Below are 144,179 nucleotides of genomic sequence, written 5' to 3'. Positions count from 1 at the left end.
ATTGACATGCTTACCCTAAATGTCATGAAGGAAAGGTCTAGTTTGGCACCAAAAGTGGCATCACAACATAACAGGATCTTTTGTGGTTGTTTATTGAGTTTATGAGCATATGTAATTGTTTACTGTGTTAATTTATGAGGTTCAGTTGCTCTGCATCTTTGCAATTATAATATTTCACATAATGGGATTCAGGATTCATTGTTAGAAGAATTGTCATTTTCTGGACCTTATGTGTCAATAATATTAAGCCACAGCTGTTATGGGGAAAGTAGCCTTTGGCAGGTAGCCACTTGTGTGACCTTTTGCCATCAACATTTGGTATGATGATTCTAACACTGCTCAAAAACTAAATTGTATTTATATTCCTAACTCTCAGCTAACCCATCTAGACAATTGACAACTATGTGTTTTGCATATTCCCACAACAACTGTTCTACATCTCCAATTCTTTTTTGTTTTTTTCATTGTGGTGACAACATTGTACACACAGTTTTGGATATGTTGGGATTTTTTTTGGAACTGCATCCTCTCACACGTTTTATTTAAAGTTGTTCACCAAAATGAGTTGTCTTCTTTCCACAAAGGTTTTATTTTTATTTTAGTGTCTGTATATTTTCAGTTCTGCTTGTAGGTTTTAGTTTCATGTAGACAACACCCAACTTTAACATATAGGCCATGCCACATTAACCTAACTGTTGTATTAGAAAGAAAACATATTTAAATATGGTTGCTTATCGCTCCTTATAATAATAAATGTATTGTACAGATGGAAACAACGGTCTTATCTCTGTTTATTCATATTCCTCATTTGTTGTATATCCTTTAGCTGACTTTACAATACATAATGTGAACACAATCAAAACCATGAAAATGATATCTGTACCCTTTTTTTTCTAACATGTTTTATTGAGCACCAACCATACAAAGTGTACACAATGTGAAGACACATGAAAATATGAAACAGTGCTCACATTAACCCCCCCCCCCCAAATTAACCATCTCCATCCCCTACATGGAATCCCACACCCTGATGCCACCTGTTCCTAGGTGACAGACACAATACAAAAGTATAATACAATACAAATGTAAATGATAAGAAAAACAGGACCAGACAAAAGCGGGAACCAAAAACCAAACATAAAATACAAAAAGAAAAAGAGAAAAAAAATGAAATCTTGGTGAAACAAAAATTGGTGGTTAATTACTCCGTAAATCCAAAGGACTTTAATATCTCACTCATCAGGCATAATGTCTAGAATCAAACATGACAGTTACCGAGGTTGGATTTGTTCCAGGAACTACCATCGATCACCACTAGATGTCACTGCAGATCCGGATATTAGTTGGAGGGGAAGAGAGAAGTGAGTTTAAATACCCATAGATTTACGGGGACTCCAAAAACAACCCAAAGATGAAAGTAGATGAAACTTTGCAGAGGAAACTTCATTTTGGGTGTATTTCTAATTAATATATCACAAAAAAAAAGTTTGTAAGTAGCTAGTGTGGAGGAGTCTATAAGACTAGCAGAACAGTGCAGCCCACTGGGTGACTTTGAGACAATAATAGAACTTTTTGCAATCCATCCCTTGTCAATTATACATTTGGATTTACAGAATAAATGTTGCAAATGACTAATCGCCACAGGAGAATATGTGTTGTCATTAAAAATGCATTTCAAATGATACATGTACATTCAAAATATTGATTATGAATTGTCTCATTAGTAGTAGTAATAGTCATAAACTAAGGCACTGTCAAATGAGATTATATTGTATATTTTGACTCCGGTGGAGTGGTCTGTGGACTCTGGTGGACTGGTCAAGGCCATAAGTAAGGAGGCAGAGGCGGGACATACAGCAAACCCGAAATATTGACATTTATAACATGAAGAATAAATAACATGTACATGGCATCGCACTCTGCAGCAAGGTCTGCAGCCATACCCTCACTGCCACCTGCATTGCCAGGCACAAAACCAGCCTTTTACAGCCCCGACCCACCCTAAGGTGCTATCTACAACATGGGTCTTCTCAGACCTGTTTTACATGGAATACTGAAACAATATAAACACCTATAAATGATGTATTTATAACATAGCAACTAAATATACTGTATCTCTAACCAGTAGTGGAATGTAACTAATTTACTCAAGTACTCTACATTGTGCTATTGTACTTTTATTCCACTACATTGTGTAGGCAAATTTATTACTTTTTACTCAGGACATGTATTTTAAAGATTAAGGTACTATGACTTTGCAAAATTTAAATTATAATATAAAATCATAAGCTAGCCAGTGTGTGTATAAAATCTTTAAAATAAACCCCACCTTTATCAAGTCCATTGAAGCTATGAACACATTAATACATGAATACTTATAATACAATAATACAAACTATATATGGTGCTTATTTGTGCCATTCTGCAAGAGGAGTACTTTTACTTTTTGTACTAAAAGTATATTTTGATGATAATACTTTTTGATGTTTACCTATTGGTACAATGTTGAATGCAGGACGGTGACTTGCAATTTAGTATTCCTGCACTGTAGTATTGCTACTTAAGTTAATCACCTGAGTACTTCCCCCCCCCCCCCCCCCCCCGGAACGACAAATATGTGTTGGTTTCACCGGGGACCCTTTTGTTCGCGCACCGACTTCAAGGGCGCTCAGGTAAGTGATGTGAAAGCTGCATTTAAGAGATGTTTGCTGTTAATTCATAATATGGTATTTGATATATTGATTGATCCACGGAAAGATGTACAATATATAATGCAGGTGGTGCCCCCGACCCAGTATCTAGATAAAACAACATGCATTTAAGTTGCCTGCAAGCATTAACCTAATCCATAGAGGTTTTTGAACGCAACACCTGCTTAATTTATTCAATTTCGGTGCCAAATGTGTAAAAACGCCCTCCTTTGGGTCCTACAAAGATGTAATACTACTGCAAAAAAAAAAGTGTTGGAACCATAATGAAGCTCATCAACAACATAAAAGGGACTGGGATCCCGTTGTAAAGCATTCAGACTTAATGTATTAAGTATTTTTAAGTACAAAATAAATACACATGATTTACTATTGAGTCAATTTGTATTTAAATAATTATTTAACTAAAGGATTTTACGTCCCAGAACAATTCCTGATCCATTGCCATTGTTTCCCATGATTATACCCGTACAATTCAAAGAACAATCAAGAAAACGAATAGTTTGGTTATTGGTGTACTGTTTGTTAAATATTACATGAATTACTTATATAAGTGAAAACACATTGGTCATAGCTGAAGTGACTTAAAATAATTCATTTATTTACGGAACAATATATAACTTCACATCCAATGTACATTTCAATCAACATATCGCACAGAAATAAACCATTTATCCCTTGTTTTAGTTTTAATGTTTGTCGGAGTGAAAGCTGTGCGTTAACAGAACATTCTGTGTCTCAGGAAGGACAGTGACATTAATTTTGAGGTAGATTCAGTAAATTCAATAAATTTCAACAAGAAACATCAACAACAGCCGGTAAAGTGTACAGTCAAGACTCCATTTGTTTTTGTTTTTTGTACCATATCCAACCACAAATACTTGGTTAATAATACTGTTAATATTCTGTCTGCCTAATTCAGAGGGAAAAATCGGTGACAAAAAAAGAATAAAAGCTTCCCCTCAAAAATGTGTTTCCTCTGGACTCGGCTCCCACCAGGACATCAATTATTTTTCGAGATTTATTTTCATTTCATTCCGTTTCATACGAGATCACATTTCAGCCAATTCGTTTATTGGTGAATTCATAATTGCCTTGTAGTTAAAATAAGTTTGTGTGATTTAACAATGGTCAGTTTTCTAATTTGTTGTCAGTTGACATTTTACCAACCATCAACACTGTTATAATGAGCATTGGAAAACAAATGAAAGTAAATCGGGTTTATATAGGAGTCTATTTGATAGTTTGAATGTTTCGTGGCATCACGTAGCAAAAAAAGTAAAGTAGCTTAGTCCATGCCAGAATATTTTTTTTTGTTATAATTTGGCAAAGTATTAAAAGAGAATTTACCTATAACTGCTTTCTGATTGCACAAAAATATCGATATTAAAATGGTGTACTCTGCCATGCAGCTAGTGTGACTAATTTGTCATAAATTACCAAACATTTCGGGCAGATCAAACCCAGCTGAGCCAAAATAAGTGTAAAAAATGTTTGGTTTTTTTGTTTATTTATTTTGCTCTGCAATGCTGTTTCTAAACAGCACCACTCAAGACACCAGATAAAAACACATTTTTCGGGGAGACAAACGTGTTTTGACATCGTGGCAACATCTGGTCTACAGTACGAACATCAAAAAACTGAAGTACCACAAATATCAAACACCTACAGTCAGAATTGTCTGAAACCACACCGGGAGAGAAACGATCAACAACGTGTCCATGGTGTTCTCCTCCTCACCTTGTTAGCATGTTGTCCTTTAATTCTCTCATTTTGTGCTTCATTGCACTTGCACAGCGGTGTCTTAGGTTCAGTCAGGCAGTGGTTTTTTTAATCTGATTTGAATCCAGAGTCTCGGGGTGTTTTAGGGGGGGGGGGTGGGGGGGTCGTGGAGGAGGGAGGTCACTGGTTGAGCTCCAGAGCCCAGACCTGCTGCGGCCACCCGGTCCGGCCCTTCGCCTTCTTCTCGGCTCCTAATGCCTCCTGCAGCCCGTCAGTCTGTACCAGCAACAATACAAAATTAAAAAACACATTAATATTACCATCAGAGAAGAAGGCTAAAAAAACAAAAACAAGGAGTAACTTCTCGTAGTAACTTCAGATTAAGTGAACTTTTGCCTTAAAAAATACATTAAATATTGCGTATTTCTCTACCCCAGATTTGGTCCTATTTATAATATAAGTTTACACTGCTTAGAAAGTTTAATTACAATGAAAAGCCTTTTATTATACATGCTGTTTTTCGTCACAATGTATGCTTCAGTGACGCAGTTAGGGGTCATGATATTACAGGCTAATTATTTAGGTTAAACTATCATTAACTTTTAAATAATTCTACAAATATGTAGCACTGTATAATAGCACGTTATGTAATCTGTATGCATGTTTTAAATATATACAAACAAAGCTGCTGTATATTAAAGCAGACAAAAACACGTTTTATGGTGTTCATAGCTGCAGATAGTTAGAAATGTAGTATAATATTTTTACTGCGACAATGCAGTCAAAACAACTTTGAGTTTCTTTTATGATCACTCGAGCATTATATTAGTGCAGCATAATCGAAAAAGAAATACCACTAAAGGCGGCGCTGCCAATCTATTTGCCAAAATATAATTTAAAAATAATTTTGATTGTAGTTTTTTTTATTTATTATTATTTAGATGAAAATCAGACTGGAAAAGCAAACGCATAGTCACTTTTTATTTTGTCAAACTCTGTGGTAGCTGTCGTCTATTAGATCAGAGTCATCGTTCAATTTCTACGTAAAATATTATCTTTTCTATTTTAAACAAGTGTTTTTTACATTGAGTCAGAAACCTAAACAGTTTTGGGTGGATATTCTTATTTGTATTGCCATGCCACATACTATCGTAACTTACCTGCTCCCTTTTCCTCTTAATATCACGGTTTTCAAATTTCTTAATTTCGGCCTTAAAGCCCTCCGTTTCCCCGGTGTCTTTGGCCAGGACATCCATCAGGTAGGCGATGTAACTGGTGGCCAGTCGTAAAGTTTTAATTTTCGACAATTTTGTGTCCGCCGGAACGTTTGGGATGCACTCCCTGAGCTCGGAGAAAGCTGTGTTGATGCTCTCCGTCCGCCGGCGCTCCTTCTTCGGCCCCGACGTTCTCCTCTTCCCCATCCCGGCCTGGAGCCCCTCCAGCCTTGCGTCGTGCGTCGTTCCCGGCGCTCCGTGCTCCGCGGCCGGGTAAGGGGTCTGTATCTGGAAGTCCGGGGGCATCTCGCCGTGGTTCACCACCCAGCTCTGGAAGTACGGTGCATCCTGGTGACACCGCTGGACAAACGGGAAGGGCTCGTGCATCAGGTGGTGGTGATGCTGGTAGCCCCCGATGAGATTCATGTTGAGCGGGTTAACGAAAGTGGTCTTTGCCGTGTTTTCCCTCGCCCTCGGTCTGTCTCCGGTGCTGCCCCAAAACGGTCTCTGCTCGGCAGCCAACAGAACTCATTCAATATCTATATATGTATTCCCTTGAATGCATTAGCCAACCGCACACTAACTTTACATGGTCGTCATTCTGAAAGTGATTTCAACGAAAGAGGCCGTAAAAAAAGTGTATAATTCCAGAGAACAAATCTCGGCGATGTGTTGGGCTCCGCTGCTTCGTCTTTCATGAAGAGGCTGCTCTGATTTGCTTCAAGAAATTTGACCCCGGTGAAGGTGTGAGGCCCCAGGTTTATATGATTTGGATGTCAGCGTGGTAAGGAGGCAGCCAATAGAGGAGAGCGCCGAGGAGGGGAGGAGAGTCCAGAGACGTTCGCAATAACATGTTCCATGGTGCCATAATCTCACAGCAATACACAGGGAGCAAATATATGATAGTTGGATTTCGTTGCTGGGTACATATACACAAACATTTAAAGTGGTGTATCTACTTAAAGTTTAGTAAATGTTTTTGTTTTTGTTTTTGCCAATGCAATTGCTTGAAGAAATGTTACGCCCATATGTACGCACCCTCTATTTGGCTTATGATGTTTATTAGGTGTGAGTTTGGAAAGCCATTCATTTATGTTATTGTATGTATTTTGTTATTGGGTTATCATTATGGTAAATTCACATTAGTCAACACAGTATGGATTAAAAATATATATAATAATTCAACTCTATTTCCGTTTGATTCTGAATTTGCGCACACAACTGTCCTTGGCTTTTTCCTGAAAATTGCTATTATAGCCTATTGCATTCACGAATTTGATAACTTCGATTTAGTTCCCCTTTTTTAGGAACAAAACCTTTCGATGTATGAATACAATATTTTGGGATAAGAACTTAATTGGAGAATGGAGAAATAAAGGGAGGCAAATTATTGTTTATATGAAAACACATGGCAATCTACAATTAAATCTACGTCCCACTTCAATACTACTTCATCCCATACATTTTTCTTCAATCTCGCGGAGTCTGATTCCTAAAAATACATGTTTTTCTCGGATTTCCATATTTTTCTAAAACGCGTAATGATGGTTTTTGCGTTGAATGGCCACATTCAGATAGTATTATCAGTCCCTAATAACACACGCTATGTCTGAGCTTTCTGGGAAGTGTAAATTAACAATTTGATGGATTATTTGGTACTTTTAGGACAGACACGCTCCACCGGCCTGTTGTCAGCATACCTCAGCAGTGTAAGGAAAATCGGCTTTATCTCTGCATTAATTCCCCGCAGCTCCTTACACACTAAACATATCATCTTGTCTCCATCGCCAAAAAACATTATCCCATTACATTGCATGACCTTGACGCTATTTAGAAACCATTTACGGCAGCGTCTTATCTAAATACAGCCATAAATCAGGAGGTGTCACCGGCTGCAGGGCTGCATGTATTCCATAAAAGCTCTCCTGGCCTGCCCACTGTTTACATCACGGCTTTTTGCGGCATATTTCACCGTCCACCATCTCATAATAAATAGTCATCAGTCACAACTTTATGTCTCTTATTTTACACGCATGTACAGAATTTTCCAAGGAAACATTCAGATCATATTCATAAACGCACATACAATGCTTCATATTCGAACCATGTTGTTATTAATACTGAATATATACATCTATAATATTCTTGAAGCTGAGTGTAGTGTTAATATAGTGATTCTTGTTTTGTTATTCAATATTACCAACATTTTTCTACCAATAAAATCTGTTGCAATTCTCGTTTTCGTTTCTTGTTATGAAACAGTGAACTTTAAGTCTTCATATTTTGTTTAACTTTACTCTTTAAAAACATATATAAATCAACTGTACTTCTCTGCAGTAATTAATGTCTTTTGCAGATTCAGATTGAAAAGTCGAAACATCATAAACTCATAACTCATAAAATGAATTAGTTTCAATTACCCAAAGGGGTAACACCACGTGCAGCAACACTAAAATGCTGCTTTCAATTTAATGCATCATTAATTTAACACTCTGAAGGGAGCCCTTCCTAATGAGCATTTTACTTCAGAGACATCTAAAAGCACTATTGGAGCATTTTGTAATGGCATTATAATAACTTTTAATAATAGCTTTTATTAGTAGTTCTAAGTTTATTTTCTAAATAATGTGCTTCAATGCAGAAACTGGAACACAAGAAACGATTTGGATGATTCAAAGAAAAACATCCTAAAGAGTTGAAAAACACAAAGCACAGACCATCGAAAAGACATTAATTTTAAAGTTGCCTTAAATTATTCATAATCAGAAATATTTTTATTTGACCCACAGTTGGGAAATTTGCAATGAAAACTTAGAGACGTAGTATTTTTGTGCCACTTGTGTCATCCTGTAATATTCCATATTATGTTTATACCCTGGTGCCTAAAACCTGTGTAACCCAATAGCTGAATAAAAGACATTTTGACATTTTAATATCCCTAATACAGTTGTGCAATATTGTTATAATGCAAACACTTTTGAACATTATTGCAACTTTTAACTTTTGTTTTATTTAGCAAGGGAGGACATTCATTGTAATTAGGTGAATGCAAGCTGTTGCTGCTTATGAGCGGTATGAGGACACATCCTCCTCTCCGTCCTGTTTGCCACTCACATGTACCTCCGCTGTCAGCGTGAAAAACACCATGCAGCCTCCTGAAAGAAAACCTGACACTGTTGATTAAGACGTCCACTACACAGAGATGAAATACAATACTGGTCATACTCCCATCCCCCTCTTACTCATTCTCTCTCTGCATCACTTTCTCCTCCATTTCTTATTCTACCTCTTTCCATTCTGTCTCTCAATGCCTCACTTTCCTACAAGCCTTAAACCAGAACCTTTCCTCTATTTGATCTCCTTCTTCTATTTTTTCTCTTCACTTGCTATCACTGGAGGTGCTGAAAGACCTGGGCAGCAGTAATGGTCTCTTCATATTTAGCTTTCAACCCCAATAGGATCCAGTCATCTCTCTCGCTCTCTCTCTCTCTGCTTTGCCAGGGCAAACATCCAAAATAGGTCATAGGGACCCATCTTGGCCGTGTTATGAATTCTCCTTATAATTGTTTGTGTCATCATGTAGATTTTTCAATAGACACTGCTTCCCTCCTCTTCAGAGTGCTTGCCCTAAACTCTACATTTCCAAACAAATATTCCCCCTTATTCAAAGCCGAGCAGAGAAAATGCTGCAGAGCATGCTCAGCCCCCAGTGTTTATCATGCAGCCGCTCTTACAGTATATATATATATATGTCCACGTCTGGCGTGCATCGACGCTGACACGCAAAGCTAATTAAACCCATTGGGTACAATTAGACATGCCGGCTCCTCCTCATTCTGGGAAATGTGGGCAAACTGGGTCATGGCGCTCTGAGAGTCCATCAGAGGCCCAATGCCTGATGGGAGACTTAAAACACTTCCTATTGTCCTCCCTAACCCTGGCTGTAGTAGAGTAAGGCAGGGTACACATGGTGCAGAAAATACTGTTTCTATTCAATTAATACATATCCTGCTCGATTCCATAATATTCAAGGTCATGGTGAGGTCAGCTCTCATCTCATCAAGCTAACAGAACATGGCTTTGGAGAAAATCTAATCAGAAATTGGGATAACCAGATCAGTGCTCGTAAAGCAACTGCTGGTTATTCTCATCCGATCCTGATTTCAAGAAGTTTAAGATCACATGCTACATTTTAAGTTTGGTTTGCTGTCAAATACCCCAATCCCCACCCATGTTCAATGCAGTCTTTTAGAAAATCATAAGATTAAAAGCTCTGTTCTCACATATTACAAAAAAACATGCACATATCGGAGTGTTTTAACGTCCCAATGTTTGGCTTTATCTCAGTGTTTGTGTCCTTTATTTTTCTTAATTGATTTTTTTCACCAAACATAATAGTACTCTATGAATTATTGACATTGCAGACAATGTTTCTATACAACAAGTGCTTTAAGATAGTAGTGGTTCTGTGCTGAGAACGTATTTATATACATTTAAATACTTCCAAACTAGGTCAACTTTATCTCTCAAAATAAGAGAAACAGGGTTAAAAGACCCTGTTTTTAAAAAAAACCCCCCATTTTTTTTAGAACTCCCCCCCCTTTTTTTTTTATCAGTGTGACATTTAGTACCTACAGCAAGAATTGTTTTCTTCATACTAATGCAATTTGTAAAACCGACTGCAAAAGAGAGCTAGCTTTCTGCATGTTTTCTTTCATAAATCAGATACACTCAATCAATCAACCAATGTTGACTCTGAGCTAGACATAATAACTCGGACGCGTGTGTTTTGGTGAAATATGATGTACATGTTGGTTATCTCATTTAGAGGTCTTGCATGAAATTAGCAGCTTAATTGACTTAATTGTGTGCCTGACCCTATCCAGCACACATAATATGATGTGGCTGCGAATAATCAGCCATGTCTATTGTTTTTTTTTTCACAGTATTTTGTGTTTGTCGAAATAACAGTTAACTAAGCTCTTTTATTTATAGATTTTTCGTAAAATCGTTAAGATTAATGTAAAATCAAATTTTTGGGTGGACTGGATTAGTAAAATGTAAAAGATAAAAACATTGAGTGTTCCTTATACCGAATATAAAAAGTATGAAAGGTTTCTTTGTATAAATATACAAATCAGGCTGTGGGTCTGAGCTGAAGCTACAACTCAAGTTGAGACTAAAGATGACAATGTTTATTGTTCGTCATTTAGAGCTTTACCAGACCATTTACTTTTACTACAGCCTCCCCAGTTTTTTTGTTTTTTTAAGTTATCTCTGAATTGTGTCTTATTACACACAGCAAAGTCCCCACCATGACAGGACGCTTTCTTCTCTTCTCATATCCTCTTATGTCATGTATCCGTTGATATGTGGTTGTCGTCTTTAGTCTCTGAACTTCTGTGTCTTCAGCTCCAGAAACTGTCCTTTAACTTCAGTAATTCTGCTGTCCTCAGCCAATAAAGATAAGAGCAGCTGGAATGTGGAGCAGAGAGGTGACAGTGACGGGATGAAGGGACGAAATAAATTTGACAGCAATAATCCGGCAGTTTTTATATACATTAATGTCAGTTGCACCCTTCAAAGTGTTTCAAAACACTACTTATTCAACCTGTAAGCAGCTCATGATAGTTTTTCACTTGTTGGGAAAATATTCTTTGCTGTAAATAAAGAGCTGTAGCTTTTTTAACAACAGTAGTTTAATAAAATAAAATGATTACTAACTTAATTTAACATAAAGTCAATTTAATCACATGAAACTAGCATAAATATTTTCATAATCAATTGCTCGATATTAATTCACATTCAGTTTACCTTTTATAAAGGACAATGATCTATTCCAGAAACTTGGTACCGGTTAACATTTGTATCTTTTGCCTCATAAATGTTGGATCGATATTTGACAATCTACTGGTTTCATTAATAAAGAGGTTATCACTATGTTTAAATAATAACCTCCGTGATACATAGGGATTATTTAACAGCCTGACACGATAACATTAACTGTGTAAAAACGTGTGTTTCTTTATGTCGAATTTGCATCCATTACTGTAATGTGAATGTCTTCTGTTTGTAAAGCAGAATTTGCCTTGTTTTTATGCCAATATAATTAATAAGTGCAACGCATCAGCATTGATTATATATTAATAATTTGAGCTATGTTATGTATCAATTAGTCTCCAAAATAGTGAGAATTTGCTTCTTTTATGTTCCATAGTTCAACGTTTTTTAAATGAGGAACGTTCCTTTGAACCTGAAAATGGAGCATCAGACACATGAAGAGTCTTTACTATTTTTTAATATTCATATGTCTGACCTCTTTAAGCCTGTATGAACTATGGTTAATTGAAATGATAAATTACAGATCCAGCATATAAAACCATAAGGCAGTGTAGAGTTTAACCAGAAGAACGTATAATTCGCATCAATCAAAAGCTTCCCTTATCCAGGTTGATCCTCTCTTTATACTTACACTGGTCAGGAGCATCAAACCAAGCCTCCCCCTCCACACACACAGAGCCAGGTCCTCTGCTCTGGACCTGCGGACCACCGGCAGGTCGGCTCTAATGATTTCACAGCAGCAGATTTAACAGAGGGTGGCTGCTCTGTGTCAGACGACCCCAGAGGGTTTAGAAAAGCTGACAGTCAAAACATCGACATAAAGATTTGACCCTGAGAAATCTCGAGGTGGAGACGGTTCAGGGACTGACTTCTCTAAAAGCATTTTAACACCACAGAGGCTGCAACGCTGAATATTTGAAAGTGTGAGTAATAAGTGTCTTGATCCTGAAACGGAATGTCAGCCAACATCCATAAGCCTGGAATATGAAACCGTGAGTTTTCGATGAGCTCACAAGTACCTTTGTATGCACTTTTTTACACCCTGTGTATTACAATAATGTTTCCCAATCAACTTTTGTTTATTATGCTGTATCTTATTAATTAGCTTTGTTAAACTTGTACTATTTTGGTTTAACATTTTCTAAATGATCTTAAGTTTTCCAGGACGATCTTATCTTGTCTTGTCTTAAATTATCTCAACTTGAATTAGATAAACTTGTTATCATTTACCACAGTTGCAGTATAAAGCAAACATATGTAAACTGCATAATGTATGAATAAACATGTCCATTAATTAACATGAGGCATTTTTATTTCAATGACACATTTTCGACCACAGCTAACACAGCAATGTTCTTGTTTAGCTGTGGCTTACTTTATTGAGGCTTTGTGTAAAAATTAGACTCACTAAGCTAATGAAGGGAATCAGAAGCTTTTGAAAATGAGGAATATGAAAACGAGGTTTAAACACAACAACTTTCCAACATGCAGTACTACGGCTACTATGTTAGTGGACACTTTTCTAAGTTGATCGTACATTTACTTTTAAGTGTTGTGTCTACTGCTGCAAAATGTATACATTTTTTTATATAGTAAAATATAGTTATAAGATATTGTATAAGGTCACCTTTACGAAGTTCTTCTCTGCAACACTTTTGCATTTTGGAATGTGTAATTTTAAATTGTAGAAATCATAAAGCTATGATGTAGTATTAGCGTAGACATTAAAACATAATACTGTGGACACCTTGGTCGATGTTTGTATAAAGAAATCACCATAAAATAACCCAAAAGATATTTATGTTGGGAAAAGAAAAATCGATCTATTGTGATGACTTCTATTTTGTCCATGCAAGTGTTTACTTTTCCAATACTGTCTTTCAATTTCTTATTTTCAATTTTTATTTTCTTCTATTCACTGGCTTAGATGATTAGAAAAGTAGATTAAAAAAGTAGATTATGCCAAATCAATGTAAAAACAATATCAAGAGGCTGTATAGCATCCTTGCTGATGTTAGTTTTAGAAAGTAGCTATCCTTAACGTCGGACAACTTATTTGTTCTCCAATTATATAATAAGATCTATAAAGAAATACATCAGATGGAGTTGTGTGCAGGCTGTTGTGTATAGTAACACATTGTAACGGTGTTGAGGTCATTGTACTTGGTATCATAATTGCCCCACAGGCTCTTAATGGCAGAGGCAGCTAGTTAAAGTTCCTGCTTGTCCATTCATGCTCAGCTCTCTCCACTTCTCATTAAAACGGTGAATGGCCCACAGATGTGGAGTCGGCCATTAGTTTTACCTGGAAAGAGCTTTGGGAGAGGTGAAGTTAGGAAGCGACGTTAAACACCAGGGTAAGGGCCTTCGTTTCCCTGCTGAGGCCACCCAAGCTAAATATGTTTTCACCCACGGTGCTGTTAGACGTGTCCTTCCACCGACAGATGTTACCTGCTGCAGGTTGACAAAACGGCGAGTTTGAGATGTCCACAAAGACAGGCTCCGGGGTATTTTACGACATACTAACATCAATTGTAGGATCTGCTCTTTCTGCTTCAAAAGTCCTGCATCAATCTTTGTCCAACAAACCAATCCCTTACACCTGGTTCTGCTTATAGGATCAATATGTAGAATTACAACTTCTAATCTCCAGGTTATTCATTGTTTGAACAGGCCTTTTTGGGAGAACCACAAATTACTGAAGAAAGTATTTTCTGGGTGTTGGTAAAGTAAGGTTATTCAAAAGGTTTTTACACAATATGAGCAGAAGTAGGTGGTCCTACGTCCACATCCCTTGTTTGGTCTGGGTCTGTGTTTTATAGTTTGGGCCCCTTAGTATGCTTACTATAAAAGGAAACCAAATTCATGAGTTTTGCTAAAGACACCGAGGCCCAGAGGGATAATGCCTCTCATCATATTCGTAGAAATATGAATGTCAATATCTGGCTTTTCTGTTAACTTTTTCCTGTTTTATTTTGTAACATCTCACCTTGTGCCATGTCTGTTTTTCACTTCCTTTCTTTGTTTTCCCACCTGTTTTGATTGTCTGCCCTGCCCTTATTAGTTTAACCTGTCCATAATTACCACTATAGCCACCTGACCTCCTGTCCACCGCACCTTATCCTCTCATCAGATTACTTTGTATTAAAATCCTGATTTTCTGGATGTTCTGGTTTGCCTTTCCAGTACCAAACCTTAAAATAGAATGTAGACCTTGAATGTACTTGTGTGTTTTGGCTTTGGTCTCCTGCATTTGGGTTCACCGTGTAGTTAAACTGATTGGAATTGCATTTTAAACTTACCTTCAAATGATTCAAAACCAATTTGACAAAATCGCATTTAATTATTTTTAGTTGTCCAGAGTTTTTCAAGACAATTCAGGTGCACATGAAAAAAAAAAAGTAATGTTGCTGCAAGAAAGCAAATTTATTGATTCATGCGCTAAGTTGAAAAACATTTCGTTTCTAAATGTGCATCCTCATCATTGAGTAAATGCTTGTTTCTCAATGACAAATTCAGTATGAATCTGATGATTAAGTGAGAAGATACAATCAACAGTGAGCATGAAGGAGACTAATGTATATTGACTAATGGCTACATCAAGGAGTGTACCTTCAAAAACCTAATTTTATACCAGTTAACCTACACAAATGCTATGCAGAACAGATATTCAAAGTCAATTTGGTGGAGGAGGAGATGGCTTAATCATGTTTCCTTAATTTTTCTTTAATAACATTTTTGTTTTCAATTGCAGATTTCTTTCTGACACAATTCCAGCCCATGTTATCAATAAGCTAATTTAATCCTACATTTTAACCATCAGTTTAGTTATGTAACAGAGGTTTGAACAAGCAATGCAAAACCACGGTCTTTTAACAGTAGATCCAGTATGTTTAAAGTATTAACCCGAACAGTTTTGAGGGTTGAAGTAACACATTTGAAGTGTAGCAGCAGTTTGTCTTAGTTGTGTTGAAACTCCCTCCTATCTGCAAAGACTAAAATAGCCTCGCAGCTCTGTGTCCCAGCCAGCATCAGGCCTCATGATAGTGTCAGATCAGCCTGAGGAATGCAGTGACAAGCTCTCACACTCAGATTGGATGCTTATCACAGCAATGTGAGCTCAGGATTGGATGCTTATCATAACCATATCCTGTTGTTGGCTGATGGAGTGACCTTTACTGTATCAGCATGGGATGCCATCACAGGGCGAGGTGGAGGCGACTGGAATTCTCCTGATACATTTGTCACACCTTTTGGCTCCTTCTCCACCTGTGGCTTGTGAGCCAAATAACTATTAATATAGAGTCACAAGGGCTTTGCTGCGACACCATTTATGGAACATTGAGAGGGGAACTTTAGGGTAATGACGCAAAAATATACATCATGAATCAGCAACGATTGTTGGAGCCTACGTGTACAGAATCTAAGTGATGTCTTCACTTCAGATGGTGTGTGTGTGTGTGTGTGTGTGTGTGTGTGTGTGTGTGTGTGTGTGTGTGTGTGTGTGTGTGTGTGTGTGTGTGTGTGTGTGTGTGTGTGTGTGTGTGTGTGTGTGTGTGTGTGTGTGTGTGTGTGTGTGGTGAAGCATTGTAAGGTTAGCCTATGTCTGATTAAGTTTACAAAACCTGTGTTGCATAATTATACTCAACTCAAAAAGTACACATTTATTTATTGTTGGCGGTTTTACCTGTGAGTCAAAAACACTTAATGGTACATTAAAAGAGAACACAGAAACCGAGTTCCCACTAAGACAATCACCCACAAAGACATCTGAATGTAGCTTTGTCTGTAATGGTGCCTTTTGTTTTTGCTGCTGCCCGACATGTAAAAGAGGGATGTTTTTTTCAAACTGTCTGTAAGCTTGGTGTTTTAAGCAACTTCTCAACTTAATTTTTCCTGCCTATAATGCCAAATCAAAATAGGCATTCATATCTATGTTTAAAGGCTCTAGAGATTACTACTTGAAAAGATAACACATTCGACAGCGATGACCGGAGAATTGTAGGGTTTATTTCTGAGGCCGGGACATAAATCTGACCATGAGTGCTTTGTGGCTGCCCAGGTCGGTCCTCCTGTGGGAAAAGAGAGATGAGAGGCTTGGGGTCAATCTGGGCTAAGCCCTGCTGGTGCCAGTGGACCCTCTGGTTCCCCGGACAGACCCTGCTGACATCAGACTCAGGTTAGTTAGAGAAAAGGACTTGCAGCTTGTTTCAGTTGTTTGGAGAAACTCATAAGGTATTTGACATCAGGTATAATGTCAAATCATGCAGTTCAATTATCTTTACGTAATTCAACATTTTTTTCTGCAAGGCAAACCCAACCCAGTACCTCCACAAAGACTTTAAACAAAACATTGTGTTGCGAGAAGAATGTTGAAATCCAAACTATCAAAAAAGGCAGATGAGTTTCTGAAAATAGGGATGATTAAGTAAAGTGCATCCTCTTTAACTTCTCAAATGTACATATCTAATTTGTAACATTTAACCTGACAGAAAGAAAGTTGAAAAAAGGGCATTTAAAGACAATTGAGCAAGTGTTGTGTTGTTGATTAATCCTTCGTTGCAGCACTATACCAATATGTACCCCGACAGGAACTGGAAATAGACGAGAATGCAGAGTAGCCATGACTGCTTGACTGGTTTGAACTAATTGGAAACGTGTTTCTCTTGACTTTAGTCTTATAGCTGCTATTAGCTACAGTTATATGTTATAATCTAGTGGTTGTTTTCCTACATTTCCAAGACCACATTTTGATATTTTCAGACAAAGCTGAGGAAACTCCAGAGCTGACAAAATGGACTCAATAACTAAACTTAACTTAACCAAACTGATTTTAGTAAAACTGAGGGCAGGGTTTGGGAGCTCGGCTCAGGCGCGATCAAGTCGCCGTCTGCACCATTTTCCCATTCCCTGGCTTTTCCACGTCTACTTCGCTCGGCAGTCTCGTTCCTGAGGAAAAACAGACGCCTCCTCTGCTGCCGGCCTCCCCCTCCACCTCCCCTTCCTCCTCCTCTACAGGCTTTCTTCTCCCCCCCGCCTCCCTCTTACTTTGCCCCTTGGGCTTTTTTTATGGCAGGGCTTCTAACACATGACCTCTGCCATGCATTATACTGCATCTACACAGCCATACACAACAAAATAAAACAAGAACGCATATGATAAAGTATGTGAATGAGTTTTTGGATGTGCATGTTGTTACTCAAATATTTCTGTAAGGTGATTCCCAACTCCCTGGCTCCTCGTCTCTGCCAGTTTTGTTAGCGGTGATTACAGCATTTTGATTCATCCTCTGCAAAACACATTTGTACTATAATCCAATCAAACAGCATCCTCAGAGAGTAAGAAATCATCTCAGCCTTGTGAAGATTTTCATTCAGCTCTTTTCTTATTCCGCCCGTGCTGCCCTGTCTGGCTGATCACTTCTGCTGACTGTCCGGCTCACCACTGCATTATGCAAGATGACAAGCTGTAATTTAGTGTACACATTTACCTCATTTGCATGAGAAGCATTTGTGCTGCCCTTCACCGAGCTGAACGAATTACACCGGTGGTTATTCTCAATTTAAATAACGGAGGCAAAATTATGAGCAATGCTGGGAAGTGAGGGAGTAACTCATTACAACAGAGTGGCTTTTTGTTTAGTTATGGCCTCCCATTTCTCTCTGCACATGACTTTCAGGTGAATGACGTCATGAGTTTATTTCATGCTGCCATTATGACTCCAAAAAAGTCACATCAGCAAAACCACTATAACAAGCAACTTTGAATGACAGTTTTACCCATTGGAAAGAAAAAAAGTGTACATCATCCGCAGAAGAGCTCTACAATCTGTTGCTTCATGTTACAATTGTGACATCTTATAAAAAATCCCAAACTAAAGGAGAAGCACAGAAAGTTTAAAGAACTTACAAGTTGTAAGTTGGTCCAAAGTAAAACATATTTTGGTGTGGTTCTTAATTGTGTGGTTCTTTTCTGTTGATTGTCTTTAACCTGTCAGAGATATACAGATCTTTAAAAGACTATTGATTGCATCTTTAAAACACTTTTGAACCCTTAATGGAATTATTAGTTTAAAGTAAAACATATATTATCTAAAATAAATATTTTGGAGAAGGATGTCTTATGTCCCATCCCCTCTTTGCTCTAGCTTGCTGACAACATCGTAAACATTGGGCTAAACATTGAAACAAAGTTAGTTTATTTGCAGATGATTTATTGATTTATCCAACAAACTAACTTTGCTCAACTTGTTCTTTCAGTTGACCTGTATTGGTAAACCAAAAGTAGAATAACGTGAAATTTAAAAATGGTTGTTAATATGTATATGTAGCCTCTCCTTATTTTGTCAAGTAAGTTCTTTTCATCAAGACAGAAATCGGGCTACATTTATGTTTAATGAGAAATGGAAATAGCAATTCTTGTTAACTCTCTTTCTCTGGAACAAACCGCTTCTTGGAGGCATTATTTACTTGTTTTAAATTATAGCAAGGGGCTGCTGTGCTGTCTCCGGTTTTTTTCTTGCAACATTTGAATTTGAATTTCTCCAGATCTTCATGAGATTGAAGAGATGAAGGGCTGCACACAAGAGGACATCTAAGAAATTCCAATCCTTTCTCTGTGAGAGGATTGAAATCAACAACAAGTCAAGAGTTTGTTTGGCGTTCAGTTAATACAGCTTGTTTTGAATGGAATTGCACTTGCTGGCATTTTCTGCAACGGACTGGCAGTCATGGTGGCATCAAGACAAAGAATCAGTGGTCCAACATGGAACCAGAAATATGAGCCGGACTGAACTCCATGTCAATATTTCTTTAGGCTATGTTAATTAGAAAGTAAAAAATATAATGGACAGTTTTTTTTGTTTTTGTGAAGGTATCCTTCAACAGTGTCCGTGTTAAGACTTGGATATAGATCTTGAACAATGTCGTATTCCAGAGGGCGCACACGAAACACAGCCATATGATAAATGCTCAGGTCTTGACATTGTTTAACCTCAAACATGCATGTGCCTGGTACACTTTAAAACCCAAACTCAACTTTGCCCTTGTCAGTTTGTCTAGTTTAACTCTTTTTGTTTTGTAAACCATCCTTTGACGAAGCCTATTTCTCTCTTTGTGACAAAAACAACTGTTATAAGCAAAACCTTTTTCTGGGATATTTTTCCCATTTTCAAGTGCACAAAGATGGCTTCTCAATTATTATAATTTTTCTATGTTCTTGATTTGCTGTTTGAAGTTGTAATCATCACCATGCATTCACAAACTAACAATCAACTTTTTCTTTTCATTGCAATGAATAGCTGTTACTTAAAAATTCTGCACCATCCAACAGCATAACTGTAAAGCTAGCAAATCATATATAAATAAATAAATAAGCCAGACATATTGTTAAAAAAAAGAAAGAAATATGAAGTCCTGTGAAGTCATGTTGTTTTTCTAACGCTGCTTCTGAGGACACAGAGGTCATGCCCTCTGGTCCTGTAATATTTCTTGAAATTTCGGAGGTTTAATGACCCGGAGAGGAGTTTACATTCCGTGATTACACATGTGGGGTTTTTTGAGGTTGAATCTCATATATCGTTAGACTAAATATCTTCAAACTGACTGTTTTTAGACAAAATACAAAAAAATATTCCATTTAAAAAAGTTTATCCTCAACAAGAACTATATGAAAGTGCCTTTCGAGAATTTGAAATCATATTTAGACCATATATTATTATATTATATTAGAAATATATGTATATATTTTTTTCTTCCAAACTCTCACAGGGCACTACAGTGAAAATCAATTTATCGGTCTTCATTTTAATGCAAAGTTGGGGAATTGTACTTCCAATACTCAATGACGGCTCCAACCTCAAAATCTGCCAAAAATTCCAACATCCCACTTATCTTTAGTTTTGTTTTCAATTTCAAAAATTGCCATCAACTTATTTATTACCCTTCTGAAGAAAACTATTGAAGGCTGATTTTCTACTGCTTAAATGTAGAAGAAGCCCAAAGTTTGCATAGGGTTGTTTGGGTTAGGATTAGGGTTAATTCACTGTTTCTTAAACATTCTTGTGCAGACATAACTCTGACTTGAGCACAACCACTGCCCATGTATTTCACTTCAGTCAGTCAGACAGAATGTTGTACCGTATTTACATTTTCTCTTCATTCTCTGAATTTGTTAAAGCCATCCAAACCTGGAAATTAAGGAGTGACCAATCATAGTTTATTCCTTTGTAAGGTCTTCTATTTTCAAATTGTGCAACCTTTGATTTCTCCGGCTCTTAGACGCGATCAAATGTGATTTCAGAATGATGTGAGAGCAGTAAGCTGCACTGCTTCCTCACATCACGCTGTCAATATTTCTTCTTGTGCTGTCACAAAGCTTTCTATCAAAGGCTTTTTTGCTCTGGTTTATGATTAGGTTGCTCAGCTAACAGGTAGTGTTTTTAACAGTCTCAGATTTAGTGCAGGGAACTCTTCTCTTGTCTCTTTTTCAGCACCTTCTGACATATGTGCGTGTGTGTGTGTGTGTGTGTGTTTGTGTGTGTGTATGTGTGCGAAGATGTGAATGTGAGTGTATGTTGCCTGCCTGCATGTGAAAGTGTCTACTCCCTAAACCCCCTCATGAGAGTTGTACGTTATATATCGTTTATTTGTGAGAAGAATTACGGCATTCTGGAGCCCATAATCCATTTTCAGTTTTAAACACACTACTCCTCAAATCTACGGCCTGTCGCCAAGGCCCGAACTCTGAACCTGCGGGTTTCCCTACACTTGTGAGAACTAACCAACGATCCACCCCCCAAAAACAGCTCGACTGCCCCTGGCAGGCTGCGGTGGAGATGGGACGCGTTGTTTTACGGCACAATCTGTCTTATATGTCTCAGGCCGAATCCTATTTTTACAGCTTGCTTATACATTCCTGCTGCAAATGGTTTACATACCGAAGAAGGGAGCCATCCTAAATCAGCTGGCAGCTCCGGGCAGCTGGGACAAGGTGGAAACCTTGTCATCAGCCTGCTTCACCACCGATTAATGAACCCCAAATTAAGATAATAACATCTCAGTTTGACCTAGACTAGCGGATTACATCACTTCCACGGAAATTCAATTTTGACTCTTGTCGCTCTCAGTTAACCGCTGGGACCTGTAGTATTTACCCACCTTGTTTTTTTCTCATTGATTTATTTTGCGAGGGGGACCGCTGCCCATTCATGAAATTTGTGGCGTGTTTTTCTCATTCTCGTAGGGTCCTTCAGTGCTGTTCAAACACCGCTGAGTGAAGGTGGAGAGGCTGTATAATGAGCAGAGGAGTTAGAGGGTGATGACTCTGCCATTCAGAGCCCGAGCACAATCTGCACCAGTGTTTCAGGCCAAGGCCCTCGAGTCCAGCCACACAAATCCTCTGTTACCTACTCTGTTTAAAAACCTTGTTTCATTCATGTTAGCAGCTCATAAATGGCCGCCCACCGCCTCAGCAAAAACAAGCAGAGGCCCTTTGGTTTTATAGGATGCAATCTGCTGCGGGCCCTAATCACCGCTCTGGTTTTTTTAAACATTTTTTTATATATAGTGGAGGCTTTGATTTGATAAGAGGTGATCCTGAGGCCAGGGATTTATTCATTTGATGTACCAGCTTATGGAGAAAACACCAAAGACCTCCAGCAAAGCCGTGGAACCTGGGAACATCATTAGGCAGAACGTTGCATGTATTGATTGGCAGGGAACACCTACCGCACATTTCAACTGTCATGATGGACATGACGACATGGCAGAAACTAAGTTAGTATCCACTGCTATGACTTTAAGTCAATTGTCCTCTGACCACTAACAACTGTTCAGACTTTTGGTGCCGGATAAACTTGAACTCTCTATTTGTTACTCGAACTCGACTTTTGGCAAGCTGACAAAAATGAACAGCACTGTTAAACACATTTACTTTACTTTACTTACTTAAGTTCAAATACAAATACTAGCTATCAAAACATTAAAAGCTCTGTGGAATCATGAATTTTGAATGAGCATCTACTTTTTCTGAAATCTACTAAACCAGAAAAGAGTCAGTTATGATCATTTTCTGTTTTATATTTTCTTAGTATATTTTTGAAATGTTTAAACACTTCTGCAAGTTTGTCTTTGAAAGTTCAAGAGTAGTCTGTAATTTTCTCATTTTCCCACCGTCTGCAAAGATAAAAACTGCAAATCAGTCATAAGTAAGTATAAGGCATTGTAGATCATATTGTGCAGTTTATGTTGCTGTTTAAGTATTAATCAGTACTTTCGTCCTCCCCCTCACTCCCAAAACTCCCTTATGCAGTGTCTGATTCTACACCGTAAGAAAAATAAGTTACATTTTATATTTGAGTTTTTTTCCCCCCTCCCCTGCCTTTTCTCCCTTACATCCTTCTCTTGTTTGAGAAGAATTGCTTTTTCTTACATGTGGGGGGAAAAAAAATAGTTCTTAAAAGTCTTATGAGAGAAAAGGATGTTACCTCATTAAAGAAGAGGCCATAAATCTGTCTTCCTCCTCAGCAGCACCGCTCCACATCTGGCCGTTTGCTCCAGCCACTCATTTCTGCTCATTCTCGCTGAGCCCCGGATGGGATTTATGGTTCATTCAGCTTGTGTCACATGTTGTTTAGACCTGCTTCCCTATCAGCGATCTCATGCTGGTACCATTTCGTATAATATTTGGGATTCTTGCCAAAGTGTAATGCTTTCTGCATCAGGATATTCCAAAAGGATATCTCTTTAAAGACAATATATGTATTTACACTTTTAAAAATATGTTGCATTTTGTCTATACTGTAGGTGACTTTCTTATAACTCCCTTTATTATTTCTTGATGGTCCATCATGTTCTTGAGATCCCGTTTTTTTACATGTAATAATAGAACAAATATATATATATATTAGAAAAATACCAATAACGTTTCTCTCAAGCTATTAAGATTACATAAATTAACCTTTTTCCTAACCTTTATATACATATATATATATATAACAAAACAAAACAACAAATCTAAAGAAGATATTGAAATATATATGTAATATATAATATATATATATTTCAATAACTTCTTTAGATTTGTTGTTGCTTGGTGTAAGTGCTGGCTGGCTTGTCTAAAACCAACTTTCCAACATCAGAATCAGGCTGGAGCTACAAGTCGTCTCCAAAAAATACAAAAGACACTTCACACAGTGATCACATAATTACTTCCGCCTCTTTTAGTGTGAACAACTTAGTCTGACCCCTTATTACCTTTGCTGAGAAAATTGCTCAGTGACACCCGTTATACAATGGATTGTCAAGAATAAAAAGACACATAAAACAAAGAATACTTGGAGAGAAATTGGAGAGGCAGTGAGATTAAGCCGGAAGAAGCTTAGCTTTTTATATAAAGCTTAAACAAGTATTAAAACCTTTGCCTTTATATATGTTGGATAAAGAAACCATAAAACAGTAGCAGCACCTGGTAACCCAAACTTCACCACAGCCCACTGTTGATGTTTTGAATGCCAACAAGTTATACATTTGGGCTTCATTGATAATGTATTTTGGATTATGGGTACAAAAGCTGTAAAATGAATGTTATTTTCAAGGAATGAGGAAGTCAAGTTCACAGATGGATGGATTACAATTGTTGGGCTTTGGCACAGGAGACCACCGTTTGTTTTTCAATCCCTTCAGAAGGTGAGTACTGGTTTCTTTTAACCATGATCACGGTCTGTTCCTAACCATCAAAGATCCCCTAATAGTAGTATCTCTATTATTTCAACCCACACAAGGATATTTTCTTAAACCTTTCCAAGTTATGCCTAAAGATAACCAAACCTTAACCACAGATATATTCCCAACCACATCTAAATATTCTCCTTATTTTTTCCTCAAAATCTCTACAAAAATCTTTCAAACGTCAGTCTCATAACAAAACTTCATGAGGTCTACACAAACCGCATTGCCTCCTGGTTTAGTTTGGCTCCTGAAATGCCTTGGAATTTCTATTCTCTTTTACTTCTTCATAACCAAATGTGGATGAGCCTTCTGGGCAGACAGGCATCTACTCCCTTCTCCCACGGTCTCTCACAGCCAATAGATCAGTGTAAAAGCAAACCTGTGACGTTGGGTCATGATATACTGTGACTTGACTTTAAGTGTGTGTACAGGTCGGAATCTCTCTGTACGTGAAGACAGAAGCACTGAGGTTGTAGGCTGACACACAATGCCAGACGCTTCCAATTACATCTCTGTATCTGTCAGGGGCCCTCCGGGCTTTGCCCTTTATGAAAGCAATGAGCGGCACAAGAGCAGGCGAGGGCGCTGCAGTCAGTACAGCACAGACCCACTCGGGTGGTTGTAGCCAGGAGCAGCTTTTCAGGCTCGCCCGAGGGTTTCATCACGTCTCAGCTTCTTCCGTCCTAAATCATATACAAATTGATGCGGGGGGGATCTTCAAAATGTCAATTTGTGATTTAGATCAGATTGTAAAAAGGTTGTCTGTTGAACATGATGATACCCGCAAGCTTTTGTTTCAACTTCCTCTAGTTTTTGTTATCAAAATCCCTATGTATCTACATAAAGCTTATACAACTAACGCAGGACCCAGCATTAAGGTTTGATGTTAAACAGATATATACTCGGCGCCATAGCCTCTAATTAAGACAAAGAAGTCATGACCTCAGTGTTGTCTCTCGGTTTAGGGGGGTTTTAATGACCCAAGGAGCAAATTAAGCCCATTTCTAAATAAAATACATTGAATATAGTGACTTTATATTTCTATACCTTGGATTAAATATACTGTACTTTGTTACCTTGGTATTTGGAGAACTGACCCTCAAAACAAAAAGTCCCAACTTTAAGTCCGACTGGGGACCACTGGTTCATGTCACTGCTGATCTCTCTCATAACTTTCCTCTTTACTTTTTTCCTACATTGAAATCTCAAATAGAGACATAAAGACATTCCCCCCAAATAATGCAAATATTACACATACAAACCAACTGCAATTATATTAATATGTTTGATAGTGAGTGAAGCTGAACTGTTTAATGGTGTATTGTGAAAAGGAAAACATGCTTACATGCGTGAAAAAGATTTTTCTGAGATTTCTTAAAGTTATTGTAGTCACAGTAAACCTACAGCCAACCTTTTATGTTTTTTAATCTTATTTATGTATCTATTTCTGACTCGTGGTAAAGATCTAACATCAGCAGAGTTCTATATTTTCTATCAATCTAAAAATTTGATTTTCCGATGTGGTTGATTGTGCTCTTGTTAGTGATTTAGGGAAACATGCATGATCTGTGGCATGGCCCTTTAATCACCTGCAATAGAGCCCTTTTATTTCACCAAATGAAGCCTCTTGCTGGATTTAGCTTTAATTACATCACCCAGCGAGCAGCACCTCCAGTTCAAACAGCACACACTCATCCTGTCAGCTGCACGGCTCTGACATCAGCTGAGTCTCGGCCGCTGCGACACACCGAGCTTCAAAGCTGCTGCTCGTCTGGCTCACGCCACTACCAGTTACAGTGGTGCAGAGCAGACCACCGCCACACAAAGGAAGCTTTGCTTTAATGTTATCAGAGACTGATCCACGTCTGTACAGAGCCGTAATGATGCTGTATTTCCCTGCCGGTCTGACAATGGCCTTATGGCTTTTATAAACGGGCCCTAATACAACTATACTCCATTAGAGAGCCACTTTTATTACGTTTCCAGCCCTGGAGAAGCCCATTCATCTTCAGTGAGATGGATTGCTCTTGTTTTTTTGTGATCATCAAGATAGATGAGTTTATGTTTCCCTCTGGCTCTGGACGAGAGGTTGATGGTACCACAGAATATATTAAATCTATTTGTAAAATAATATTACTAAAGTCAATTTACTCGATTTCCAAACGGGGGCCTGATTTGTATCTGTTTTTGGTCAATTTTGATCCTGATGTCTTTTTAGTGCTGTTTCAGCTGTAGCTTATAAGAGACTATATCAGGTTAATTTTGCCTCTGGCTCATGCTATACCATTTAAAAAGCTCTTAGTATAAACTATATTTTTCTGGATAAAGTATGAGACTATCCAAATTGAACAATGAGTCATATGAACACCACTAAAGACTGTTTTACTTATGTTGTGTTACTTTTTGTACGAATACTGTTACAACATTTTTTGTTATGTTTGCACTATTACAAGTTATTAAGATCTGCATATATTTGAAATTCAACTTATAAACATATTTAATATCTCTGGAAATGTCTCCATTTTTAAAATGAGAATTGCACAGATAAGATTTGTAAGATCATTTCTAACTTTCAGGATATAATTAATAAAAGAAAACACGTTCTCAACTCCAGTCAGAGCTTGGATAGTGACAGTTTCAGTCTGTGTAACGCTCCCTCTGACATCTGAGGACCCAGTGACAGTTGTGGCATGTAGCTCTTTATCCACAGCAGTAAGTAACAGCTCAACCATAAACTCTTTATCAGGACCAAAGCAGTCGGTTTGGACATTCCTCCTTGTGTTGTTCGCTGTGTTGTGTTTATTTGACACAGAGTTGTAAAAGTTGTGCTAAACTGTCCTGGTGCGGGGTCAGACTGCTGCAGAGGCTTTGATGAGCCACTGTAACTGCAGAGCACCCCTACACCACCCCCATCCTCATCTGTGCACCCCCTCAACCAACCAAAACCCCACATCTAAATGGGGGGCTTTGAAGTGGCTGTATGGTGCCTGTTGTGTTATTGTTTGTATCAGTGCTTATCACTGCCCTCTCCCCCACCTTACCTCCATCCTGATTCCTGACCAAAATCACATAAGCACACTGCAGCAAAAAGGCTTTGAACATGGGGCAAAAAATGATGTGTTGCACTTTTTTTAGCTCGTCGGTAAAAAATACCGCCTTTACTTTTATTTCGAAAGCTTTCTATTTCTCTTCTTCTCTTCTCTCCTCAATACACCCAGACTCTCCCTGATAAGAATGATGGATGGGGCAGAACTCTGGCTCCAGCCAAGCCCGGCAGCTTCCTGGGAGCTGAGAGATACTGAGGGGGAGACGGAGAAGTGGTGCGGTAGGGGGTGTTTGGGGGGTATTGATGGAGGGGGTTGCTTGCCAGCACCCTGCGCTGCCCCATATGACTGCCAAATAGGATATTATACTTCAGTTATTGCATATCTTTGCTGTAGGTAAGGTGAAAGCATCCAGGAGTAGTACTTTTATTTAAGAATCAGACTTGGTGTTTAGGGGAGTGTTTTTATAAGCCAGTGGGTGGCAGGATTTTCCCTTTAAAATATTTTCTTATTGACTCCTCATAATCAATTTTTTGTCTGGTTAAAATATAGGAATTGCAAATGTGAAAGTCACTTTCATTTGCTTAAGAGTTTACGACTCACATAGGCTTTACGGTTACATCTCAGAAATTCTTTATTTGTCCCACAGCGGGGAAATGTGACAGCAAAGGGACACAGACAATACGCAAACATTAGATTCATCAAGTTGTACAGGAACATTATATAAAAAGGCTAACACACATTCATTAAAGAACATCTAATATTAAATACTGGAGGGAAAGTCACATGTGAATTTGGACCCCTTTTACATGTGTTTAGTCGCACATACCTTGTTTGCTTGAATAAAATCTTTGACCCAATCTATTCCAAATTAACTAGATTGAATGCATTTAATCTAGTGTGTTGAAGTTCCTTGTTGTATTTTGTCTGTTTAAATGAACTCTCTTTCTGTCATTTTCATTCAAATTGCAAACCAACACAGTGGCCATGGGCTTCCTTTCTTTGTTCCTATCACTGAATCCCATTTAAAGCAATATTCTAATGCTTTACATTCTCTAAATTTAATGTAGTATCAGTATCTGCATCATCAGCATATTTTTTTTACAATCTATTTACAACTTTCCCTTAGAGTCATTGAACCCGGCCTCAATGTGTAACAGACAAAGATTCCCAATGGAACTTTATTTAACAGTGATGTCTTCCCCAATTTTTTTTAAATAACAATTTGTTTACTTTGACATACAGAAGCACCATCAGGTCACATCCCTTGTTAGCGGAAACTGCAGTGTGACTCTATCTCCTTCTGTAACTGTGGCGTGTAACCTCATGGCCACACAGTGCCGTCCTGCTGGAAAACTGCGATTACGTTAATGATTTGTTTGGGTTTCAGTAAGACGGACGGAGGAGAGCCGAGCAAATACATTGTTAAATGAAAAAACCTAATCTGTGTTTACATCCCAAGCAAAGACAGGCATTTGCATTCATTATGAATCAGACGAGATAATGTTTCCCACAGACGTGTTGTGTTAAAATACATTTAGACCAATTTTCTGCAGCTCTATCTGTGCAGCCAGGACAAAGGGTGCAAAGTCTGCAAGCTTATAGATGCGTTGCTGTCGTATCTCCATGAACATCGGTATGGAATGGCTGCCAGGAAGCTGGCAAGTGCAAGCTTAAACAAAATCTGTTTTGAAAAAATCAGTGTGCACTCATGTCTATGTCTTTTACTCGGGACTTAAATTCCCTCCATACACACCTGAACTCTGTCACACTCATGATTCACCCAGAGATACAGCCAAGGGACAAATATCATTTACCAGAATTCCTCTGTCCCCCCATAAGGTGTGCGCTTACAGCTCCCGATAATGATTTAGGGGTGTTTATCCCGCACGCTTAAACATTTACTTTTCAGCAGGTGAAGCTGAGGAGAAAAATGTCTCTCTGCGGGGTTCAACCTCTGGAGGATTTAACACCATGTCTGTCCCCCCTCTGCACCATTGACGTTTACAAGACGAGCAACTTATGATGGCACCCAAAGAATCATGGGATACATATTAAGGCCCTGGCTAGCTGTCAAAGTGTGCGAGGGGGCCATGCATGTATATTTTGTAAGGTCACGCACGGAAGTACATTGCGTTTCAGTGTATTTGCTACATCGTGTCTGGGAGGTGTCTCCATTTTTCATCGCAACACATTGTTTTGATCCAGTTCCTCATTTTAATGACCCATAATCCTTTACTGTTAAACGGCTGGACAGAGATCCAAAAGCTCCTCCTGACTTATTATTAGTTTATGCTTTAGAATGGAGAGTAAATAAATGAATATTTCTCTGCACGCCCTGAACCTTCACCTTTTTTATGGTCTTCATCTGAGATTTTTCACTCCTTGTTGGCCATTTTATTGCTTTTCTTTGTCCCTTTTTATGGACGTTTTTGCCGCACTCCCCCTCAAAATCCCCCCCCCCCTTTTCTCTCATTTTGCTCCACTCACCTCCTGTGTTAAGCCTTGATAATATGCAACACCTTGAGCTTTTTAAGAGACTGCAGTTTCACAAAAGTTACTCCAGAGACGCTGCTACATATTTAGTGCAGAGGTGTGTTTCTGGGTGAAGGGACACCATTTAGGATGAGGACATGGGGGTCGTGGAGGGGATGGGGTTTTAAGTAGAGCCAGATCGGGGTCAAAATTGTAATTAAGTCTGAGTGATTGTTTTCAACCACTTGGAGTATCAGATGTTTTGGTTAAATGGAGTCAAAAGTAAAGTATGATACATTTTCAGTCACAGAAACCAGAAATAACATGTTTTAGTTCATGTTATGAGTGTAGGGGGAGGACCCGTGTGTGTATGTTTGGGGGGTGGAAGTCCAACTAATGGGGGGTTTAGTGAGACACATTAAGACATGTGGAGGAAAAAGGTTGAGCATGATTAGTGACTGCCTCAATGGTATAATGTCGCCTCTATTCAGTGTTCCTGGAGAGGAAGAGTGTGTGTGCGTGTGTGCCTTTGTGTATGCCCTGGGGGAATGGACACAAAAACCAAAAAGGGTATCCACTCAGTGTCCCAATATGCAAAATATGAATACTGCAATTTACTATCTGTACATATCGTATGAAATGTATTTGATGTTACATTATTTATAAAAATGGCTCTTTTAATGGTTAGAGTTGGTTTAGTGTTGGTCATTTTGCTTAGCTTCAATGAGAATAAAAAATAAAATGAGTGTATGTCCGTTCTAACAGACAAACTTTGATGTTGAATATCATTATGTATCAAAATGCAAACGTTCATAGTGAACCTCAATGTCAAAAGTAACTTGTAGCATGAGAAGGTCCATCTTGACTCAAAGCAATCAAACAAATGAATGTTTTTGTTGTCTAAAGTCTCCATTGGAAACGACACTGTTGACATTACATAACCCGACCCAAAGTTAATTTTGGGAAGCAAATAATTGTATGTACTTGAAAATATGTTGTGCAGGAAAAAGAACAAAAGATTTGCCTGCTGGTTCTGTTTCCCAATTGGAGTCAATCAACTGCAGACACATCTTTTTCTATGGTTTGCAGCTAACATGTTTAAGAGTGGTTTAGACAATCAGACTACAGTCCTTTCTGAGTGCATCTTGAGGGCATAATATTGGTAAGATGTATCTGATTACACTGCAATCAAAAGGACAATATTGGACCCATTATTGATTTACTGATATATTACTGTGTGTGTGTGTGTGTGTGTGTGTGTGTGTGTGTGTGTGTGTGTGTGTGTGTGTGTGTGTGTGTGTGTGTGTGTGTGTGTGTGTGTGTGTGTGTGTGTGTGTGTGTGTGTGTGTGTGTGTGTGTGTGTCAGACATGCCATCCGCTGACAGGCTGGCTGAGCCTTATCTGCACTGCAGGAGTGACGTTAGAGAACCAGGTGGGGGGAGAGGGAGGCAAGCGGAGGGGGACAACTGATAGAGAAGCAGAAGTGTGTGTGTGTGTGTGTGTGTGTGTGTGTGTGTGTGTGTGTGTGTGTGTGTGTGTGTGTGTGTGTGTGTGTGTGTGTGTATGTGTGGAGGGGCTTTCTTAAATTCTTTATGTTTGTCACACGTAATGCCTAACATGGATCTGAAGGATCTAAAGGATGGAAATAAATATTTCCATCAGGGTACATCGTATGTAAAGTAATTAAAAATGGTATTAGCTTTTAATTTATTTCAGCAAATAAGAACAATTTGGCCCCTGAAAATACAAAAACAAACAACAACATGGAATTTGGGCTATACTGTCATCCCTCGAAGGAAGTTGTTTTTGCCAATTATTATTGCTAAGGAGCAATGTATCTACAAGTCTGTTTAGCAGCCTGGTCTTGCTCCCAATGCATAAAATGCAGACGATTGGTCACCCACTCACCGAGGCACCATTAAGGGTCTGTATGAGAGAGACCAGGTCAAACAAACAAGACTCTCACACACTTCATTGCCATTTGTGTCCTGTCTGAAATTCAACATTGACTTATTTAACCTTGCATTTGTTAGTAATTTACATATTGAACTATTGGCAGTTATTTTAACCTAAACCCAGATGTTTTCATTGGACACCAACAGCAAGATAACCAATACAACCTAAAACACACACACACACACACACACACACACAGACACACACACACACACACACACACACACACACACACACACACATACATGATGGCCTTCATTTTGTGTTCACCTGTTTCCCTGTCATCAGTTCAACAAAGTCAAACAAAAAAAAAATTACTCCTGGTTGTGGGAAATTTAGTTTAAAGGAAGACAATGAAAAAGCAGAAATGGTGGAGAGGCTGATGTGGGTTAGACGAGGTGATGTGAGATGGAGAGATGACAAGAGTGGAGAGATGAGACGGGGGCACTGTGAGGAGAGAACATGAGGTAAGAGAGTCGTGGGAAAGATGAGAGAGAGTGACAGAGGAAGAGGAAAAGTGATGACAGAGAACTTTACCAACCTTTACATCTGTGACCTCTGTGAACCTTTACAGGGGACCAGGTGGAAGTAAAATTAAAATGTTCCTTACTCTCTCCATCTGAAATCAATGTCGTCTGTGGGATAATAATAATAATAATAATAATAGGGTCAAGAGTTCTCTATATAAAAAATACAGACTTTTTGTGGATCACAACACAGACACTAGTGGCACATCACACAATTAGAATTAGGCAACTCAAATTGTGCATTCAAGAATTTGCACATGTTCCCTTGGTTAAACAAACAGATGTCAGGGATGCTTTTAAAATCAACTGTTTCTACAATATCTTCACGTACGGTATTGGTAAGGATAAAATAAATATTGCTGTTACAGAAAATGTATTATTGTTAAAGTATTGGTTGGGTTTGGCAATTCAAACATGGTAAGATTGTTAAAAAAAAACGTGTAAGGCATTCTACACACCCAATAGTGTATTGCCATGCCGTATTGTCGTAGAAATATATGTGAATTCTGAGGTGACATTTTTGTTTTCACTTAACGCAATCTTCACATCAAATTAGTGCTATTTTATGACCTTGGCTGTTATGCTTTGGTGCTAATTAGCAGCCTAAGGAACATGATTAACATTAAACCTGCTAAACGTGAGCATGTTAGCAGCTATTTAGCTATATCAGCTGCTAGTGCTACCTCGGGAGAATGCACTTTGTTTGGTTTTGTTCACAACCCCAACTTTACTGCCATCCCTATTCCATGTCTTGTTTAAATTCATGTTTGGTGTCCTTATCTAAATTTGGTCATGACTGTTTAATTCACTTGTGTTTTTTCGGAACTAGCTTGCTGCAAATATCCCCACATTATATCATTGTCATGGATCGGGTCCATGATGATACCATGAACTTGTTTAGAGAAAATTATTAGGAATAAAGGAGGGAGATGTCAGAAAAAAAGATTTGTGGAAGTCAGCAGCAAAACAACACTGCTGCCATGGCTCCGAGCCTATTTCCTACTAAGCCATTGGTCAAATGAAAAAAAACATCTCCACCAGTGGATGTGTTTAATCTTCTTGGGACGCAGAAACATGAATTTGGCAAACACAAAATGGACTGATAAGTGCTTCTAAAAGACAGCTGCAAACACATCAAACAAGTATATTGTGAAATAAACAGCAGATTAGATCTCCTCCATTAAACACAGCAGTCATTTTAATCCAAGCTGATATTTTCATGTCAAGTAGAGCTCATTAAAGCATGTAGAGGAAGTCTGTTGATACAAAAACTGTTGAACTCAAGTGCAACAAGCAGCAGCAGCAGCCACTTGTTTCTATTTATTTCAACTTCATGCTGTTTGTGTGATGATACAGACATCAAAGACGAGAGGGACATCTGAGATGAATAGGTTTTGGTTTTTCTTTCATTTTTCTTTTGTTGGTTTCTTTCATTTTTTGTCTACGCTCTATCTCCGTGACTCTGGGGAACATGGAAGCCGTGTGACCCTTGATGATTTATCAGCACATTTCTCTTTTTTCCCCCTCTCTCTCTCCTGTAGTAAATGACTGGTATGTAGAGAGACTCTGGAGAGCCCCCCTCGCAGGCTATTAGGCCTCCCTCCGCCTCCCCCTGTGGAGAGAGGAAGATAAGGGAAAATTGAAAATGAAGAGGAAAGAGAGGGAGAGAGAGAGAAACTTCACTGCATCCACAGGCAGACCTCTTGTTCTCCCCCACTATCTCTCTTTCTCTCCCTCCTTTGAGCTTGATTAGCCGCCAAGCTTAAGAGGCTTGTTATCAACCTTGGAGACGATGGAAGTTCATCGGCCACAGGACTTGACTGATGGAGACTGGGATGGAGACTTTTTCTTAGAGTTTCTGTGTGTGTGTGTGTGTGTGTGTGTGTGTGTGTGTGTGTGTGTGTGTGTGTGTGTGTGTGTGTGTGTGTGTGTGTGTGTGTGTGTGTGTGTGTGTGTGTGTGTGTGTGTGTATAGGAAGTAGCGTATATCTTTTTGACTGATGTGGAGTCACAGTAGAATGTGGTCAGTTCATTCGTATCCGGGGCCACGGGGACTCCAACATGTCTGCTGGATGTTTGTTATGCAGTCCCATGACTCAACTGCATGCTGCAAACGAATCCACTCTTTGCTTCTAGTAAGCCAAACCCCAAAATTGTATTGTGACAAATAAAGCAAAAAAGGTTTACAAACTTTTTGAATTGCCCCGTTGGATCAATTACATTTAATTTTAACAAAAGTCCATAAAACAAAACCACATACTAGTACTTGTTTTTTTTTATTTTTTGTATCTAATCTGCCACCATTATAGTTTGGTTAGGCTAAATGGAGCTAAAGCTCGCCTACTTGTGCCTCTTTTCCACCAAACCGGGTCCAGTTCAAGATCCGATCTTTTGCTTTTCTAGCGCTTTTCTGGTTCTAGCCTGTAGCACACCTGTGTGTCCACCGTTTAGAGGCAGAGTGGAGCTCAAGTGGAGCTGCGTCCTTGCTTCATCTCTGCGTCATGACGTAACCGTTTACGTGCCCTCTTGTGACTGATTCATATTGTCTGACTGTCACACAAGCAGCTGATGCATACCCCCCTCCCCATAGGTGAATGTGTTTCAGTCTCACAACGCTGTTATGAAAGTGTCTCTCGCATTAGACAGGTGATGTTAGCATAGCAAGCGAGGCTACTCTGACTATCTTGACTACTTTGCTATCCTATTGTGGGATAGACCATTTTCTACCGGCATATTTTACCGGCGTAGTTTTTTTTATGATTGTACTCCTGATGGCAGGCAGTGTAGCCCATGTATTGATTCAATCCGATAGCTGTAATAATACAAAACAACAGGAACACGTATGCCTGCTCTTCACAATGATCAATAACAGTGAACGGATGGTGATTAAAGTAAAAATAAACAGCATCAAACTGAGCCTGGTTAGTGTTGCCTGACTTTATAAAGTATGTTTTTTTATAAGTGTGTGGCAGCGTCCTAGTCACTTTGCTCAGCGCTACTGCTTGCAATTTGTATTCGCCATGAACTGTTATTGCTCAGGTTAATCTCGCCCCCTTCCAAAGTAAGCGTGACGTATTTTGCCGAGTTCTTGCCGAGTGGGGCCAGAAAGATCCGGTTTTTCGGCGCTTAAAGCAGGCACCGGCGCCGCTGCGACACGGAAAACCAGACCTTTTCCGGCTCCGGCTCCGAGTTGATGAAAAAGCGGCATTGGTTAAAAAAAAAGCTCTACTGTATCACTCATCAAAGTCGGTATACAGGTTTTCCGGAGTAGAGCATATGAGTCATGCTTGTTAAGAGCCTCTTTGTATTTAAAAAAATGCCAAACAAGTGACAGTGTGGAATTAATAAGCGTAAACTTACTAACGATGTAAGGCTAACTTATCCGCTAGCATATGAGGTTAAAAGAGGCAATATCTCTGGTACTGCTAACCTTTTTTTCTTTTTCGTTGTCAACATGAATAAATTCAGGGTGCACCAATTACACTATATTTAATAATATTGGTGGAACACAATCATTCATACTCTCTCTCCGTCTAATAGTGATACTATTGCCAATCACGGGTTGTTTAACTCGCCGATGAAGCTGTACACAAGATAGTAACTGTGTTTTTTGTTTTGTTAGCAATATTAAGCGCTGGAATTTCTGCCTTGAAAGTTGATCTAGTGAGAAGTACCACTCCCAAGAGCAGAATATTTTTGCTATCAAGAACTATAGTTGAGTAACTTAATTAGGCCATTGTTAACCCAGTCCAGTGACTACATGCAAGATTTCTGAATCTTGCTGAATTTCCAAATGTGGAAAGGAAACCAGTTCATGATTTTATACGTTAGAAAGTATGTCAAAAAACCTCCTTTTTGCATCTGCATTCTCTGAGGCATCAATGGCCTCCAAAGTCAGAGAGTTAAGAGAGCCAACTCCCCACACAGAGCCAGATTAAGTTCTGCTTCATGCGCATTATGTGGCACTTGAACATGATAATGATCAAAGAAAACCATGCTATATGGTCTTTTTGAAAGAGAAAGTGTATTAAAAAAAAAGTGTATCAGATGATTTTGAGCACTTTATTGCAGTCTCATGTGAAGCGCTATCTGATAATTCCTGACCTGATGAATATTGTCTCTTAGTGTTGCTCCACTCTCCCTCTGAGACCTCACCGGCTCTGGATGAGGCCTCCGAGGGCGACAGGACCGTGTAAACATTCCCAGCCCTCGATTCTGTGTGTCTGCTGGGGGTGATGCATCTGTCCGGCCCGTTTGTTTACTGGCCGAAGAATGTTAAGAATATAAGCTTCAGTCTACATGTGTGTTTGCAATTTCATGTCGTTGTGACCATGCACTTAAAATAGAGAGTGTGAGGAGGCCAGGGGGACACATGGGTGGGGCAGGGTCACGAGTTTTGTTTCCTTTTGTATCGTCTTAATGTTTTTAATGATCCAATGGGTTGTGGATCTGGTGAATATTGCACAGTGTTTAGTCTACCAATCACCACGGTGACAAAGAGTCTAGGTTTGGGTGGTGGAGGTGGAGGCAGGGGGTGGGGGTCAGAGTAGTTAGTGGTGTTGTTGGTCAGGCAGGACTGCACTGCAATGAAAATCCTCATAACGTTCTTTTCTAATTGTAACATTGTAGGTTTTGCCTTGTTACCTATGACTTTCCTCCCACAGGAAGTGACAAATTTCAAATTGAGAAGAAACCAAACAAACAATCCATTTGCTTTAATAATGACTGAGCGCTGCATGCAGAGACAGCTGCCAAGTGTCACAGTATGGCTGGACTGCACATGAAAGTGCCATGTGTAGTGTACTAAAAATATATCGTAAGATTTCAAAGTCCCGATTCTTCTATCTGGGGCCACCCGTGTGAAACTTTGAAGTCTCGTACTGGATATTAAAAGTATACTGTATGTTGCATGGCTTAAACATGTTTAAAATCTAGCCAAGAAAATGATGTTGAATGTAATATTTTTTGGAGTCACAAAATGTGGCATTAAAGAGATTTTAAACAAAACAAAACTTGAATGAAACTTTAAATTGATTTACAAAAGCTGTTTTAGTCATCAAAAACATTTGGCTATATGCAAGATGTTACATGTGTGAAAAGATTTACATTTGAAGTAGTTTAGGCTGATACAATGACTTTGTCAAGTCTCTGGTGTGTTGTAACAAGCAAATGTACAGTATAACTTGGCAAACACTTGTCAAATAAGGCTTTTCCTGATCCTTTCATGCTAATAAATGGGAAATGATTTAGTAAATTCTCTAGGAAGTATATGGGATAAAGATCTGCCAAAATCTGAAAATCAAAAAAAAATCCTAAGTATCTAAAAATCATGATCGGAAAAGATGTGACCCCCACATACACACACACACACACACACACACACACACACACACACACACACACACACACACACACACACACACACACACACACACACACACACACACACCTCCAGTCACCAAGCAGCAGCTCTGGACAGTTTAAGTTCCTGCTGACTGTGAAAGGTAATTCACAGGCTGCACTCTTAGCTTTAGACAGTATAATTCTCAGCAAATGTCAGATGCAGGAGTCACTATGGGATGTCAAATATCTATACAATGTCTTCGGATGTTTTAAAGCTTGGATTTGGTGTAACTGACTACTTTTGATTTGCATTCATGTTAATTTGCCTCAATATTTATATATATTTTACCCAAACAGAGCAGAAAAAACCTAGAAGACTAAAAGGACCGAGGCTGAGGAGGACACTTGAGATGGAAAAAAATACTATATGGTAAGCTCTAAATACATTTTTTTTAAAAACGTTTTAAAAACTCCCTTTATCAATCACTGTTTTATCAAATAAAACCCTGAACACGTTGATTCATGGTTATCCAGGATGAATTTCGATAATTCCTTTCCCTTAGTGCTCTCATCAGAATACAACAATGAATTCATAATGTTCGCATTCACTATTTGATGATATTAATGATGATTTTGTCAAAATATATTTTTCAGGGGTTGTAAAAATAAGTACAAGAAGATTTACTAAAAAATCTAAATTTGCAGCAATCCCTGAAATTCATTGTGCTGTGTTGACCTTTTCCCTACAAACACATTTTTTCTGCCAATTTTTCTGAGACAAATATATAAATGGTCTTCGATTATCATTTGAGTTCTAAACCAATTAAAATATATACCTAATTGTGAATCAAACGCATCTTTAAAAAATGTACGTATCTAAATGAGCTTGGAAGTACTGTTAGTGTGGCAGTGGGTTAGGAGATGTTTCATGTGTTTTAAGCCAAACCAAGTAACACACTTTTTTTTTCTTCCTGAAACTAAACAAGTTTGTAAGGTCGCTGCCCGACACAACAGATGAACAACTACATCCACTCAAGAGTTATAGATCCTATTCACCCTTTCAATGAACCTTGAGATGCACTTAGGGGTTGTTTCCAGCAGCCGTATATCAAGGCTAACAACAGTGGAGATCCTAGTCAGGAGTCTGGCATGGGTTTAACTCCCAGTAATGCCCCCTAGTGGAACTACTACTAGTACAACTGAATCATTATTGCACCACCTAAATGATGCATCAAATGAGAGATTTGTACATTTAAACTATGGCATTGAGGGCCGCAACCAAGACATGTTTAAATGGTCTCTTTTCTGTCAGTGTTACTCAAAAATAGTTTGGTATCTTAAATGTGAAAAAACTGAGAACAAATGTCCATTACTAGTTCCCAGAACCCAAGATAATGTCTTTAAAAGGCTTGTTTTTTCAAACCAACAGCTAAATAACAGAGATTTTCTATTTTTGATGATATCAAAACGGAAATAAACAGCAAACCCTAACATCTGAGATCTTGAACCTTGCCTTTGTTTGGAACATTTGCTTAATGAATGACATAAACATTCAATTGTTTTTAGTTGGTTCTTAATCAACTCATTAATTATTTATTTTATCTCTTCTTTTAATGGCTTTAATAGCTTCTTAAGAGACTGTAGCCATCTTACTGCCCAGTACATTTGCATTTAGTTTCTGCAGGAGAGTCCTCAGTCTTATGAGTCTGCATCGCTGCTGTCCGGTGAGTTTGCCAAGTGTTCGAGCCTTCTGCTATCTGAATGACAAGGTTCAGTAATCAAAGAATTTGTTGACCCTTTCCTCCCCTTCACCCTGCTGCTGCTACACCTCCCGACCTTCTCTTTTCTCATTTGTCTGAATGTGTCACAGACAAATCAATGTATGTACAAAGAAGGCAGGCCATGTCGCCAAAAAAGCAAATGTGTTTTTTAACAGTCTATCTACATTAAACCAGAGCTTATGAACACAAAAAAGAACACCAGGGCAAGATGGTCGTCATGAAATGGCAAAAGTTCCTACAAGTACGTATTGTAGGAATTGGAAAACATATTTAGGCTTCTCGCTGCTCTATATAATAATCACAACAATTCCTGCATTAAACTCAATACTACATTATCTAAGTTATAATCACTGTATTGAACTGTTAGTATGGAGTGTGCTTGCTTAAGTTATTTTCCGTTGTTCAAAAATTTCAATGCAGATGACAAACCTTTAAACAGGATTAGACAACGCTAGTGTTGACATTTTTGTGAGGATGCAAAAGATCTGAATGTTAGGGGAGTGTAAGTAATTTTTGGATTAACAGCTCTTTAAGACATGGCGACACACAAACCATAAAGATAACACTCACACACATGCAGACACACCCTTCAGATTTTGATAGACACTGACACACTAAGATCAAGGAGGGATCAGATAATTCTTGCCCTGCATGCCCTTTTGCCCCCGCCCCCTGCCTCCCCTACACACACTCACACTGCTACATCACCTACCTCCACCTATCCGTCTCTCACTATCAGCTGCTCCCTGCTGCCAATGTTTTGAGAGGTCAGAGCTGTTTGTTTGCTCGGAGGCCCGTCGTCTGATAGTGTGTGTTGGACTACGCCTGCCCCTCCCGCCTCATCTTAACCTGAACCGTTATCAGACGACTCCCCTGCAACTCCAACCTTGTCTTTTGAAAGGAACACTTCCCCTGGAAATTATGGACAGATAGACGATGTCTCCATCTGTCATGGTGGAAACCTCAGACAGACAGGATGACACTCGGCAAATTCAATGATATCCAGGTTCAAATCCATCTCATGACCTCGGATTTACATTTAAGGATTCACCACTGAAGAGTTTTTTAGGTCTGATACTTTTCAGTTTTAATTGGAAAATGCATAGATTATTTTTAATGAGCAGATTTGAACTGATTTCCAAGAGCATTTCATATTCCAACACATTGAAAAGTTGGTGATTTCTTGCTGCAAGGACACTGTAGTCTATTTGAAACAAGGGTATTTGTTGTAAGGACTGATTTGAAAATACTTCCTAAATGAGGAGAATAACATAAATGAGCTGAAGACATTTCTTTAATAGTCGTAAAAACCTTATTTTGTAAAACTAATGAAGAAAATGTAATACAAATATTACAACCTGTGAACCAAATGCATCAAACTGTTCCAAAACCTTTAAGAAGTGAATGTGTACGTGGTGGAAAAGAGAACATTATGTATATCACGATAATAGAACACAGTTAACTATTAAAGACAAGGCTACACAAAGTAAAATCAAATCATAAGAATGAAGATCAAAGAATGAAACCATGATAAATAAATTAAATACTAAATAGGCCATCACATTTTTCAGACTCACAGTGAATTTCAAAACAATAAATTATAAATGTATTCAATGTTTCCAAATAATAAAAAATGACACTAATCCCATTTGGGCTTTCGGAAACCTCCCTCACCTTAGAACCTGGATCTGGGTTGAAGTGCAGCCGTCAAAGTGACCACAAGAGAAAGAAAAAAAAAAGCTGTGATAAAATTACTCCCCCAACACTGGATCAATCCCAGCAGGGAGGGGGGTGCCAACCACCTGATTAAGCAACATGGAGGAAATGAGAGCAGCAAAGGGGTCCATTTTCAGGAGGAAACCCCAGAAGAAAGAATGGGAGGGGATGAACAAGGGGGGCTGTAGGTGGGATAAGCTGTGTACATATGTGTGCGTGGGGGGTGTTGGAGGGTGTGCGGGGTTAAAGTCACAGATTTTAAATCAGTTCTTTGGCCTTTAACGGGCGCAACAGAAGCCCAGTATGAGAGAGCAGAACAAAGAGGGCAGCAGTGGCCTCGACCAATTAACATTCCTGCAGCCTTTATGAGCCGCCTGGTCCCGCCCCTTCACTCACACCTCGTAAAAGTCACAAACATCAATTCTTGCAAACCATAACTGTCATTATAATCCCATTAAAAACAACCCACTGAGCAATTTACAGTGAACACCAGGGCCAAGTGTGCCAGCAGAGGGGAAGGATCGCCTTTGTTGGAGTGCAAACCGGACTAATAGGAACATTTATTGGGCATAATTTGACAAAATTTCACATGATAGTGATAGTGAAACAAATAATACATCTGTTCTTCTCCATCTTCTTTTCATTTAATGGGTATTTGCAAGCATGTAGCTGACCATACATTACAGGTGTTGTTATGTAAAGCAGCCTATTTACAGAAACTTTGTTTTTTGTATTTTATTGAAAACGTTTTTATTTTCTCAATGTAAAATATGTTTTTGCTCGTCCCTCTAAAAGACTAATCCTATTGATTTTCGGTTTAGGCTTATATGACATGACCTAAATGCCTCTTGCTAAATACAGATGGGAACAAATATAGAATATTATGTTACAAAATTGTTGTTTTATGTTTTTTATAAGTATTTATAAACTATGGAATTTAAAACCAATTCTTGATTAAAAAAAACTGAATTGTCCTGTAAATAAAACTATGAATCCATAATGTATTTATTTATTACTGGACATTTAACTTTATATGTTGAATGTCTATCCTGTAGACACGTTTGTATTTGATCTGAAATGACTAATCAACTTTTTCCCCCAGTGCCAATTGCATAGTTTAGTAGAACTAAACCCTAATGAAAAGGAAGTTGTTGAGTGCCACTTCGCAGTATGTGTCAGATTCAAAAGAGGTTTGTGTGTCCGTATTTTCATGGGTGGGGTTTCAAAGCAGCATTATGCAATTTACAACGGCAGAAAGACATTTACTATCTGTGCTAATGGAGAATTGGTCTTTAAAACGCTGACATTGAGTGCAGAAAAGCTTCATTTATTGTAAGGTGTCTTTGCTATTTTCCCTCTCCTGTGCAGGTGGTTAACAGGTCCGTGACATGGCTTGCTGCACATCATTGGTCTGATTCACTGTGACCCCACATGGCCTCAACCATCTATAAAACACATTTTTCATTGTGAAGAATGTGGCTCCCTCTAGCCGTTAGGGTAGGTGTCACAACAGCATTTCAAGTGACTTTAATTTAAGGTGCTTTCTGTACATTTTCACAGCAATTTGCTCTTTGTTTGTTTTCCATTTGTGAAAACTGAGTAATGCATTTGATGTGACATGCTCTTAACAATGTGCCATATAAATATGCATCAATAAAATATGATGGTAATTGATTTAACTGTATTGATAGAAACTGAATTATTATGAAAGTACGTTTGTTCAATATGAATACTGTAAATGAAGCAAAATGAATGGCTGATTTTCTATATACAAATTTAATAGAAATACATAATGAGATGTCATAATTTTAAATTGCTGAAAGTGTGTTTTTGTCAGATAGTATATTAGTATGTGAAAACAATACAAGTTTACAAATCTGGTGGCATGATGATAAACCCATGCTGTAGGTTTGCTTACACAACATGTAAACAAAGTAAAAACATGTAATTCATGAAGGCTCTTCAAGAACAGTTGTCTTAAAGTCAGCGAACAGTTCCCTTTGACCAAGATCAGATATCATTTTTTTCAGTAAAAGTAAGTGCTTTCATCTAAAAAGATTAACTGGGAAAACACTCGGGCGTAACATATTTCAAACACTTTCTTTCTAAATGTCCTGCTGCAAGAGCTCTTAAGATGCTGTGGGAGTTATAGGTCGATCATCTTAGCTAATCTTATTACATTAGTATTTCACATATTGCTTTTCAGTCATTGACATGAGCACCGTATCACTGAAAAAATGGATGCCAACAAATTTCACATAACGGTGTAAGGTTAGTTGAAACCAATAATATTAAGTTGAACCAACTTTTAGTTTTGATGTAAACTTCATATTATTGCTTCAAGCTGACATGATGCAGTAATGTAAAATCTGTTGACATAATACATTAAATTAAAGTAAACGTTTCAGTTTGTTCAGTGTAGGCTTTTCTCTTTCACATACGCTTCAGTGTAAGTGTATTTATAATGTTTAGATGTGTTAAAAAAATCTGCAGCAGGCTGTGTGTTAATGAAGCATGTTACAGCCTTGGTGGTGGTGAAGACACGGGAGTGAACTCATGTGTTCTTGGCACTGACTAAGACGACTTGGAGGTCTCTTCTCCTCATCTCTCTGGACATCTGACACCAGCTGCAGGACGCACAAAAGGTGGCAAACACACAGTCCCTACACATGGTGTCCTGCAGAGAATACAGTTAGGTGAAAATTATGATTTACAGACTGCATCACTAATTCTGATTATTCATTCAGACACTTGGTTTACCCTACCTGTCTAAAGTCAATTTTACCACCATAACCCTGAGTGTTTTTTTGTTCTTTTACCAAAGGTTCCAAAAACCTTCAAAAAGTAACTTTCTAAGCCCAACTATGATTTCCTCCCAGCTCTGACCAAGGGGTTTTGTGTGTAGACCTTTATTTTATCAGTAGCAGTTAAAAAAAAAACACACATCTTTCCTAACCCTTGATGAAATGGTTGTCTGTTGTACTGTTGAAAATCTTGAATATCACTCCCATATTTTTCTTAACTTCCGGGACATTTGCTATACAAGTTTAAATCATGTAATTTAACATGTCTCCCTTGGTCTCCATGAAATATAAAAGTTTTGTGGATAGTGGTCAACAAAAAACATGAGTAAAAATCTAATATTTCTGCCCCCTGACACCAACAAAAGAGAATCGTGTCTTACTTTGATGCCGTAGCGCTGCCTCATGGAGACCCTCATGGACATGGTGACGGGAGGGATAAAACCAAACATGTCCAACAGGGGGAGGCACAGACACTGCCCGTATTTCTTGGTTGTTTTACAGGCGAAGCAGGGCAAGCACCAGAAAGCTAAACAACCTTTACCAGAAATAAAAAAACATACCACATAAGCAACAGATAAACACACCTATTGCAAAAATGCACCTGTGAGATCCCAGAGACAAAGAAACACACAAATATGCAAACAATCATTTAAGATACTAGTAAATGAAGTAGGTCAACTAGTAGGTAGGTCAACTATACCTTTCCTTTCTCAGAAAAAATATTTCAGGTTACATTTTTTTATATAACATTTGGCAGTGTATTTTTGATGTAATTTCATAAAACATGGATGAGTAACTATCGGTATTATTCGGAAGTATTTTTCGTGTTCAAATCAACAAGATTGGTTGGTTTGTTGCAAATGACACATTAAATCAGTATGGAAATGATTAAATGTACCGTTATCTTTTGTGTGTTTATGTTGCAGTTCATATCAAAATGTGAAATTTTAACTAATTTGAAAACTACAGAATAAACAATGAACAAAGACCTGTCCTTTAAGTGAGCAAAGAAAGCCCTTTCGTCACAGAATCATAGCATGACTGTACACAAGAGATACAAATCAAATATAAACTATACTTATGACTTCTCTCCTAAAATGAAGAAATACTTACACTCGGGCACATCTTGACAGCAGTCACAGATCCCCGATCCCCACTCATCCGATTCCCGGGCATCCATCACAGGCTCAGGCTGCCTGATGACCATCTTGGAACTCATGATGGTTTTCTAAAGGAGGAAACAGCTCTTATAATTCATGTCAAAAATGTTGGTTAAAGTTGTTTATACAAAATACAATCATATGAAAAGTGCAAACAAACAAATCAGGGGAGCTGGGATTACCACTCTGTTGTTGCTCTGATGGAGACTTAAGGATGTGAGTGTTTGAAGTCAAATGTTCACCCGAGGACAAAGTATTGAGATGCTTTTGTGTTTTTGGCCTGGCGAAAAACTAGTTCACAGCAACACCTGTACTGTATTTGGTCAAACAAGCATATTAGTCAAGCTAATTGTGCTGCTGCGACTCAAGAGGTGGAGCACGTTTTATTATTACATGGTTGATGGTCAACATTGTTAACACGTTGGACTAAAGCTTCAGCTAAATAACATGTAAGAAATGTAATGTAACCACAGTGCTTTTGGTAAATGTGATTTCTTTTTATCATGGCCACAGGATTTCCCATAATAAACAATTAATTTTAATTAATTAATAACAAAAAGGTTAGTTAAGAAACTGTGGCAAAGAAGTCATTTTAACTTTGTTTTTTGTAGGCACTGACACTGAATAACAGCCTGCCGATAGATCAGATATCACCAGTATGTGTCATTCTGGAGGGGAATTACATGACATGCTGTGTCATAATTTTAGTGACTTGACTGAGTTAGAAATAACAGTCATGTAATTTAAATTTTCCAAAAAAAGTGCTTTTTGTCAAGTGAACCTTTTCCACATGTCACAGTTTGTCTTTGATTTGTTGAGGAAAAGAGGTAACCTAACAAAGGATTCAAATGTAACATTGAGTCTATGTTTAACTCTGAATTTACTTAGTGCTATATGGATTATTTGCTGACCTTTTGAACCCATCCCATAGGCCTTCAAAGTTGGAGATTCTCTGATAGGGATATCTTTGTAATTCATTTTCATTTCAAAATATTAAGGTCCTAGGATCTTCGGCCATTTGAATTCTCAAGTTACACATTCTTGTATTTTCTTTTTGACAATAAAAGTTACATCTTTCAGCCAATGTAATCACATTAAGGAATAATACATAAATCTATAAATGTTAAAGAAAAGTATTTTTGGCAAAGTCCTATACAGAAGAAAAGCACACACTCTATACTAGAGAAAATTAACACGACACAAATACTAGGATAAATACAGACAGGTTCAAAATTCTAAAAGCTAATGTATGTATATATAAATATATAGAGCATTATCATGATAGTGCCTAGTTAATATCTGACCTGTATTTGTGTGTTGAGAGAGCTCTGAATTGTTCGTCCTGTTACAGTCGATGTCTGCACTGAACAGTTGGAATCTGAATACCTGTAGACAACAGAACACCTGAAAGTAAAAACTGGACAAACCAGTCAGCCCTGCTTTCCGTGAACATCAATTTGCTATTATTTTTTGTAAGCTGCTAAGATCTAGGGTGAGGCTATCACATGAGCATCACCAAATATACGTCATGACCTCATGTCAGAAACTTACAGTGGAGGAAATAAGTATTTGATCCCCTGCCAATTTAGTTAGTTGACCCACTTACAAAGAAATGAATCGTCTGTCATTGTTATGGTTAGTTAGTTTTCACAGTGAGAGACAGAATATCAAAAAAAAATCCAGAACATTTACCAAATATCAAATACTTATTTCCTCCACTGTATGTGACACTGTTGCTTAGTGCAGTGGTTCCCCACCATTTCTTGTCTTGTGTATCCCGTGAGCCGGTCGGCGTTCTATAAGAACCCCCTCCTCACTCATCTGTGATGATTCGCCTACATTTAACAAACAAATTAAGCCCAACTGCTCTTTAAATGAAAATCACTTGTATCACCCATCATCATTAATAATGCATTTAAACGTAGTGTGAGTAATAAAAAATATCCCTTACTCCTAGCAGTTTCAACATCTTTTAATAAATCACTACAGCTTGAGACACTGGAGCTTGCTTGTCTCTCATAAGCTGCCGGTAGCTGTGTGTTTATCCCTGCCTAACCACATCGACTTTGCAGCTAATGTAAGTTAATTGCTGTGAACATGAAACACAGTGGTGTTACAATCAACACCATCCTGGGAGGAACAGTTACTCGCTGGGGCCGAACTAGACTGCGTACACCGGGTTTGTGAGAATTAATTTTCAAATATTTTTAGAGTGGAATAAATTGCAATCCCTTGTCTTTCTACGGACTGACTGCAAGCCCCTCAAGTACCCTAGGGGTTGCCTGTACCCCCGGTTGGGAACCACTGACCAACTCCCTGTTGCTTTATTTAAACAACTGTAGACTGAAATGTATTGAGATCAGACAGTCTGACAATGATTTCATTGGTTAAATTCATGATTTGGGTCAATTTTAAAAAACATGATCAATCGTTGTTGCGCAGAAGCTTTTTACAAATAGCTTCAAAAGGAGCTTGCATATTATCGATATACCGTCATTGCGGCAACTGTCAAGACATATAAAAAACAGATAAAACCGCAATGAAAATATGCCTATTCACTGCTTGTGTGAAAAAGCTCAGTCTCTTCCAGAGAAAATGTTTCTTTTTAATTGATATTGTAATTCACATGCATGAGGCGATTGGATTGTCATATGCTGAATAGTTTGGCATGGTGAAGAAAACTTTGCAGCTGCTCTTCTAGTTTAGGCTGTAAGTGATCTGGAAGAAGCTGGGTTAGGTGAGCTTTTAGTTAGGTATGAGTTAAACATTTCTAAGAATGTTATTATGAAAAATGGAGCATGGCGATGATTCTCTTTTTATGTCCCTGACATTCACTCACAATATATTAGCAATTTAGACCGCTTATATCTCTACCGTGACTAAGTTAAGTCAAAATCCTGCGCTCAGGTACACACGACCAGCCGCCCTAACTACCGTAAAGTCCTACCACTTTTTCCTTAGGGAGTATGATCATTATTTGCATTACCTCAAGAGGTTTCTTATATGAAAAAGTAACCAAACAACAACTATGTTTTTAATTCTGGCACAAACAGTCTCTTTAACTGAAAGCTTCTTGATTACAAGACATTGGTGTTGGAGAGCAACTGCATAACTCCTTTACTTTGTGCAGTAAGTTATAATGGTAGGGATTGAATTAATCACCAACAAGTCATCCTGTTGACTCAAAAAGTGTTTTAATAATGGACCAGGTGGAGGTCATGTTTTGGGACCAAACAATAGAGGAATATGGTCGGGAACAAATAAACCTTACCCTTCCTTTTAAATATGACGATGAAGAAATCTTTTCATCTGCGAGCCACAAACCACAGTAAAGGCTGAGGATGTAATGTGAATGAAAGAGATAATACCAGCTGTAACTGAACAAAGCAACATGAAGATGGCAAAAATAAAAAGCGTAACATTTCAAATAAGGTAAAGGTTTAAATTGTGTTTTATTCAGTGCTTAAAGCAAGTCTGACCTCTGTAGGCACTGACTGGCCCTACCCTGCATTCCTGTCCAGCAGACAAAGAAAGACGTAAGCCAAAGCCGTAATCTGCTCTTCATCTTCATTTTAAGTGAAGAGTCACAGTCAAGTGGACATGTCTCAATATATTGTGATGTATACTGGAGTGTGTAGCAGTTATTTTTTCTAGGCTCAGTCATTTATTGACACTTCAGCTGATTAGCAACAAGTTGAGAAGAAACATCTATTAATAACACTTCCTCTATGTGTTATTCACTTTTTCTAAGATTTAGTGGTTATATTACAGCTGATTCAAATAATAATCTACCATTCAAACAAATCAAATTTTAAATAAATTGTTCTTTTTTGACCTACCTTTACAGAGGCATAATTAGGATCCCATTTGTGGTTTTGTCGGTACTTCCCTTTAGATTTTCTGTTAACAGATTTTTAGGGCTGTCCTAACCCCTACCTGTTTGCTTCAACAGTGTTCCTCATCAGCTTCTTATAGCAGGACATTTACAGTACTTACATTGTTTGTGTGTGGGGACATAACGTCCTGATTAAGACCAAACTTAAGCGGATCCCCGACAGTCACCTTCCTTCATTTGTGAAACATGTATGTAGCGAGAGTGATTAGAAATGTTCACCTTTTGGCAAACTCAAAGTGCAGGAATGGAAGATTAGGAGGCAGATTTTTATTCAACCTCAGTTTGTCTGTTGGCCCACAATAAGTAGCTGTCAAAAGTGAACATCTAAGAAAAATTGGAAGACATTTTACAACAATATTGCTGGAGGATTCCATCTTAATGGGAAATGGAAATTCTTTGCACACAAGATGAAAAGGCTTTGAGAATTTTATGAGTTTGAGAAAAATGTTCTTGATTTTTTTCTCAATTTAAATAAATTGTTTGTTCCCGATTGTTTTGCAGCATTACAGTGTGCCATTGAGATTGATTGGATGGCAATGAATAGGAATAAATGCATCAGTTTTTCCACTGCAGACATCCTTTTCTAGTTTGTTCCATTCAATAGATATGCAGAAATAAGACTGGGTTTTCCTTTCACCTTTCACCCAGATGGATGGCTACCATGAGGCAGCAGAAACTGAGTGAAGTGACCAGATGTTTTCTGTGTGAACGTTATCCAGATATTGTATGGACAGAGCCTGAGCTGCTAGTCATGTGGAAAGTAGTTTTTGTAGGCAGACATTCACACGATTAAGTGAAATAGTTGGAATATTTGTGAGCTGTCAGGATTTAAACCTTGACTTGTAACTTCAAACCTATGCAAATAGCTGCAAACATTCTTGCAGAAAACCTACAATGCACTGGATGAAAGACAATAAAAACACCTGGTTGTATTTAAGGGCAATGCATCACATTTGAGCATGATCTATAAAACATGTATTGGTTAAACACGGGAATTGATTCATATTGAATATAGTAGAACAATAACTTGTTCATATGTTTTTTCCTGGGAGCTCTGCTAAAACAACTGTTAAACTTGTGGGTATATTTTGTCAATATAATTATCACCAATGAGTGAGAACAAGAACTTTTTTATGAACTCAATAAATTTGAGATTTTCACAGGTTCAATAATATTACATTGTTCAATGGATTCCATTGTGAGGTCTAATGTAAATATTGAACCAAACCATGACTTCCTGAACCTTTCAAGTCTGTTGCAAGGAATATGTGGTCACTCAGTGAACAAAAATTACTTAAAGTTTTGTCCAAAGCAGACAAACCTGCTGAACTCAGCAGGTATAGAGAGGTCAGAGCAAACAGACAGCACAACAGCAGCCTGCAGACTGAGGGTACAGTCCATCTACAGTCAACATAATCTTTTGTACTGAATCCAAAAACGTGTCCCTCTGAGGTGGCAGAGTTTTGCATCATGCCAAAGGAGTGCAGGGAAATCAGAAAGATTATTTTTATAAAGAAATGCATGCAAAAACTACAAAATGTTTTAAAAGCATGATAATGGCCTATTTTCAACTATTGCTGTATCAGTTTTTTTACCTTGACAGTAGACGCATACACACACCTCTGCTCCTTTTTATTGCATTTCATTACATAGTTCCACCAAAAAGATGATGTGAGGCTCAATTATATGGGGATAAGTAAGGGTGAGAGAGAGAGAGACAGAGAGTGAGAGAGGGGGGGGGAGGGGTCCATACAGAGTTCAGTGGTGATTCAGTCAGTCGAGAGAGGAAGAACAGAAGAGCAGAGAACAGAAGAGCCCAATGAGGATCTCACTCTGAAACATGGTACTACTTAAATCCTTACTTGTGTTACACTTTCTTGTAAAAATGTGATGTACATTGTATTACTGTACAATGTGTTCACTGTCCTTAAATGTTCGATTAGATTATTTCTTGGGTATCATTTTCTGCACATGTTCCTAAATTTACAGCTGATACATGTAGTGTCTTTGACAAAATTGGAATTGCAACTAGAAATTGAAATTGTATCTGTTTTCTTCCAGCTCTTTTGCAGCCAGGAGCCAGCTGCCACTTCCTGCATTTCTTGCAAGGGTCTCCACATCCAGAGAAGGATTTTACTTTTGTCCTCACATCTGCAAAAACAGCTTTAAAAACACAAAGGTTAGTTGAGATTGGTTAGATCATTTTCCTTTGAAATGCAGATGGAAAGAGATTAATAGGAAACGGTGCTCTGACATTTAATGAGCCTGGTATTGGGCTTGCCTTTAACAACGTTCACAGGTACTTTGCCTCTCCCTAGTGGAGACTGGCTGCAAGAACAGGGTATGTCGGAGCTGCAGCTACTTTATGGCAGTGCTTAAGCCAAGATAAATATAACCAATTGCATTGTCCAGCAACTCTGACGCATAGTTCAGTCTTTTCACAATAAACCCACTGTATGCACCTGCACTTATACAAACAAAAGTAACTGGCTGAAACACTGAGCAGCTTAACAGCAGATATTTCTCTGGTTACAAAAGTTTATCTAAAACTGAATGAATATTGGACTTAAATTTATTGTTCAGAAAAGTGTATGTTATCTATCTTTCCATCCAATGTTGCTGAAATGACTTACATTTACATTACAATTAGAATTTTTTTCCATCCATTTAAACTTGTCAAAATTTCTCCACGACACTAAGTTGGAGTCCTGACCCCCATGTTGTGAACCATTGCCCAATTCTCTTATGATATAATGTAATCTAATTGAATTCTTTAATGTGATTTACAGGTGATATAGTGCCTTAAACCTGGTGTTCCTTAGACAGCAGTAAGTGAGTCTGTAACTACACGCTTGGGTAAGGCTTCGGCCATGTCTGGGCCTCTTCTCTCAGACCCTGAGGAAAACCTGCACAGTCACTCCATCCTCACTGCAGCCCGGCTTGCCCGCAGAGGATGGACAGAGGAAGGGAACAAGACAGGGTGGCAATTTTCCCATTTTGACTTATCAGCACATCAAACTTCTTTCTCCACACCAGATGGAAATCAGGGTCCAAAACTTGCAGAGATTCTTGTGAAGGAGCTTGGGAACATGCAGGTTCACATCTTAAACAGCAGGAAGACAGCTACAGAAAGAGAGACAGCCTCTGACAAAAAGGCAGATGAAACAAAACACACACAAGCAGAAAGACAGACGGGTCTCTGCAGTCAGACAGGCATCTTGGTCTGGGCCTCTGGCTGTCGGCCCACATGCAGGCGTCCAAGAAGGTTTAAGGCCCCGATACTACCTGTCATCACTGAGATGTAGCCACCATTTGATCCAGAAAGGAAAACTTTAAAAAATGTATACACCTATGGTTATGCTTTTCCTTCGTTATGATAAGATCATTTGGTAGACTTCAACAAACCCTTGTGTTAAATGGTAATTATCCCTAAAGGATCATGAATAAAGGATCCTTTTAATGATACAAAAACAATGTTGCCCATTTGTGAAATGTATGCTTTTATAGGAAATTAAATTATAAGAAATATGTCTTATGTTGAATGCAATTTTGGATTACTGATGTGTCATGAATTGATTTGACATATTATACAATTTTATTATAAATCATGTGACCCAGTCGTGCCAGATCAATGCAGTATTGTATTTCCACAATATCAATGTTTAAATCAAATTCTGCATTTTTTGTTGAAAGTTCTAATTTTCATTTAAAAATATGGTTTGGCACCAGCCTCATGTTTACACATCAATGTTAGCAATTAGGACACACCTAATCTAATGAAAATAGTTTTATTTTGTCGTCTGTCTAACCTTTACTATCCTTTATTTTCTAATTAAAGTCACAGAGTGAAACGTCTTTTGTTGTATGCATTGCTTTTACAAAGAATCACAAGCTTACCTCATTACTTGCCCGCAGTATTAGTTGTTATACCCTATGCAGCCACAAGATTGCAGTAATGTATAGCTGATAATAACACTGTAGACGGTTGACCTATAATACCCAAGATAGATCTAGACCTCATGGTGATTTCAGAAATCCTTAATTTGCCTGAGAAATTAAATGTGTATTGTCAGGAAGATCAGGGAGGCTAGAGGATCAATACAATATGTATATAATGTAAGCCCCATTTTCCTTTTTCATTTAATTATGGTCTGTAGTGTGTGCAAATTGCTGTAACCATTAGTAATTGTGGGTATAATGCAGCAGACTTATCTCACTATTCAATTTGGCCTCTTCTAGCTTGTAGACTTGTTTTAGTTGTTTACTTCAGGAAATGGAAAACTTGTATTCTTAATCTTTTTATTTAATCTGAAAGTCACAGACTGGATTTACACTCCCAGTAATATAGTAATATTTATTTGCACATAAGCAAGTTTCAATGTTAAACTAATTAAGTGAACAAAAGCAGTCCCCACCAAAGTATTTCATAGATTTAGAAATTATACCAAAAAATCAACCTTAGAGTCTATTGACCCCTCCGTCTTTATTCAAGAAATTACATGTAAATCAATCGTAATATACACAAAACATTGAAATCAGATGTATGTATATATATTATATACTGAGGAAATTAGGAAATATATTTGTCAATCGTCCACTGACGTTCCTCTGCCCTCTTCATGGAGCTGTCTGTCAGGTGTGCCACGCCCCTCCCTCAGTACCTGATCACACACCTGAACCTCATCCACCAATCAGTGGAGCTGTATCCTCCCTGATCCAGGGTTCCTGCTCTTTTCCTACTGAGATGTCTGTTGATATTACTGTAGAATATAATGGACGACCGAAGTGTTGTTACATCGCAATGTTTTCCCAGTTTACGCGCTTCATTGTTTCCCCTGCTCCCCGTCTCCCTCAGCTGCTGCCGGGGTGCCTGTTTGGCCTGGGACCAGGGTGAGCCATACACACACACACACACACACACACTCAAACACGTGCAGATAGAGACGGAATTAAGTGTGTTATTCTGCCACCGGCGGTGCTTACTTTGTGTTTAAGGACGTCCCCTTCTCTCTGGCCTTTGACACCGGAAGGAGGAGCTAACTCTTCCCACGCTGGTTACAAGTAGGCGTACTCCTTTTTGTTAGAAAGCCTTGAAGGGTTTATCCTACTTTATATTGCCTTTCCCTTTTTCTCCTGTTTTTTTTGTTTATTTATTTATTTTTTGTGGTTGAGTAGTATTGTTTTGTCTAAGTGGAGAGACTTAAACAAAATTATTAATACTTTTTTTTGGTAAAGTGTGGGTTTTTAATTATTTATTATAATTTTTTTTTTTTTTCTCTCTCGAATTATTGGATTATTTCATATTCCCACCAGTAAGAGTCACATGTCGAACTCCTTGCTTACATGTCTGCCACAAACTGCTGTTTATACTTTGCTCACCAGGTGTCACTCTTTGCCCATTGCAAATTTTACACTGCTGATTTATAGTACATTGAATAGGAACTGTCACATTATCTGTTACATGTAAGACATTTAAGTCAATAAAATACAGTGTAAACACCTTATGTTAATTTGTAGCACACAAGGTTATATCAAGCCTTTCCCACAAATACCACAACCAGCAGAATAATAACTCCTATCATAAATCTGGCCTTGTTGACACAACAGGGCGTCTCTGTTTAGCGATAAACAGAGCTATTCTGCTTGCATTGCTGCAAAGCTTGAGGAACAACATGCCAATAATCAGTTATTTTCACACCTGTGCAGACAGAGTAAAAGAAAATGCTATGAAACTATGATTTAGTTATTACACATAGAGAACTGATTGTCTGGCATGTCACACATCCTGACAACCAGAAACTGGTTGTAGAAAATTATAAAGCAAGATGAGGAATGTATTATCCAACTTTAATTTATAGTGTTGGAAACATTGTCATGTGAATGTGTCGTCAGTGCACAAAATATGTGTTCTTGTTCAAACTGGAATCAGTGGCATCATGTTTGAAGTGTTTCATGATGACAAAATGACTACAGAAAACCAAGAATCTACCTACACCCATTCATTTAGCAGAGGTTAAGGTTTTCCAGATGTTTCAAGTGCGTCCGTACGTTGAAGTTCATCCTGTGCTTAGCTCAGGCTGGTAAATTGGAAAGGTCATGAGGTCAAAGATGCTCTCTGTTTTTGTAGAGATGATTTAGAGAGGACACACACAGGAGAGGTGATGCAGTACATGTGTATGTGAGTTGTTATACTATCAGACTTTTTGCCTGTGCGCGAGCCCCAGTGATTGAAAGCGAACACACACAGAGCAGGTTTGGGGTTTCAGATGCTTTAATCAAACCTCATCAGCTGAGCTCGGGGGCTTGACAGTTGAGTGCCATTTATTCTACCCTAGTGGGAGTTTAAACAACACGTGTGTGTGTGTGTGTGTGTGTGTGTGTGTGTGTGTGTGTGTGTGTGTGTGTGTGTGTGTGTGTGTGTGTGTGTGTGTGTGTGTGTGTGTGTGTGTGTGTGTGTGTGTGTGTGTGTGTGTGTGTGTGTGTGTGTGTGTGTGTGTGTGTGTGTGTGTGTGTGTGTGTGTGTGTGTGTGTGTGTGTGTGTGTGTGTGTGTGTGTGTGTGTGTGTGTGTGTCAGTGCTTCCAACCAATGAGCTAGAAAAAATACAGACGAAGCAGCTATGTCTCTAAAGCCATTAGTAGATTCAAATAAAGCGTTACAGTATTTTCGTAGTAAACATTGCATGTTCTCTTGTGGTCTATATGTAATTCCAGCGTAGTAGTAATGAGTGAGGGCTGGCTGCAGTACCTGAGGATTGGGTTACATGACCTGTCTGTCAGCACCGACAGAATGAGCACCCTGGGGACAGAAACAGACAAAGTGGTGTTCACGCCACACAGATGTCAAATACTATTAAGAAGTTATCCCTCACATTTGTCTTAGGGAGTTTGGCCCACCAAATGGTCGGGTGTTTGACACCAGAAACCTTTTTAGAATTCAAAGGAATGTTTTGTGTTTTAAGTTAGCTTGATTTGTGTGTTAGTGACAACTTTAGTGACAGCAAGTGAATCCATTCATTTTCTCTATCCACTTTTCACGTTGAGGGTCGCAGGAGGGCGAGAGTTACACCCTGGGCAGATCACTTTATCACAGGGCTGACGCGTAAAGACGAACAAGCTACACACAAGTAAGAATACTAACTTCTACCTTTCTGTGTGGAGTTTTTCCATGTTTGTCGACTATTTGTATCACTGAGTTATTTGGCATCCAGTCTGAGTCTAAAGACGGAAACTGAGCTTCAAACTTGTCCAATGACAAAAAGGAACTACAAAAAATCCAGCGCCTAACCTGAAAAGGAATAAAGTTGGCCAATCAGATAAAAGTCTGGAAGTTAACCCTCTAAGTTTGGAATGTCAATGTAAAACTGGTAATAAAAGACAGAAATAAGCTATACATTCGAAAATAATAACGTGAAAGGTCAGACCTAACATTAAAACCTTTTATTAAAGTCCGGAATAACCCAGACATTTTAGGAATAGCCTTGAAAAGTCACAGAGATAACATCTCACATTTCGGGCTACTTATTTTTCTTCAGTTTTCTGAACATTTAGGACTACTAATGTACTTCCAGTTAACCTTTAGTGTGACATAATAATTTCACGAATAGCTTAATATTGAATTACTCTACATGTATCCGTTTGTTTCTTTCATTTTAGCCTTTCCCCTTTTGTTGTGTGTACAAGCACATATGTGTGTTTGTGAGAGATTGCGCGGAAGTGTTTCTGTTGAACACACCTCATTTGACTAAAGGCTCCTGTCACTGAAGCATTATCTAACCACTCAACATATCAGTGAGTTACAGCTTCACCAATATTGACACAGCTCCTTCTAATGAAAGAGGAGGCAGCTCTAGTAGATGCACGAACAGGTCACAGCCTATTAAGGCTGTGAAATACAGGAGGAAGGATTCAGGTGTGAGTCTGACCCGCCCATTATTCTTCAAGAAACTGTGTTACTTATCCTAACCTGATGATGCATGATAGCCTGTACAGTGGGTAAATTACACCTGAAAATGAAATTGAATGTTTCAAAAACAATGCTTAACAAATCAAAACTGCTTTTTGTTCAAAATGTTACTATTTTACAACCTGGGTAACAACATGTATATAGTGTAGGACCGGGAGACAAATGATTTTTACAAAGAAATCAGTGTAAAAAAGCAAGCAAAACAAATATAAGTATTTCACAAAACCACTTCGCCCAGCGAGAGCTTTGCGTACCTGTTGAATCTGTACCTTTTAAGAAATTCCTTGAAAAAAAGGTTAACTTCTAACATAACCTTTAAGAAATGTTTATATCATCATTATTATGGGACATTTTAGATGGCTGGATGGAAAAAAAAAACCAAATCATATAGTTAATCAAATATGACAAATACTTGCTTGTTGCAGTCTTACATATGTAATACTAAAATGGATGACTTGCCAAATTCCAAGTTAATTTTCACCCGAAATACTAAAGTCAGAGTTCTCTGCTAAGGATCACCGACAAGGTCACCTCCACATATAGATCATATATTATGATCTGACTGTCACTGAAATCAACACAACATGCTCTCCAAGAACTCGCCCCAAGTTGGTCTACAACACAAACAACAGAGTTGTTTCTCAAGGGGGAAGACCAAGACAGTCTAGAAATCTTTTACATACAGGACCCTGGAGGATGCATCTCTAGAAAGAGCTCTTAGTCCAGAGAGGGCCGAGGTGGTGTTTGACTCCATACCACACAAGGACTGGAAATCTCCCTCCTGTCTGATGTTTCCCACAGCCATAATGGATGAGAAGGCAGATTAGCAGAAGATGGCAGGTTGAGTCCTTTGCTTTCCCTCTTCACCTACTTAAGGTTGGATGGCTTCTCCATGACACAGTTGGCCTAATTGCTGTTTTACTCATGCCATACATGTTGTTTTTCGAAAAAGTATTGTAAGAATCTTTAATTGTCTCATGTTGTGAGCAGTACTTTGAGACCACCGCTGTGAGATAGGGCTTCACAACAAAACCTGACTCACAGCTTGGCAGTCAGAAGGTTCCCAGTCAGGAATTAGGTCAAAAAGGCTCTGCTGTTTTACATTTTGAGCCCATAAAAATCCACAAAAACATAGTTTTGTGTGACCTTGGGTTTACTGCCTCTGCTGTCAAATTATGCTGACATCCTGAGCACTTTGTTCTCATTTGGAAAGGGTGGTTGACTGGTAACGGCAAAGGGAGGCATAAAACAAAAGCACTCCCTCAGACATATGCAGAAGCAATCAAAGAGCTGAGGGAGGATGGTAACCTTTCAAATGGGGACTTAGGCAGAGAAAGAGCGTGTGCAGGCACCCTGGTCTCCTACCCTTTTTTATACTGAAATCCCACTCGATCGCTTCAGCCCCAAAACCACAAGCATCTCAAAACCACAGCCTGTTGAAGGAAGTGAGGCGTATTCCTGGGAGAATGACAGAGCAGGAGAAAAAGAGAAAGGAAAAGTAAAAACTCTGAAACCGGGCCAATCAGATATGATGTCCATGCAGTTATTCATATAGTCTAGGTACTTTCTTTTCATCTAAATTTTCACATCTGCGCCGCTTCAAAACAAAAAAAGCAAATATAACGTCCATCTGTGGTTCTTGAAAGTTTTCCTGCAGTCAATTAGTCAAAACATATCCAGACCACATGATGTCACTAACGTTTGCAGAGCCATCTAAAGTAGCTAAAATAAATAATCCTCCAAATGGCAAACATTAGTGCACCTGTAATCGAATTAAGTCTTCAAGGTAGAGGGAGCGGAGATTCAATTACACGATTAGTCTCAGCAGCAGCCCGGCTGGTGACTGTGATGGACCAACAGCGGCCCGATTGTTGAAATTCGGCTATTGAGAGGTTTCATGAATAGGTTTCAAATTTGTTAAATACGTCTATTTCTGTTCTTGAATAAAGCATTTCTCGCATTAGCCTATTTTGTACAATATCCCTAAATTTGACTTGACTGGAAGTAACTTAAATTTGTGTAATATTGTCTCTACTGGGAATAGTATAATGAAAACATGGTGTTTCTCTAGGCAGGTGGGTACCCCTCACTGAAGCCAAACCCACTTAAGATCATGACAAAACGCTTACCTTTTCCGTCAAAAATAACTCATCCTTCAACACCATACATGATTTCAACATTAAAACCCGCTTGAATTAAATGCATTGAAACGTGTGAATCAGAAAACAATCCAATCATAACTTGACAGCAGAGAAATCTGATGAATTTCCGAGGTTAAATTGAATTGATGTGCCTGAATTTAACTGGGTGGTCGACTTCATTTATTAAAATGACCTTTCTGATCATAAAACAGCCAATTTAAGTTAGGCAGGGAATGCAGTTTCCCTTCTAACCATTTGTCCAATAAAATCTAAATTCTACAACAATCAGCTCAATTTAAATTCAATTAGGTTTCTCATTTAGGTTTGAACATGCTTTCTCCGTTTTTTTCCGTAGCTTTATCCATGGTGGAAGCAAATCTCAACAAAAAAGTTGCATGACAGTCTTATAGCGATTCAGTAATCTTTTTGTCTGAGATATAAATCAGTGAAATCCCTAAACCATGCCATAAAAAGTTAGTTTCATATAGGGATAAACTCACTGACAGGCATATGCTGCATAAAAGAGAAGCAACACAGAATAGTCTGGAATTCATCATATCAAGAAAGTTAAACTCTCTGTCTTTTAGTCCACCTAAAGCCCCTGAAATCATGAAGGCTGTAAGCATGTTCTAAAAACATTTTGCAGGGAAAGTCTCACAAATGTTAAGCTCCCCTCTTTCAAAACAACACACTCTCAAACACACATCCTTATTTAGAGCACTCACAGCTGGAAATATTGGAAAGATAAGGGGATGAAGCCAATCTGTTTTCCATTGTATTTGATTGCTTTAATTTTACTCGTCATGCACTAACTGAAGCTTAACACATTTTTCTGCATTCTATTGTTTTCTAAAAGGGACATTATCTGGACACATTATAGAGCAGAGATACAAAAGTTAGAGTTTGGATACATTTTCTTTACAGTATTTTTAGTATACATTTTACATGTGAATGATGCCACAGTACTCCTTTGATGTAAATCACAAAAAGCCTAACTATGTCTTGCATAACAAACTGCACTTTGCAAGCTGATGCTTCCCCTGCCAGGTGTATAATGTCGGACATTTTTAACATTGTTGGTAAATCCATTGGGGGGGACTAATTGTACATTTCCCCAACCTGGTTAAGTTGAGATGATGCTTTGGGTGCAAAGAGAGGAAAGCCGATAGACAAGCTTTCAAGAAATGAAATGAAACCAAAGCCAGACACCGGGTAATTTCCTAGGAGTGTGAGTGGGTGGCTGTAGAGGTTTGTGTGAGGAGGGGGGAGGGGTGTACTGTTTGATTGTCTCTTTTATGTTCCTTTCTCACAAGTGCTGTTTGACATTCCTGTACAGGGTTGGACCGAAGTATTTAGAAAGGATGAAGACATAAATAAAGGGGGGCAACAGGGGGGATGAGGAACAGAGAGAGGAAAAAAAAGAATCGTTGTTGCAATCATATTTGTACAAAAAATATTTTAGTTTCAACAAAACCTCACAAAGTGTTTCTTTCGCTTATCACAAGTTTTGGTTGAGATAGTTTAAAGAGGAAGCTGAGACTTCTTAACTGTGACATTACACTCTATCTAAACAAAGACTCCCACCGTGTTTTAATTAGTCTGCTTGTCAGGGTGTTATGTCTCCTTGTACACGTGTGGGGTAAAACTGGTATTTAACAGCAGCTGCTGAACAGTTGCTGTAATTCATCCCATTTTACAGCGCTCCTCAGAGGAAGACTGTGATCTCAAAATATGGACACTGCGTGAGATCAACCCACCGGGGACTGCACGTATGTTAAAATTTGAGAAATTCACGAGTCTTTGGGGAAATGCTTGTATATTCCGCCTGGTTTCTGATACAGAACCAAACAAGGATAAGACAGAGTCCAGTTTCAGACCGTGTAACACAGTCAAACACAAAAGGAGAAGAAAAGCCACACATGATTCTTCAATGGGATACATTACACGTGTAGACACAGATACTGTAATTTAAACATTACAAAATTAACCAGGACCGTGGCTTCAGCCCTGTTCCTCCTGTTTGAATCCCTTTTTGGTCTCTGAATGCTGTGTAACAATGATCGCCTTGTATGGCTGAAATGTTCTCAGATGGTCTCACCTATCAGGGACTCCCCCTTATGGTTTTTGAAGTGAGCATTATTTAAGCTGTGCTTCACAACACCTTTTCCTCTTGTGAGGCCTCAGAGTGAGAGATGGTGATGTTTGTTTGATTGTTTGTGTCTGCCCTTTGAAGCACAGCAAAGTGAAACACTGATGTGGTTTTGACTAAGACTACACATTTTGTTGCAGTAGAAGCAAACGCTACTCCCTTTCTTTATTTTGAGATAAACATTGCACAGCACTGTGTACTTATTTAGAATTCAGCAGTTTTACAGGCACCCGAGAATCCCCAGTAGTTCACAGTACAGAGCTACAAAGTAAGCTTTGCAACATTCCCTTAACCAACAAAGAAGTTTCCAATTACTTGCCACAATTAACAGACACAGGGATCACAGAGCATTGAGCTTGTTAAATCCCCTATGACCTATTTACTGCCGAGGATTGTGGGCACACAGCTACTGTTAAATTAGTCACGCAATGTCCACAGTACAGTGTGCAGTTGTGGAAGAAGTGTAAAAGTAGAAACAAAAAACAAAAACAAGCATCAGCTCACCTCAAACTGATAAACAACCTATTTTCTTACATGCCCAAGGGAGTTTCCCGCCATGTGGTTTTGTTTTTTGGTCAAGGTTGTGAGATTTGTCTTGATTTCTGCCTCCACCAATGCAATGCAGGTGGATGGATTTGCTCTTAAGGTGCTGACAGCTTTTTTTTTACATTGGGGCTATTCTTTTTGTTCACAAAGAAAGCTGTATAGATTATCCAGATTACCCATTGTATTTGGGCGGAGGCAGAAATCTCAGAGACTAACATCCTGGAAACTAAACAAATAAAAGCTTATACCTGCATGCCTGGGTACGACAAAAGGTAACTGAAAACATGTTTATTGCGTGGGAACATCACTGGAAGTGGTTGTACAAAAGTATTAGCAGTGCTTCATTCAGTTGTATTTGGTTCAGTTTATACTATTGGGTTGTAACATTATTCAACCATGAAAGAGCACTATTTCCCTTTTGAACTAGAGTACCCATCTAGTAACGGTTTGCCACTTCATTATTTGTTTGATAAATATTCTGTCAAAACAGCCAAAGATTTTCCAGTTTTTCCAATTTCCAGTTAGGACCTCTTTGGTCGGGTTTAAACATGTGGCTTTTGAGTAATTTACCAAGTTTATATTTCATAACATGTAAACTTCCTATAACAATGCTTGCAACAAAAGATGGTTGGCTGATTGATTTGAAATTTATTTTCGTTCCTTGTTTTTTACTGTATCGTTTATGTGAATGCCAATGTTGCGTGTTTTATTTATAGTTGCACAGTACTTTATGTATACCATCAACAACACAAGGTTAATCAACTTTGATATGGACAGAAAGTCAATCACAGACAAATTCCTGCTGGCTGGCATGAACAGCATTGGCCTTCCACTCCGTGGTATTGCAAATTACTGTAAACACAAACAAAGAGTGAATGTGCTGAACCCGGTTGTCAACAGCTGGCATGTGTACACGTGGAAAACATTTGTTTGTCTTTCCCAGGTCAGAAACATCCAGCACACCAGGACAAAGCCTGCATTGTTACAGTGTTGATCCGGTGGAAAATCTGTGTGAAGGGGCACATTTAGTGGTGATTAAGTTAGATCTAAATCATTATCAGATGATTTCCCATCCAGACTCGAAGCCTGGAGCATTATTTCCTTTCAAACTATTATCTTTATCTTCACCAGAAAGGGGTTCTGTTCCTGGTTTTAATTTCTTAGCTTCCTATTTTAATCGGGGAACAAAAAATGTTGATCACTGCCTACAGTTATTTTGTTGATGAGGCAGGCACAGTTCTCATCAGTCATTTGACTGGCAGATAAATCTGTCATGAAGATGCAGAATGTTAAAATCTGTCCGACTACTTGTCATTACAAAGAGTCAGTAATACTTTTTGAACATGTTTCTGATTAATGTAATTATGGTTTTCTCTTACCCAAGTATTTACTGGGTGAGAGCTGATGTATCTCATAAAGCAGCTCTAGGGAAAAGAAAAAGCAGCTTGTTTCCTTCCTTTCTGGATTCTTTAAACATAAATTCTTCTGATTTGGAGTCCCACCCTAAAACATTCGCCTTCTCATGTAAACTCGGAGCCATCGTACCTTTTAATTGCGACTAAAATGTTATTGACTGGATAGAATAACAAACATGACGTAAGTCTGACCTCCTGTTGTTCAACCAGCCCCTGGATATTTAATCTAATTGAAATTGTGCCCAAAATGCATTTTTCATGTTAGCCCCCTTTTGATGTGGGCTTGTCCAATGACTACTGTTGTTTAAAGATAGAGAACAACACTGCCTGGTTTAAAGCACTCGTTACAGATCACTTCATCCTCAGTAATAATCAGAGGAATGAGGGGGCTTGTTGTCGGTTATGCTTTTTGTTTGTGAGTCTTGAGAGGAATTCTCTATAGCTACTTTAGGTTTAAATGAATGGTTTGATGGAATTGGTTTTATGATTCATCCGGGTGAGCTTAATTATATACTGTGAGAGAAGGAAGAGAGAGATGAAGAGCGTGAGAAATCACAGATTGCCTTAGGAATAATATCCAATTTAAGTAGTTGTAAAATATCAACATAGGTATCCTGAGGGTGAAGTAAAATACATATTATGAACCCCAAACTGTCTCCCTGCATAACTCGTAATACAGTGTTTGTCTCTGCACTCTACAACAAAACAGGAGTCTTTTCTGATCCGACAGCACTATTAGCAGGACATATTTGTTGATGGCATCCAAAACAAAAACAAATTACTGTTGGAACATTTGATTTAAGGTTCCCTTCCTCCCTCCCTGACTCACTGGACCCCCTGCAGTTTGCCTACAGAGCAAACAGGTCCACGGATGATGCCATCTCCCTCACCCTCCACACTGCCCTCTCCCACCTGGACCAGAGGAACACTTATGTGAGAATGCTGTTCATTGACTACAGTTCAGCATTCAACACCATTGTGCCCTCCAAGCTCATCATTAAGCTCAGGGACCTTGGGCTCAACAGCGCCCTCTGTGACTGGATCATGAGCTTCCTGACGGGCAGATCCCAGGCAGTGCGGATGGGGAACATCACATCCTCCACCTTGACCCTCAACACCGGAGCCCCTCAGGGTTGTGTGCTCAGCCCTCTCCTCTACTCCCTGTTCACGCACGACTGCGTGGCCACACACAGCTCCAACACCATCATCAAGTTTGCTGACGACACGACCGTCATCGGCCTGATCACAGACGGCGACGAGACGGCGTACAGAGAGGAGGTCAGAGCCCTGACATCTTGGTGCCAGGACAACAACCTCCATCTCAATGTCAGCAAAACAAAGGAGCTGATTGTGGACTACAGGAAGAGGCAGAGAGAGGCACACACACCCATCACCATCGACGGGAATCCTGTGGAGAGAGTCAGCAGCTTCAGGTTCCTCGGGGTAAACATCAGTGAGGACCTGACATGGACACATCACACCAGGGTCATATCCAAGACGGCTCGACAGCGGCTCTTCTTCCTCCGCAGGCTGCGGAAGTTCAACATGGACTCCAGGATACTCTGCAACTTCTACAGGTGCACCATCGAGAGTATCCTGACTGGCTGCATCACCGCCTGGTATGGCAGTTGCACCGCCCTCAACCGTAAGACTCTACAGAGGGTGGTGAAAACTGCTCAGCACATCACCAGGACGGAGCTGCCATCCATGGAGGACCTCTACACCCAGCGGTGTAGGAAGAAGGCCGGTAGGATATTAAAGGACCCCCATCACCCCAGCAACAATCTGTTCTGTCTGCTGCCGTCTGGCAGACGGTACCGCAGCATCCGGACCAAGACCACCAGACTCAGAGACAGTTTTATACCACAGGCTATAAGACTACTGAACTCCTGAGCTGTGTGAATGTCTACTCACATCTGTTTATAGTACACACATACATATATATATATATTATACACATCTGCCATACATATCTGTTTATAGTACACATATCTATATATTGTACATATCTGCCATATACATCTGCTATACATAATATATGCATCTGTCCATACCTCCTCATTCAACAGTGTAAAGTGTTTAAATACTTTCAATGTATTCCACATATGTATATATTTCACATCCTCAAATCTTTATTGTTGTTATTGTAAATATTCTTCTCTCTTTTTGCACTATTTTATTTATGTTATTTGCACCATGTATGTTGAGTTGTTGGAGGAGCACGCGACATAAGATTTTCATTGCCAACATATACGCTGTATCTGCTGTGCATATGACAAATAAAGCCTTGAAACTTGAAACTTGAAACTAGAAAACAGATGTGAGTTTGCTATGTTTAGGGAAAAATTGTGGTTTGGGTTCAAATTACAACTTTGTTAAGGTTAGGGGACCTTTGTTGTTATACTAGGGGAACCAAAAGGTTTGAAGGTTCACTGTTGGAAGGAAACAAAAAGAAGCTTCTTTCTTTCACTCTGACTTAGGTTGTGCTTTTTTTTTGTGTCTCTACATCTTCCTTTTGCTCACAGCGAACACAGCTTTGTCCTTCCAATGTAAACACATGATATTATGGGCTATTTGCTGAAACAAGTGCTTTTTTTTGTGGGGGGGTATCAGTCTTGTAAAAAAAAAGTTATAAGTCCAGCAATGTTTGGTGTAAAAACCCTTACAGCTAAAGTCGACAATTTAACCCCAGTTCCATAATGTGGTAGTCCCTCCTTCGTTATTGCCATTTTCCCCCAAAACAGCTGAATCTCATAATTCCCCTTAGTTGATTTGAGGTTAATCAGATCACCTTTTGGCTCTTAACTAAGAATTGAGAGCAGCTTGGTCCATCTCTCAGCCAACCAGTGTGTGAAAACCCCCTTTCTTTAGGGTATGGAAGAGGTAGAAAACTCTACAATTGCTGCATTATGATCCTTCCTGATTTTATGTATCCTCATTTCACCAGATAATGTCAGCCAGAAACTCTGGTATTCAAAATGTTTCTGTTTTGATTGTGGGGGATTATGAGCATTCTGAAACACAGCTGGAGAGAATATTAAAACACAACTTTCCACTATAACCTGCATCAGTGCAGATTGTGGTACCATTCGTGCAAGAGTTTATGCTTGCCTAATGGTAACCATTGCTAAATGAATTTGTTTGTTGGTTTATTTATTTTTATAGAAACGTCCTTCAAGCACATCTAGTTTTCATTTAATAGTGGTTGTGCAATAATTAAAGAGGAATTATTTCATTATAATTATGTCGTTTTTTCATTGAGTTGAGCTATATGTATGTGGGTGTCAAAAAGTTCTTAGTCTTCTTCCTGACCAAAACTCTAAATCTAGGTAACCACTAGTGGCTTCAAACTGATAAGAATGGTTAAGTGACATGATATAGTTTTTACACTATGATTTTGAAACCAATGATGTTGTTTTTGTGAAGATAAATAGCAAAAGGTACATAATAGCAGGTTTAGACGCATACATATCTGCTGAGAACATTTTAAATATCTCTAAATACGGTTAACAATAGTTCACCTATTCATGGTTCTTTGTGACAAGCATATACCTGGATAATGTTATTCTATAGCAGTTTTATTGGAAAAATCGGTTAAACAAAATTAACGAGCAGACCTGGTTCCTGTGCTTCCTGCCAAACACAGAGACATAAATCTACGTCTGATTGTTTTGCTGTTTCATATGTGACTCTAAACTGTGGTAGATTTTTCCAGTTTATAATCCAGATGCAGTAAAAAAGGCTTTTACTATTGCACATTCTATCATACTAGCATTGATCCCCCATAGACATCAAATGATACAGTAATTCTATTTTATAAAACATGTTAAAATAAAGTATTTCATAATTAAGTTCAAGGGTTTGTCTATATTTTGTCTCTTTGACTTTCAGGAAAGCACAATGTCTTAAAGTGATTGAATATAGTATTCCTGTAAAATTTTATCTCCAGTTTTTGGACTGGAAGATCCATTCACATCTGTTTGTTATTCCAGCAACAGTAACGCTTCAGAACCACATTAAATATTCACTGCTAGCATCTGGTCACTGTGCATGTGTGTCTCTGTGTGTGGTCAGGAAATGTAGCCATTCAAAAACAAGTTTGATGATGGATAACTGTGTAAAAGATCATTTTTAGGATTGGCAAACTACAACTTTGGCAATTATGAAGTCAATTGTTGGTCTGAAAATGCTTGATAAGCAAAATTAATAAATGTGTGTACACTTAATCATGCTTCCAATCCTGACATTTATAGAACACATGCTTACTTTTGGAGAAAGTTCCTGTTTTTTCCTACACAAATGCTCCTCAGCACAAGCACATTAAACTATACTTGCCATATGGGCTCCACTGGAACATCTGATTTAGAGATGCATGTAAAAAGACTGGACACATACAATCGGATAAAGATAAAGTATTTCCCCCGGTAAAAATGGTTCTTCGTCAATTATTTATAATCACGATCAATTTGCAAATGGTAATTGTGTTAGTCTGCAGCATTCTTATGAGATAGCTTAAGGCATGTGGTGGTCTTATGCTATGAAATCATCTGTTTTTCATTTCTGAATCGGCAAAATTGCAACCTTATAAATTAAGTTTCATCGCTTCCAACTATTTGCTTCCCCACGGGGTGCTCCAGGCATATTGCTAAGTGGCACCATTGTTTCCAGCCTGTTCAATGATAACAACTTATCATTTCCAATGCAAGGGACATACCAGATGTCATTTGAGCCAAGAAACCGCAAAAAGGCTGTTTTTTTAGGGCAAATATTTTCTAAATCTGGAGTTATATCTGCTGCTATATTTGCCCTTAGCAATAACTGAAACTCAATATCCTAATGGGATTCTGACACAGCTTGTCATGTATTTATATACACATGTCTGTCAATGCTTGATATGCTGTAACATCAACATACATTTTGAGTTTTGTTTCAGGACATTAATTGTTGATTAATCAGTTGATATTTTCTATCACAGTTTTTTCAAAGTCCAATGTGATTTCTTCTATTGTTTTTACAATACAAAACCCAAAAGATGTTCCTTTTTTAAAAGAGGTAAAAGCAGGAAAAATCAATATCCAAGAAGCTTGTAACAGCATTTTCTGCCATTCTGTGTGAGAAATGACTAACTCAAAGCACTTAGCTATTATAGCTAAGTCGATCGACACATCAATTTGTTGACTAATCCTTGAAGCTCTAGACATTAATAATTATAAGACTTTTTCATGACAGATGACATCACTCTCCAGACAGCAGAAATAATCCAGATGGAGGCAGACAGTTTATGATTACAACACTGCTCGTCTTACCTGTTTTCACTCAGGTTCTGTTCGGCTAAGTAACTCAGAGGTAAAATCAGGGAGTCTATAGATTTGTAGGGATTTAAAAAGGACTTCTTAGACGCCGTCTGCCGAGAGTATGTCAAATTATGACCATCCGGGGGAGAAGAACAGAGGGTTGGGAGCTCTCTGTAGTTAGACTCAGATTTATTGGAAACAGGCTTTGAAGAAGACGCATATCCGAAATGTCAGCCTGCTCATCTGCTCAATAAATCTCCAGAGCAGACTACAGCCCTCTCATCCTCTCTTGTTCTTTGGCTATTCATCCTTTGATGTACCCTTGGTCACAACTGAAAGAGCAGTACGTAAATACTGTCTGGGTACACCTTTTTAAAACATGATTATTGGCCTTGTTAATGTCCAGAAAAAAGACTGTATGACATGTTTTGCTTTGTTTCAACTCTGAAACTGTAGGTGTAGAAATGCAACTTGTAAATACAGCTTGAGGCACGTAAAGAAAGTATTATGAGCTAATAGAGATACACACAAGTTTGTTTTTCTATAGTTTGTCCTCCATATCAATTAAGAATGAGCAGCCAGTATTTGATTTTGTGTCAGTTACTTTGTGTTTGCCTGAATTTAAAATCCCACAAGAAGGTTTTAAAATTGATCTGACACACCTTGGTGACTTTTTAGAAACCTCATCTGACTCATAGTTTTCATTTGTTATAACTTGCATCATTACATCATATCAATCACTACTCTCTCAACATGCGCTTATGTCAAGCCGCTAATTTCCCAAGTTTTTACAAGACTTAGAAAACACTTTTACTCATGATGCTGATGATGATGATACCCGTTGATGAGATCCAGTTGGTTTGACATCAGTGCCACTGTTTTACACATGGGACAGTGTCTGAGTAATATTGAGTCAGACCTTCAGACAGAGCTCCACATGCCTGCAGTTGTCTGAAAGGCATATTCCCAGGAATGTCTATGAGATCATTCCCTCTGCAGTAGAAAAATCGTACTCAAACTCAGTGACTCAACCTGCAATTGGCTGGGGAAATGAAGGAATCAAGAAGTGGGGCAGAGGGGATACAAGGATATCCACTGATAAATGGGAGAGGTCATTTCTGTCAGTGCGTCGTCCAAATGACTTTTTCATTGTTGAGGCTAATACACTTAAGACCCTGATCTTTTAGTTATTGACTGTCTTAGTTATAAGTGCGTGTACGTATCACAAGCCCAAAAATCCAGTATATTTGTGTAATCATTTATTTTTAGTCACACTAGCCATGTGGCTCTATGGATGTCAAAGTCAGTCTGTCAGTGAGTTGGTTTACTTGTGAAATTGTCTCGACTGTTGGACTGCCATGAAATTTGGTACAGATGTTCGTGTTCTCCACAGTTCAATTGTAACAACTTTGTTGATCCCAACTTTTCTTGTGGCAGTATTGTCAGGTCAGCATGTTATTGTGGCCAAAACGTTTGCAGATGAACAATTACCTGCAAAAATAACAACATTTAACTCAGCTAATTATCAGATGTTGCCACAGGAGTGACACAGGTTTTTAAACCTTCATTCTCAGTCCAAATAAAGTGTTTGACCTAGTACTGTTAGAAATGTTGTTTGGTCACATTGGCTGGAAAAAGCTAATTTTTCAATTAACCAAATCTGAGTTTTGACAAAAGGACATATTGAAAAAGAAAAAAAGGAATGTGTGGACAAGGCGAAAGAGGGATACTCTTCTGTATTCACACGTCCTTTTTATAAGTTAAAGTTTAAATTTATTTGTAGGCTATGTATTAATAAAATGTATAAATAAATAAAACTTAGACAGAATGAAGATGTCAGGTAACCTGTTTCGCTGATGGTAAATTGTTGTGTTGACTTTTGATTGTGTTTTTCGGTTGTAAGCAGCTGTGATTGACAGACCATCTACTCTTGAGCAATGGACAGCTAAAATAGGACTTTCTTCTCCCTGCTCCATTCCATCATGGGGTACAAAAAAAATAGGTTGAAGTGTACATGTTTGTTATAACAATTGCCATGAGTGGAATACAACTATATATTTATATGTTTTCAACATGTTTCACTTGCATAGTACAAAGGCTAAAAGACTAAGTAATTAATAGTCAGTGATGAATACAATTTACCTTTGTGTCAAGAAGAGCCAGAAGAGGAGGAACTGAAAGAAAGTGAGATGTAGAGAAGGAAAATCATGGAAACATAGAAATGCACACACCAAAGATCTACTGAGCAACTTGTGGAATATAAAGGTACTTTACCCCCATTTTTTGCAATGCTGAACAACAAGCTGCTTTTTGTGACTCACAGTTGACATGTCGCAGCACTGCAGGCTCAGTCCCCCCACCCACCTCTCCGGGCTCCATGCTCCGTCCCCTCCCACTCTGCAGACCGGCGGAAGGCGGGTATGTGGAGCGGTAATCACACGTCACAGGCGACTTCGTTATTTAAACTTGAATCGAGAGGAGAGGAGGAAAGTTTTCTCAGACGGGACAGCGTTGCCTAGCAGCTGGGCAGAGGACTCTCTTCTTCACGTAGCCTTTTTGTTTCCCGTAGGCTAAAACCGAGGCACCGCGGATATTTCCCCTCTTTCTGTCATCCAAATCTTTAAAGCCAAACATGAGCCAGACCGTGACACTAAAGGGACCCTCTCCCTGGGGTTTTCGCCTGGTGGGTGGACGGGATTTCAGCACACCGTTAACCATCTCCAGGGTAGGTAGACAGTCTGTTGCTTCGCTGTGTATCCATTAAGCCGGTCGCAAAGAGATAGACAACATCATGATGACCATCCTGATTTTACTAATTTAACCGACAGTAAATATTGAAAAAACAAAAAAGAAGGAACAGTTTAAATGACTCTGTGATGCTAGTATACTTTGCCAATACATTAGTGTTGCATACATGTTCGCCATGGTGGCAAGGTCTATTATTACAGTGTGCATGGGGCAGTATGAACAGGAGCTGACAGACGGTGCCGTCTAACTCCTGGCAGTTGAAGTTGCCAGTACAATTTAGTGAGTCATTGCAATTGGCCGACCATAAAGTACAACCTTTCACTATCCAAAGCGAGGGAGGAAAAAATGCAATATGGTAGTATTTAAATACCACTTTGTCAATATGAAATAAATCAAATACAAATGAATAACGATATTAAAAGTTATTTTTCCCAAATTTTCCCTCATGAAATGTTTGAACAGATGCAGGAAATGGCATTATGATCATGATTATTGTGTATATTATTCCTATTACCTGTTAGAGTGCCAGCTAGTAGCAAAGGTAGTGGTTTTCATGAACTTTCATGACCCTCAGAATATGGGTCAGAAACGAATATGCTGGCAGTATCCAATAGTTCACCCTGGCCAGGGTAAACACAGCCCTGACCTGCTGCAGGGCCTGCAGAAGGAGAAAGGGCGGCGGTGGGGGGGGGGCTGCTGACATTTGTTTTTCATCAGAGCTCATTGGTGCTGCTGAGGGATTCCAGGTGTTGTGCTCAGCTGTACCATCAGCCCTAAACAGACCCTTTAACTACAGGGCCATAGCACTTTAAACTAGACATGTCATTTTTAGATTTACGGCATGCGATTAGCGACTTTGAGAGAAGCAGACAAACCCTTAAGGTCACCTATAGTGCTCTTCTCTTCAGAACCTAGCCTATCCCTTGAAACGAGTTTGTTAGGCAATGGTGAGGAATACTTTGACTCACAGTGTGTCACTTGCTTGCTTAGTTGGCAACTTTGCTTCTCCAAAATCCCAGAAAATGGAATTTTTGCAACTTGAGAAATGTCTATGGATAGGTCACTCACTTCATGCCAGATATTCCTGTTTGAGTTTGTGACCTTGTGCACGGAGTAGAGTTTCCAACCGAGACCATGCCGAAGCCCAGAGTAATTTGGAAAAAATGAAAAATCTACACTGCAGGCTATTGCAGCTCTCTTGTGTTTCATGCTGAATTTGAAGTCAAAATGTTGCCAGCTTCAAGGCATCTCCGGTTTTGTGACGCATACCATCCTAACTTCTTTAATCATTTGTATAGCATGCAAGTTGTGGTTTCAATTTCAGTGATTGAACGATTTCTGAATGTTGCTATTTCTTTGCATATTTGTATGACTGCCAATGTGAAACCATGACATGCAAAGGGAAGTCCTGGCATTCTGAACATTGTATAACTTAGTTTGCAAATGGCGTCAGTGAGAATACAGGTTACACTTTACAGACAGTTGCATAGCGAGAATGGCATTAAAAAACAATGCTGACAAGGAATAGATGCTTGCAAAAATTAATAGGGGAGTTTTGACCAATTCCTAAATATTGGCGTGACAATTAGAGAAGGAAACAGCTGGTGAGACGCAAGCGTATTTATCAAAATATGTAATGTCAGCGGCATAAATTCACACAGTGTTTTGGCAGTATGACCCAGAATTACCCCCCAAAGACTTTTCTCTCTACCAGCCATCCAGAGCAGTTCAGTGTCCAAATGCTGTCATATGCTGCAGTGAAACCAGCTGACAACACAAAAACTATTTTATTGGCCGAACTTCATAATTGTTTTATCCTGGAGTCTAATATGCTGGTTTACAGCAGTCAATAAATCACAATTAAATTCAGAGAGAAGTGATTAAAAAAAAAAATGAAATGGTGGGAAAGAATTCTCTTGTCTCACCATGGGAGCTTGTTGTATTCTAAGTTTGAGGTTCAGTGTGATTCATTGCCGCTGGTATACTGGAGTATCTCCTAAACTCGCTATTCATCACATGCTTGCTACATTCTTGCTGTACAGTTTGTGCCCAAGACGGCAATTATAATGAGTTGAATAGTGACACAGAAAGAGAAACATGGAGAGAGAGAGAGTGTGTGTTTGTCAGAGTGTTCAGAGAAGGATAGTTTATGTGGTTGAGTATCCAAAATGCCTCTTCAGGGAGGCTTAAATATTGTGTAAACCTGCAAAACTCTGTGAAGGGTGTAACAGTGCCTGCTGGCTGTTTATGACTTGAGAAGGTAAGGTTTAAGAGTACATCCAAACACTAGATCTTCTCTTAGCTTATACTCTATCCTTACATCATTCATCTACTTTGCACCATTCACCAATCTCCTCCCCTATTCTTACATGTCTTTATATTAAAGCGAAGAAACACCTGCACTTAGAGAGTTGTAAATACCAGTAAACAAGTTGTGATGGCAGCTGCTGCTTTTCCCCTCAAGGTGATAATGTTCCTGGATAAGTCCATTAGTCCCCTGCCAGCCCGTTAAGACTTTAGCCAGTTAATGACGTGTCTACTTGTCTCTGGAAACATTTGTGCTGATACTGTGTGTGTGTTGTTAAAGGTGTTATGTGCATGAGACAGAACAAGTGGCAGAGAAACACAAACATAATAAAACCATGGTGTAACGGCTGAAGCATTTAGACAAGATACGGTGGATTATTAAAGACGTGTCAAACCGACGTCTAGGCAGAAGGTGACGCAGGACACTAGCCCGTCCTGACGGTTGTCAAACAGTCATTTTCTGGACAGGAATTCACAACTGAGTGTTGGGTACATAATGACCCGAGCCGTGCAAATAATCACTGTCCAGCTTCCCTCCTGACACCTTTTTGCTGTTCTTCCCTCTTTGTGTTCTGGCTTGTAAATCCATGCATGATGGGGAAATGGTCTGTCACTTTTATACTGTTTCCACAGGAAACATTCCTGCCATTCTTGTGACTATTTGATCATTTAGGTCAGTAAATGTCAATGAAAAGTGAAATGTGTCTATCCCAAACCCCAATAAGATGTCTTCAGACTGCTTGTTTTGTCCAATATCCTGTCCTTTATCAAAGCAGAGAAAAGCATACATCTATTGATGATATCCAAAATCAACTATGTTAAGTTTAATATCATTCAAGACAATGAATAGAAGCAAATCCCCACAATAACAAACTGGTTGGCATTTTATAAATGTAAAAATTACTTTAAATTATTATCTCAACTTATCAACTCGGCAGTACCTGAGGGCTTATTCTTCATAAAGAGCCACAAAGTGTCTGTTTTATTACATCCGTTGTAGCTTACTTTATCTTAATGTATGGCTTTTTTTGTGTCCATCCTAACGGATCAAAGTCTATCCTCAGACAGGCCTTATCAGTGAAGGATGATCTGGGAATTGTCTTAAAACAATACCTATATGCCCCCTATGTACATTCAAGGGGTTATTAGTTTCTGTAGTTATTCCTCCTGTTCATACTGGCTGCAAAGATACCCTGTCTTAGGTCATGTCAATGTAAAATCTCCTCAAAGAAGTGTTGAACCAATCTTTTAAAATCAAATACTAATGAGAGATAGAGAGTCAGAGTAATGTAGAATCTGTAATTTTTTTGTCATTTCTCATACTATTCTGCTGCATAAAGAACTTCTGGAATGTGTTAGAGTTTGTAGGAAGTCTTATAATCCATATTTGCTAAGAGAATTGGAATTATGAAGTAGGAACAAATGTTTGAGGTTGCATCAGCAGTAGTATAGTCAATGAACCCAGTGTCCCTTGTACCCTTTAATCACTCGGTCTAACTTCGCCAAATACCAGAGACAGGACATGTGACCCAAAGCCACATGGGTCGTTTCTGTGACGCTGCTGGATATAATAGTATGCTTTAGGCTTTTCTCCGGCAGCTACTGTATTTACTCTAGGCTAAACTTACAGATGCTATGAGCTGCATCCCTACAACCAAATGAGAAAAAGATAACATGGCACTCTCCAAGAATTTCCTGTTGTCAGTGAAGCTTTGGAGTTCCTGAAGCAGTATTTGCCGGAGAACAATGCAAAGCCTTGGGTTGTTGATGAGCTTTTCCTGCCCATCTTGTTATCTGATGTGTGTAACTGAGTCTCCGTGATTGATGTTAACATGGAAATGCATGAGCAGTGCCGTGAAGACTAGGGCTGCCCGATTTAGAAAAAATAACAAATTGCGATAATTCAAACTGTTTGTAGAGCACGATTTGTAGGCCGGGATGTTTTTGCACAATACTCTACAATACTTCCCTCCCTGGTATTTATAACTCATATTTAGCCTTTTTACACATATTGTGCCTTCTGCGATTTGGATATTGCACTAGTCCACTTTGGTTTTATAAGTATCGTAATAGAGTTTTCCAGACACACTTGCTTTAATATGAAGACTATGATGAAAAACAGCAAGTTCTTATTCTTTGTCTATTTATTACGTTAAGTTAAGCACTGTGCAGTCTGACAATTGTTCTCTCGCCGAGGAAGTCAGTTTTGATTAATTTGCTTTTTTCTTGTGAGCTTTCCTGCCATCGTAGTATAGACTGCCAAGGATCTAAAACATGGTTCTTGGAACACTATTTATTTAATTATAATCATGCCAAACATATTGAAGCATGACATAGTGAGAAAGACTTACAGGAAACTCCTCCAGGAAAGCAGATCCCACATGCAAGAAACTGTTAGAATTAAAGGTTTAAAGGGATGACCTCACACTTTTTGATGAGTAATGTCATGCTCTTTCTGGACATTCACAAATGCATTACAGACAAATTAATTTCAAGTGAATCTCCCATTCTCATTTAACCCCATGTGCTGAATTTTCAGCCGCTTGTTGCGTATTGGTCTTGGCAGGTTCTGCTTCTTTGTTTCAGTGCAGTAATCATACACCAGTCAGAACCTCACACTCCGGGCTGTGTAATGACTTTCCACAGCGTCACCAAGGTCATATCCATGGTTATGGTTATCGCAGGTTCAACAAGCAAACAAAGGCTCTTGACACATTGCCAGCAATTATTCTCTGTGTTACTGAGACCAAGTGCTCCCGCCCAGCAGAAAGCTTCTCTGTGGGATTCACATGCATGACGCAAAGATTGGAAGTGATGGTTTTTTTCTTGCATAAAATGTCTTATTTTACATCTTCATGACTAATTGTAGAACTACAAGAGTTTATAATTATCTAATTTTGAAGTGACTGTGGTATTTTAAAGATGTGTATTCAGAACAGAAGCTGGGAGTAATGCCATCCTGGATCCAACTGTGTAACTATTAAAGTCAAGAACCCCCAAAGTTAGATTTTGATGAGGATGATGACACGAGAGAATACTTTGCCCTAGGACATAACTGTTAATGCAGCTTTGTCACATATACTACTCATACATACACTAACACACACCTTCATTATTCTCTTTGCGGTCTCTTGTTTATGCTCAAACAAACAGAAAAACATGAGCGCCCACAGTGAAACCGCACTGCAGCACACACTCAGGCCTCAGCGTGCCACAGGATGAATCTTTGTGACATGAGGCTGTCATTTGCTAACCGCTCTATCTGTTAGCAATTAACTTTGTCACTGCATGTGAAGCAGCCCCCTTATGGAAACTGTGTGTCTGTTTGGATTGCCCAACAACCAGTAAAGTTGCTTTCTGCACCATCACCATTAAATCCTTCTTGGTCTTGATCTTATGTGACCTCATCACAAATGAGCACCATTTTTCACCCATTTCAACTTTTATGGTGTCAGAGAAACAAAGAACATCCCTTTTTGTTGATGTTAACAAATTCCACAAATATCTGCTTTAGTTAAAAGCAGTTTAGCTGGTGAAACTGGAATTGAATTCATACCAAATTATCTCATATTAAGTTGCTATTTCCAGCAAAGTTTGATCTTTTTGTTGAATTTATTGTCTTCTTGTTCCCCTTCCACTCCCATAGTGGTTTAGAAACCACTTCACAATTATTCACAACAGCTTCAGTTTCATCCTCTGCCTCGACCAAGATAACACTTAATTATCTCACGTCCTTTTAAAAAGGACTTTCATTGGTTATTTTTGACTAGAACTGTCATTATGTCCAACAACATGAAGCGAGTAGAAGTGAATCACTCAGATCTTGTTACCAGTAGTTTCATGTGAGTATGAAGACTAAAATAAAATGTTTAGGGTTAGAAAATAACTTGGTCTTAAAAAGCCACTTGGTAAAACATACTGTAAATCTCTGAGTTAAACCATTACATCCCTTTACATCCGCAGTGTATATATAGCAGATTATAATTATGTGGAACACGTAGCTCTACCTACTTACATTTCCTTGCAGACAGGAATGCTTTGTCCTCTAGTGACGACCTGTGTGTGTGTGTGTGTGTGTGTGTGTGTGTGTGTGTGTGTGTGTGTGTGTGTGTGTGTGTGTGTGTGTGTGTGTGTGTGTGTGTGTGTGTGTGTGTGTGTGTGTGTGTGTGTGTGTGTGTGTGTGTGTGTGTGTGTGTGTGTGTGTGTGTGTGTGTGTGTGTGTGTGAGTGATTCATGCACTATTCATGGTCTGACCCTGAGGTGATATAACTCACTCTGCTTGTGTGTGTTTTGGGGGTGCATGAACTTTGGTCCACTATGACACGGCCCACGCACAAACCCAAGGCACACACAAACACCACATCTTAAATGCATTCTCACCAGGGAGGTTGTACAGATTAGTTTAGAGTAAACTATAACCTCTAGTTAGTGAATGTCAACAATGGAACTTAATCAGTAACATTTCCCGCAAACTGTATTCATGCTTTTGTCTTTTTGAAAACCCTCCATCTGGAATTTTCCGTTCAATAATTCCTGCTCAATATTGTAGTTTATGTTGGATTTCCAACATTGCAGGACGTCAATAAAGTGACTTTACTTTCTTCGTACTTCACACATACACATTACACATTTCCCAAAAGGCCCCTGACCTCTGAGTTTACCGGAACTGAGTCAGGGACATTTGGGCGGTCAGAGGCTGTAAATTAGGAATTCCACATCTGAACCACACGACTCAGCTATTATTGCTTGATGGAGCGTGAACTTGTGTGCCTTTGCTCTTTAAACACTCTTCCCAAGTTAGCAAAGCTGCTTGTCTTGCACAAACTGATCTTTTTCTATCTGCTCTGTGTTGTTTATCATTCCAGACAATCATATCCTAATTCATCTAAGATTACTAATGTCTGTTAGAGAAGTAAGTGTAAGTATTCCAGAAACAATACCTTTCAATGAACAGCTGTCTATGTAATAGACGTCACAAGATGTTGTGGGGTCAAAGAAAGGTATCCATGTAGAAACTTGGATGACAAGACAAACATTAATCACTGACACTTTGCATGTAAGGGGTACATTATCTGGAAAATCATCCTAAATGTTCTGTTCCCTGTGAGTTTATGGGTACAGTTAGTCATATTAGCCTTTTAGCTCTTTGACATGTTACAAAGTGCTGGGATCCAAACTACGTGGTTAGGACTTGTAAGAAAAAAAAGTGTTGTTGGTGTATCTGTTTTTCAGTTGAACAATTCATTTGTTGATTGATCAAAATATGGATCTACAACTATGACAAACAAGTCGTCATTTTTAAGCAGAAAAGTATTTGGCAGCCTTTAATTGTTTTTATTTTCTGTTTTCTTTCTGTTTTATGCAATTCAAAATTAGATTTTCTTGATTGTTGGAAATCTTAAAATGTACATTTATTTGACCATTTTGTATACAATATGATTAATCAAGTAAATAATCAGCACTTCATTCGATTCATTTGATTCTGAAAATAATTGTTGCTGCCCTTGTGCTTCCCTTGTCTTGCAATTCATCCAGGTACTCTTGCCAGCTGCCGACAGCTGTTGCAGTGGCTAGATTTATAAATCTTCCTCAAGGGAATGGCAAGGAAATGAATATTGAGTAACTATTGTGCTTTTTCAATTTGCAACAGAGAAAGGCCGTTTAAACTCTTAGTTAGGTGGTAGGAAAATTGCTTAAAATTCCTCCTAAAAACAATGTGACTAGCAATTGCATCCAGCTGCTGAAAATCTCCTCACTATAATTGTGAAAAAATAATATGGAAATGTAATATGGAAAATGAATCCTTCACAGCCCATTGAGTGTACAAAGAAGAATGATGACGTGATGACAAATGTTGGCATTTTATAACATTTGAGTTCTTTTGCTGTAGGAGCATCTCTCTCTGCAGCTAGCTGCCATATGACAGGGGCTGTATCACTGTGGATGTCTTGGTGTGACAATGGAAGATTTGATGGGTAGTGTTGTGGTTTTTTTGTGTGAGCCAAAACTAACTATCAGAGGCAGGCCTGGAAATAGCAGCGACATTTGTGTGTGTGTGTGTAATAATGGAAAATTGTCATCATATGTCTCTTAATGTGTCTGTGAGGGTGGAACACACACACATACCCGCATTAACAGTTCCTACTCCCCCCTTTGCCTTATTTGATGGCCTTAAATGTCCACAGACTTGTGTGTGGGTTTCTGGAATGAGGAATCACAGAGAGAAACCTGCTTACTGTCCAGGGGCTCAAAGATAATCTTCAAAATTAAAGCTGATGTGTCAATACAGGCCAAGTGAGAATTCAGAAAAAGCTTAAAGAACTTATTGAGCGAATGTTTGTGTATTAATACCACATTTCACAGAGACAGGTTCAAAGTTAATTCATGCAAACTCTGCTCACAGTAGCTTACTTCTGCACTTAAATATCTACCAAAGGTTCAGGCTGATGCAATTGCTGAGTGATGTTATGATTGCACATTATTTTTTACTGTATTTCAAAGGCCAGGCATGTAAAAAAAAAAAAGTTCCAGTTCTTTCCAGACATTTCACCACCTTCAAACTCCAAGTGGCTTCACACTTCTGAGTGTCGCTGCTGGCTTTAAGACATGTGAACCTAGAGTGCTGCCCAAAGCAATATCACATAAATCAAAAGAGAGCTGCTTTTGTTGTATTTGGCCTCTGTTGACAATCCCACACTAATACTCTTTTCTTGTTTTTCTTTCTTTCCTACTGACAGTTTGACACCACATATAACGGCTTTTTCTTTTCCTTGGGTGTGCTTGGATTGCTGTGCGTGTGTGTATGAATGTTTCCTGTAGGTAACACCAGGCAGCAAGGCGGCCCAGGGCGACCTGTGTCCAGGCGACACCATCTTGGCCATCAATGGCGACAGCACGGAGCTCATGTCACACATGGAGGCTCAGAACAGGATCAAAACCTGCATCCAGCAGCTCACACTCGATATCAGGTATGGAAACAAAACACTTTCCTTAGAGAGCATTTGTCATCTGATCAAACTCTTATACCAACCTACAGTATGTGTAGATTTCCATGACAGGCCACCTCATGTGGCACCACAAACCCCCTTATGGCGGCAGCACACATTGATCGTTATAGGCAACAAGAGTTTCTACTTACCTTCTACCTTAGTTTGAGTCTAGTCTAGTTTTTTTGTGGGCTTTAAAGGGGAATTCAACTGATTTTACACATCACATTACTCTTCTTTAAATTATTTGAAAGAACTTGTAAATCCTTTTGTTGGCGTTTGAAACACCAGTGATCTCAAGGCTACAATAGCCGCTGATCCATTACACACCAAGAATGTCCGAGCTGTCTGTGTTGCATTGTGTGTAATGTATTATTTAACACGAAAAATAATGTGTGGAGCAAAAATTTCACAGACAATTGTTGTCTCATTAATCATATCATATGGCAGGCCACACACACACCAATAATGATTATGTATTTAGTTTACAATGTGACAAGAATGTAGTCTACTCTATGTATAATGTAATTGCTTGCAGACGTGTTATTTAGAGGCGCTTGCTTCTTTAGAATATGTGACAAACTGTACAAGAAGCCAATTTTCCACAAATGATGACTGATGGGAACTGTATGATGTTCAGAATAATTGGAAATCAGTAAAGTATTCCAACATTAGTCACTGAGTCAATGCTCGTCACTTTTTTCTCAGCAGTGGCTGCTTTTGGTTTTAAGCTCATTAAGTGAATTTTTTTGAAAAACGTTTTCATGACAAAGGGGATTTACTGCCTGTCGTCCATGAACACATTGTTTCTATTTCTGGTCGATTGCTCAGCTTGGTACAGTGGAGTCATACGGACAGATGACAGGTTTACAACGGTTTAAAGGATCGACTCTCTGCTCCTATAGTGCGCTGTCAAAGTAAATGAGGCTTGCGCATACAGTGAGTCACACAGTGACCTTTTGAAATTGACTTCTCAAGTCGATATTGTTCATTTTGCCAGTACATGAGGTGGAAAATTAACTCCTCAAATTATTTCTTAGGCTAGGTAAGGATGGATGATTTGGCCTAAAGCGAAGGACAGAAGCAACATTTTATCTGTCAACATAGCAAAAAGGAAATGATCCATCTAAACAGTTAATGACAGAGAGATGCGGGGGGGGGGGGGGGGGGGGGGGTGATAACCGAGAGAAAACTGAAATGTCAGTTGCTTCCCACATTTCTATTAAATGGTTAGTGTAGCAAGCCTACTGGAAAGTGCAGAGCAAATCTGGCAACCTCTGAATCCCATCCTCTCAGATGAAGAACACTGTGTGGTTAAGCCAAATGGTGCCTCAGCTCTCTCCTTTTAGGGCAGCAGTCAACACAGTCTCTTTCCTGTAACGGTTAGGAACACTAGGTTGACTTGCAGATGCAGTGGAAATAAGAATCAATCCCGGAGTTATCTGCCCTTTCGGTTAAGCAAAGATTCACACATGCTGCAGGAACCTACATTCAGATGGAGAAGCACTTTTTCCACTGTGTTTGTGCTCCATAGTTTGCACTCCAGCATGCAACAGACATCCCTTTCCCCACAGACTATAGTAGAAGCCATCCATCCATATATCAAGCTGAGCGTTAAGTGGTTTACCCACTTAGTGATGGTTAATTGATTTAAGGGTAGATAAAGTAGTATTCATCACATAGACTGGGGAAGCTTTTCTGTAGCTGCATGACCACAAAAAAAAGAACTCCCTCCCCTGCACCTTAACGTCAGCCTCAATCTCCCTTTAAGAAGTCAAAGTTGTTGGAGACATTACAGCATGTAATTTAGTTTGATTAAATAAAATAACCACAAGTAAACCACCAGACAAAGTCATGCTGTTCATCAACCCCCCTTACATTTCCATCGAAACTGATGAGATAGCAACACAGCAGAGGCAAAACAAGGCTATCTGCTGGTATGTGACCTTTCCACAGTTTATTGCTTGAATAATTACTGTCTGAACTGCCCTGCCGCTGGACAGGAGGAGGGAAAGGCGTGTCTGAGAGATAGGCATGTACCTTTGGCTCCAGAACACTGAGCTGAAATGAACTGCTGGTGAAGGGCCGGGCAACAGGGGTTCAAGGAGAAGAAAAAAAAGGCTTTAAAAAATGGATATGACATTTTAGGCTAGCAGACAGATAGGAGTTGAATAAAGGCATTGCTTGAAGGTGTGGGTTATGAGAAAAGAGAAAACAACAATGGTGGAAAGAGAGCAAGACAAAGAGAAGTTGAAGCCAAATAGAGAATGGTGAACCAGAGTGACTAAGTGAGAATTCCACATGGCCTCTTCTCTGCCTTGACTGCTGGTTTACTGCCAACATTTTCTGCTTGGTGCATTGCTGGAAATTCAATTAAACCAGACAACAGACTGAAGCAATAGTTGAATTTCTTTCCCTGAGATAGAGGACATGAGTCACTACACGTTTTGAAATAAAGTGAATATTAATAGAATATCCCTACTGGACACTAAGAAAACATAAGATTAAGAAATGAGACTTTCTCACAGACACTCAAAGCATTTCAGGCTGGGTATAAGTTCCCATTTCTTTCAATTCTGTTGAATCTTTAGCCTGGGGATTCAAGTGTTATATTTGGTGACTTCAACATCCAGTGTGAGGTAGCTTTTGCCAGGAAAAAAGCTGCACAGGAAGTTGAGATAATAAACGACAACGGTCACTATGACAAGGCAGACAAACAAAAGCCATCCTAATAACCTCAAACTTCACCAACAGGATAAAATAGGTCATGGTTTTGGCTTCTACTTATTAACCACCAAAACACAATTAAATATAAACAGCCTAATACAAAGCAAGTCTTATGTAGGTTTGACAAAAGTTTCCCTCATTATAAAAGTATTTCTCTATTCAAACATTACAAATCCATACAATGGGTTAAAACATGAGCACTTAGGTTATTTATTAAGGGAGATTGGTTTTATTGCAACCATTGATTCTGGAGTCAACTAAAAGAGAAAAAAATTGGGAGCGACTCAAAGAACTCAGGTTGACTCTCTAGAAAATAATATTTTAGAGGTCACCACTTCTCAGCCCTCGATTAAAAGGCTAGGCCATAAAGTACTCAAAACAGATGCAGAGTCGTAGAGGGAGAAATGAGAGACCTATAATTTTCTGTTGCTGCCGATAGACAAATATACGAGTCTACACGTCTGCTGAGAACCAAAATTACAGTATACTGGATGCATCTGAGCTTGAGGTCTTGTATAACACAAGAATGTTCCTTTGTAATGTCTTTGCATTTATTACTTCACAACCCCCTTTTTTTCATAACTCCTCTTACCGGGCATTTTGAAAAGTGCTCTGCATCTGAAGTTGGTGCTCAAGGAAGCTCTTGAAAGCTAACTTAAAAAAAAAGAAGATTAATTAAAATTCAGCCCCGTAGGTCTTTTTGTGTGATTAACTCGCAATGATTTCTACTGACTTTGTTGTCGTCTATCCTTTCCTTCTTGCGCCACTATGATGTTGACTTTTGTAGTTTATAACATCCAAAACTAAATACATTTTGTTATCCAACAATGTTTGGAGGGATGAAGACAATTCTTCCTAAAATAAATTCACTCATTTTATGTTGGTGTTCCTTCTATGATTTTATTATTATTATTATTATTATTATTATTATTATTATTATTATTATTATTATTATTATTTTTTTTTATTTTTTTTTTATTTTTTTTATTTTTTATTATTATTATTATTATTATTTTATTTTTTTATTATTATTATTTTTATTATTATTATTAGTATTATTATTATTATTATTATTATTATTATTATTATTTTTTATTATTATTATCTCAAACTAATCAGTGACTAGAGTTCAGTTTTGTTGAGATTGATCACATCATAGTAACTTTCATCCATCCATGTATCGCCAAAGAAGACGATTGACGCTTAAATGGAAAGTGTGGTAAATTCAACAATAACTTTTCTGTTCTTGGGTGAATTCGCGATTTCACATCTGTAAATACAGCAACCAAGTTACGAGAAATATTATAAGATAAAGGAAACACGTTAATTGGTGAAAAAACAGAGAAAGAAAGACGGAGGAGAGGAAAACAGGAAAAACGTGCTCTCAGGTCACTACCACTTTACCACAGCTTTCCATTTCCATCAGGCTTTTCCACTGATCCAGGCCTGTCAACGCTCCACTGTGAGGTGAAACACCCTTGCTAGTTTCTGTAAGTTCTTAGCATCAGTCATTAAATAGAGCTGTGTCATCTCACTAAGAATGAAAAATGCCCGCCACCCCCACCACAGACACGTACACTATAGTTAACTGTAATGTCAGAGGACCCGGACAGACACACAATGGAGTGTGTCATGTTTGCTTTGCTTGGCCTTTATGTACTCGGACCTAAACTTAGTCTTTGAGTATGTAAACCAGCTGTGGTATAAACCTTTTCTCCTCTCTTCTCCATCAACCATGTACCATTCTTCCATGATTTCTTCAAACCTAATTCTTCCTCCACTATTCCATAATGTCTTTTTTATATCTCTCTTTCAACCTGCCTTCACCTCCCCTGCTGTTTCCCTCCGTTTGCCAGAGCTTTTTGGAGAAGGCCATGTGGTTTAGAGGCCTGAGAGACAGATGATGGCGGTTTGGATGTGTTTCCACCGCTGGTCAGGCAGATCGGAAAGCATCATGCTGGGCTGGCAAGTTAAATGTGCTGAGAAATGAGTCATGTTGCCTGAGCTGTGTGTGTTACTCTGGCTTTGTGTCTTGTTCTTGGGAAGGAAGGACACCCTGCTGCTCTTGTTTCAGTTTAACTTACTGTTGAAAGGAAAATGTAGGATTAGCTTCAGGTCAGAACAAGGCTTGTTCTGCAGATGGTTTAGAGTTAAAAGGGCCAGTTCACCCAAATAACACAGAAACATGTTAAAACAAACATACATTTGTGCTGCTCATCCAGTTATTGGAGTCTGTGGAATTACATTTGTGCCACTCAAAACAGTGACAGTGACATTTCGAAAATAGCAGCTTTCAGAAACAAAATCCTGTTTAGTCAGGATAAGACCTTTCGTATCAAAATGTATGCTTTCTATCGTAAAAATAGCACATCCTAAAATATATACATGAACATCCATTTTATTGAGGCCACAGAATTAGAAGAAATTGTACTACTAGCCGTTTTTGTGTGTTTAAAGCATAATTTGTAATAGTTCAATTGGATTTGGATCAATCATTACCACTCAAAGCAAAAACAAAGGATAATGTGAAATCAGAGAAAACAAGCGTAGAAAAGACAGACCTCTGAAGATTTGCCCCTGCTGCCTTGCTTTGACTCTCAAACCTGTGACTCACAGTTGAGGAATTATGCACGAGGTTGCATGGGACCAAAGGAACACAGGACTCCAGCTGCGTTGAAGACACAGCGCTCTACTACAAGCTTTGCTGCATTCCCCTTTATCATCCCTTCATCGCATCGTTCCTCTCACGCTCTCCCAAGGTCTCTTTTTTGTGGTGAGACATCAATAGAAATTGAGAGGCTGTAAGGATGGGGGAGACCCCAAACCTCCCTCCCTCTTGCTCACTTGCATTGATCTTCTCATTACCCAGATGGCGATCTTTTCAAGTGACACCCACCCTCCCAACAAATCTGCAGATCAGACCCCCATCCTCTTTAGGGGGTTGTCTCACTTAACACTCAGGGAAGAAAACATTTCGACCCTTCTCACATAACAAAATAACACAGGAACTGCTCCAGTGTTTTGGTGATTTATCATAGGGTTGAAAACCATCCTTTTTCTGATGGGTTTTACAGAGCGAGGCATCTGGGCAAGACTCTTCAGTGAACCCTGAAATGTTCAGTGATCAGCCGCATTTTAATTTGAGGGCATTTTGTTTTACAGCCTTCGCTCATGCTCCTCCTCGAACATGGTGATCCTCTGCAGCCAAAGTAAACTTGTCCACCACTTTATAAACCAAATATCCCTGATCAGGAAATTAAACCTGACAGGGGGAGGTCAGGCAAGGGAAAATATGACCATAGGAAAGTGGTTCTGATGACCTGAGACTTTCTACTTTCCCTTCCGTCTCTGCATGTGTTGTTTTTCTTCCTTTGCTTTTGTCTTTTTTTCCCATTCATATTCAGATTACTGACATTTTCAGGCTGACATTGGTAGTTTTTTTTTGCTTTCCTTTTTATAATTCTAACATTACTTTTATGGCCTTTGCTTTTAATATTATGTGATCGTTTCATGCTCTTTGAAGTTCTTATGACGATAACTGTGACTATTTGAAAACAAAAAAACATGTAACTTAACAAAATGAGAACATGTGGATCATCCATATTTAGTAACGTGCGGTCTTTGAGGTTTTTTTTTCTTCCACTGTTCTTTCCATTTATCTGTATTCAATAATGTTCAACTCAGAACTATACAGTTCAAAGCAGATGGTGGATGAAAATCAAACACTTAAGGAATGAGCCTGGAACTCTTCATTCCTATACTATTTATCATCTTGAAAATGTAGATAGTAGAAGTAAATATGGGAAATTGATCATTACACTTGAAAAGGCTTGGATCTTATAAAAAAAAAACGATCCATGGGTTGATATATGTAAAGCATCAGCTGGATCACCTGATTCCTCACATACTGACTTAATATTGATGCTTGATTATGTGAAGTGCTTAATATTTACAGTTTGACATGCTGTTGGAAGCATGAAACCTTATAACTGAAATCACAGCCAAGAGGCTTAGCAGTCACGTAAGAAATGGAATATGGAACTACATTAATGACTTCCCTCTTCAAAATGACCTAATGACTTCAACAGTGTAACACTGTTAATCCCAAGCTGGTCTGCCTCTCACAGTTTCCACTTATGCGTAGCCATTTAAATCTCCATTTATATGGATGAATGCAAAAATTCCATGTTTTCTGTTTTTCACTTGTGAAATGTCAATTCAAATAGGCCATTTATTACTGAGCATTTACTTGTTTCAATGGGCTGTTTGTGTGGTAACCATTGAAACCAAACAATCAGCTTTCTGACTTTGGAGGGACATGTCAGCCCACGCAGTCCTCCAGACACTCGTCGCCTCACAAGAGTGTCCTTGATATCAACACCTCCGTGGTTCATATCTGAAGCATTGCCTCAGCTCAGCCAACGCTGTGCCAGCTGCAGCCCGATGACTTCACCTCTTTAGACGTCATCCCCCCCTCACTGTGGGGTCCATGGATCCATGCAACACACCAACAGTTAATATATTCATGTCCTGTGGGTTGAGGTGTGAAAGAATAGAGGGTCGACGCAGTGTCCGTTAGTTATTCGGCATTATGTCCTGTTGTTACCCTTTTGGAAGTTGGATGCTTTCCCACTGAAGAGCCAACACCATGGATACAAAAACATCCAAACCCGTACAATCAAAGAATTCCCCTCAGAGTTTTTTTGTTTTTATATGACATGTAAACTGTCACTACTTTTAACACATAACTTGAAAGTGAAAACGTATTGCAAGTGAAGCGTTGAGTGATGCCACTGAAGATTTATTGCAATGTTTTATCTGACTTGGAAATGTGTTCCTCTCTATTATTTTCATCGAACCATTGAATTATCTGGACATAAATGATGAGGGATCCTGCTTATGCATGCACAGTTGGCCCATTCAGCAGTGCTATAAATAATATGTTTTATCATTTCTGCCAGTCAGTACATCATGTTGTTTCTTTTAGGGAAATGCAACTGGAGTCAATTACTTGTAATCTGAACAGAAGGGTGGGAAGCTTTAGATACTGGTAATTCAGTTATCACTACTTTGGAAAAAATATGGCCTAAAATGCAAAATGTTTTTCCCAAAATGGATAGTTCCTACTTCCTACACTTGAGTTATGATGTGATGAGGATTTTATCTTTGTACCAATGAGAGGAGGCCAGAATGATCTGTATGCCATAATGTGAATAGCTGCCAAATGTACAAATACAATTTACGCAACGCACACAAATCCATACACTTAAAAATGAAAATGGAGTGCAGTATATGATTTGTTAACTGCAGATATGAGTGTTTTTCTGCACATAAAGGGTACATCAGTAAGCGGGATGTAACGTGAAATGCATATCTTGAATCTCAATGAAATTCGATCATCAAATAACTGTGGGGCCTATAAGTCATTATATTGCCCAGCTTAATGTTGTTCTTTAAGGATTTAAAATAAATGTGTCTTGGCATTCCCTTTTGTTCCAGTTTCTTTTCAAACATTCCCACTCAGTAATAATTCCACTTCATACTCGGAATATTCTGTGAAAAGGAAAATTCATACTTTTCAGAAGAAACGACTGCATGCATAGGCGGCACGTGAGGCTCAGGTTTGGGAAGGCTAACCAACTTTTTTACCTGACGCTGCCCGGAGGACAACGTTATTATGAAGGCTCACATACACACACCACATATGCGCTTTATTACTGAAATGCACGTTCGATGTCTAGCGACAATAACCAACGACAATCTATCTGTGGTTTTGAAATTAACAATGAAATGCATACAAAAAGTGTTAAAGTCTACAAGCAAAAACATCACAATCCAACAATATTGTAGCTGTGTAGTCACCACAGAAATAGTGGATTTACAAAATAGTGTGGAGCTGAAACACCTATACAGATGTCAGCAGTTGAACAGTAGTATTATGTGTTTGTATCAGGCTGTAGTGCTGAACGAAGCAATTGTTTATTGTTGCCATTGGCAACACGTGCATAAAGAGACGTTTAGTGAACATCTGTAAATTGTGGTGTCAATCGAATGTCCTAATCAATCAGTATTGATTTTTCAGAGGGGATTGACACATTTTCAGAAGGGATTGACACAAACATGCCTGCACAGGCGCCGTCAGCTCAATAGTATGATCCTGCAATAGTGGAGGTTGCATAGCAGCCCTAATGTCAAAGACACATACATTATACATTATATTTAAATTTACCAGGATGCAGTGAAAAAAATATTTGGGAAGGCTTAGCCTTCCCTAGCCTACAGAACCTGCCGCCCATGCCTGCATGCCTCAACACCTGGGTGTTGGATGGCGCAAGACTTATCTGACTCTCTTTCTCTCTCTCATGGGTGTTATCTTTCAGGTCTGGATCGGGAGACAGAGTGTGGTCGCCAACCGTTAGTGAAGATGGCAAGACAAGCCCTTACATGGAGCCCGACTCACAGGTAAACATTGTTTACTTTGGAATTAATAAAAACACAAATAACAATGATGGTTATTTATTTTCCCACCCACTTGGATGCTGTCGGAACACATCTGCTTGACTTTCTTGTGCTGCCAACACAGAGTTTCAGTGCTCAGATGAAACACATTTAAATTAATCACCAGACAAAAAAAAAAGAGTCTTGCCTAGTTGGGAGAGACATTAGGTAAAACATATATTTACAACGCACAGAGAAGGGCTGCTGGTTCGTGTGGTGATTGTAAAGGGTCAGTTAAAATATTTTGGATATATATAGTTGTATTATATTAATGTAGGGTAAGGGTTAGGTCCTATGAACAGGATCTTACAGTGTAACACTTCATGAATCATCAGCTATAGCAAATTCTTGGATTATAATATGCGTTTTTTACTTACCGATGTATATTTAATGCTGCTCAAAAGCATGTCTACCAGCCAGCCTAATAAGCTAGGTAGCTTCTTGTGTCGAGCACATTTTACTGGTTTGATTTATTTAGAACATGGGTTTAAGTCTTTAAAATCTAATGCTTTTGGTTGGGGTCATTTTCTATGTACTGAATCAGCCACGAGAGGATAAATCAGATCATGGGTCACAATTTGAAAAGTACAGGTCTCTGGGTGTGAGACTCATGTCCTTTCAATCTGTTTATATCACAAACAGAATCCATGGAAACAGCCACAACACTGGATCCTTAAATTGCATGTACGCTATTATTCACATGATATAAATGAGATAATGCTTCCCACTGTTCACTTGAATGGTTTTGAAATAGTATTTTGATTGTTCTTCAATCGTACAAGCTGCCAAATGGACGTCCAAGGCATGAAGAACTCTAGCAGACTATCTTTTCCAAGTTTTCCAGTGCTGGCAAGCAAACAGGTTTTTTCAGCAAAGAGAGAATAGGAGGTGTGTGTATGTGAGTGTGAGAAGACTTTGTGTCTCAAACAGACAGACAATGAGCATATTGTGGCTTCTACATGCGGGTGTCCATTTGTCAAGTATTGTATTGTGGAAGTTGTGAAGTCTGGACTGATGTTCTCTCAGCCTTCTCTGTTGCAGGGTCTCCTTGTCTGAAAAAATGGTGTAACAGACATACAAAGAGTTAAAGTGAAATCCATCTGTCCATTCATCAATGGGAGTTTTGATGCCTTACCGGAAAGTATTGTTGTCAGTGGCAGAGATAAAAGTCAAAGAAGCTTTAGAATATGTTATTCATCTTTGTTGTTGGCCATGAGAGTAGAATTCAGATGATATTTCACTCTGTCAGTATTGTATATTTTGTACTATACAGCTACAGAAATGACAAGTTTCTTATTGTGATAAAAAGAGAAGAACAAACAAGCCCTATAACATGATACCAAAAATAAGAATCCAATAAAACATTTTTATCATACCATAAAACGTTGAAGAAAAAAGGCAGAAGATGTGTGTCATTTGAGCTATAAAGTCGATGTTGATACATTTAACAGTAACTCTGTTGCAGTCTTCATCTCGTAATCTCAGCACCAGCTCTGGTCTTGCTTTGATTAACACAAGGAAATAACAAACCTGAGAGAGAGATTAACCATCAGCACAACTGTTTATACAAATACTGAAGCGCATGACAGGAGGACTTTTTGTGTGGGTGCGCTAGAGGAGCAATTCTGTCTCTCTCGGGCGCTTTTCTCTATAGCTGATCTACTGTATCTCTCTACCATCTTATCCAGTCCTTCCATTTCCCTCATTGAAGCCTCAAAATGTTCCCTTAAGTCTCTTTTAATGAAACAAACCTGGACAACTGGAAACCGCAGAGCCGTAGCCACTTTATCGCCACGCTCAGGTGGATTCTTCTTTGCATGAAGAGAGGAAACTTCCGCTCCCCGGGGTCGCATAAAAGACCAAGGCTCTCTTTTTCTTTTTCTCTACTCTGACACATAACAATGCCAATTGTTCCTCAATGGAAACATTATATGCACCGAGGCCTCTCTCATGCCATCGGAACCATCTCAAAACTGAACTATGTGAAACTGTTGGCCCACAGTGACTTCTTCTTGAGCCAGTTCGGGCAGCATAGGCAACAATCATTAATCGTCATCGGTAATGTTTCCGCCATCCAGAACTCCCTTGCTGATTCAATATGCTTCTGCTAGCAGGGTGAGAACTGAGGCACACCAGGGCTTGCAGCTGTAAAGAAAACATTCCACTTGAAAATGACCACACATTTTGTTGGCCTACACAGGCATTTATTGGTGTTTTTCCTCTCTAGATTGAACCCATTAACTAAGAATATTGCAATATTTTTCTACTTCAGAATGCTACCACTTGAGCCCAATAAACAGCTGCTGAATAGTTACGAACCCAATGCTGCCATTCTTCAGGACATGTTTTTTATTTATTTTTTATCATTTCCTTTTACATGTTTTATTCGTTGACTCCTTTTTCCTGCTACTGGGTATGTTGGAAATTCCAGTCTCCCTTATGGGAATAAGCTACTGAGCAGGAAGTGTCACATGGAAGCTATGAGGTGTTTCCTTTCACCTCTGGAACACGGTAGACTCTAATAAAAGACTGAAGAAATGCTTGTTGGAAATATGCACATTTCAAGTGTATGACTCTATGGCTTGACTTACTGTGCAATTGTATGTTATGTTTCCAAAGTCCTGTGCTCATGTCTTTGGAAAGACTGTCCACAGACTACTGAGTGTGACACACAACTTAAATAATTTGATACAGAGGTTGGGAGGTTGAGATAATAATGATGTGTCACACAGTAAGTAAAAAAGCGAGGGTATGTCTTGGTTCTGCATCTGTGCATACTGTGAGAGTTTTGTCAAGGCCTTGTTGAGTACACTATCTCCTGACCTCATCTGATTCTGACTGTTCATCTGATATTTTCATCAGCGGTGTTAAAGTGTTAGTGGAATTATCACTTCAAGATGGAAGTTACATCAGTTTTTGCAAAATGTCCTTTATGCAATAATGTCTTGTGACTTTAGCCCATATAATGTTGAAACATAATCTTCCGAATTCAAAAAAATAATCTCATCACTTCGTCTTAAATCAGATTTTTTTTTCCAATGAGAAAGACAGATTTAGAGAGAAAATGCCATGCCTTGTAAATGGTTATCTCATTGTACATCTTTCAGTCCTACTCTTGGAGCAGTTTTATTCAGAAGTAAAACGATACCAGCACTTACTGTCATTGCAGGTTCCTCAAAATTCCTTCCATTTAATTAAATGGCAGCTTCAAGTATGTAGGAATGGACTTTTGGTCCAATTTAAAGCCAAACTGCATTTTTTTTTTCTTTATCAGAATGCCATTCATTTCCGCTACCCTATTATTAACGTGATAGCTATTGTGGCGGAGCACTATGGCCCTGTGGAAAGAATGAGGCCTCACAATGCGGAAGCTAAGAGGTCTGGATCACACCAGATGTAGCCCCGGAGCTGGCAGCTTAAGGCAAACTCTGGAAGCTAACTTTAATACGAGCTGACAGATGGAGTCCTAGCATGACTTATAGACCATAATTCCTTCACTGCTTGGAATTCAATTTTACTTCAGACAAAAAATTTGTGCATGATACAAAATAGTTTTGTGAATGGAACAAGGCAGTTACTTTCCAATATCTGTCATTGAGAATAATTTACCTTTTTAAAAACACAAAATAGTGCAAAGTTGTAAAACTACGTAATTTGATTAAGATGCATATTTATGGATAGGAATGATCAATAGTGAATCAGGCCAGTTAGAAAGATAGAGTTTGTATAAAACTTTAATGGCCCCATATTGTTTTGATATGGGGCCATTAAAGAGTTAAGATTATTCTCATAGGTTACAAAAATGTGTTTACTAGGTCCACTGCTTCTCAATCCCCTGTCATAGAATCTCATACTCGTCATTCACACGGCACGGCCTTTAGATCACAGACCTCTGACCCCACTTATTTGGTTGTTTGTGTTCACTAATCAGCCAGTAATCCCCAGAAATGTCCAAATCAGCCTTTTGGTTTTCCTAATGGAGCCCTCTCTGCTCTGCTTGGCTGTCAGCATGCCGGTGAGTGGACAGGGTCATTGAGAGCACTCTCTGCTTGGGTAAGAAAGACCAGAGAGACTGCAGCCAACCAGAGTCATTCACATTTAGAAGGTTTTTAAAAAAAAAGCGAGACTATAAAATGTTTTTTTCAAAGTAACAAACATGCCTAACATAAATTTATCACCAATAAACTTCTTGCTGACAGTAGCTAAGAACAACTTAAACATTTAATTTTGATCAAAAGTAAGATGTCTTTTTACCATAAAGCTGTAATTAGAGACATCATACCACATTTCAATCAACCTAGAAGTGACTTTGTACGGTCAAAATGGAAGTAACATTTCTAAACAGCTTTATTTAATGCCGGAAATTGATAAAATGCATGACATTTTAAATAGATTCCAATGCTAAATCCATTGCCCCTTGAGCATTTGTTTTCTCTCAGACAGGCTCATGGCTAGAAGCCCAATAACTCTAGCATTTTCCGGTCTTTCTCCCCCAACCCCCCCCATGTCAGCTCTCTGCTACCTCCTCTCTAGCCCGTCTGTCTGTCCCTCCAGAGAGGCACCCAGGGCCAGGCCTAGGGAGCCATAAAGGGCTGGTTTGTGTTTGGTTAGTGGTGCAGAGCGCCATGTGAAAAGCTTGATTTCGAAGGTCCAGGGGGATTAAACCATGCAGGAGGCAGAAAAGAAGGTGTGTGTGTGTGTGTGTGTGTGTGTGTGTGTGTGTGTGTGTGTGTGTGTGTGTGTGTGTGTGTGTGTGTGTGTGTGTGTGTGTGTGTGTGTGTGTGTGTGTGTGTGTGTGTGTGTGTGTGTGTGTGTGTGTGTGTGTGTGTGTGTGTGTGTGTGCTCGTAAGACAGGCATATGATTTCAATTAGGGTCCTCCACCTTTTTTCTCCTCCTCAGCCCCTCCTCCTCTGGTCTGTTGGTGTAACCCTCCCTGACCAATCTGTGGTTAAATTTAAACTGGAGTCTTCTCCTGTTCAAGCTCTTATAAATCCGGGTAACATTCAGTCAAGTTGATAAATGGAGGAACGTGGTGCCTCTTGGCTGAATACACCCTAATATACATGATGCAATTTGTAAGAGCTTTCGCTGAGATGAATGTACATTTATGCAAAAGAAAACTGTCTTTCTCTTTCTGTCTATCTTTCATTCATGGACATCGGTCATCCTGAACCATTAGCCATGCTTGGTTACCGTTGTAAAACAGGTCAGTAAAATCAGATGACAGCCTGAATCTATATGAGCTTATAGACAATGCCGGTTCCCATATGTAGTTCCTGTGTTTGGATCTCTTTCCTCTCCTTTACTTTCTTTTTCCACCTTTCAAAGTTTCCCTTCATCAAAGTCAGGAGGGATGCAGTCAAGATTTGGGAGAAAATGAAAGAGTAGCCATGCTCAAGAGACAGAAATTAGAAAATAGCTGACCTCACAGACTGCCTTTCTCAGATGTCTTGTTGAGTTTCTGTTGGACATAAAACTGAAACTGCTCACATTAACTCTAAACTGTTTTGACTGCATTGGTAAAACAAGATAAGGTTTCCAGGGGGATTAGGCTGATAAGGCATTCACCAGATTAACGTGACTGTAACTTTAAAGCAAAATGTCAATTAATCCTATATGTAGTCCAGCAGTGAAAAGGTTGAATGAATCTTTTTAATGAGACAGTTGGCTTACAGCTGATTTTTGTTATAAAATAAATCCATGCCACCATACCTTTAGACCAACATGAAATCACTTACAGGTCCTGAATGTTACCAAACTGGCATTTTTATAAGGCAAGCACCAGATGTGCTGCCTTGTAAATCTGCCATGCACCCTAAGCAAATATCTTTGCAACAGGCATGTGATGCCAGAGAAAGTGTTAAGAAAGAAAGACAAAAGGAATGGTCGGGGAGGGGGGGGGTTAGCTGGAACAGAAGTAGTCACACGATGTCAAGCAGGAGTGTGAGGGTGAGAATTGTAAAACGTATACTTACTGCTGACAACAGGGAAATATACCCAAAAGACCATATTTAAGAAGTCAATTGGCCTTCAAGGTATGCACATATAACTTGTGTGCTGCCTGTGTTCTTTCTTCTGTGTTTTTCAAACCTGGACCCTATTTTCCCATATTTGTGTGTCTAAGTGACTGAGGACAACAATCTTTGAAATTGGTCAATTATTGGGGCAATTGCTCACCATCAACGTGCATTCATTAGAAGTGTTTGCTTTGGCCACTGAAAAGCCTGAAATTGTTATTGCAAGTGTTTGACAAAATATGGAAATCACAAGAGGTATACATCAGTGAAGACCTTAATGAAAGAACACACATTTGAGTAAACATTTCAAGGAAATAGTTAGGTACAGAAAGCTCAGTTTAGTGTCCTAAAGATTCAAGACACATTTGATTGTTACACTGATTTCTACAGCGTGTGCTAGGGTAAAGAAAAGTGTTGTATTTCTCTGTAGGGTCCTTTCCAGATTCTTTTGCACATAACATTGATTTAGGGCAATGTAAAAAAAATAAACTTGATTTCTTCATCAGGAAAATGTCCCATCTTGTCAATGAAGCAAGACAATGTTTTTCTTACCCTTTTATCACATTATATGTTAGCGTGCAATTACCTGTCCTCCTTCGCATGTCACGTTTGCACAGATTAGGAGTCATAAATGAAATGTCTTTACTGTCAAGCCACTGCATGCAGTGTAACATAATACACTAACGGGGATTTTCCTCAGCTTTCTCTTTTATTCTTAGGACACAGGCATGACTAAGCTTGCCTTGCACTCTTACGGTTATTGTTCTGATTGTTATCTGCAGATTTAGCCCTTGTCTGAATGAGAAATGAATAATGGGTTCTCATTAAAACTAAAAACACTGAAGAACTTCACCCTTCCATATCGGGTATGTTCTCAGAAAAATGAAAGACGTAAGATGAATCAAGCTATGAAATAAACGATAGTTGGGTTCAAAGGGGCATTTTAAAGAAAGCAGGAGGAAAAGCAATATCCAACTCGCAGAAATGTTCTTTATAGGAAAAAGGGAGAGGATTTGACATACTGTAATCATTAAACTCTAAGTGGCAGGCCCAAACAATCTGTGCTTCTACTATATCTTAAATCTTCCTCAAACATTTCTGTCGTGTGGCTGGGAGATACATAATCACTAATACATCTATATTATTAATCAGAAGATGTAAATGTCCTGAGAGTTTTTTTTTCGCTCTTGGAGCTGCATTTTGCCACAGTGGAATCTGCATTTTCAAAGCACTGTCGATTTTAAAATTCCTGCTAAATCAGGTAATGCTCAGTAGTATATCTGGGGCATCACTGATTTTATCAAATGTCCTAATTCTTTCTATATTCAGTAAAGTAAAAGGTCGAGGGAACCTTTGATTAAAGTCACATGAGGTCCACCATCTGTGCAAATAGAGCTAAAGATAACGAGTAGGATCTGGTTCGGCTGTGCGGTGAGCACCAGGCTTCAGAGTGTCTGGTTTACTTGGAGAGGGAACCACAGAGAGCCGGGTGTTTCTGACATCTAGCCCAAACAGGGTTTGGCTCTGGAAAATAAAGCTGCATTGAGCGCTGACTCCCCCCACTGCTTCTACAAAGTCTAACCATCAACGGCTATCTGCTAGCATTTTGTGCAGCTGGTTTCTGGATTCATCTATCTTCACTGTCCGAGGTTTTGGGTCGCGTAGGAAGAAGTGGTTTTACATTTCTTTCAACTTATCTGTCTTAACTACAGGAGGCAGGGCAATGACAGAGACATTTTTTCCAAGTTGTGGGCTTATTGGTGTAGAGGACTGAAAAGTGGTGATTACAGATGACCTGTGTGTTTGTGTGTATGTACACGTGTGTGCGTGTGGTCCGGCCAAGGACAGGATGACATTCAGCAGATCCATCTGTTGAAATGACAGGGGTCCTGTCTGGAGAAGCTGTGAACCTCCACCTCCTGTGGCTAAGACACTTGAGCTCAAAACACTCACAGTTACACACACACACACACACACACACACACACACACACACACACATACACACACATACACACACACACACACACACACACACACACACACACACACACACACACACACACACACACACACACACACACACACACCAGTGGCTCACAGTTAAACCAGTCTGACTGTCTCCGATCCTACTGCATTGCCTAACTTATAAACAAGTCACTCTCTCATCTAAAATGTTTATAGTCTGAAGTTATGATAATGTGCAGCCGTGTTTATTCTTTCAAAACTCTGGCTATCTCTGACATTCAAAGCTCTATCAGAGGTGGTGACATCATTGCGAGCCATGCAATAAAAGTCTTATCTGTGAAGTTCAGTCTGTGAGACGGTGAAGCCAGGCTGGCAGTGAGTGTTATCACTAAAGTGTACTGATAACTGTGGTAAACACTGTGAGACTCAGTGATGTCACTGTGAAGTTTGTGCAAATGCATGAAAAGGGCGTTGACCTCAGCATAAACACACTGAGTATACAGTGGTGTAAGTGTAGGTGTCTGCATCTGTCCTGAATTAGTGCAGATTCTTCCAAACAGCTCTAGCAGAGCATATATGTGGCAAGAATGCAGAAAGTCTGCTGTAGGATGTCAAAAAGACTATATGTTAATCACTCTGAGCTCTGTCTGCTTCTGTAAACTGTTCAAGAAGACTAACTAAACTACATTTTCTATTTACACCACATATTTGAATTTGTTTTTACAGAATCATCTGCATGACATCTATAACATGCTCCTTGTTAATAAACCTTACCATGAGAAAAGGAAAAACTGAAATCAAGTGGAAAAAGCCTTTTCTCTACCCTCACCACCGTATTTGCCTTTGAAGATTTGTGGTTTTTCATCACCACTGGGCTTGTTTTCTCTTTTGACTTTAATTTCCTCATCTTAAACATAATGGGGCATTCTGTTATGGGCCCATTACCCTTTTTTGTTTTTCCTAACATTAGTAATTACATCTATGATGCTCTTTCACTTTTACCCTTGTATTCATGTCTGCTTGGTTTTAAAAGAATTTACAAACCACTAGCAGCTTTATGAAGTGTTGTTTTTTTCTTTCCTTGTAGAATTTCCGTCCCATCACCAGTGGATATGGTGGTTCCAGTCGCAAGTCTTCGTACACCCCTGAACCCCAGTACCCACCTGCTCCCCAGTACCCACCTGCTCCCCAGTACCCGGCTAGTCCCCAGTACTCGCCTGCTCCCCAGTACTCGCCTGCTCCCCAGTACCCGCCTGCTCCCCAGTACCCGCCTGCTCCCCAGTACCCTCAAGCACCACAGTCCCCAGTGGCTCCTCCGCCTGCATTGGCTCCCCAGCCCCCCCACCTGAACAACGGACACTCCAAACCCAACAACGGCTACAGCTACGGATACGGGAACGGAACCGAGCGTGCTCAGTTCAACAACCCAGCCGGACTTTATCAAAACGGCAGCAATGGAGAAAGAATTCTGCCAAGCAAGATGGGAGGCCTTAACCTCAGCGCCTCACAAAGGTGAGATAAAAGATAAGATAAGAATTACTTAATTAATCCCAGACTTGGACATTTTTGCTCGTGAGCTGATCGAATTGTAAAGAAATGGGTTGTTGCGTATCCAGGACTAGTATATACTAACTGTAGGGTTTTTAAAATGTTTTTAATTATTGAAAACATAGTTTCACATTACAGGTGAAAATATACAAAACACATTTTTTCCTAAACAAATTCACATATTTTATTACTTGAAATAGTGAATAGTATCTATGTAGTAATTGTTAACAGTGAAAATTAGACTCTTATTAGACACTTAGTTTGTGTAAAAACTACAGAAGAAAATAGTTGTGGGACTAAGGTGCCTGCTTCTAAAACCCATTAACCTTCACTTTTTTAAAGCATCAATTCAGATTATATTGTGATACTCCACAGACACATGTGTTCATGTGCTCACTCTCATAACAGATGTGAAGACATACACACACTTTAGATCACTTTAGACTCACGTGCATAGATGGTCCTGTGGACTGCAGAAACCGTTTGTCAAGGTGCACCACTTGAGCAGGCAATAAATCTGTGTTAAGTCTTAAGACTGGATTGTTTAACCACCTAGCCCCGCACACACATTCAGTACAAACAAACACAGCTTAAAACCATTTTAACTGGGCTGAATCCCCCGTCAATCACCATTTCTAATTATTTTGGTAGACAATGTCTCCATACTTTTTTTCTCCTTTCTGTCACTCACTCAGTCAAACTTTCACCAGTTCAAGCTTTCTCTCTCACACACACACACACACACACACACACACACACACACACACACACACACACACACACACACACACACACACACACACACACACACACACACACACACACACACACTCTCAGACTGCAGTGAGCGCTTCCCTCAGACTAAGAGTGGAGACAATCGTGCAGTAGAGCGTGACAGAATTTGAGCATATCTATCAGCATCCCTGCTCCTCTCCCAGAGGCTTGAATGTATCAAATGAATGGGATCCATCCTGTTAGCGCTGGGAAAACTTGATGGGTGATTGAACATGCAGGTCCATAGCACAGGGCTGTTGTGATTAAGACTTCATGCCTGTGGAAGCACATTCACACTGTAACGTGTACTTTCTGTTTTCCCTCCGAGGGTCCACCTCTGCTGTCTCAGTGGGTCGAGTTTGTTTTTCTGTCTCCGGTGGTCTGGCAATTGTCATCTATTGTTTTTTTTTTTGTTAAGGCCAATTTGACTCCTTTCATTCCTTCCTTGCTCAAACATCACATCAAGACATCACATGATAAAGACACAAAAACAGTGCCATATAAAATACTATACTATATAAATAACAGAAAATACATATTACACTCACATCTGCACAATTCACTTGTAGTCAGAACATTAACTTTTGTTTTCTTAAAAATAATCTATGTGAAGTGATGTGTCATAGATTGTAGAATATATATGTCCTCCCTTGTGTCTTTCAGCCCAGAGCCTCCCTCACAATCCCCTGTGAGCCGCAATGGTTTCGACCCGCAGTCAGATGTCTACAAGATGCTGCAGGACTATGAAGAGCCGGTCTCTGCACCCAAACAGTCTGGCTCCTTCAAATACCTCCAGGGAATCCTGGAGGCTGAGGATGGAGGTAGGAAATCTGTGGAAAGGCTTACATGTGTGTGTGTGTGTGTGATGGTAGAGGAAAAAAAAAAAGCATGTGCACTGCAGCATTCATTCCTAATGTCGAGCTACTTTTCCCATGAACTAAAAGATGAGTTAAGCCAATGCTGTGGTGTAATGTTGACAGTATCACACTTATTGACCTGATTGCAAAATAAGTTTTAGGGCTATATATATATATATGAGACAAAACTAGGAAATATTCGCATTGAGAAGCTGGAAGCTGCAAATTGTGCCATTTGTTTGGCTAAAAATCATTTTATGTGGATAAATCAACTATGTTAATATTACAATTTCAGAGGAGGTGCAAAAAAGTGATGAAGAATAATTTGTTCACCAACCAGATATTGCATTTCTGCTAATTTGCAATAATTTAATGTCAGCTATATTGATCATTTTGGCTGCTCCATAGTCATCCAACTGAACTTATGGACTGACTCAAACTGTTGAGCTAGTAATAAATAACATGGTTATAACATTGTGGGCATCTGGTTTACTCGGGTTCATCTAGCAATACTCACAAAGTACTGAGTTTTTTATAAATATATCAAGGTGGAAGTTTATGTGTAAATATTTTCTCTCATGCAAACAAGACTTGCAGCTGAAAGGAACATCTTGCCCCGCTCAGGCAGCTCTTCTCTCTCTGTTTTGATCAGCTCTGTCTTACTGGCATAGTTTTCCTTTTATAGAAAGACACTTGACAGGGAGGTTAAGGGAGAGGGAGGATAAGTGAGAGAGACAGAAAACAAGAGATGGAGGGAGCAGGAGAAAGATGAATCGCTTTAAATAGCTCACTTACGGCTAAGCAGGGGGGGGAGTTTTGGTTTGGCAATTTACTACAAAAACAACTTCAGAAAGGATAATAAAGTGAGAAATATAGTTTTCTGGTCTGCCTTTTGACGGCTCAGCATTCCAGCTTTTGAGCTGGGGTCATGTGATACTGACAGCAGCAGAGAAGGGCTAATCTTCCAAAGTAAAACATTTTTTTCGGTTCTGCGTTCACCCCCGAAGCATAGCAAACATTGTGAAAGTGGTAGGTATAAGCCGAGTGTTGGTATGTTTAAGCGGAAATAGCCTGGACCTCAAAGGAGTGGGCTTTTGACCTGTTAGCACGAATTGTCTATGATTTAATGTTATTTTTTTTTAACTCAGCAACATGTCCTTGAGAAAAGTAGCTTAATCCTTGTTACTATTAGTGGAGTGTGCAGCTGTGAATGTCTGCAGTGTCATCATGTTTTCCATAGGTACATAATGCCTTAATATACATACTTTGTCATCTATGTGAAATCTTAGTTAAATTGGAGAACCCCCTTCTTTACATCCTCTGGTTTGACTGATGTGGGTTTTAGATACTGGTACACATGTTTTTTGTTAGAGGGCCTAATGATGGCTAATTCCTTTGTGTTTTCATGAAACGAAACAACAATAACATGCAGTTAATGTGTCCTCCTGAAACATACTTTGCCAAGAAACCATAAAAAATACAATTCAAGCCAAATACAAAATGGCCTTTTCTCTCTTGAAAACTATGGGCTGTTTATCACATCCTTGCTATTGGTGATATAAAACTTTTTGAAAATTGACAACATTGTTCAACCGATAATGTATAAGTGATTGATACATGTATTGGTTGACTGAAGCAGGGTGCTGTTTTTCCCTGTAGATTAATATTCTCTCAGGGCCATAATAAAAACTTCCTGCTCAGTTATCACATCGCTGGGTCTTCGTTTGATGTGAGAGCCGACCGGATAATCCACAGCACAAGGAACAACGTTGCCTGCTCCTGCAGTGAGGCCTGGAGCAGAGCCAGAGCATACTGTTACCTTAATTTAGCACTTACCATTACACTCAAAGTAATGAGAGAGGAGGAGAGGTAAAGAAAGAGACCGACTCGAATGACAGACAGAGGGGGTTGGAGGCGGAAAGACACTGCTGATGGATTAATTTAAAGGGAACTCTTTTCGTCTGCTGTCGGTGGTCTTGCAGCTTTGGGAGACTGACAGGATGATTGACAGGTTAAGCCCTCGATGAAACGACGAGACACCTCAGGTTTACATTGGGATCTTTTTAAAAGCTACCTGTCTGTCTCCTGATGTATGGCTGAGTCATTTAATATGTGTGAGAGTGTGATATAAAGTCTATCCCTTGGTTATTTTGAAGAAAAAAGTTAAATAAAAATTTGAACATTTCCAGCAAAAGTCAAATCATCCTGTTGTTGAATGCATACCTTGCTGTCAGGCTTTTAAACCACAGTAGTGGGTCCCCTTTTGAAGGTGAAAGCCCCTGTAGAGGCCATGTTGACTTTCAGGGGGCTTTTAAAGTTAAAGCAAACAAGAGTGTCAGTTTACCCAGAATTCCTCAGGCTCTGCCATGATTGGATTGCAATATGGATGGAAGAGGTAGAGTGAAAGTGAAATACTTAAGTTAAGGTATTTGAAGCGAAAGAAAGTTGTACTTATTGTACCAATATCAGGGTCTGTTTTTTCCATAATCTGGTATGGTATTACTAGGCAACAGTCTTACAAATAAGCGTTTATAGATAAGACTGTTTCCGTATGTTTAAAAGCATTGCAACAAATTTAGGTGGTTTTCTATTGAATGGGAACATTTGCGATTGCTCTGCTGCCGACGGGAATTTTATCATTTCCATGCGAGGTGAATTTAAGGGGAAGACAGACAGGAGACAATGTGATGGGGGAGTGTTCCTTTCACAACTGGAAAGAGAAATAAACAAAATTCCTGTGACCTATCTAAAACGTCACTAGTTCCTTGAACTCCAGGACTATTTGTTTAAAGAAACTCCTGAAAAATATCACAGTTTGTACTCTTGTTTTATTATGTATTACCAGATGAGTAGCTTTACAGTCAGCTAGCCGTGGTTATTTTTCCAGCAGATGGCTTGTCACAACACTAGGATTGATGGTCTAAATACCCAGTTTTAGTAAACGCAAAGTGCTCAGAAGGGAAGCAGGCTGTGTCCTTTTTTCAGAATAATACCTCTACTTACTAAGACATCCATCAGCATCGCTAAAATACAGAGCAGGAAATGTTATTCTTCCCAACACTTGTCCAATGAATGGATTATAACATGTAAACTTAGAATCTTCACGTCCAGTAATGTTTGCCCCTTTTATCTTTTGTTCCATATGTGAAGTTAAGTACATTTATTCTCCAGTGGATTAACTTGGATTTGGTTTGATCAGAAGTGTCTGTATTTGTGACCACCAACTCAGATGTGTAAGGATAAACATCACATCTGTCGCGTCCCCCTTCAAACGCACTGTAGAGTAATTCAATTCTGGATGTGAAGTTTCAGGGAAAAGTAGGTGGAGCATTCCAGGCAGATTGTTATTCCACGGGGATCAAGACAGAGCAGAAAAGATACAAGATTTAAAGCCCTAGCAAGACTTCTGGTCCACTGGGGGTAAACATGTGATGCCAGTGGTGAGGGGCTTAACTCTTCGCTGTCTGGTAGAGCAGATTGGTTCTTTAGGATGCACTAGCCAGTATCCAGTGTCCTTACTCATATATACAGCTCCGGAAAAAATTAAGAGACCACTACACATTTTTATTGAATCTCAATCTACACATGGCAGCCATTCCAGTGTCTGTTGAATTCCAACACAGAGAAATGTTGTCTGTAGTTTATAGAAAACAATAAAAAAAAAGGAGAAATGTATTTAACTCAAAGACATACCTATAAATAGTATAACCAGAGAAACTGATAATTATATATATATATATATATCATTATCATTATCAGTGCCCAAAGTGAAGCAATTTTTATTTATTTGTTTAAACTAAAGCTGAACACTTTGAAGTTCTCACTTTACAGTGGTGTGAAACAAACAAAAGGAAAAGCCCATTTTTAGGTTTTCTTCATAATACGCTTCAATTTGAATATCAGATGTATCATTAATTCATTTTCATTTCAAAATGTTCTCTCTTCTCTTATATACAGTAATTGTTTTCTCACTTACTGCATATTGGACCCCAGGGTTTATAAGTGTGTCTCCCTAACACATTTAAACCAAAATGTAGTCTTGGTAAAACCCCTTTTTAAATCCCATGCTGAGACAACCCGAGTGTATGTGCAGCATAATCAAGAACAAATCCAGGTTTTTAAAATGATTAAGTTTCCTCAAGTAAATACAATAACCCTCCATAGCTGTCTAAAATGATATTATTACAGCTGTCTTTTGACACTGTGATTCTCTTTGCATCACATTCCCTGAGGCGTCTCCCTCTGCATTTGACAGGTTTGAGTTAGGGTGAGTCTGTTTTACAGTATGTCTGGGTGATATTAGTCACAGTGTAGCAGACACATTGTGCCTTGAATGTTGCGTGGGGTGAGAAATGTGTTGTAATCACCCATCATGTCACTGTCTGTCAAATAAAATATCTGTCTGCATTTGGAACATATACATGGACCCTACATCGTCTGATTATTTAACAATGTAGAAGCAAGACTAAACAAGTGCTCATTCATTGTGCTTTCTGTATCAACTCCTGACTTTGGTGTGAAGATTTTTAGGTTTATTAGTCAGCCTTTCCCTCTGTGAGAAAGTCATGAGTGTGCTGCACTTAAAAGGTTTTCCATTGGAGTGCATAATTAGGTAATAGAGACATTAATCCCAGAAATAACATACCCAGCTAATGTCAGCTCTTAAACGCACCATGGCGCAGTCAGAGGCTAACTGTTACTGAGAGATGGAAAGTGCTTTAAATCAGGTGCCAGGTGCAAAGTAATTAGACTGTTCTGCAGTGTTAGGTGACTTCAGCCTGTTGGCCTCAGAAGCCTCCGCTGGCACACAAGTAAAGGATTCCAGTCGGGCATAACTCAACAAATGATCATTGGATTTGATGGCTCTCATTAACAGATTGCCATACATGTTTAGGCAGAAACCCCTGTCTACTACCAGAATATCAGCTGTAATTGCTATAATAGTTTTAAAAATAACCTGTTTTGATAAGTTTTGGAACATAACATGAGCCTTATAAACTGTTAGTGTAGCTGGTTGAGTTGGTGTTTTGTAGAAACCATCTCGTCACTAATTCCCATCTAAAATATAGAGATATCTTTATTTGGAAGAAAGTCTTCTCAAGGTGTTTCCTTTCACGAGTTCTGTTCACTAACTGTTATTTCAGTTAGTGTGAATATCAGCTCAACTCAACTTGTGTCGTTCACAGTTCTCATGTGATTGTATCATATCGGTGTGATGGTTAAAGATTGACTCTGTAACATGGGATGTTTTTTCCCGCTGGTTGTCTAGTCAGGTTGACTGATGAATTCCTACTAGGAAATGCAATTCGAGAGTTTTGAATTTAGCACACATGATAGAACGACAAACACCAAGGTCAAGGCGTACACGCAAAGGACAAAAATGATATTCAGTAACTGTATCTGCTGTATCTTATGAGCTAGCACCAAGCTGCAACCTCCGGGACTGAAAGGCTCAGTCAATGCAGGCGGATCCACTGCAAAAGAAGACCAATTGATTCATTCATTATCTCAGTAAACATTTTCTTAACAAATGTATGGTCCCAACTGCTAGTTTTAAGTCTTCTCAATTAAACAAACAATGCTCATTAAGTAAATGATGGTCTAAGTTAAAAAGATGACAGCAGGATATGCTTTAGGGGATAGCTACCTTGTTATTGACAGCATGCTACCACACTGTCCAGTGATTATATTATTGAACGTTGACCCTTTTGCTGTATGTTTTTCTGTTCATGACAGTTAATCTTAACATTTTGGTTGCCTAAAGACCGTCTTGCCAGCAAAATAAAAGGCTCCAAAATGCTTTTCCAAGAAACAATTGGTGACTTCAGGTTGACTGCTAGACAGACTCAAACACTTTCATCTGATAAGTATAGTATTTTCACATCATCATTTTGACACCGCAACAAATATTTATGAAGCCTTATATTTTGCAATCTTTATTGGATATTACATTGCGTGCCAAAGGTTGTATTTCATGGAATCTGAAAGGGACAGCATAAAACATGTAGACTCGCACAAAGGAGAGGCTAAGGAAGAGTGGCGACATCCTGTTTGGGAAAGCAAGCAACGAGGTTAATGAGAAATGTGATCCCTACTGACAGAAACACTAAGGCAAACAGCAAGAAAAAAAAAGAATACATAAACAACTCATAGCAAAAGAGGTCAAAAGGGCTGGATGAAAATAATATGTCAAAAACTGAGTTACAGCACAAACAACCTCAACCACTGCTGTGTTTGTGTTATTTATCTGTTTAAAAAGGGCTGGGATATGTGGACACTTCTTAAAGTTGCATATGTGCATATATAATTGCTACAGAGTTACAGTGTTATTGATTCAGTTCCAACCATTTAAATTAATATTACATTTCAAATGATATATTTATTCATGAAGTCACCCTATAATAGCTTGCTGTACACCATCCCTCGCATGTTGTTGCTAGATGATCACTAGGATGATCTTCATATCATTATTAGCCTACTACAGCCCTGACAACAATCATGCTTGTGTCCTACTACCTGAAACTGTAAGGGAAATTCCTCCAGGTTACAAACACAAAGACATGCTGTCATGCCTCTATAAGGATTTTCCCCTTGAATTACACAGGGTTACCAAAGGCCCTCATGTAATGTCAGCGCCTGAAACCCTCTCTTGCACATTTGTAGCAACAGTTTCCAGAGTTCCTGTATTTATTCTCTGCTTGTGTTTTCTAGGTGTTTCCCCGACAGACAGAATGAGAAACTTAAAGTCACCCATCAGGTCTCCAATCCCCAAACTGGGAAGCCCCATCCCGAGCCCCATGCCTGGTCTTCAGAAGCTGCCCCAGTGCACACGCTGCTGTAATGGCATTGTGTAAGTTTAAATTATTGAACAGTTAATAGCATTAGTATGTGATTTTGTGTTATTGGTCATCAAACCACTTTTTCTTTGGAAGACCACTCAATGCACACAACATGTTCATATCATAAATGTTCCCCTTTTGCTTTTCATTTCAACACTTATAGTGACATTCACAGTGATATAGTGTTATTTTTGATTTTTAATTGTAAGGTGGTGTGTATCACAGCATAACATTTTATGGTTTAAAAATGATGGGTACTGTGGTTTAAAATGACAGACTAGTGAAGATACCTTATAATAATATGGATGATTTATTATCAGATTCGCTATTTTAATCGCCATCTGGAAACGATATGTCTGTCTGTGGTTTTATCACTCATCCTTTGGTCATAAAGTTTAAAAGTTGAACAACTCGAGAAGGTGAGTGAAGAATCCTCCCTGACTCTAAAACTAAAAAGTAAACTTGCACAGGTCGACTTGCAGCAACAAGCCTTTCACAAGAAAACGTATTCCCATTTATCATTTTAATGATTAAACCAAGCCATCCTCCACGCCCTGTCCCACACAAAAACGGATATGAGCATATACACAAACTTAAACTAAACATTAAGCATGAGCACACACACTTTTCAGCCAAAGTAACTACATGCACCGGTAATCCCCCTTCTATAAAGCAGCTGCAGGTAAGCACTGATGTCATCGGCTTACTTTACGTGTTAACAAGAGGGCATTGTAGGAGCTTGCAGGGCACAAAAAGGCTGTTATGACCTAGGAGCATTTTACAGCTTTTTAAAAGGGTGTAGAGCACTGTGTCAAGAGTTTATCCTCCAAGTCTTTCGGTTAAATGGGGAAAGTGGTTAAAAAAAGAAATTGGCTTGTGAATGAATGGTTGCTGGCCTGAGTCCCCAGTCCAGAAAGGAAAAACTTATTGGGAACTGTGTATGAACAACGCCCTTAATGACTGCCATCACTGTGTGACTGACTGAAGCAGTGAACTACCAAATGCACCAGTGTTGATCAGCAACCGGCAGAATAAAAAACTCTCTATTCAGCTTCCAGGTGTGAGAGAATGGTGTGCGCCAATGTTCTTTCAAAATTTCCCTGGAATATGACATAAATAATATTCAAATACATGCGGGAATAGTCGCTAAGCTAACTGCTGATAAGAATCGATAATGAAAGTGAAAAGAACAACTGTGGTCATGCGTAAGTAATTTATCATCACTTATTTCCTTTTAAAGTGTTCTGAGGAATGTTTTGCTTCTGCGATGAATCTACCTCCCTCAAAAAAACATATTGGACCTTTTAAGGCAGAAAGCATGTCATTGCATCATTTGCCATAAGGCTCGGATATAAAATTGGGCCAAAGGATTAACTGAAACCCTGATATTTAAAAATATATATTTCAAGCTAGGGTTTTAAACGATTATCAAAATAAATAGTTCATCATCTCCTAAACAAGTATAGCAATATTTTGTCTAATTGTCAAAAGCAGCATACTTGAAAAATAAATTATGAATAAAAAGTCATTCATACAGCACATTGTGCAACCTAGGTCTTTAAATCAAGATTAACCATAGCCAAGCAAAACCCTTAAGGCTAAGTATGCACCGTCTCGAAACGTAGGGAATGGCCTACACAAGCACCAAGTCTTTTCAAGTGTTTCATGTATCTCTCTTTGTCTTTATGAATAGTTTTTATTTAATCTTTTTTTCAAGTCATGCCCTGCTGCATCTCCATCATTTCCAAAAGTATTAAAGCATTCATGAGTCCAACTTTTATCTTCTTTTATATCATTTTCCAGTGGCACCATTGTGAAGGCCAGGGACAAGCTGTACCACCCTGAGTGCTTCACATGCGATGACTGCGGCGTCAACCTCAAGCAAAGAGGCTACTTCTTCATCGAGGAAAGTCTGTACTGTGAGACCCACGCCATGGCGCGCGTCCAGCCCCCAGAGGGCTACGACGTTGTTGCCGTTTACCCCAACTCCAAGGTGGAGCTAGTCTGATTCAGATATGGAGCTGGCTATACTGTAATATAACTGGGAAGGTCAAATCTGGGAGAATGGGGCTACTGAGTATTGTATCCTACATTTATCAGGCTCTGTCAAGCAGGAATGCCGATCTTGCATAAGTGTTGCCTTTGGGAGATTCCAATGAACTGTGTGTGATCCAAGATCAGCATTTCTACACTGACAGTCTTGATAAATGCTATGTATATTGAGAATATTGTAATTTGTTGACAGAATAAGACTTGGATCTTCTGAGTATCCCAAAACTCAAGATGACATTGTATGTCCCAACCTGACAGCCCTCATCTCTCAATCAGTTGGTTTACCTTCAGTTTTACGTCCAAGAAACATATTGAACAAGTAAGGGCCTTATTCAGAAAAGATGTTCATATCCACATTACAAGCACAGCATATTACCAGGATATTCATTGTAAAAACCAAGAAAGAAGAACTGCACAGATGGCAAGAGTCTGTAGATATTGAACTGAGATGTGTATGCAATTTAAAACACTACACCAATATACTCCAAATACCTGCTTTTCTAACTGCCAGAACAATTTTTTTTTTTACCAGCATAATCTCAAATGTCCCATGATAACACTCAGCTTTAGAAAAACTGAGTGTGAGTATATGTGTGTGGGTGTGAGATGTGGCACACAATAGCTTGGAGTATGTTTGCTGTGATTGACTGTGCAGAGGAATAAGTCGTTTTTTTTCAGTTTGTGTTTTGCCAAGTCATTTGAGGTATAATGATTTTTTTGGTTATGGGTTCTAAAGGTTTCAGTGTCTTTTTAACCATGTTACAATTACACTTTATACTCCTGTTATGATACATGGACTTTTGCATTTTGTAATTTACATCTATGCAGTTTATATATCGAACTTTCTATGTTACAAAAAAGAGGAACATCTCTTTATTATGGTCACTTTTTCTGCTTACTTGTCAGTTATTTGAAACAATAAATGCTAATTCATTATAGGCAGATCTCTACCAAGTATAATTATGAGTGTCTGGAGTGTGCTTCGAAGCAGCTATCCAAGCAGCCCCCCCTCTGAAATGTAAATAAAACCCTGCTGGAGACATCCTCTGATTTCTTTTAGGAACTAAAGAACTTGGTGAAAGTCAGATCCCAGATGTGATCACAACCACCTCAGTTTAAAAAACAACTAAATTGTAAGAAATTCGACTTTAATGATTAAGTAGCCTAATGCAGTGCGTGCATGCATTGATGACTTTTTGAAAGCATGTGACACGTTTGAAAAAGATTGTAACTTAAGCACTCTCAGGCACCTAACTGATAGGGGAATGTCTACTTTCAAGTATGTTCACACTCAAGAATTCCTCTACATAAAAACAAGAGCATGGAGTTGACAGCGTGCGTATATTCAAAACACTTCATTTTTCCAACAATATGCTCTCCATCTCTCATGACAATTTTGAAAATGATCATGTGTACTTGAGACGGGAGACATATTTTAAACACAGCCTAAAACATGTGGGAGTAATTTACTTTTTTATTTTTTTGGACCTGAAACATAGATGCATTACTATTCTTTATTTTCTGATAGGACAGAAATTAGAAGTAAGCATACTTGTATTCCCTTCCTACTATGAACTAAAACTTCTGCTCACATCCAAGTCGATATAAGTGAAATACTTATATTTCTTTTACATTTCCTCTGAGAGAGGGGGAACGGAAAGGGAGGGAGCTGAGAAAGAGAAATGAGAAGATGATTTTATGGAAAGAAGCGTGCCTTTTTGACTCCAATGTGGGGCCATCCGTCTTGGCTTATTGTGAAAAGTGAAGTAAAATGGGTGGAGGAGAGTGATCTTATTCATAATTTTTGAAACATTTCTAACAAAACTACTTTTTATATTTGAAATTAGAAAATTCATTTTGCAGTGCTGATGTCCATTGTTTTTTTTTTAGATATCTACAGTGATGTGTAGCTGCTGGTATGCCATCTATACTAGTTATCTTGTAAATTATGTGAAAATTATATTGCTACCACATTGTTTCGTTGGTTTTGTACATATTTCTTTTATCATGATGCTTTAACCTACTGTGCGTAACATGTCACTTGCGTGCCTTTGCATACCCTGTGTCTTTAAATGATTTCCTTGACACAAACCTATTTTTCTGTTTAACTTATTGTTTTACCAACACATTTGTTTGTTCCTGTATGCTTTTTTTTTTTTCTAGAATCAAAATAAAATGAGGAGTGCATTACCATGACATTATTCTTCGCATTCTTTGTTGGGTATAACATAAATCAGGTTATTCCACAAACGTATTGAGAGCTGCACTGGGAAAAACACAACGTATTCAGTTCTTGTAATGGCAATATTCCATACAATTACATATTAAGGCCTCCAGGCTGCGATCCTACGGTCTTAATCTGAAGTTAAACCTTCATCGTTAAAGGTTAAATATATCCCTCATTTATTCCTGTAGTAATTCTAGTCTTTCTCCCCAACAATTATTCGTTTATATAGGACTCGGTTAGATGTAATTCTATTACATGTCATATCAGAAAATGCCAATTTCAGCTTATATGGTTTAAAAGAGCACTTTAACCAAGAAGTAGGCTTAATGCCGATCTGGGAAATGAGCCAGTGGGGCTCAAGTATTTTCTTACTTTGTAGTAATGGTACTAATAGTCAAGTTTGTGGCTTCTCATGTTGCTGTATGTGCATCAGTATGTCAAATATGTGATGCATGCAGTTGCGGGACATGGCACAGATTCAAGGGAACTCTCATAATCCAAACCGGGAGGCGATAGGCCACATCATACCCCATTAAATTACTTTACACCTTCAGTAACAACTCATTCAACAACCATACTGAATGCCTGAACATTTCAAGCAAGCGATGAGAGAAATTGTGGTGGAAAAATATAAACTAGCCTTTCAAGAAATAAAGGCAAGAGAGAAGGAGCGGTGAACAAAGAGCCGACAGCTTCTCCTCTGAAGTGGTTTCTGTAATCAATAATCAGAATTACTCACATTTGCTAACTTTTCCCATGTGCATGGCAGTATCAAATGTAATGTATGACCTTTGGTTCAATCCTCCTTATTATTGTGCCTCAGGCAAAATCCAGTAATCGTAATTTGACTTCCAATTTATTTTCCCATTTATAAAGTGCTTTCCTAGTCTGTCAACCACTCAACAAATATTTACCTGTTCTCCCAAACATTAATACATTAATGTCAGGGCTTCCATACAAGATGCCAAACTGCACATCCGGATTTGATCTGAAGTTCATTCACACACACTCACACACCATGTGCAATGCCTTGGGGAACAATTTGGGGTTCCGTATGTTGCCCAGGCACACTTGACTTACTGAATGTAATCTAGATTCAAAGTGCAGCATCTCTTATAGGAAACTGTTCCCTGCATAACTCCTTTAGTTTGAAAGTAAATATGAACAGCCTCAATATCTGCTGTGAAAGAACTTCAGGTCGTCTACAATTCCACACAGTGTTATCAAAACCGAGGCAATGACAGAAAGAAGAAGAAGAAGAAACCAATGCTTTGCTGCATGGAAAGAGTTCTCCTTCTTCTCTCATCTATAAACATATAGTCCACTTAAAGGATAAACACTTCAAGTTGCTTAGAAACAGAACTTGCTTTGCTCACCAGTCTGCAGCCAGTTGCACTTCTGTCCAGCACATTTTTCTTCAACGTACTACCAAATCCTGCACTCAGCTTACAGGGGTCAAATTCCTCACATCGGCCTGTAAGAAGAAATGAATAGGTTAACTGTATTGCATGGTCTTTCTGTGATTTATCTCGACATACACACAGAAACATTTACAGTTCTGGTCCTGTTTGCATGTATATGTAATTTTGTCATTCATTTTTATCTTGTCTTTCACGTTCAGTACTACTTTCTCTCAATTAAAACGATTATATACCTGATGCACGCAGACCGATTATTCTGTTCGCAAATTGAACTTTGTGTTGAATGACAATACCTGATCTCTCCATTGTCTCTGTTTGATATGTGCACCTCTTATCTTTATGGAGCATGCTTTTCATTCCTGATCTGTGGACCCATAAGGTACCAACCCGTTGTCCGTGACAGTCGTGATTTGTAGAGTTTTACTGGACGAGTGCTGGCTTTATACTGTGATATATACCGTGAAACTTGACATACAGCAGAGCAGCATTATAGTCATTCCTGGTAAATTTACAGTGAATTTTAAACATAACTTCAAACACCCATGAGGTTCCTAAAGGGTTTAATACGGAGAATGGATGAGTCTTGATATAACCTTCTGTTTTTCTTTATATTGACACTGGCAATTTAGTGTGCATTCAAGAGCTTTTAAACCAACTCCATTCTAATGACTGAGGTGTAACTGCAGCAGTAACGCAAGCAATGTTGTTTTGATGTGTGTTACGTATTTAGTGTGTTACAATGTTGAGTTTGACTATCTGTTATTCTCTGTCAATTTCCACATCCTTTAGGTAAAAAGTCTATATTTGGTACCTTTTACAGATAGAGCCACAAGACCAGCTGACTTATTATTGCTTTTCCACATATTGTATATCTGAATATTTCAAAATCCTAGTAAGTTTGCAAGAGCGACTTTATTGGAAAAATGTCTCTGGGTTCTTTCAATTAAATGTGACGGAGCTATTGCGCACTACAGTCTGACAGGATTTAGTTTTGTCTTTATTTATGGATGTACATCTGGGTGTATTCTCGTATATCTTTAATGAGAACAAAGTCTACACACAAGGATGAAAAGGTGCCTATTCTGAGTATATACAGTTCCCTCATGGTTTGTTTGCAAGGATCTGTGTGTGTGTGTGTATGTATATCCATGGTAGCCCCTTGATCCTCCTAATGTTTAGTTTGGCCTTGTGAAGGGATTACACTTTGATTGTGCTTTGCTTTGATTCTCATTAAAAGGGGATTTAGAAAGAGACAGTCACAGGTCTTGAGACACCCACAGTTGCACAGCTTTTAGAAGAGTAATAAATTCTCAGTGGTGGTCCTATAGTTAAAAGGGAAAGGTTCTGATGCTGCCGCAATGAGGGGTTCTCTCTGAGGTTATATAAAAGTGTGCAAAATAAGTCTCATGCGATGCAAAATAGCTTTCCCCAAATAGATAATGTGAAAACAACAAGTGGATCCAATGAGAGGTTTGATGACAGAATATGTCTGCCCATGCTAAAAATTGTCCAGCTGTGAAATCATTTTAGTTTTTAACTGAGTCTTTTTTTGCCTCATGATCTGATCCAACCTAAGCTGTTATTTTATTCACAGAGGACGTTGTATTTTCATTTCCAATTGTTTGTCAGATAAGCAAGATATTTTCAAATTGTGATGACATATTAAATAAACTTTGTGGAATTTAAGAACGCGGGCCAAGCACAAGATATTTCTCACAAACAATTTAACAAATGTTTCATATGTTGCACGTCAATATTTAGATTTAACTCATTGATATATTTTCCACTTCTACAATAGAGTAATGGCACATTTATGTTGTTTGTGCTGCCTTGGCAGAGGTACTTGCTCTGTTAGCAATTTCTGATTTAGTTTAGCTGATTCCCCCTGATATTTTGAGTGCTTACATTGAACTGTGACCAAAAACTTTCATGTGAAAGTAAAAAATGTCAAAAGTCCATTATGCATGGAAGAAATATAATGTACTCCTTAACTGTGTTGACAACATTTGTGTTCAATGAGTTTGTGATGAAATCTTCATGGCTGAAGATTCACAAACAAGCACTGACATGATGTAAGCTGGTTTTTGAAAAGAGTTATAGTCGGGCCTTCCAAAGTCTTATTTTATTCACAGTCAATATGTATTCATGGTGACATTGTTAAAGATGTACAGAACATAAATTTAACTTTAAGCAGCCAAGGGATCCCGTCTGAGGTCTATTGTTTACTCAAAAGGGTATGAAGGCCAAAGTGGACCTCTACTACCACATTGCTACAGTATGTATTATTATTCAGACGTCTGTTTGAATCAAAGTGGATGTAAAAAGAAAACAGATGGCTTGTGTTTAAGAGGCATGTCTGCTTTCACCAGGCCATGATTCTGGATGAGGTAAACTGAACTGAAAGTGATTACACCAAATCAATGGATGGATTTTTATAAAAACTACTAAACATAGTATTTTTTTCCCAACAGACATGTTAAGCCAATTTAAATTATATCAAGTAACAGACTGACCTTGTCTTGGCATCCTTTTTGGCTGTTAATCTGAATCAATTTTACACAATAACAAGAATTAAAACACAATAAATGATTAGTGTTTTCTTTTCTTTGATGCAAAATGATACTCAAACAACATTTTATGTCAAATCACAATACAATATAATTTTTTTTTGTCATTTACTCTCCGGAGAGTTGATCAAGTTTCACATGAACTCTTTTTTTATGTGGTTGATCACTTGGTGCTCTAGAAAGGGCACTATATGTTCGAAAGCAATTTCTCAAGAAATATCAATGGTTTACAACTAATGATCCAATGGGGATTTGAACCTTGAACAGTTTTACTTACTTAATATTATTGACTAGTTTTTGACCCCATCCAGTAAGCCAGAGAAACTCAGTCCCTGTTATTTAGGCACATTTTCTTAGTTTCTTCCTGTCTGCACTTGTAAACTCTTTTTAATTACAGAAATAAAGCACAAACATTCTCACACATTTCTTTACCCCTCTCTATCCAGACAGCATGAAGTAGCTTTGTGTTTCAGCGGATACCATAGTGACTGCATGAAATGTTCCTAAGCGGTGGGTACTACAGGTCAATGTTGCCAAGTAAAAACATTTCTTGTTCTTTCTTTTGCTTTCTTTCTCTTTTGTATCTCTCATCATGCTCAGACATATTTGACTTAGTGGAAAAGGTCTTTATTTCTCTAACAGCTCAGTCTGGACCTCATAAAGCAGACACACTGGAGATAAAATCGTCTGAATGTCCAAGTATAGAGGAAAAAGAGTCATTATTCTGTCAATGAGACAGAAGGAGGTCGGCCCTTTCTATCAAAGTTATTATTGTTGGCTTTGGCCATACACTGTCAGTCTTTGCTTTCATTGTTACACTTAAATACCACCAAAAAATTAAAGGGAATGGTGTCATTCGTATGTCATTGTTGTATTCACAATATGGAGCCAAATGTATAGCTATTGAGTGTTTCAATAGGTAAGAAGAAGGAACAGAAGTAAATGTCTTTGGTGGTAAAGATAAACTGGCTTTCTATTGGGATTACTCACAATATTTCAAAAGGATGGAGTGACACCAGAGGCACGAGGTTGTGCAATGTTAGTACATAAAAGATAATGAAAAGTGTGGTTTTTAAAGTCCTAAACCACAATATGAACAGTTCATAAAAAGAAGTTAAGTGCAAAGACCAGAAACATCCACTCACACACACAGTAAATGATAACGATAGTGCAATTATAGTTGTGTTATTATGACATAATGTTCGACCATCCACAGATGTGCGGGGGTTTCTTCAGACCGCATCGATGAAAGCATGCAGCTACATCATGTCTCTTGAAAAAATGAGCTCATTTCCAAATTCAGACTCATGACTCAAACCTGAAGCTTAAAATCTGATTAATGTGCATTGCAGAGTGAAGATTTCCTGTTCTTCTTCCAATTTACCACACAATTTTAATATTTACAGCTGGGTAACTCCTTAACCTACTTGGAGTAAAAAGTAGAAGTCCGTTAAATTACCTTTAAAGTGCTTTTCCATCACATTTTGGAAAGTGCTTTTTGACCTGTGTATGTTACTTTGGGTAGTCACAGGTTAAATGAAACTATAAAGCTTACCTTCTTTATAATAATAATGTTGCCATTGTAGTTTCTGCCCTGAGGAGCTGGCAGCCAGCATATTTGTATTAATATTGATTACTTTCAGGGCAGAGGTTTAATGTTACCTCATCCTGATGTTATTTCAGATGTTATCCCATCCCACCAGGAAAAATATGTTAGAGGAGTAACTATTAGATTTCACAGTATGCTCTTGTTTCTCCGGTGGAATTGCTCAAAGATACTGATGTGTTTGATGTTTAAATCAGGCCAAACTGGGTTCATATTGATATAGAATTACTCAAAGTTGTATAACTGTCGGTTCAAGATGAAGGATCAGAAAAATAAACTGTAAAACAGGTTTGGAATTACAGGGACAAGAGCTCAGTATTACTCAATTATTCAATAGTCAATACAACTTTAATATTATGTGAAATATATTGCAAATAAACACAAAAAAGAGTCAAAGCCAAATATTTAAAAATGTATTTGTGATCATCAAAGTTGTATGTGTGTAAGCAAGGTGAAATATGTTCAGCTGTAGTAAAGTGGAAACGATATAAATTTACATGACAATTATAACAAAATAAAGCACACTACATTACTTTGAACTTTCTATTCCGTCCGGCTAGTCAGATCTTTGGCTATAGATGTGAATGAATGGAAGAAAAGATCTGTGGTCCAGATGCACCGACTCACTGTGTGATTGATGTTCTGGAGAAGAAGAACAGAAAGTCTTATTGTGTGCCTGTCTTCCCCCCTCAAGTCATATTCACTTCAAAAGGTGATTTGCATCTGTATAATACAACGCTTTACAGTACGGAAGGGAATCTGATATGCATGGGATTTCTTGACTCAATTGAATAAAGTGCTAACCATTCAAGTGAGCATATTGGAACAAAACTGAGTTGTGATGTTTGTGACAAGGATAGCAGATGATCAGCGTTGCAACGACTCTAACTTGTGTTAAGAGACATACTGTATGTGGGCATTTATGTTCAAATGCAATAGAAACCCTCCAAGCATTTTCAAATGCATGGTAATCAAGTGATTCAAGATTGGTATCGGACCTGAGAGAGGCTTCAGTATACCTGCTGGTACCGGCGTCCATCTCTCTTCAGTGAAGCGATTGATGGCTCAGCATTAAAAATTCTGCTTACTGGCAGCCCATTGCTCTACCCCATTTACAAACAGTGTCACAATCCACATTGTGGAGACATGTTGATGATGAGGTGACTTTGAAGTGTTCCTGTAGAAAGTAGAACTAGAAAAAAACTAAAACTGAATTAGTTTAACATAAGAGTAAGAGTAACATTTTGTAGGGTTAATCTTTTCGAGTTCAATATTTTTGTTTGAAACCTAAAGAAAGACAAGAAAACAAAAACAGTTCTAGGAGACCATGCAATTTACTGGGAACCACTGACATTGGTCTGGTTACTGAAAATGAGTGTAATTGTTGTATTTAATTTTTGTACCTAATCATCGAGTGAAGTTGCCTCAACTATGAGGAACAGGAACATAATAATTGTCCTCGGTGTTGGCGTGGCTATCGAAAAAAAGCTTAAACCAGACATGAAAACAGCAAATTGAGACTCATAATAGGGCAGAAAAATGCTTCAAATAGCCCATAATAGGATGCTACTATCCTTAGCACATGTCATTTTTCTTGGTCTGTGCTATTATATAGTTAGTGATCACATTTCTATCTAAAGTTGGACAAAACAGCATGGAAATAGCTATGGCTGTTGGAGGCAACACAGTGGTTATACATCATTGACATTTTACTAGCCTCTCATATTAAGCCCATGCATTTCCATGTAACATGACTTGTATTCATAATGGAGGACAATGATAATGTTAAAGTCCAAAGAAGCTTAGATTCTTTTCCTGACTTTATTTACCAGCTTATCATGACCAAAGTACAAAGCTTGCACCGAAGTATAAATGTGTATGAATCATAACAGAGCAGGCTACTGTTGTGATTTAGTTTAACCTTTTCTTTAATGTTTTCAACATTCATTGGCTACTTTTTGAAACAACCTATAAAGTAGTAAATCTACAACCTACAAATCCATGTTCACCACCCTTAAATTAGGCCTTTATGGTGTCCCATCATACATTTGACACAGCAGCTTGGTAAAGTAGTTCCCATAGACAGGAGCCAGCGAGCTGCCTGCCTGCCAAATGAGAGCATTTGTTTGCTTGGTATTTCCATGGTTTCAATGGGCAAGGGCTTAAGAGAGGCGTGTATGTTGGTTATGTGTGTGGGTGAAACCATGATTGCATGTCTGAAGTTCTTCTAAAAATTCTGAGCATGCACATGTTTCTATTTACTAACACAAAAATGTATATATTTGGGTAAACAAATGTGTGTTTTTGCATGCACTTCTAAACATGTGTGGGCTTGTGTAAATGACTATCCCATTTGGCCTACTAAGATACTAAATGTTTCATTCCTGTTGGGCACCACAAGACCCTTTGGGGACCTATTCATTCACTGACTCGTTACTCTGAAATCCCAATGACACAATACTTACTGGACGGCTCCCTTTTTGGATACAGACTACACTGGACCTTTTTGTATTTTGCACTAGATGTTTACTTGACCATTTTATGCTTTTGCGATTCAAGCTGGTTAATGACCGTAAAACGTTATAATGGGTTCACAATGCTTTGAAACTGATTGTGAACACATTTAAATAGACTATATAGAAGTGTTTTTGCTAATATTTCACTTTAGGATTAATTTCTTCTTTATTCATTCCAGGGCGGTGCTGACCCCAAAGCTCATTAGTTATTGCTTTTTTTGTCAGGCACACATATAAAGACATTTTCCATATGTGCCTCTTAGCTGGGTGCCTGCGGGTGTTTACCTACTTCACTGACCAAGCATCCTTTGTTGAGAGATAAGAGTCTTTATTGTCTGAGTGACTCTGAGAATTAGACTGAGAGTAGCTACTACTCAGTCCAAAAGTGAATAAAGACACATTAATAACAATGTTCACAGACCTTGGCCCTGCTTCATCATATTTCCAGCTGAAAAGAATAGCAACGGATTTCCAAGTGGAAATTAGGAGGAGGTTTGGGTTGTTTTGATTGGTGGAGAAGTTCCCGATAAGAAGTGTGAGGAAACAACCTTGGCTGATGAAGTTCGCATTGTTGCGACTTGTATAGAAATAATCCGATGGTATCGGTTGATTAATTGCTTTAACTTGACCTCTGATGTCATTCATTTGCGATGGGGCAGAGATTGTTGAGAGGTTGCTATGAAAACAAAACAACAAGGACAAACCCAAAGCTCACAGCCTTCACTTTCATATATTTAAAGGAAGCTTAACAAGTGCATCCCCTATTGTTTCCAAAGCAGCCTGAATGCTGTTGGCTCCCCCTCTGTCAGATATGGAGGCTATATATTGTATATTGTTTATATTGTGTACATTTCTTAACGTATTATTGTGTTTGAGCAACAAATATTCTATAAGCCAGATAATTAGAAGCTACTTCTCCCTCCTTTAAATCTCTAAATCCACCATCTTAGTTGAATACAATATTTTCCTTTTATTCTTTCTATTTTCCATACAAACTGTGGCATCATGGTAAAAATAAAGAACATCATTTTAGTATTTTTTTTACTTCTTATTTTTACTATTTATTATTATTATTATTATTATTATTATTATTATTATTATTATTATTATTATTATTATTATTATTATTATTATACATTGCAGGTCAATGGCGTTTCGTGGTAAAGTTACATGTTTAACTCTCGCGAGATTTCAATTATTTAAAGATGATAGCATAACCGGAGGCTCGTATGAAGTTCACCTATCCTCAGGTGTGTTTTCTGCGTTACTTAGTTGTTCATTATGTTCTGCCTTTCTTACTATCAAAACTAATAAAGGTATTGGTTCTATGTTGGAATTGTCGAATGATGTGTGTGGTCTTCGGGCTTAATTTACTTCCAGCCTTTTAGTTTAGGCCAACTGACGTGAATTTACGTCCTCATAGCTTCACAGGGCCGCCATCTTTGAACTAAAGCAAGACAATTTAGGTATGTAATTGAGGCACTGTAGATTACTAAAAAGCCACATCATTTATCGTTTTAGAATTGTGGATTTCCTGGAAGACTTTTTTATTGGAAGACGCCAACGCAAGCTCTGTCCGACTGTCAACCCCGTAAGACATTTTGAAGTAGGATAACTTGCCTTCATTTGGTTAACTGCATTGTGACGTCTGAATTCGCCTTTGTACTTAAACGTGTTGTTTTGAAAAAGCTAATTGCAGTAACGTAATGTTTATTTTAGCATGCTTCTGCCTAATGTCTGATATAAAATGTTACTTTGTGCTTTGCAGATGGACAAACACTCAAAAACTGTTTCTACCCCTAGGCCACCAGGCTGTTAAAACTATAGTGCAATACTCTTTCAATGACTTAGTTCATATGCACTTTATTATTTGTTACTATATTATTATTATTATTATTATTATTATTATTATTATTATAAGCAAGGAAAGCACAGGTGAAATGCGTTTCTGAAGTTAAATGCTGTTTATCATGATAAGAGGCTACTCTACTGCAAAAAGTGTAAGACTTATGCTAGAGCTCAGTGAAGGGAAACAATGATCAATATGTTAGCTTGTATAACGTGTTCATATTGCGTGCAGTGTTTTAGAGTTGCAGTACGACTAGTTAACTTTATTGCAATGTAAAGTTGCCTTATTACAAGGTGTTCATACAAGGATACATATCGTAGCTTTCATGTGCAAAAAAAGGCCACCAGTGCATATTCATACTGCATTGAAATACTTGTGCTCCAAGTCTAAGAGCACCACATACAGTAGGGAGAACAAGTATTTAATACACTGCCTATTTTGCAGGTTCTCCCACTTACAAAGCATGGAGAAGTCTGTAATTTTTATCATAGGTAATCTTCAACTGTGAGTGACGGAATCTAAAACAAAAATCCAGAAAATTTCATTGTATGATTTTGAAATAATTAATTTGCATTTTATTGCATGACATAAGTATTTGATACATCAGAAACATAACTTAATATTTGGTACAGAAACCTTTGTTTGCAATTACAGAGATCAGATGTTTCCTGTAGTTCTTGACCAGGTTTGCACACATTGCAGCAGGGATTTTGGCCCACTCCTCCATACAGATCTTCTCCAGATCCTTCAGGTTCCGGGGCTGTCGCTGGGCAATACAGACTTTCAGCTCCCTCCAAAGATTTTCTATTGGGTTCAGGTCTGGTGACTGACTAGGCCACTCCAGGACCTTGAGATGCTTCTTACGGAGCCACTCCTTAGTTGCCCTGGCTGTGTGTTTTGGGTCGTTGTCATGGTGGAAGACCCAGCCACGACCCATCTCCAATGCTCTTACTGAGGGAAGGAGGTTGTTGGCCAAGATCTCGCGATACATGGCCCGATCCATCCTCCCCTCAATACGGTGCAGTTGTCCTGTCCCCTTTGCAGAAAAGCATCCCCAAAGAATGATGTGTCCACCTCCATGCTTCACGGTTGGGATGGTGTTCTTGGGGTTGTACTCATCCTTGTTCTTCCTCCAAACACGGCGAGTGGAGTTTAGACCAAAAAGCTCTATTTTTGTCTCATCAGACCACATGACCTTCTCCCATTCCTCCTCTGGATCATCCAGATAGTCATTGGCAAAATTCAAATGGGCCAGGATATGCGCTGGCTTGCGTGCGCTGCAGGATTTTAATCCATGACGGCGTAGTGTGTTACTAATGGTTTTCTTTGAGACTGTGGTCCCAGCTCTCTTCAGGTCATTGACCAGGTCCTGCCTTGTAGTTCTGGGCTGATCCCTCACCTTCCTCATGATCATTGATGCCCCACAAGGTGAGATCTTGCATGGAGCCCCAGACCAAGGGAGATTGACCGTCATCTTGAACTTCTTCCATTTTCTAATAATTGCGCCAACAGTTGTTGCCTTCTCACCGAGCTGCTTGCCTATTGTCCTGTAGCCCATCCCAGCCTTGTGTAGGTCTACAATTTTATCCCTGATGTCCTTACACAGCTCTCTGGTCTTGGCTATTGTGGAGAGGTTGGAGTCTGTTTGATTGTGTGTGGACAGGTGTCTTTTATACAAGTAACACGTTCAAACAGGTGCAGTTAATACAAGTAATGAGTGGAGAACAGGAGGGCTTCTTAAAGAAACACTAACAGGTCTGTGAGAGCCGGAATTCTTACTGGTTGGTAGGTGATCAAATACTTATGTCATGCAATAAAATGCAAATTAATTATTTAAAAATCATACAATGTGATTTTCTGGATTTTTGTTTTAGACTCCGTCTCTCACAGTTGAAGTGTACCTATGATAAAAATTACACACCTCTACATGCTTTGTAAGTGGGAAAACCTGCAAAATCGGCAGTGTATCAAATACACCTTCTCCCCTCTGTACAAAATAAACTTGACAATGCAAATATCCTGTCTCCTTTTTTACCAATTCCAAGATTTTACATTGACATAGGTTCTTAGACTTAAGGGTATCTTTCTAAAATAAATGGGATCATTCTGTGTTTTCGCATGCTATCCTATGAATGCGGGTTAGTATATTAATGCATGGATTGTGTTCCAATCTCTCCTCTGCCAGACCTACAGTAAAATCCTGAGTCTGAATGGAGGATAAAAGCTGCAGCTGTGGAAGCAGTAGGCAGTCAGACAAAAGTAAATGGAGTCGTTCTCCAAATCAAGGCCAACTCATTGGACTGCTGCAGTTGTAACCCAATTATTCCCAGGCCACATGTTCTCAAAGCAGGGGTGTCAGGCAGGGGGGGGGGGGGGACCCTTCTGTTTTCTCCTGCAGTCCCCCCATAAAAAACACAGAGAGGGGAAAAGGGAAGGCAGAAGGGATAGAAAGTACGGAAAGTAATAAGTGTTATTCCATATGCCTCAAGTGCAAAGTCAGATTTTAAAATGTTGTGGCTGTGGGTGAGGTTTGGCATATAGTATAGTGTTTATGGAAAGACAGATGGTCGAGTTGAGATAGTATGCATAGGGAATTCCTCCTTGGAAACACGCAACCACAGAAAGGACAGTAAACCTTTTGGAGCACAGAGAGATTATGGGATTTGGTATTAATTCAAGATTCAGTATTAGTTGGAGCGTTTTATATGTTACATTTAGATGTGGTTACAATCATTTCAAACCGTCATTAACACTGTTTTCATTAACAACACTTAGGCTGAAAAATCAGCCAGCCAATATGTGATGTGGATTGTGCTCCTTTTTCACCCTGTGCATCATTTTAATGAAAATTAGGAGATTAAAAAGCCTATTTTGAGGGGTCGTGCTAAAGAACATGTGAATGATCAAAGTGAAAACTATTCATAAACACTGAAGCCCCAGAGGAACCACATCCTTCTACTCCTCTTGAGCTGTTATGCTCCAGAGGAGTAGAAGGATGTGGTGTATTCTATTATGTGTTGCGAGGAGCAATTAATGATGTGAGTGACTCTGTAACATTGAACCTTGCACAAAGGTAACGATCACTTTACCCATAACACTCTGTTAAACCTTCATCCTCTGCCTCTCTTTCCCTCAGTTACTCCAGCTGCCCTAGAATGACAGACACTCCCCTCCATCCAGCTGTAGGAAAGAGACATTTTTCTAGTGATAATTAAGTGATGATATGATATGATATGATAAATGTCATTGTTGTCTGCCATGCTAAATACATGTATTTATGGTTATTTATTCAGGCATTCTAAAATAAAACCACTTTTTTTTCAAAAGGACTAAAACAGTTTGCAGTTTAATCCATTTTAAAGGTGCAAAGTGTCTGATGCTACTCATGCCAATTTTGAGTGCAGACATAAGGGTAGGCTTAGTAGGAGCTTTCGCGATGAATTACATTAGATAGCTACTTATTGTTGACCAATACAACAGTGTGATACAGAGATCAATGATCAGAATTACAATTCAATATGATTTCAGGATGGTAAAGAATAAACTGTCTCTCAGTTGATCCCTAATGCAATGTAGTTATTTGACCAAAGGAAATTGGAAAGGGTTACTTTTTCATAATGCTTTACATTTGACAGTTGTGGTGAAAGCAATGCTTTGCTTCACACTTGGATCTTAAGTTTCCCTCAATGCTAAAATAATAAAGTTATGAGTTGGACTGTTAAGTGATTTCCTTTTCGTGATTCAGTTATGGCAATGGCTCCATCGTGTGGTCGGTGATGATCACTACATGGTTGCAACTCAGACTTCAACCTCACTGCAGATCTGTTTGTGTTGCAAAATGTAAGGGAAAGGAAGAGAATCTCTGTGTAAAAAAGTCCTTAGTTAGAAGTCATTTGGACAAAGTTTCAAATGAATGTTTCATCGTGCATATATCTCTCAAAAGGTAATGTTTACTGCAGGACAGGTACAGGTCTGTGGAATTAAACAACAATCTTTTGCTGTTACAGAAGAAATTATATTATTCCATCTCCATGACTGTTAATAAATCATAAAAAATGGGTCATACATCGAGGTATAGAAAGCTGTTATGTTTTTATTCTTGTTTTAAAGGTTCAGAATGGAAGCCTATATCAAAGCTAGGATGAATTATTTGTGTATAGGATACTATGCAGAATCAAGCATTTCCTGCCTATCCTAACCACAACTGCTCTGTTGGTGAGCAGTAACTGGAAAGGAAATAGCAGCTTGCTTAGACAACATTCAAGAGGTGTTTGGTGTGAAACCACAACTTTTTCCATTCTCAGTCTCTGCTTCAGCCACAGTGTCAACAGTGTCTCTATGTTTGATAGCAAAGAGACGAAAATGGAACAAGATGGTCACACTGTGGTCTGCTGAATGATCAACCCAGTGAAGACTGAACAAGGGTTTGTCATTTCAAGCATCAAATACCAAGAGTAAACCAAGAGATCTAGTAACTGACTGTTGGTGTTGCTGCTATTAAAAACTATGAACAAATGAAGGGTTAGATTGCAGGCCTTACTTTATAACCAGACATGTATCATTTGTTAGTGTCAGTTAAGAACAGTTTTGTTCAACTGAATGTTGCTTCCTTAAACACATAAACCGACCCAATTCTATTTGGGTTTACCAAAGAAGTCGAAAGTGGACAGAGAAACTGAAGTGGTACTGTTATGGGTAAACGGATGCTCTTGGTGTGAGAATCAACATTCTCTTGTCTCGGTGTATGTCATCAGGTAGTGCTGGGGGGATATACTGCAATACTGTTGAAAAAGTGGTGAAGGGCGTACTGAAGTGCATGCGTGGGTACAGCGCCAAGTGTAGTAGCAGTAGCATAACATGTTAAGTTGCACTTAATTTTTTTATTCCGAACCTAAGTTTGAAGGTCAATCCTAAAATAAATATTTAAATGTGCACTCAGCAGTTTCAGCGAAGGGGGGATTTCTTTACATAGGCAAAGTTTGCAAAATAAAAGGGATTACATTTTGCCATTGTTTCATGCATTCAGACTCCTTCATCACATAAGAATCAGACTCACGAGGGCCACCACTGATCAGGTGTTTTTTGTGGGGCCAAAATGTATACATGTAAATACATTTTCAATCATTGAAAAATAAATATTCACCGTTATAATTTGGAAAAATACCGTGATATGAGTTTTTTGTAATAACGCCCAGCCCTAGCATCAGGTTCCACTACTAACATGTTAATATTAAACTGTGCAGACTTTGTTGGCTAGCTTCTTATCCTTAAAGGCACCCTGTTTCGGCTAATCAACACTCTTATTTAAGCAAGGGGGATGTGTTCTGAGATGACTCTGACATGCTGTATGTTGGGGTAAAAACAGCGCAATGCACCTATCCAGTAAGTACTGTAGTATGCCTTTCTGAAATAAAACATTGTAAAGACATATGTAAGCGTGTATTTTTTCATGACCACACAGTTATGGCTTCAGTTGTGAAGAAAGAGTATACTTGCATTGCTAGTGTTTCCTTCCGTACACCCCAAAGGTTCCACTATAAATAGTGAAATTGTTGCCTGATCACAAGTTACAAAGACTACATGCATAGAAACCTTAAAGCAGACTTATTATCCTTTTGACATACTGTTTGATGGTTTGAGCAACGAAAACAAAACTTATAATAAGTATGAAAACATTTAATTAAAAAAATACAAGTAAAGAATAAAATCATTTACAAGGCAAATAACAGGGTACAAATGAGAGCATGTTAATTTTAGAAGTTAATTAAATGATGACATTTAAAATGTCACAATTGTATTGTAGTAGCTAAGAAATGTAAGGAATATAGATGAATAGCCTGTATACAATAGACAAGTTAATAAAAAACTTAAACCGGCAGGTGGTGATTCTAGTCAGCCTCACCCAGGTTGATCAAGATTCATTTTGAATTTTAAATGGTGCTGACATTCAATAAAGTTTTAGGAGAAATTCATGTTGCACTGTGGTTGGGACGAGAATGTCTTGTATTCTTTATTATTCTCACATCTGCGTAGACTATGTCTTCTTCAGGACTACCTAAAGAAATGAATAAAACCGGGTCTGAAATACAGTAGGTACAGAGAACATTGTGTCATCTTTAACTTTAAGAAAATAAAATCATTCAGAATATACAAAGGCTATGGTAACAGTTAAACTCATACTTACCATCATTAAGAGTCGCGGGTCTTGGAAGGCAACGACCTTTCATCCCATAAAGAAACAAAGCCACAAGAAGAATAAGAAAAGTGATAGCAGTCACAACCCCAGCCACAACAGGGAAGGAAGGATCACAATCTGGAAAACAAACAAATATCAAACCAAATTATATATTAAAATAACATTCATTTTGAAATTTCCAGCCAAATATGTTTGATACAAATATGCGTTGTCTTCCATCTGATATTTTAGATACAATATCTTAGTAGCAGTGGATATGAGATTAAGATTGGAAAACAACGAGACGGAAAACGGTTAAGACGATTCCAGGTAGATGCCTAGACGACTTAACAGATGTATGAAATCAAAAACAAAATATTATTACTTTAATTCTACTATTGAAAAGCTAAGCTGTCCCTTCCCTGGGTGGGAAAAAATGGTCTCCATTTATTTGTTCAAATTATTAAAAAATATATATATTTTTAATTTTTTTCTTGGTATCAAAAACAAATCTGGAATAGTAACGAGCTGATATTAAAATAAGACCATCATTCTTTTTAAATACTGTACCTTTGCAGTTTGTTAGGTGAATAACTGTTTCCTCTCTGCTAACGTTGTTTGAAACACGACACATCAAGTCTCCTGTTTGCTGACAGTGTATGCTGATTGTAACATTTGAAACGCTTGGTTCATTTTGGACAGCGACACTATCAGCCACTGACTCCATGTTGGCTGTCCTTTTGCTCGGGGACTGGCTGTGGCCTCTGGTCTGCATCAGTAAGAGACCGTTCAAGGTCAGTATGAACTCTACTTTGTCTCCCTCACAGGAGCAGCTGATGTTCATCTGCTCTGCTGAAGAACACATCTGCCAAACAGCTGGCTTTGACACTGGAGCTGAAGGAGACAAACATGGGGTAACATATATGTATTCACAGCACAGGTTGCAAAAAATCCAATACCAACTCTTTTAACCGTGAAGTAATTAGCTATACCAAATCTTATTTATATTGTTCATAAAAATAAAGGTTACTTGTTCTTTTTAATCAGAAATGGTGTATGTGACAATTAAAGATAATAGCCTCAAACACTGATAGTGACAACACCATTTTATCTTTTGCATCTCATGCTCACAATCTCATTTTGCATAAGCAAATTTAGGCTAAAATTGAGTCATTACATTTTCTATGTTAATTATATTTTTATGTGAGTGCGAGTCTCTTTAAGTTATATCTAACTCAAGTTGAGGATTGTTATAAGCAGGTATGCAGTACACACATACTGTATTAGTAAAGCGTAAGATAATAGAATAAAATGTATACATGTTAGCCAGGGTTAGATATATTCTATATCTAGTGTTTGGATTAAACAATTGTCTGTTTCTAAAAACCATGTTTGACTTTATTTTTTACCTACCTTGTACCTCTAGATGCACTTTCAACTTTTTCAAGAAAGAACCATCAGATCCGTATTCTTCCAAATTGTAATCTCCAGAGTGGTTCTTCATCGCATTACCCAGTTTGATTGTTCCATTCATGAAGAGTTCATACTGATTCACAAATCCTTCACGTTTAAATACAAGCCGATTGTTTTGTATTTTTAAAATCAAATATTCATTATCCTTTTTCAACCTAAGATATGTATTTGCTGTGTTTGGCAGATGGAAAATCAACAGCTCTCCCACTGCTCCAACACACACCTTAGTTTCAGTATGCTCGGATAAATTACATTCGATAGATCCTAAAAAGAAAGAGAGAAGATACAGTGCTGTAAAATGCTGAAAGAAAGGTCTTGTTTTTGTCAGAAATTTCATCTCAGTTTGGAAAGGAAATGATGTACCATTTTAACATTTTATATATTTTTGTATTATTACATTTGGTTCCAAAAGTCATCATTTTTTATACAGTACCTTTTGCCAGAACTGTTGTTGCCAGAGTGACGAGCATCATGCAGATGGAAATCATTGTTCCTCTGTTTTAGGACAACAATTTAAAAATACATTTTGAGTGCCACATTTCATTTATATGTTTTATTATATAATCTTAAATTACATTTCAAAATGTCTAAATACATTTATAATAACATTTGGCTTGAATAATATGAATAGCGCGTGGACTGTTCCAGAAAATGCCTAAGAATGTAAACCCTCTCAAATATTACTCCTTCTACAAAAAACAGTAACACAATGATTCTGCTCACCTTAGATTATTTCAGATATGATATTCTAAGTGTCACTCACCTCCCTAACAATGCTGCTATGTTTTTCTTCGTTGCTGTTTGACCTTTGAATGGGCTGCTGACTGAGGGCTGGCGTGTGCTCCTCGTCTTTTTGTTGTCTTGTGTTGCATGAAGTTTTAAGGCGGAGGATATTGTCCATTCACTTACATCTTGCCAGTAAACAAACTGAACACCTATAATTTACAGGACCCAGATAAAGACTGCTGAAAAAACCTGTGGTTTCTTAAACTTGAAACGAAGAGTACTCTTAATCTTATGGTGCAGATATTCAACATTTCTAAATGATCAGATGCTGTGTCACAGTTTGAGTAGTTAAAATATCCTAAAACACTCAAGCCATATTGCTTCTCCTTCTTTTTGTACAAATAAGAATTTTGAAAATAACCTTTGCTTATGGTACTTTTTTACTGTATCCAAATACAGACAACACACTATTAAAAAAAACATTATGGCAAGTACATCCATATAAATGTGATTATGTACATATAATATTTTTAACATGATGTTTGTAAGTAGGAAAACATACAAGCAACCATAGAGTGTAGGTTATTTTAGCTAGTGCATGTGGTTTGGTGACTACTTTATTTAATTTAGCAGCTCTATGAACTCTGCTTTAGTTTGTGGTGTTGGGCTCTCAGCACTATATTTGCAAATATTGTATGTTTGACAAGAGAATGATGTACAGTAATACAATTATGAAATGCAAAGCAAATGCATTGCTAGTTCATCCATCCATCCATCCATCTTCAAGATGATTTTAAAAAACAGGTTGCATTAGCATGAAATGAATGTTACATAAGTAAAGTACCTCTAAAGGAGTACAGTGCTTCACCTAATGCAGTTTGGCTACACCTAGTGGTCATATGGCTCTATGGTATTTACAACATGCTCTCTGTATTGTTGCTCAGGAGTTGAATTGTTGAGACACCATTTATTTTTGTTTCTTTATCTCTCATTTGATGTTGTGTCATGTCTTATTTGTTTCTACAGACTTAATTTCAAATGTACGGTGGCCCTGAAGTGCAAGTCGAAATGACATTTCACAAAACACGACAGCATTTCACAAAACAACATTTCACAAAACAACAACATTTCACAAAACAACAACATTTCACAAAACAGTACACGATTCAAAGATTACGGAAAGGGTATTCCTTTAGAACACTCCTTGTTTGTGATTGGACAGAGCAAGCGGGAGACACACGATTATGATTGGTTGTTTAACAGCGCTAAGTCTTTCCTGTTTAGTACTACTCAGCTGTGTCTGCACACATTTTAAACTGAGTTGGAAAGAATAGAAGAAGAGATGAAAATCTCAAGGGATTACTTTAACAAATGTGAAGTAATCCTCAACATTCTGTTAACCCATCGTCATGATGGGTTGACAGAATGTCCCTTAGAACAGCCGCGTCCCGGTACCAGTCCGTAGGTCATTTGGTACCAGCTCAGGAAGATTGAATAAAAATATTAAAATGATGCACAAGGCTGAGGTTGACGCTAGCTTTTAGCACCTCTCTCCATCTATCTAACCTCTGCCTACAGTCTCTTCGTCCGTCTGGGTCTTACTTGTTGTGTTTGTTCGCTTTGTGCTTAACAAAGGTGAGAGTGAAATAATATGTTTTGTCCTGTTTGATAGACGCTAACGGGACACGGTGTTGTTTAAAGATCCCATATTATGCTTTTTGGGGTTTTCCCTTTCATGTAGCGTGTTATTTATGTTTGTGTGCATGTAACAGGTCTGCAAAAGCTAAATTCCAAAAGTTCAGGCCAGAGCGAGATTCTCTCCCATATCACCTCGATTGGATTCCTTTCTTCCTTTCAGTTCCGTATCACACTGACCTCACCGTGATACGGAACTGAATAAGCCAATAGCAGTGCGAGCCGTTCCGTAAAGCTGACCCGAGCAGAGGAGCCATGGCGAGGAGCAGCTGCCACTTTCGCTGCGAACCAACATTTTTGTTGTTTGCCATACCTAAGGAAGAAGATGTGAAGAACAGGTGGCTTGCATTTATTTTTTACCATTATTCCCCCGGAGGAAACAACAGGCGATGCCATTTTTTCAGTTTCATTCAGGAGCGGGACATTTGACAAATCTCTGAGGGTTAACCAATCACAGCAGAGTCGGTCAGCTAACCAATCAGAGCAGAGTCGGTCAGCTAACCAATCAGAGCAGTGTGTGCTTTTACAAAGGTGGGGGCGTTTTCAGACTAGTGAAAAGTGGTCATTCATGCACAGGCAGTGTGAAAGCATGTAAACATGTCATAGTGGCGCAACAAAATACATATATTGACCTGAAAAGTAGCATAATAGGGGACCTTTAACTTCAGCCCTGTCGTGCTTGAACACTGTTGTGGTTTCACTTACTGTACACTATTGTAGTGTTACTATTCGTGGGTTACTAACTTAATCACTATCTATACATTCATACACGGAGACAAGGATGCAGCACAAGTCTCATGTTTTACTGGCGGGGCAAATCACACCCAGACAAGAGCAGAGTATTACAGAACACAGTAGTCGTGGCAGTCCGGAGTGCTCGATCCAATACACCACATCCCTCTTTTCCAACTGAGATGTGGCCTGCTAATCAGTTACTTCAACAGTAGACTCTTTACTAAACCATTAATGCTATGGCATCAACATTGAACATGTCTTTACTACTTGCATACCTCAATGATTAATAAAGCATGTTTTCGATTGACAAATGACTATCATTAAACACCATAAGCCATTTTCTTTTCTTTTTTTTTACATTCTGTAGGTTGAAACGTAAACATTTTGAACATTCAACACTTGAAACATTTCAGGTTAAACACCTCTTATACTCTCCCCCACCCTTTTTTTTTTTTTTTTTTGAAACACACAAAGGATCACATGAAACATCAGTCATTGTATCTGGCAGGGCGTCTAACCGCTCTGCCGCACTGTGTGTAGCATGTGGGTGTACTGCCTGTAGTCACAGGAGGCGGTTCGTGAGGTGGCAGGTCCTGTGGTGGTGAGTCCACTGGCGGTGTGTCAAAATGTTCGTCACTGTCAGTGTCTCTGAATAGGCTCGGATGTATCTTCCTCAGATGTCGCCTGTTCCTTCTTTGCGTCCTTCCAGCCGGCGTCTGTACAATATAGGAGCGTGGTTCATCTCGCTGTTGGATGACAACCGCAGGCTCCCAGCCGCGCCGTGTTCGCATGTGTACGGTGTCTCCTGAGGTCAACACCGGCAGGGGCTTTGCACGCTGGTCATAGCGTAGTTTTTGGCAGAACTGCAGGTCTTGGATTTTGCTGTGAATGTGCTGTGGGACTGACTGTATCAGCACGGCACTGGAGCACGGAAGTGTGCTTCGTAAAACTCTTCCCATCAACATCTGTGCAGGTGAGACTTTCAGTCCAGTCACCGGTGTGTTCCTCAGTGACAGCAACACCAGATGTGGATCAGTGCCTGTCTGCATTGCCTTCTTCAGCACATGTTTTACAGTCTTTATGGCTCTCTCAGCCATGCCATTTGAAGAGGGAAACCCTGGGCTGGAGTGTGTGAGTTTGAACTCCCATGAAGGTGCAAATGATTTCATCTCATAGCTGGCAAATGGGACATGGTCACTCACTATCTCCTTAGGAATCCCGTGCCTGGCAAACACAGACTTCATCTTCTGTATCACTGTATAGGCTGTTTTGTCAGATATGTTGAGCACTTCAGGATATTTGGTCAGGTAATCAACTAACAACAGGTATGACTGACCGTGTAGCTCAAAGATGTCAGCTCCGACTTTCAACCATGGCAGTTCTGGAACCTGATGTGGCATGAGTGGCTCAGCCTGCTGTTTGGGTTGTAGCTGCTGGCACTGCACGCACCTTTCCACCATTGCTTCTATATCTCGTGCCATGTCGGGCCAGTACAGAGATTTTCTTGCTTTAGACTTTGTGCGCTGCACTCCTTGGTGTGCAAGATGCAGCTTCTCCAAAATCGTGCTCTTGAAGCTCTGGGGTATGATGATTTTGTCTCTGACCAAGACAACGTCATTCTCCATGCTTATCATGTCCTTTACTGCCCAGTAGGCATGTAGTTTCCTGTCCAGACTTTTCTGTTTCATGGGCCAACCATTCTTGTGTTTCTCACACACAGCTTGTAGCACACTATCTGCTGCCGTTGCCTTTTTTAGCTGGCTGAGCGTTTCCTCGCTCAAGGCATCTGTGGCTTCCAAGGCATACACAACTCTCTCATCAAAGGGGTCCTCATCAATATTGTCACCTTCTCTGCTTGCTGTAGCGTGTGAGAGTGTGTCAGCAATGTACAATGTTTGCCTGGTGTGTATGTTACATTTAGATTGTACCTTTGCAGTTGTAAAAGCATACCTTGCAGCCGTGCGGGTGCCTTGCTCAGCGGCTTGCGCATGATGACCTCTAGAGGCTTATGATCGGACTGCACAGTTACTGGTCTGCCGTAGACATACTGGTGGAATCTCTTAGCAGCGAACACTATAGCCAGCAACTCTTTCTCTATCTGTGCGTACCTCTTTTCTGTGTCGGTGAGTGCTCGTGAGGAAAAGCACACTGGACGGCCCTCTTGCATCAGACAGGCTCCCAGTCCATCCTTTGAGGAATCAGCTTGTAGTGTGAGAGGCTGCTTGTGATCGTAGTACCTCAGCACTGGGGCTTGTGTGAGGGTGGTCTTCAGTGTCTTTAGTGCTGAACTGTGGTGCGGGCACCACTGCCACGCTACATCCTTCTTGAGCAGTTGTCTGAGGGGTGCCGTGAGTGAGGCTTCATTTGGTATGTATTGTGCCAGGAATTTTGTCATTCCCAGCAGACGTTGGAGACTTTGTTTGTCTTCAGGGTTTGGCATGTCGACGATCGCCCTGACCTTTGTGTCATCAGCTCTCTGTCCTGCTGCCGTGATGATGTGTCCCATGTATTTTACAGTGTCAACTTTAAACTGTATCTTGTCTTTGTTAAATTTCACATTTGCAGTCTTTGCTCTCTCCATCACTTTCTGCAGGATTTCATCGTGTTCCCGCTCTGATGACGCTGCGATGATCATGTCGTCTGCTATAACGTACACACCTGGGATATCACCGAAGGTCTCACAGTTCTTTTGCTGGAACACTTCGCTGGCAGATTTGATCCCAAATGGGAGTCTGAGGAAGCGGAACCGGCCCCACGGCGTGTTGAAGGTGCATAGCTTAGACGACGGCTCATCTAGTTTGATCTGCCAATATCCATCCTTCTCGTCCAGGATGGAGAAGATGGATTTTCCTACTAGCCTGCTGCGCACATCTTCCGGTGTAGGAATGGAGTAGTGCTGATGCTTGACTGCCTCATTCAGGTTGCAAGGATCCAAACATACCCTTAGCGTACCATTCTTTTTCTTTGTGGCAACAAGACTGTTCACCCATTCCGTAGGTTCATTGACAGGAGTTATGACTTTCCTGTTCTGTAAGTCTTTGAGTGTCTCTCTCAGTGCATCCATGATGGAGAGTGGTACATTTCTGCATGCGTGAATCATAGGCGTGACCAGTGGCGGCTGGTGAACATTTTTTTGGGGGGGGCGCAGTTGGGCGGCACGGTTTAAATAGCACTTTTTTAGAGGTTTAGCTTAAGACAGTTGGTTAGGTGGCTGCGGCCACATTCGTGCTTCTTACATTTTTGTGTGAAGTGCTTTAGATCCTTCATCCCGGTTGTAGTCCAAAGTGTTTCAGTCCCAGGACTTTGAAATAACAGACAAGGGAAACAAAAAAAGGCATTGCTCACTGTACAACCAGCTAACCAATTCCGCTTAAGTTTGAGGAGAAAGTCCGAGTGTAGGTTCTCCCGCGATCAGTGGTCGTCTGTTGAATGTTTAAATCCGGACGCTCGGGTCCCAAGTCTTTCAATTTCTTCTTTTCGACATCTGATAGTCGATGAAACGGTGTTTTAAGTAGAGCTTGCACGGAGTTCTCAGCCATCGATGTCGCCATATTCACTCAATCTAAGTTTCAGCTAGCTACGGTGCTGCTCTTTACGCTTGTGGTTAGGGAATGATAACGATGCTGATTCGCCGAAATAGTCCAATCGCGTATCTAAGAATGTCACATTGAACTAAGAAACAATGCCATTGGCTGTGGGCGCAAAGATTAGCGCCCACAGATCTAAGTTTCATCCCCCAATGAAAAGCTATCCTTGCTAAAATGACTGAGAAAAGTATAAGCTCTCCTATAGACTCCCATGTTATCCGCGCCCACGGACGGTAGCCGACCTGCCTATTCTCAGAAAAGGCGAATGGCAATATATTATGTCCGGACACATTTTAGCGGTTCTTGACAGTGGTCTCCCATACACATTTAACCCATAAACACGGTACATTTCTTATTTCAATTATGTTGTATATATAACGTTTTTTAACTCAAAAAGTCAGGGTGGGCGGCGCCCAAGCGCCCACTATTGACGCACCGCCACTGGGCGTGACGCTGGGGTCCATGTGTATGTGATGAACTCCAGGAAACTTGCCTAGTCCTGTGAAAACCTCTGCATACCTCTGTAGCAGCTCCTCCTTAGTGGCTGGAGGTTTTGCTAGTTGCGGTGACCTCGATGCGAGCGCCTCGAGTCTGCTCACCAGCTGCAGCTCCACACATGCCTCTCCACCCAGTATTGGTTTGTCAGATCGGCTAGACACATGGAAGTCCAATACAGCCGTATGCTTGGACGTCCGGCATTCTAGAGATGCAACACCATCCGCAGGTAGTCGGGCACCACCAAAAGCAATTAGCACAGTCTTCGTGGGCCTTAGCTGAATTGGACCTGGTAGCTGTCGGAACATGCTCATGGGGAGCACATTTGCGTCTGCGCCTGTATCCAGTTTGAATTTGATTGCTACGCCTCTTACTGTGGCTGTTTCATGCCATACTGTGTCTTTAGCTTGGTGAGCCATCTCATTGTCGTTTCCACTTCCAATCATGCCTATATAAGGAGTCAACTTCACTTTCTAAATTATGCACAGTCTTTGCCTTTTGGTAGGCTTTTCTCAGTGCCTGATTTACATACCTTAGAAAAATGGTTGTTTTTACCACATTTGTGGCACACTGCACCATAAGCTGGGCACTGACCGGGCTCATGTTTATTTCCACATTTGTGGCAGAGAGTTGTTGTTACATGCCTCTAGCCAGGGTGCGAACTGGAGGGGAGCAGGGGGAGCTATAGCTCCCCTAGTGGTGACATGAGCTCCCCTGGGAACATGGTTTGCGAAATTTTAGGGGAGCTCTCTAAAATATTGATATGATGACCAAATAAATGCCATTTTGGGTAATGTTTTTTTCAAAGGTGTAAAATAAGTGAAATAAAATTCTATTCATAGTTGTCAGGCTGTATGACGTCAAAATGCCCAGTTGGCGGGCAAGAAAGGCATTCGATAGCTCTTCTAGTTCTACCACCGGAATTTACCTAGGATCACCGATTACCTTTCATTCAAAATCAATGAATATCTCTACCTTAATGTGTTCTGACTGAGTAATACAATGCAAGACAGTTGTTGTTCGGTTGGTTGTTCAAATCGGCGAGGAGACAAGCCAGGACTAGGCATATCAGCAGCAGAAAAAAAACCAGGTTGTGGTTACAGTCAATAAGACGTGACCCCTGCCTTCGGAGATGCCATCAAAGTTTGGCAGCCCTCAAAGTATACACGTGAATAGTTGAATTTGCAAATAATTATTTTCTTACAAATCAGCCCTCTGTCTCAAAACAAGCTTCAGCAGCTAACTGGTAAAGTGTAGGCTGAACTAGGTTAGCCTACTGTTATCCTGGGAAAGCATAGCATCCTCTGAGCTAGATAACTCTCACCCTCAATTTGCGATATTCAGCCAGTCTATGAAACTACACGATTCATAACACGGTGACGGTGGTTTAAGTATTAAGTTTGCGTAGCCCATACATGCTCGGTAAATCTGTTTCTGTTTCATGTAAATGTAGACCTTTGGCACCCCGTGTGCAACGGATTTTCTATTTAATAGGCCTATGTCACAGATCAGAATCCCCCCCCCCCCCTCAAAAAAAAAAAAAAAAAAAAAATCCGGCTCCCCCGGACACCGTGGTATAGTTCGCACACTGCCTCTAGCTTATTTGTGACTTAGCGAGCTCGGCTGATCTACATGTCTCTATGGCCCTGCGCAAAGTAAGCGCATCATCACGTAACAGTCTTTCTTTCAAACGTGCGTCATTTATGCTAAACACTACTTTGTCCCTTATCATGTCATCCTCATGTCTGCCAAACTCACAGTCCTTGCTCTTTTAGCGTAGCTCTGTGATGAATCTGTCCACCGATATTCCTGCTGACATCGTGTGCGACCAGAATTGATGGCGTTCGAAAACGACGTTCTTTCGAGGGCTACAGTAGTCTGTAAAGGCTTTCAGAACATCCTCCAACGATTCGTCGTCTCCTTCTGGGATGATGGTGAGTGTGTTATACACTTCCAGCGCCTCCTCGCCAATGGTGTGAAGCAGAATGGCTATTTTAACCGTCTCTTCCTTATCCGCCGCACCTGTGTCGGTCATGTATAGCTGGAAACGCTGCTCCTACTTCTCCAGTTTTCGGCGACATTCCCAGCGAGCAACAGCGGTGGTGGCGGCTTAAACTGTTCCATGTTTGCGCGCGCTAGCACTTGTCAGTTGCCTGCTAGTTGTCAGCGAACTTGTTAAAAGACCGTCCTCGAATTATACCGTGACTCCGTCTTCTGACACCATGTTGTGGTTTCACTTACTGTACACTATTGTAGTGTTACTATTCGTGGGTTACTAACTTAATCACTATCTATACATTTATACACGGAGACGAGGATGCAGCACAAGTCTCATGTTTTACTGGCGGGGCAAATCACACCCAGACAAGAGCAGAGTATTACAGAACACAGTAGTCGTGGCAGTCCAACACAATCGAGCACCGAGTGCTCGATCCAATACACCACAAACACAGAACGTACTTATGCGTATGCATGACACGATAAATACTGAGACAACATGTCACATCTTAGTGAATAATAACCATCGTATATTCAGCCCCACTAATGATTTATGATTCATTGACTGCCTTATCTGCAGCAATAGCCTATAGACTTATCTTTACACTATCGCCAAAGCTTACTGTGTATTATTGTGAGGTTTACCACTGAGCAGAGCCAAAGTTCATAGTTATATTTTAGAATTTTGCCTGTATTTAAATGTCTTATTTTTATTGATGTTCAGTGTAAGAAATGTAACATCCTCCCAGACAGCACCTAAAGTAATTACATACATTTAAAATCCTGGACTTAACCCTCTGGTATCACTCTGTCTGGACATTTTTGTCCAAATGGGTCATTTTCATTTTTCATTCGGCAATAACTTTGGTTGTGTTTCTGCAAATGGCATGCTTTTTTTGTAAGAAGGCTATTTTCTCGATACATTTTGGAATTCCAATTTCAATTTTTTTGAAATGGTCTTTAATTCACTGTGTAAAACAGTGACGTGCGGTGAAGTTCATGGCTGGTGAGGCACTGACGTCATCACAATCAGATTTGAACTGGACTCACTAGCACCCACTGCCATGAGGCAGGAGAACTGCGTGCCTCACCTAGTCTCTCTTCGCAGCGGTTTTGCTCAGCACAAGAGACACGTTACAGACATACAGTTGACAAAAAACACTGTATATTATATACACCAGCTAAAGTATGGAAATTAGTTAATATAGCCAGAGTGTTTGAACATTTTAATAGCGACATACAGACAGACAGCAGTTACAGTCTCACTGTATAGCATGTCAGCAGGTTGGTGCCTCACCGAGCAGCGGTTCTCAGTGTTTGAACGTGAATATGAAAATTCAGCGATTTTGGATCAAAATAATGTAAAACTGGTGAAATTAAAAGGAAAATAACTTTATAATACAAACATCTGGATAAATATGATCATTACATTTATTTCTTCATTTTACTTTTCATGGCACGGCCTCACCTGCCTCCCCTCACCGCACGTCACTGGTGTAAAAAAAATTGACTATACTAATTGACCATTCGGGACAAAAACATCCACTGTCAAAAACGCTAATGAAAACAAGTAATACATTTTATTAAGAAATTGAGCTAAACTTTACCTAATTTCTCAAAGTGAGTTTTGTATGTTAAATTTGGGTAATATTTACCTAAAATATTTGGTGAAATCTACTCAAAAGATGTGTTGCAAATTGTTACCCCCTTTTTATTGAGTAGTTCTTAGGTAGTTGTTTACCTGCATTTGTGGTTATCACAGTCTTTTTTAAGGGCGAAATACTTTCAACATAGCCTACACAGGGCGTTCCTAGAGGGAGGAGCAGGAGCAGGCAGAACCCATCTTTCTTTAAGCACAGTTCTGAAAAAAAAAAATACTTTGACTTACACCTTCGCAAAATCTCAATATCGCCTAGGGCAGCCAATGGGCTAGAACCGGCCCTGCTGAGGCTACTGACTGTCAGTCGAGGATCATGCGATGCCCATGCATGTCAGTGTTTTTCATGCATGTTTTTTCAGGGTGGTGGCATAAAAGGATTATCCCGTCTTTGTTTTTCAACTCTCTCTTATACCACAGTTTGGCTCTATCACTGCCTAGATTACCTTTCCAGGAAGCCAGTTGATGTCACAGTAATCCTTTATATTTTTGAACTATGAAGGACTTTTCTGACTCCATTGCTTTTCTGGGTCAGTGGGGACGTTTCCAGCAGGTTGTCTTCTTCCTGCTTTGTGTGAGCCTCGTGCCCAATGGATTTGGAAATTTCACCCTCGTTTTCCTGACTGATGTGCCTAGTCATCGCTGTGTGGTTCCTGGTATCAACCTTACCGAAGACTGGAATGCAACCATCATACCAATAAAGGTGATTTTTTTTGTAAACAACATTTTGGATTGTCTCTCAGTGAAATGTAAAGTATCAGAATCATAAGTCCAAAATGAAACTTATATAGTCTTTCTGTCATTGTATGCATCTTCTTCAAAAAATGCACCACTTTATCTTATATAACCTATTTGTATTTTCAATGACAGCCTATTTGCACATCATTTGCAACCAGCAAAAGGCTAAACATAGGTAAAGCATGCACTGGATGGTGCATATACTGGGATGTTTTTCTTGTATAAAGTCTGTATATTTTTTATTATTATATTATTATTATTTATTTGGCTACAATCTATGCTTATGTGATAGTACATCGAAACGATTATGTGTGTTGTAAATGCTCAGCTATATTGCCCCAAGTTTGTTTCCCACATTTCTTCACACGCTGTTGCACATTACACACGGCAACGTATTTTTGTATCACTGTGACTGTCAGGTGGTGAGTGGGGAACCGGAGCCGAGCAGATGCAGCAGGTACAGGCTGGATGTGGTCAGAAACCTCTCTGCTCAGGGATTCATTCCTGGCAGGGACGTCAACCTCACCGACCTGGAGCAGGAGGACTGTGTGGACGGGTGGAGCTACAGCAAAGACGTCTACCAGTCTACTCTGGTCTCCGAGGTGTGTGTGTGTGTGTGTGTGTGTGTGTGTGTGTGTGTGTGTGTGTGTGTGTGTGTGTGTGTGTGTGTGTGTGTGTGTGTGTGTGTGGATCCTATACATGTCTCATTGCAAGCTTTTTTAATTATAGATTCATTTTCACCAAATAAGCCTAGTACTTTAGTGTTCAGTTTTATATTGACTTCTTTGTGTCTTAGCACACCTGGCATAGCGGAGTGAACACAGTTGCTGTCAGACATGTTAAGGCTTGCTTATGATTGTACTGTACCTAGAGTATGAATCCCTCCACAGAACACTGTAAGCATAGTAGGTGGGCGATATGGACCAAATCTGATATCCAGGTATTTTTTGGCAATATACGATATATATCGGTATTTTAAACAAAACGTTTTTTGGTGTTTAGTTTTAACTCATTGCCACAAGTAATCATCATAAACTTGTTTTAGTTAGACTATCAAAGTCAAAACCTTCCAGGTTTTCTTTTTCTGCTCAAATAACATCTATAAACAACAGGTGTTCCCTGTTTGAAACATGCACAGTAATATGTAAAAAATAAATGAAATCTATAGTTCAAATAGCCTACATTTTATCACAATAGACATAATTCTAAGTACAGGCCTGACCTGTTTGGAACAGATGCACAGTATTATGTAAAACATTTTTTAAAAAGCTCTTACAGAGTTGTGCAAATAATAAAAATGTCAACAAAAACTGGCTGATCCTAGAACAGGCCTACAGCTTCACAGTATTAACATACATAGAAAACAGAGAAATATAACAAAACATACATTGGCCCATATTCTGATCTAATAGGCAGGCATACCTCTGGTCAAAAATAACAAAAAAGTACACACTAGTACAGGCCTCACCTGTTTGAAAATACACAGCTACACAATTAGTCAACAGTGAAAATGGGAAGATTAAAATGTATAGAAAATAAATAAACCATAACAATTTCAAATGGGATACATATATTGAAGACATTAAATGTGAAAACAAAAGAAAATATTCCTACATACTTTGACAATACTGAAGAAAGCTATATCTTCCTATACAAACTTGTACATTTCTTACAGGTTCTGTGCAAGGAAAACTAGCCTATCAACTGTTTCAGGCTCGCTCGGAAGGAGAACTGGTAGCTGGTACTAACAGATACTTCTTTGTAGGGCTGTTGGATTTTGGCCAAAAATTTAATCCCGATTTTCTTCTCTCAAAACCCGATTTCCGATTACGACTACGATTTTTTTGCAAAATGACAAAAGAAATGGCAAATAAATTATTTCAAATATGCTTTTTTTCATGAAGCAAATGTCGGAAGCCAGACTTTTCGACTGTGTATATCGGGGCCATGTCTGTTGCGATGTGAAACGCGACTGCATCCGTAATATTTTCCCACCTCCTTTTGGTCTTGTCGTATGGTACAACACGTGAAAACGAAACCGGCAGAGTTAATTGCTTCGGAGTTTGTGGTGGTCTTTTAGCCGCATCCGCGTTCTCTTGTGCAGTCCGCGCTGCAACACACTGCTGCCATTCTGGTGTTCCAGTTTAACTGGATTCCGGTTCAACTGGTTGAGTTTGTTTACGTTGTCCACTCCTTGAGCATCATATGACGCTATACGGGCTGAATCATATGTGGTTGCCAGGTTCGTAATTTTCACCTTACTTGTGTGTCTGAAGTGTAACCAGACAATATTAAAAAAAAATAACCTCGGCGAAAAAACGTAAGCATCACTTCATGTAAATGTGCATGTGGAGATCACCTACAGACAACAACAGAAAATATGCTGGCCAAAAAATAAAAATGAAAATAAACAATATTCATACTCTAGCGACAGGATTCGAACCCGTACATTTGGGTAATATATCAACCATGAATGTTACTCATTACGCCACCGACCGGCTCAAACAACGCCCTGTTTGAACCATATAAGTGTTGTCAACTCTTGTCAGCTGTTTCCAATCACCGTTTAACATGGATGAAATAAACCCCACCATGTTAACTGGTGATATTCACAATATGACACAGGCAGACGCTGCCAATGCAAGCCTCAAAAACGAATGCAAAAGCCATGTGTTACGGACAAAACACAAGCATGGTCACCTCAAAGGATATTGCTCTGTTTTGTTTGCCTAAAAAGTGCATATAGTGACCATTACAAAGCACATATCAAACGCTATGAAAATAGCCGCTGTGGGATACGAACCCATTCATGCTTTCAAAAGGTATTAATCCACTGCCTTACCGCTCATTGCCTGAGCTACTGTTCAGACGTTGAAGCAACAAGCTGAATATGTATTATTGACTATTTACTTGTAGCTGTTCCCAATTGAGAAAAACTGTCACAATTGGCTACAACTTCATCACTGGATGAA

At 39.0% G+C, this 144,179-nt stretch overlaps 5 protein-coding genes and 4 long non-coding RNA genes across 10 annotated transcripts in view; 5 read left to right on the top strand and 4 right to left on the bottom strand.

Annotated features, from left to right (window-relative positions):
* The window catches only part of sap30l (sap30-like), a 9,107-nt gene extending 8,331 nt beyond the window's left edge, over positions 1–776 (top strand). The window contains exon 4 of the mRNA XM_063894431.1: positions 1–776. This exon is cut by the window's left edge and continues 1,378 nt beyond it. The gene's annotated coding sequence lies outside the window, so the exon portion shown is untranslated.
* A 2,511-nt stretch (positions 777–3,287) lies between these two features.
* Positions 3,288–6,368, bottom strand: LOC134871640 (heart- and neural crest derivatives-expressed protein 1-like). Its single transcript, XM_063894430.1, has 2 exons — positions 5,591–6,368; positions 3,288–4,706 (listed from the first exon to the last, which is right to left on the bottom strand). Exons 1-2 carry the CDS (start codon positions 6,068–6,070, stop codon positions 4,611–4,613), a joined length of 576 nt encoding a protein of 191 aa, XP_063750500.1. The 5' UTR covers positions 6,071–6,368; the 3' UTR covers positions 3,288–4,610.
* A 5,779-nt stretch (positions 6,369–12,147) lies between these two features.
* LOC134871643 (uncharacterized) lies at positions 12,148–44,859 on the top strand. The gene is made up of 4 exons (XR_010166720.1): positions 12,148–12,477; positions 16,548–16,664; positions 37,915–37,987; positions 42,423–44,859. It is a non-coding gene; the product is annotated as an uncharacterized LOC134871643 (long non-coding RNA).
* ponzr2 (plac8 onzin related protein 2) lies at positions 42,812–46,463 on the bottom strand. The gene is made up of 4 exons (XM_063894432.1): positions 46,323–46,463; positions 44,972–45,086; positions 44,239–44,393; positions 42,812–43,731 (listed from the first exon to the last, which is right to left on the bottom strand). The coding sequence occupies exons 2-4, from the start codon at positions 45,075–45,077 to the stop codon at positions 43,609–43,611; spliced, it is 384 nt and encodes a 127-aa protein (XP_063750502.1). The 5' UTR covers positions 45,078–45,086; positions 46,323–46,463; the 3' UTR covers positions 42,812–43,608.
* Positions 46,464–50,679: 4,216 nt separating this feature from the next.
* Positions 50,680–52,661, top strand: LOC134871644 (uncharacterized). Its single transcript, XR_010166721.1, has 3 exons — positions 50,680–50,756; positions 50,975–51,092; positions 51,703–52,661. It is a non-coding gene; the product is annotated as an uncharacterized LOC134871644 (long non-coding RNA).
* Positions 52,662–70,876: 18,215 nt separating this feature from the next.
* On the top strand, positions 70,877–111,938 carry pdlim4 (PDZ and LIM domain 4). The gene is made up of 7 exons (XM_063894892.1): positions 70,877–71,146; positions 80,296–80,444; positions 89,570–89,651; positions 98,760–99,184; positions 100,658–100,815; positions 107,563–107,701; positions 109,494–111,938. The coding sequence occupies exons 1-7, from the start codon at positions 71,054–71,056 to the stop codon at positions 109,696–109,698; spliced, it is 1,251 nt and encodes a 416-aa protein (XP_063750962.1). The 5' UTR covers positions 70,877–71,053; the 3' UTR covers positions 109,699–111,938.
* Positions 111,939–127,667: 15,729 nt separating this feature from the next.
* LOC134872793 (uncharacterized) lies at positions 127,668–128,993 on the bottom strand. 2 transcript variants are annotated; one of them, XR_010166861.1, is made up of 3 exons: positions 128,674–128,993; positions 128,113–128,241; positions 127,668–128,007 (listed from the first exon to the last, which is right to left on the bottom strand). It is a non-coding gene; the product is annotated as an uncharacterized LOC134872793 (long non-coding RNA). The 2 variants fall into 2 exon arrangements; XR_010166862.1 differs by having other exon boundaries at positions 127,668–127,983.
* A 529-nt stretch (positions 128,994–129,522) lies between these two features.
* Positions 129,523–130,480, bottom strand: LOC134871761 (uncharacterized). Its single transcript, XR_010166729.1, has 3 exons — positions 130,340–130,480; positions 130,010–130,071; positions 129,523–129,840 (listed from the first exon to the last, which is right to left on the bottom strand). It is a non-coding gene; the product is annotated as an uncharacterized LOC134871761 (long non-coding RNA).
* Positions 130,481–140,653: 10,173 nt separating this feature from the next.
* Positions 140,654–144,179, top strand: part of LOC134872310 (organic cation/carnitine transporter 2-like) — an 11,638-nt gene continuing 8,112 nt past the window's right edge. The window contains 3 exon segments of the mRNA XM_063895564.1: positions 140,654–140,802; positions 141,005–141,172; positions 141,627–141,809. Of these exon segments, the coding sequence (XP_063751634.1) occupies positions 140,791–140,802; positions 141,005–141,172; positions 141,627–141,809 (363 nt within the window). The 5' untranslated portion in view covers positions 140,654–140,790.

Source organism: Eleginops maclovinus, chromosome 11 (assembly GCF_036324505.1).
Source record: "Eleginops maclovinus isolate JMC-PN-2008 ecotype Puerto Natales chromosome 11, JC_Emac_rtc_rv5, whole genome shotgun sequence".
In the NCBI taxonomy this organism is placed as follows: domain Eukaryota; kingdom Metazoa; phylum Chordata; class Actinopteri; order Perciformes; family Eleginopidae; genus Eleginops; species Eleginops maclovinus.
Note: the sequence above shows the minus strand (reverse complement) of the source record. Positions and strands in the feature narration are given on the sequence as shown.

Coding starts and splice junctions, on each gene's coding strand:
- LOC134871640 (XM_063894430.1), bottom strand. CDS start 6,070: ATGAATCTCATCGGGGGCTACCAGCATCACCACCACCTGATGCACGAG. Junction 4,707..5,590: donor TTAAGAGGAAAAGGGAGCAG/GTAAGTTACGAT, acceptor TTGCTGGTACAG/ACTGACGGGCTGCAGGAGGC.
- ponzr2 (XM_063894432.1), bottom strand. CDS start 45,077: ATGAGTTCCAAGATGGTCATCAGGCAGCCTGAGCCTGTGATGGATGCC. Junction 44,394..44,971: donor CTGTCAAGATGTGCCCGAGT/GTAAGTATTTCT, acceptor TTTCTGGTAAAG/GTTGTTTAGCTTTCTGGTGC. Junction 43,732..44,238: donor GGCAGCGCTACGGCATCAAA/GTAAGACACGAT, acceptor TATTCTCTGCAG/GACACCATGTGTAGGGACTG.
- pdlim4 (XM_063894892.1), top strand. CDS start 71,054: ATGAGCCAGACCGTGACACTAAAGGGACCCTCTCCCTGGGGTTTTCGC. Junction 71,147..80,295: donor CACCGTTAACCATCTCCAGG/GTAGGTAGACAG, acceptor TGTTTCCTGTAG/GTAACACCAGGCAGCAAGGC. Junction 100,816..107,562: donor CCTGGAGGCTGAGGATGGAG/GTAGGAAATCTG, acceptor TGTGTTTTCTAG/GTGTTTCCCCGACAGACAGA.